Source organism: Siphateles boraxobius, unplaced genomic scaffold, assembly GCF_051911475.1.
Source record: "Siphateles boraxobius isolate OS27281-9 unplaced genomic scaffold, OSU_SipBor_1 89, whole genome shotgun sequence".
Classification (NCBI taxonomy): Eukaryota; Metazoa; Chordata; class Actinopteri; order Cypriniformes; family Leuciscidae; genus Siphateles; species Siphateles boraxobius.
This window is the reverse complement of record NW_027509218.1, coordinates 3503445-3647623: the sequence shown is the minus strand read 5'-3', so window position 1 is coordinate 3647623 and position 144179 is coordinate 3503445. Positions and strand designations below refer to the sequence as shown.

Genomic DNA, 144179 nt, shown 5'->3' with positions numbered 1-144179 from the left:
CTGCGCAGCGCCGGTTCAAGTCGAACAAGCCTTATGACACTCATGCAGCAGGAGGAGGAGCCGCAGTGAAGTGGGTCACATGATCTGGAGACAGCAGACGCGGCAGCAGCACATAGACACACTCAGTTTCGCTCGATCATTCTACATGCGCCCTCTTTCTGCGTTAAACCTTGATTTAATCACAACTCTGAACTACATCTAACGCTACCCGAGTCGACATAGCGAGCTATTATAGTCTTTCTTTATTAGACGTAAATCGTGTGGATTTGGTCTCTTGGCTGTCCGGTCTAGAAGAGTCCTATTATTATAACTAATACATAACGGCATGTGGCCTATTTAGTTATAGTTTTCTAGGATGTATCTGATTTGTTCGTCCCCAAAGCAACACGGAGCTGATATATCCAGATTATCGTGTTTATTTAGTTCGAAATGTTTCTCAGGTAACGTTACTGTAAACTATAGGTAACGTTTGAGAGAAACTCGTTTTGTAGAATCTCCCAGCGACTAGATAGTTGCTGTAAACCGTGTAAAAACGGCATTACCACACAGGTGACTCGGGCTCAAAGCTGTCGGAGGAAATGGAATCCACAAAGGCTGGTAAGATCAGTTTGTTTTTACTTTTTAATATGACTTTAATAATCCGTGATACCTTCAATGCACTCTTATCTTAATAAATGACACCGAAGCATGTTGTTTCACGTGATGCTGTGAATGTGCATTGTGCATGTGCATTAAGATGTTGTTTGGGCTTTTATTACTTTATTTGCAGCATGCAAACTCTAAGTAGGTTAAAAGCGTCAGCCTTGTGTTGTTATGACATAGATTGTGAGTTACTGAACTGCTGTCTCCCAACTCACATGGACCGCTCTGCCTAGCCATGTGCATCTGTGTTTATGCGTCCTGTGCGTCTGCTCTGATTGGTCGAGAGAAGTCATGACGTACAGTGTTGCATAATTTGCATGGCAGAATGGATGCGTCTGCAGCTGTAGATACACGTGAGGCGGCTGCGGTCTGACCCACATTTTGGCTTTTACACTCCCTACAAGTCATGCCCGAGTACACGTGGGGGCGGTGCTGAGAACATGTCGACCAACAGCTCAGACTGCGATACTGATGACGTCCATTCATGTTGTTCTTTGTATATATATATATATATATATATATATATATATATATATATTAGTATACAAAAACAAAGTATTTATCTATCCATATGTAGTATACTATATATATATATAGTGTACAAAAACAAAGTATTTATCTATCCATATGTAGTATACTATATATATATATATATATATATATATATATATATATATATATATATATTAGTTTCAGCAGACATTAGTTTGAGTTTCAGGTTAGAGTATACTGAGATGCGATTATTAGCATGTAATTATTTATATTGAACATAAATAAGTTCAGGTAGACATTTTTATCGACATAATGTAAACAAGGGAAACAACACCCTTTTGCTTGCTCTATTTGACTCGCCAGCATGCAATTAGTATGTACATGTAAGTATTGACATATAAATACCATATTAGAATTTGAAAACAGATGATGTTTGTTAGTTCTAAGTATTTAATTTGAAATGAGTTGTTTGTCGGTAAAGCCTACACCCTAAAAGGTATTATGTAAGGGTGTTACCTAACCATTGAGATTGGGACAGCAGAAATCAGGTCAACCCATACAGAAAGAGCACACAAAGCATGGTCCGCTTTCTGACAAAAGGAAGGCTTGCAGCTCAAAATAAAACACAAGGACAAAGAAAATATTTGTATCCTCATTAGTAAATAGCCACCTATATGGATTGCATATACTCTCTCTATGTTTAAAGTTTTTAGAGACAGTTGTCAACAGATAGATGTAAAGGCTAGAATCAACCTCTTGGCCATGTCTCATACTCTTATGCTTCGTAATATATATGCATATATTAGCAGGGCTCTCAAGTTTTATCAAAAGTTTAGAGTGAGATTTAGGGGAGGAGCCACCCAAATATTTGCAGCAGCGGTCCCTCGACCCAACCAAATTCGCTTCAATTTTTGCTAGCAGTTCAATTTTGCCTATTGTTCATAATTGACCAGCACGAATGGAAATTATAACAATTGTTAAATCTGATAAACAGACAAATTCATCCAAATAAAATAAATAGTTATGTTTAAAAAATACAAATTTATTGAAAAATAAAAATAAATTTGACCCCAAACAAGCCAACTGAACATCAGTGGTCAATGTACATAACATTGTGTCATAACAACTTGCCCTGAGCATGTATGTCAAGACCCAAACCGGTCACCTTTACAGGGGTCATCGGATGCCCATTTTCCACAAGTTGGTATGATTATTTTGGGTCTTCATGTAAAGTTTGTAAAATACTTTGGTTAAAATTTCTCAATGGTTGTGTAAAACAACACCCTTTTTACCTCTTCAAAAACAGCTCTGTTCACAGTGACCCGTTTCGGTGCATGTCTGTTTAAATGATAATGAGCAACAACTTTTTGGCTTTTTGAGGATTAAAAAAAAGTGAATGGATTTTTTTCATTGCATAGTGATTGTGTCCACACACTGCAAAGACACATTTATTTGCAAATACCATATAAAAGTGTATTTTGCATCCGATGACCCCTTTAAAAGCAGTTGGAGAGTTTTTGAATGCATCAAAAATAATTTAGCACAAATTTGGCTATACTCCTCAACATCAGCTCTCACTGTCTTTGATCACAGGCAAGAAATATCGTCCAGGAATCGTAAAATCAAAATGCTAAAAAAAAAAAAAAAAAAATGAAATGTCTGCAAACCGCATTCATCAGATCGTGCTCTATCAACTTCCACTCAGTGTGTGTGCGTGTTGTCTAGTAACGAACGTGCTTGCAGCGGGAACACATAATTTACCCGGAAACAACTAATTCTAATTTCTGATTGGCTGGTAGCTAGCATTTAACTCTGTATTACTCGAGACAGATGCTATGAACTCGGCAGAGAACTTCCCTCCGTTTGCCTGCGCCTCGTCCATTAATTGTATAGCGGGACAAGTTCCCTTACTCCTCAGCGTGAGAAATACAAGGTGGGGCGTGTGAACGGGTTGAAATGCGTGTGTCTCACGCCCAATGCGTGAGACTTGATATATCAGCTCCACTTTGATCCTATAAAAATAGAGTTTTCCTAACTGAAGTTGTCATCTGTGTGTTATCCACCAGGTGGGGTAATAGCTTACATTAGCTCCTCGAGCTCTGCCTCCAGTCCAGAGTCATGCCTCAGTGACTCTTCCAACAGCAGCTATCAGTCCAGCTCTCCGCCTCACGCAGGGCCGGGTCAACAGGGAGAGGCCCTTCCTGTGGCCTCTCAGTCCCGCCCACCGAGGCACGGTGGAGGGAAGGCACGATCACCCTCCACCACCAAAAGTGGCATTACAAGTGAGAGACTGATCTAAATAAAAAATAAAGTTAAAGAGAATCAGAAATGTTTTCATGCTGTAATCACATGTTCTTACAGACTAATTTAAATCTGATCGATCACACTTTAGATTAGGGTCAAATTCTCACTATTAACTATGACTTTCACCTCAATAAACGCCTAATTACTGCTTATTAATAGTTAGTAAGGTAATTGTGAAGTTTAGGTATTGGAATAAGGAATGTAGAATGTGGTCATGCAGTATAAGGCATTAATATGTGCTTTATAAGTACTAATAAACAGCCAATATTCTAGTAATATACATGCCAATAAGCAATTAGTTAATAGTGAGAATTGGACCCTAAACTAAAGTGTTACCATATGATCTTCTACAAATTGAATCCAACATATGTAGTCTTAAAGTTAAGGAACTATTAATGAATTCATTCATTCATTAAATAACATGCTTTGCTTTCTCAGAATTGTTATCTGTTATCAAAATGAAATTGAAAAAGAAGTATTGTTATTGTTAGTATGGAATAAGGTAAAACTTTATTTTGATGGTCCCTTTTGAACATTCTGTTGACTATAAGTTACTTTGCAACTACATGTCAACAAATTCTCATTAAGAGTATCAGTAGATTGACTGCTTAATATCTAAAAAAAACTCTTTATTGTGATGCTCCACAACAGACACTCTACTGACCACAAGTACTTTGCAACTACATGTCAACTTATTTAAACCTAACCCTATGAGTCTACTAATACTCTACTAACACCCTAATGAGAGTTAGTAGACATGAAGGGGCAATGTTACTTATAGTCAACACAATGTGTTAAAGGGACCATCAAAATAAGCTGAAACCTAGAATAATTATATATTTGTCAGTAATGATCTGATATTTGTCACTTAACATTGCACGATTCATTATATTTGCCCTTGTTTGCTTAATCATGAAGTAATGGTCTTCTAGCTGTTTGAGGAAACTGAAAGCTGCTGTTCTAAGGAGAAAGCCAAACTGAGCACAGAGCCTTTTTCATCTGACTCTCTGTATTTCTGCTCCTGCAGAGATTAATGGTCTGGTGCTGCTATGTAAAGTGTGTGGAGATGTGGCGTCAGGATTTCACTACGGCGTTCACGCTTGTGAGGGATGTAAGGTGAGAAAATGTTAGTCTGAGTCTACAGCCACATTTCAGTGTAAACTTATAAGCATTAGAGGTTTCATTAGTTATTTCTTAAGTACAGAGTATTTTTAAGTTAAAAGCTCAGAAGGGGTGTGAAAATCTGTATTTTTCACTCTCATGTGTGTTTGGTTTTTAATACTTCTCAGTGAAGGCGGTTTTATAGTGTATGTTTTCATGTTAAATTGTCCCTGGTGTCGCTGTGGTTGATTTAGATATGGTTGATGTGACATGGCTGTCATGCCTTATCTGGGTCACATCTATCTGTTCATCACCCTGAAGGAGATATCACTTTGCTTTATTTATAACCAGAAAGCCTGCTACTCAGCAACCTGTTTAATCATCAGAGCAAAGCTCTGTGACAGAACAGTGTCATCAGACCTGAGAGGGACACCTGCTTTCCATACCAACTCCAAGGCTCGACACCTGTTACTCTCTGTGTGGGCACTGTGACCCTTACATTTCTCTTTCATTTTACCACCTGTAGGGTTTCTTCAGGAGGAGCATTCAGCAAAACATTCAGTATAAGAAGTGCCTTAAGAATGAAAGCTGTCCCATTATGCGTATCAACAGGAACCGGTGCCAGCAGTGCCGTTTTAAGAAATGTTTGCTCGTGGGCATGTCCAGAGATGGTGAGCTCTAGCTGACATTGTGTCCTAGATCCAATCAACAAAATATGTTACAGGCCGACATATGTGATCACAGGTTTTAAACCTTAAAGGACAAATGAATAAATAAATTAAATATATAAAGTAAATGTTATTTGCACGTAGATAGATGATACACTGCCCCGCCAAAAAAATGCTGTTTGGATTTAAATAGGCAAATGCTTAGGAGTATATGATTGGATCATTATTGCAGTGATTATTATGTTTCTAGCATGTTATATGTTTGGCAACAGGTCTTCTGATCCCTAACTGATGGAGTGTGTAGCTTTTAATTTTTTAAACAACCATGTAGGAATATGTTTCATGGCCATATTCCAGGATGACAAAGCCAAGATTCACCAGGCTCAAATTGTGAAAGAATAGTTAGGAAGAGAGCACGAAGAATCATTTTCACTCATCAATTGGCACCTCTTAGTCCAGACCTTAAATTCATTGAACGTCTTTGGGATGTGCTGGAGGAGACTTTACAAAGTGCTGGACTCTTGCAATGTCAATACAAGATCTTAACCAAAATGTTGTGATGTTCCATCTGATTCATTTTTGGTCAAGATCTTGTATTGACAATGTTAAGTCTACTCCAGCGCATCCCAAAGACTTTCAATGATTATAAGGTCTGGACTCAGAGGTGCCAATTCATGTGAGAAAATGATTCTCCATGTTAATCTTGGCTTTATCATCCTGGAAAATGGCCATGATATGTCTTCCTACATGTTGTTTAAGAAATTAAAAGCTACACACTCCATCAGATAGGGGTCAGAAGAACCGTTGCCAAACATAACATGCTAGAAACTTAATAATCACTGTGATAATAATCCAGTCATAGACTCTTAAGCATTTGCCTATTTAAATCCCAACAGTTAGTATCTATCTCTCTGTCTATCTCTAAGCATAAGTGTCAGTCTGTTAAAGTCTGTGAACTGACACTGTCTTCTCTTTAGCTGTGCGTTTTGGCCGGATTCCCAAACGAGAGAAGCAGCGCATGCTGCTCGAGATGCAGAACGCAATGAACAACATGATGAGCAACAGCCCCTGCAATCAGCCCCTGCCTCTTAGCAACCAGATTTCAGCCACCGATGAAGCTACCGAGGACAGCACTGGCCATTCCTCTCGTTCCTCCTCCACCTCCCCCAGGAGCAACCGATCCAAAACCAACCCTGACCCCGAGCTGCTGATCGCCATGGATACGAGCCAAAGCTCAGACTCCTTTAGTGCTACTGATAGTGGGGAGGAGGAAGGCATCGGCACTGTTACTAGGGCACAGCAGGAGACCTTAATGTACAATCAGGAGCAGGGGAGTGTGCCTTCTGACGCCCATAACAATTACAGCTATTTCACAGAGAAGACCCAGGATGTCTGGAACCGCCAGAACAATACATCCTCATTGAGCGAACAGAAGCCACAGTCGAGCTCTGCTCCACAGGGGGCTGAAGACTCCAGCCGACATTACAATACTCTGAGCAGCTGTCCTGTCGGAGTGCCTAACAGCATCCCCGATGGAACATCTCTGCACATCCACTCTCTGAGAGCTCATAATGATAATGAAACTCATGCCAATGGCAGCTATGGTGTCCAAACATCCGGAAGGGTTAACAGGATGCACCTGGTGAGTTACACAGGGTACCAATACCAAAATAACAATACCAAAATTTCTGTAGTCCATACGAATACTATTTTATGTATACTCTTTCATGAAATATATTTCATGATCCTATTTCACAGGTTTGCCCCATGAATACATCACCCTATGTGGATCCTCAGAAGTCGGGTCACAGTATTTGGGAGGAGTTCTCCATGAGCTTCACCCCGGCTGTCAGAGAGGTGGTGGAATTTGCTAAGCGTATCCCAGGGTTCAAAGATCTATCCCAACATGACCAGGTCAGCCTGCTCAAGGCTGGCACCTTTGAAGTATGAACAAAACACAACACAATCTCTGTGCTGAATGAATCTGATTAAAAAAAAATCATTGTGACATAACAGAGTCCTATAGCAAGTTATTCAATGTCATTTGAACTGTAAAAAGACCTGACGTTTCCTGTTTGGTCTGTAGGTGCTGGTGGTACGCTTTACATCCCTGTTCGATGTGAAGGAGCGGACGGTTACATTTCTGAGTGGCAGGAAGTATAGCGTGGATGCTCTGCGGTCTTTGGGGGCTGGAGATCTCCTCAACTCAATGTTTGACTTCACAGAGAAGCTGCAAGCTCTTAACCTCAGCGAGGAGGAAATTAGCCTCTTCACGGCCGTAGTGCTGGTGTCTGCAGGTATTTATCACTTTTTGTTGTCATACCGTTTTCAGACCATATACTTGCAATATTTGCAATTTAGGATCATGATTTCAAGATAAAGTTACGATTAGATCAAACTTGACTGAGCTCAAAACTTAGACCACTTAGTAACAAGAAGTGACGTCAGGAAGGTCATGGTGATTATTAGGGCTAGGTATTGACACAAATTTCACAATTCGATTCGATTTCGATTCACAAGCTTGCAATTCGATGTGATTCCGATTCGATTCAATATTGATTATTTTGGATATCAGGTACAATACATGGCAAATTTTCTCAAGGAAAACAAATCTCTTAACTAATGCTGTAAACTATGGGAGTCAGTTGTAGCCTATAAGCTTTCATTAGCCTACTATAATATTGTAAGGTAAAGGTAAAAAATAACTGATTTGTATACAAACGCTTAAATTACACTTTTATTTACTTTTCTAATAATAAATGTATATGAAATATTGTAAGGGGTATACAGTTAAAGACCCAGAACCAGATATGAAGAATGAAGACCCAGAGTCAGAATTATAAAAAATTAGAGAAAATATTTACTGAAGATAGTTTGCAGTTTCATCAGCAGAAGTCAGCTTCAATACTCGCACAGGAGTTCGTAGGCCGCCCCGCTTACAGTTACAAAGATCACAGCAGTTATACGATTTCCAAGGTCTAAGCTACGTCATTGCTTACAGGATGAATGATTCTCATTGGCTATGAAATAGATACAGTAATTTTCCACACATATACAGATAGACTGAAGCATATCTCCATCGATTATGCAGCTGAAGTTAGGCATGTCATGACCTTCCAGGTCGCAGATTTGGGTTGCTGGGCGCCAGCATGTCCAGAACAACAACTCAGTCAATCTCCAATAATGCCAGTGGTTCCTTAATCTGTAACCAAGAAGACTAACACACACACCGACACACAGCTTTTCCAAGGTTGGATTTGGCCAGGCTCTCACTATAAACAGGAGAGTCCTCTCAAAACATCAAGATAATGCGTTCTTTCTCTCAAGGATAGCTAAACTTTAGTCTAACTGGAAAGAAAGGCTTTAACAAAGAAATGGCCCCTTAAACGATTGGCTTCAATGACACCTATATGTTTTAACACATTGAAGACCTTTCTCAAACACAAAACAAGTCCCTATTTCATTTCTGGAAGCTGTGTTAAATAAGCAAGCACTGCATTCAGATATCAAATACAGACATTAAAGAATACATGAAAAGAACATTTCAGTAATCACACTGGTAACTTATATAAATAAAGTAAAATCTCCAGAGAAGTCATTCAATTCATTTGATATTTAGAAGGAAAAATATTGATTAATACCTTAATTATAATCAATCATTACATATACATTGAAGCAGCAGTGGATTCCAATCCACCCCCTTCAATTAGGGATGGGCATGATTAATCGACGATCGATTATTGATCATTAAGAATTTCGTCGATCACGTTAATTTGTTATCGATTATCATTAAACTAATGCTGCCGCGTTGCGTAGTGTGAGTGGAAAGTGAACGTGTTCCCCGGGCTGGTTGGTCAAGTTAGCGCGGAGGTACCTGTGCATCCCGGCAACGTCAGTCCCCTCAGAGCGGGTGTTTTCAGCGGCTGGACTGAAGCCTTGTTTACACTCGACGCGTCCGCACGAGCGCGAAGGTGAGCGCGGCAAAAATGACGTCATTGCGGTATTCGGTGTTTCACCATAGACAGTAAAAGAAAGTGTTTCACAGGCGAGCGCGTCGAGTATAAACGCCTCGTCTGTTTGGGGAGGTGCGCGCGCAGTCTGTGGAGACTCGCGCTGCAGAGCCAGGCGAAAGTGTAAACGAGGCTTGACGGTCAGGTTGCGGTCGCGTCTGACCTCAGATCATGTCATCAACATGCTTATCTTTCTCAACAAAAATCAGTAGACTGGTGTAGAAGTTGTATGTGAGTTACTAGTTATTTTTTATGAGGCTTTGTTAAGTAGCCTAGCCGAATTGATTGTTACAGTAGGTAGGCTAATCTCTCTCACTCTCTTTCTCGACTCCGTTCTTGGATAGTTCTGAGTTACATTTTGACAAAACCTGTCAGATCTAAGTATTATTATGTTTTTGGTTAAGTTATTGTTTAACATGATTTTTTTTATTATTTATTATTTTGGAACAAACGAGGGTCTCTGTTTAAGAACGCCAACTCGCAGCTGCAGGTTCCGTTGCTTCCGAGCACCGCAGCGCATATATCTTCAAGTTTAGCCTAACCGAACGTCCAGTTTTACTGCCACAAGTTGATCATCTTGTAATAAAGATCTAATCGAGGAAAAACGCGCTGTATTTTTGTATTTTCATTCCATTTTTAATTTATAAAAAGTATATAATATAAAAATAAATAATGAATTTGAATATAAAAATATTAATGATTAATCGATAGTCGATCGTTAATTCTCCCGACGATCGACTAAGAAAATTTAATCGAATGCCCATCCCTACCTTCAATATAAACATTTAAATGGTGGATGTCATAAAAACTTGCCAGATTTATTCAAACATACATTAAATGTTGAAGAACATAAAAAAATATAATGAATGTGTAATATGGTGCATATATTAGCAAAATGCTTCTCTCTAGAGTTAATTTTTCTAGCTGACTAACGGGTTTATGGTCACTGGCTATGGATATGGACATTTATCTGAGGTAAATGTGACGTTACATGACATTGTTTACATAATTGTTTTCAATGACGTCTTTCCATGGTTGAAACACTGATTGAGCGATTCCATGTAACATCATACGGAATTCGAAAAGTTGTACTCTATCTTTTAAAACACTTTCAGATGCTCATGAATGTTAATTTCACGCTGTAGTTGGTATTATTAAGGCGGAAGATAAGATGTGCCCGCGCTGCTGCTTCTCTTGAGCTGAGCTGCGCTGCGCCAGAGCGATCTCACGCCACAGCGCCAAAGCGGTGTTTGTTTTTGAATTTCGTAAGAAAATGGACGTAATTTGTTTCATATCAATAGTAACAAAGCACAAAGATTTGAGGGGTGTGAGGAATTAGATAGATGGAATTAGATATAGATATATATATAATTAGATATTAGATATATGAATTTGTTTATTGGATGGGATGCGTGCTACAATGTTCCATTCATTCATCAACTATGACTATAGCCTAATCGATTCTTGGGATTTAAGAATCAATATCGGTTTGTAAAAATGAGAATCGATTAAAATCGAGAAATCGATATTTTTTTACCCAGCCCTAGTGATTATACAGTACAAGAATAAACGGTCCAACGAAAGCTTGTGAAATGAATTCCCCTGCTGTGTTCCCCATAGATCGTTCTGGCCTCGAGAACGTCAACTCAGTTGAGGAACTTCAGGAAACTCTGATTCGAGCTCTGCGCAGCTTGATCACCAAGAACCACCCCAACGAGATTGCCATCTTTACTAAACTGCTTCTCAAACTTCCGGATCTGCGCTCCCTCAACAGCATGCACTCTGAGCAGCTCTTGGCCTTCAAGGTCCAACCCTGACCACCCACCAATCCCCATAACTGTGGACCACGACCCCTCCCATCCACTTTTAGAGACTCCAGGCCCATTTCTGTGGCCCACTAAGCCATTTGGGGGGCTTGTTCTCACTCAAAGCCACTTAGCTGACATTTCTCCCCATGAGGACTGCTTGTTAAATATGGAGGGAGTGGGGAGCAGATACTTAAGAAGTCATTATACTGTAAAACGTCTCTGTTTGTGCTAATGCACACGACCCACAGACACAAACTGGATGGGTTTCGTTGTAGATGCTTACGAGAGTTTGTACGATTACAGGGTTTGTGTGTACGCAGGGGCACCTTGAATTTGTTTTTAAATTTACACTGCCTGTGCAATAAGTGACACGTTCACTGTTTTTGGAATGTTCCTTGTTGGTCTATTAATACTTTCAGAAAAGAGGAAGTAAGGTATTTTGTGGCCGTATAACAACTGTGTGTTAATAAGGGGAGGGGTTATGAAGGGATAGTCTAACTCATACATTTAAAACAAACGAGAAACTAGTACACAGTACGGTTTGATGCCCTTTGAGTAATTTAAAGTCAAGAAAAGACAAAAAGCACCAACTATGAAATGGAAGAATGTAGAACAAGATGCTTATAAGAGCTTTCTGGCTGAAAGACACGAGAATGTTTAATGGATAGATCTTTTTTTGTAGTTTGTTTCTGTCTTAAAAATTGTAGTTAAGTGCAAAGGAATCCACTCTATCATTAGACCTGAATTACTCAATTATGTGAAAGCAAATGCTTCTTGCTATGCAAGCTCAATTTTATGGATGGTGAAAGACCGTAAGGTCCAACCATGTGTGGCTTGCCAACACTGTAGCAGACAATAACAAACTATCTTTTACAGTCAGTTTTAGCTTTCAAGTCAGCCATGGCGGAGCAACAGTTCGGAGAGAATCTTGCTGAGCAAGTTAAAGTTAGTTCAGCTGTTGACAAGTTTATAGATAGCTACCTGAATAATGACACATCTGGTTTATTGGCACAGATATTTGAAGGTGATTGCTTGTGTTATCTCCAATATTCAACCAGACCACAGGCTTGGCCAACCATTTGCGTTCTTGCATAAAGTATGTTTCTGATTTTAGATCTGCATAATGTGTAAATGTTTTGATTCGTAGGGCTTTTAGTAATGACACAATGTGTAATGATGCTGAATGACAAAAGGAATAGAACATTTGTGTATTATCTCTATAAGAATGCATGCTCCTCTCGGTACTGATGGGACACAAAGCCATCCACAGTGATGTCATAATGTCTAATTATATCTAAGGCCACATCTCAACTGACACCTGCCGATTTGATGCATCTGTATGGGTGATAAGTTCAGGCTGAATGTTTATGATGATTTTTTTTTAATGATGATTTGGGAAGAGACGCTCCACTTCATATATTTGTAATTCTGTATATTTCTATTTTATGAATGTTTGTTTTTTTCTCTTCTTTTGGGCGAGTCTTTTCAGTGAAAGGTCTTGTAGAATTATTGTGTCTGTGTGATAAGCTGCAGTAAGCAGATACTCAACATAATATTAAGCACATACTCGAGCACTGTTAGACCAGACAGGAAAATGAAACCGGAAATGGCCCAAAACTCCACAAAGGAACACCTGCAATGCCTCATACCCTGTCAGCTCTAGGCATCAACTCTTCTCGAGTCGGATCTGATATCAAAGCTGCTGTAGATGAATAGTTAATTAAAGAAGTATCTTCAGTTATGTTTGGTGTTGGTGTTCCCATCTCATTGTTCACCCTGTGGCTCAATCAATGTCAGCATTGTGTTGCCATAATCCAGTCTGTTTGTTTTCCTCTGTGAAAGCAATGTAAGCTATATATATATATATATATAAATTAAGAAAATAAACAGATAAATGCTAATCTCTTCCCCCCCGTGTATTTAGTTATTTTTGCACCCATCAATCAATAATTTTTTTTCTTAAGCACGTTTAAAATAAACACGAGTTGACCAAAATGCTTTATAGACCCAACCTTACAAAACATATACACAAACACACCATTAAAACACAACAAAGCACTAAATAAACCACATGTAACTAAGAACAGATAAAAGCAGCAGAGATAAGATGGGTCTTCAACCTAGATTTAAAACACTCAATGGAATCACAAGATTTAATGTGTAAAGGAAGACTATTCCAAAGACGCGGTGCTGCTACCGCAAAGGCATGATCTCCCTTAGTTTTTAATCAAGATTTTGGTACATTTAAAAGAAAACTTTGAGAGGATCTTAGGGGTCTAGCAGCAAAATGATGCTGTAGCGCACTAGAGATATATAGGGGAAAGCCCATGTAAACCATGTATTACACCCTATACTCAACAGGGAGCCCAAAACATTTACCCCTGGTTTTACAGACAAGATTTAAGACTAGTCCCAGACTAAAATGCATTATTGAGCTGTTTTAACAAAAAACAACTTGCACTGACATATCTTAAAATAAGTCAGTTGCCATTGTTTTGTCTCAAGATGCATACCCGTATTGTTTTTTTTTTCTAAGGCGCATTTATAAAAGCTACTTAAATCTCCTAATTGAACTAAGGCCTAATCCTGGTTTAATCTAAGCCCAGTAAGGGAAACCGGGCCATAGCCTACTAAATACTTCATTCATGTTATTCATGTAAACGTCCTGGTTGCGTATGCAACCCACCGTTCCCTGAAGGAGGGAACGGAGGACGTAGTCGACGCGACTGAAATGGGATCACGCTAGGGAGCCTATCATCTTCGAGTACTATTGAACGAGCCAATGTAATTGGCGTGCGTGATTCGCATCACACACTCCGCCCCCGCGGCGCGGGTATAAATACGGAAGTGGATGCACGCACTAGTTGCTTTTCGCTGAGGAGCCGAGAGTAACCCGGGGTCAGCGGTGGTCCAGCGGTAGTGGCAAGGGGACTACGTCCTCCGTTCCCTCCTTCAGGGAACGGTGGGTTGCATACGCAACCAGGACGTTCCCTTTCAGTCGATAACGTCGGACGTAGTCGACGCGACTGAAATGGGATCAACCATTGAACACGCCACTAACGCTGCCACCTTCCAGTGCCTAAACCAAAGCCTCCTGATGCCCCCGCAAACTTAAGGCGGGGAAGGACAGGGCTTAGGCCAGGGAAGTCACTGCTGTTCCTACAGGACCACTGGGAAAGCGTTCCCCGTACGTTGGAAGGAAGGGACGCTGCGGAAGCCACATCCAACCCGAGGGAGGAAATGAGGAGAATACACATATGAACTGGGCGGAAACCGGGCAGTCTAACATATGGAATGTCACTGGGGTGGCTCCAGCCTAAGACGGGGGGAGACACACCGGACAGTGACGGCAGAGAGACTCTGCCGAGGGAAGACACGGGCTCACCGCAGGGAGCCGTATCGTGGAAGAATACACATATGGGGTCACCGAAGGGACCGCAACATATGGACCCAGCCTAACACAGGTTCCACACTGCTTACGAGTGGTAGGCCTAACACCAGACGTTCCGCACGTCCGACGTCGGAGGGGTGTGGAGGAACTCACAGGGTTCAATTTTAAGGGAACTCAACTGGAGTAGAAAGGCGCACGTATCCAGTCCATAGGAGGGGAATGGCGCAGCAAGCCGACACTTGAACCGGGCTCACGGTGAAACTGGCTTCATGAGAAGGGAGCCCACGGGAAGCAGCGGTTCAACTAGGTGTCGTCCAGCCCCCAACTCTAGAATCTGTTTAGCAAAGTATATCGTCAACGCCCAGGCGGAGCACTTTACACTCATCATAGAGGAGCTCAACACCTAAGTGGACATGTTGCATCTCGGATCTTTGCCGAAATGAAGGCAAGCACTAAGTGCAACTTTGCATGGAAACAGCCTTCCCTCTCTGCTGAATTCCAACAGATATTTGAAGAGCTGGTCTGAGGTCTATGACTTGCATTCTGTACACGTCCAAGCGAATCGGACAGAGAAGCCAGGGCTGGATCTGCCTCCTCCAGGGCAGCGCTTGCAGGCTCACCACCTGCTCCTATTACGGGAGAGGTAGGAACCTTGGGCACAATCCGAGCCGGGGTCTCAGCTTGTGAGAGTTAGCCGGCCCAGACTCCAGGCACAATACGTTGACCGAAAGCAAGCAAGTCCCTACCCTCTAGTAGAGACCACGCGAGCAGGAGAACTGATATAACAGAATTTTTAACTCACTACCCGCAGTGGCTCAGGGGCGGTCTCTGCAGTGCAGTCGCACCAGGGACAAGGCCCAAGAGGATAAAGAGGGACACAAGGATTTACAAGACCTTGCTCCTCAGGAACCTGACGATCAGAACGTGCTTCTGCATACTTCTGCAACACGATGAGCGTCGTTTAAACACCGAGGCAACATCATTTTGAGGGTGATTTAGGAAAACAGCCTACTGCAACCCATTTTGCAGGAAAGAGAGCACTGAAGTGATCGAAAGCTTTCAGGATCTCCTCAGGGGAGAAGACGCACTCAACGACTAGGTTCCACTTCTAAAGGCGTAAGCACGCTACCCAATTCTAGGGGGTGCTCGCAGAAGTGATGGTAACTAACACATGTTCTTGTGATAGCCACCTGAACCTCCGCGTTCGGATGTAAGACCGCCCGGAATCTCCGGGGGAAGAACGCGTGTGCCATCGTGCCCCGTCCCCGAATCCAGGGGAAGTCAGGAAGGCTGTTGAAGGGAACCAGGTCTAGTTGGGCCAATGAGGGGCAACTATGAAGACCTGTTCCTCTCCTGACATGGCACGTAGGTGCAAGTGACGGGCGCAAAAGACAGGAGCATTGCTCAACACAACATGTGAAGATCACTGGGCTTCAGGAGCATTTTCTGCTCAGCACTTGGGTGTGACAAGTTCACTGAGCTTCAGGAGCATTCCTGCTCAACACCTGAGTGTGATAAACTCACCGAGCTTCAGGAGCATTTCTGCTCAACACTTGAGTACGAAGAACCTCACTGAGCGACAGGAGCATTTCTGCTCAGCACTTGAGTGTGACAAGTTCACTGAGCTTCAGGAGCATTACTGCTCAACACCTGAGTGTGATAAACTCACTGAGCTTCAGGAGCATTTCTGCTCAACACTTGAGTGCGAGGAACTTCACTGAGCACCAGGAGCATTTCTGCTCAGCACTGCGTGTGATGAATTCACTGAGCTACCTGTGATGGACTCACTGAGCTACAGGAGCATTGCTGCTCAACACCAGAGTGCGATGAACTTCACTGAGTTTCAGGAGCAAATCTGCTCAACATGAAGAGTGATGATTTCACTGACTTGCAGGCGCAAGGCGACCATGAGTCGCAGTCACTTTTAGAAGGCTCACTGGGGTTAAACGCATTTCTGCGGGCCCCTGGGGCCGCTGAGTCCCAGTGTTTGTCCAAGGGTAGTCCGCTCGGTTTACCCAAACACTGGCGGAAAAATAAAACCGGGGGGGCAACTGAGCGGCCCCGGAATGGTCATGACCCAGCCGGACCCAGGGGATGGAGTCTCCACTTGCCCTGGCTATAACTGTCGTGAGGCTCGATGGCGGCACGATTGAGTAAGCGGGAGGAGTGGAATAAGGCGCCCTCAGAAGCGTCTGACTCCAAGGAGGAGGTGACGGGTGAGTTTGTGACATGCAGGGGAAGCTTGCGCAACGGTCGCAATGTCTAACAACTCGAGGCACGAATGCCCGTGTAGTCGGGGGTCGCCCAGGCCCCCGTTAAAACACGCCCTTTGTACATGGCCGCTCTGTTGAAGAGGGTTTGGCAGCAGACCGGGATGAACTATAGTCACACAGGGTGAGCTGCTCTGCCACGGTCACCTCGGGACTCGATCGTGAAGCTAGCGCTGAAGCGGTCACATATGGAGGGAGCCAAAGGCTGCGACTACCATATACCCCAGGAGCCTCTGAAAGTTCTTTCAGTGGGACCCTTTCTCACTTCAACACCAGCTGAACACATTCTCATTGGAGAGACATGTTGGACCGAGTACCTCTCCAAAACTAGAAAAGAGATACTCAGCCCGTGGGCGAGATTACTCTCTTCCAGTTGACCTGAAGACCCAACGGGCTCTGGAGCACTCGAGGGGAAGGACACTGTACTGATACTCCACCCTTAGACGCAACACACAGGATGGCCTGCGGTGCGGGAGGTAGAGATCTGAAGCACATGTCTTTCAGGTCAAAGCTGCAGACCAATCTTGGGCCAAGATGGTCACGACCCACCACCTAGTAGCACGAAGAACGAGTTTACAACTGGCCTTCGTACCGGCTGGAGGAGCGGCTATATCAAATCCTTCGCCAGCAGGATAAGATAAGCACGCACAAGTCAGGAGCACTGCTCAACACTCGGTGTGATGAATATCACTGAATTTTCAGGAGCACGTCTGCTCAACACCTAATGTGATGACTATCACTGACTTGAGCGGGGTAGCCGAGCCTGAGGTGGGGCAGCAAAGTAGAGAGAGTGGTGTTAGTGTGCTGTGCAACACTTACCTGTCTCCACAAGCGGCAGGGGGCGCGTGAGAAGGCGGATGACCGGGTCCTCGAACGCACCAAGCTGCCTGCTGGCGACCAAGGGGGAGCTGAGGGGTGTAAGGCTATACAGGGTCACACCCGCCAGACTGGCCCTCTTGGGACCCAGGAACAGATGAAATTGCTCTCTCTTTGAAGTGTGGGTACCGCTTGCTCCGCTTTTTTTTTTTTTTTTAGGGAGCCAGCGGCGGAACAGACACACACACAAACAAAGGCTCCACCCGGCCCTCACCCGGGGGGAGGGAGTGATCGTGCCACTCCAAGAGCATCTCATCCATTCCTGGGCGGCCCGCTCCGGAATGCTTTCGCTGTCGCTTGCCACCTGGCTTGGCAGCGCCTGGAGCGGGCTGGGCGTCTCTACTGCGGCCGGCTCCCTGCTGAGGCCTGGGTGGAGGCTGCTGCGGAGGGCCAGCAGGAGCGGCGGCCGGAGAACGCCCACGGCGACGAGCAGGCGGAGGAGCTGCCACCGGCGGCGGGTGGAGGCAGCAGCTGGCCACCGGGGCAGGATGTGCCGGATGACCTCCGTCTGCGCTTGAGCGGCAGAGAACTGTTTGATGCAGTTCTCCACCGCGTCGCCGACCAGCCCAACCTGGGAAATTGGGGAGACCAGGAACCGAACCTTGTCCGCATCCGCCATACCAACCAGGCTGAGCCAACGAAGGCGCTACTGGACCACCAAGGTGGACATCGCCAGACCGATCACGCACGCTACGACACCCGTACCCCGGAGGGTGAGGTCGGATGCAGTGCGGTGCTCACCTATGAGCGCACGGTCTGGATTACCCTCGTGCATGCCATGGGTGCCAAAGATGCTGTTCACCACCTGATAAGCTCTCCATGCATTTCGGGAAAGAAAGGCACTGGGGCGGCGAGCTGAGAACCAGCGCGGCCCGCCCCAAGATACCAAACTCCAGATTCCAACCGAGACTGAACGGGACACGGTGGAGGTTCCACTCGAGCCCGGCAGCCTCGGCGGCCCGTTTCAGCATAGCTGATAATTCTGGATCCGGCTCGGGCAACATTGAACTCCCGGAGGGAGACAATGCAGCCGAGTCATCATCTCCAGAAGTCAGCTCACCCTCTGATGCTGCAATCGGCGTCCTGTCCTCCAGGGGAGCCCCGAGTGAAACCGCTGGCCCACCCATTACAGATGGACCAGCAGACAACACAGGAGGCTCCAGTGGTTGCAGTGGAAGGGAGGAGTGAGGAGCCCACAGGGAATGGTTACCGGGCGGGACATCCAACACTATCCTCCGGTCACCCATCCCACACAGCACCCGAGGGTGGGGCATGGTAATGGGGACTCGCTCTCCGCGAACGAAGGCGAGTCTCGCCCTCAACACTGCGACAGTCATGTTCCCACAGTGAAAACATGAGCTGTCCACAAAAGCTGTCTCAGCGTGCTGTAAGCCAAACACGTGACACAACAGTTGTGACCATCAGAGAGAGACAGGGAACGACCGCACCCAGAAACGCACGGGCGGAATGACATCTTGAAAAAGACGCAAACGCACCCGTGTTGCTCTTTCAGAAAATAGGACCGTCACCAGTGCCGGAGCACACAGGGAAATGACCGCGGCAACACTGAACAGAGAACTGAAACAGTGAAGCACTCACTTTTCCGCCCTCTAACCAGCCATCAACACACACAAACATTTAGAAATTTGTTGCTGTTAAAACAGCAGTTGAGAGCTCAAAGCTCGCGATCACCGCTGCACTCGCGCTGTAGAACACCAGCACTGGGAGAGTCTTCCTGAAGAACACCGACACACTCGCTCGTTGTAGACAACAGCACTCTCAGAGACATCAAACGATCGGCTCCGAAGCGAAAGGCAACTAGTGCGTGCATCCACTTCCGTATTTATACCCGCGCCGCGGGGGCGGAGTGTGTGATGCGAATCACGCACGCCAATTACATTGGCTCGTTCAATAGTACTCGAAGATGATAGGCTCCCTAGCGTGATCCCATTTCAGTCGCGTCGACTACGTCCGACGTTATCGACTGAAAGGGAACTTTCAATTCAGCGTTTTCAAAAATAGAATAATTTTCACTAGTCTTAAATTTTGACCATTAAGATGCCCTCTTACTAAGTCATATCATATTTGGAAGGTCTGTCATAGCCCTGTTTACATTGTATTGTTTAATGTGCTATATAAGTAAAGGTGGCTTGACTTGAACTATTCCATATACTCTGAGAGGTGGGCCAGCATTCGTCTACTTATAAGTTTTGTTTACACATGGTATTAATATGCATTTTGGGGGCCAGGTGTAAACAGGATCTAAAAAGTTTTGAGCTGGTCCACTTTCGACCACTTCCAGAGGTAGTCGAAAACACATTTGTCTGGAGTGCTTTCGTTATGTAGTCAGAGACACTCACATGGTCGAATGTGTTCGAACAGCCACAAAAGACCACCTATACTCTGCCTATACTGACCTAATGCATAAGCATTGCTTTTTTTTCTTTCATTGCAATTTTAACAAATGATAAAATAACATACAAAAAGTCTTTCAAATAATTAATAAGTTATGACATAACAGTTAACAAGAGAAACTATATAAAGAAAGAAAGTCAAGACAAGTCAAGTCACCTTTATTTATATAGCGCTTTTTACAATACAGATTGTTTCAAAGCAGCTTTACAGAGATAACAGGAAAATAATGTTGTAATAGTGTTAAATATAAAATTAAATTTCCGCAACTAAGCAAGCCAAAAGACAATGGCGACAAATGCAAAGAAAGGCGAAAAAGGTGACAGAAAGAAAGAAAGAATGAAAGAAGGCACGGAATGAGGAAAGCATATTAAGAAAGAAAATTAAACATGACAAATTGTAGATGTTTTTATAGCTTTATTATTAATAGACATTGAGATTGTATTTAAAAACAAATTCAAATCTTGTTTGAAGATGTTAAAGCGGGTTTACTTTTTGTAAAAACTCTTGTATTACTCTTGTATTACTCTTGTTCGGTCATTAATATAAAACCCAAATATTGGTCATTTATATAGCACTTACAGTGATAAAAAAAACTAGAAAAAGTTCGTCGAGACAAACTTTAAGTTGGCTTGTGAAAGTTTGGACCAGAAAGTTTAAAGAAGTTTAAAGTAGTTTGAAGTTTACATTAGTTTAATATGTAAATTAGTTTGAAATTAAAGTATTTTGAAGTTTAAATTAGTTTATAGTTTAAATTAGTTTAAAGTTTAAATAAGTTTAAATTAGTTTAAAGTTAAAAGTAGTTAGAAGTTTAAATTAGTTTAAAGTTTAAAGTAGTTTGAAGTTTAAATTAGTTTATAGTTTAAATTGGTTTAAAGTTTAAATTAGTTTGAATTTTAAAGTAGTTTGAAGTTTATATTAGTTGCTAGGGTGTTCTGGGTGGTTGCTATGGTGTTGCTAGGGTGTTGTAAGGTATTTTGGGTGGTTGCCAGGGTGTTCTGGGTGGTTGCTAGGCAGTTGCTAGGGTGTTCTGGGTTGTTGCTAGGGTGTTCTAACACCTTTTGGGTGATTGCTAGGGTGTTCTGGATTGTTGCTAGGCAGTTACTGGGTGTTCTGGGTGGTTGCTATGGTGTTCTAGGCTTTTTTGGGTGGTTGCTATGGTGTTGCTAGGATGTTTTAAGGTATTTTGGGTGGTTGCTAGGGTGTTCTGGGTGGTTGCTATGGTGTTGCTAGGGTGATTTAAGGTATTTTGGGTGGTTGCTAGACAGTTGCTAGGGTGTTCTGGTGGTTGCTAGGGTGTTGTTAGGGTGTTCTAGGGTATTTTGGGTGGTTGCTATGGTGTTGCTAGGGTGTTCTAGGGTATTTTGGGTGGTTGCTATGGTGTTGCTAGGGTGATTTAAGGTATTTGGGTGGTTGCCAGGGTGCTCTGGGTGGTTGCTAGGTAGTTGCTAGGGTGTTCTGGGAGGTTTCTATGGTGTTGCTAGGGTGTTTTAAGGTATTTTGTGTGGTTGCTAGGGTGTTATGGGTGGTTGCTAGGCAGTTGCTAGGGTGTTCTGGGTGGTTGCTATCGTGTTGCTAGGGTGTTCTAGGCTATTTTGGGTGGTTGCTATGGTGTTGCTAGGGTGTTTTAAGGTATTTTGGGTGGTTGCTAGGGTGTTATGGTTGGTTGCTAGGCAGTTGCTAGGGTATTCTGGGTGGTTGCTATCGTGTTGCTAGGGTGTTTTAAGGTATTTTGGGTGGTTGCTAGGGTGTTCTGGGTGGTTGCTATGGTGTTGCTAGGGTGTTCTAACGCTTTTTGGGTGGTTGCTAGGGTGTTCTGGGTTGTTGCTAGGCAGTTGCTAGGGTGTTCTGGGTGGTTGCTATGGTGTTCTAGGCTTTTTTGGGTTGTTGCTATGGTGTTGCTAGGATGTTTTAAGGTATTTTGGGTGGTTGCTATGGTGTTATGGGTGGTTGCTATGGTGTTCAAAAGAAAGAAAGAAAGAAAGAAGAAAGATTAGTAAGAAAGAAAGAAAGAAAGAAAGAAGAAAGATTAGTTAGAAAGAAAGAAAGAAAAAGTAAAAAAGAAAGAAAGAAAGAAAGAAAGAAAGAAGAAAGATTAGTTAGAAAGAAAGAAGAAAGATTAGTTAGAAAGAAAGAAAGAAAGAAAGAAAGATTAGTTAGAAAGAAAGAAAGAAGAAATATCAGTTAGAAAGAAAGAAAGAAAGAAAGAAATATTAGTTAGAAAGAAAGAAAGAAAGAAAGAAAGAAGAAAGATTAGTTAGAAAGAAAGAAGAAAGATTAGCTAGAAAGAAAGAAAGAAGAAAGATTAGTTAGAAAGAAAGAAAGAAAGAATTAGTTAGAAAGAAAGATTATTTAGAAAGAAAGAAAGAAAGAAAGAAAGAAGAAAGATTAGTTAGAAAGAAAGAAAGAAAGAAAGAAGAAAGATTAGTTAGAAAGAAAGAAAGAAGAAAGATTAGTTAGAAAGAAAGAAAGAAAAAGAAAGAAAGAAAGAAAGAAAGAAAGAAGAAAGATTAGTTAGAAAGAAAGAAAGAAAGAAAGAAGAAAGATTAGTTAGAAAGAAAGAAAGAAAGAAAGAAAGAAAGAAAGAAATAAGAAAGATTAGTTAGAAAGAAAGAAAGAAAGAAGAAAGATTAGTTAGAAAGAAAGAAGAAAGATTAGCTAGAAAGAAAGAAAGAAAGAAGAAAGATTAGTTAGAAAGAAAGAAAGAAAGAAAGATTAGTTAGAAAGAAAGAAAGAAAGAAAGAAAGAAAGAAAGAAAGAAAGAAAGAAAGAAGAAAGATTAGTTAGAAAGAAAGAAAGAAAGAATTAGTTAGAAAGAAAGATTAGTTAGAAAGAAAGAAAGAAGAAAGAAAGAAGAAAGATTAGTTAGAAAGAAAGAAGAAAGATTAGCTAGAAAGAAAGAAAGAAATAAGAAAGATTAGTTAGAAAGAAAGAAAGATTAGTTAGAAAGAAAGAAAGAAAGAAAGAAGAAAGAAGAAAGATTAGTTAGAAAGAAAGAAAGAATTAGTTAGAAAGAAAGATTAGTTAGAAAGAAAGAAAGAAAGAAGAAAGATTAGTTAGAAAGAAAGAAAGAAAGAAAGATTAGTTAGAAAGAAAGAAAAAGAAAGAAAGAAAGAAAGATGAGTTAGAAAGAAAGAAAGAAAGAAAGAAGAAAGATTAGTTAGAAAGAAAGAAAGAAAGAAAGAAAGAAGAAAGATTAGTAAGAAAGAAAGAAAGAATTAGTTAGAAAGAAAGAAGAAAGATTAGTTAGAAAGAAAGAAAGAAAGAAAGAAAGAAGAAAGATTAGTTAGAAAGAAAGAAAGAAAGAATTAGTTAGAAAGAAAGATTAGTTAGAAAGAAAGAAAGAAAGAAAGATTAGTTAGAAAGAAAGAAAGAAAGAAAGAAAGAAGAAAGATTAGTTAGAAAGAAAGAAATAAAGAAAGAAGAAATATTAGTTAGAAAGAAAGAAAGAAAGAAGAAATATTAGTTAGAAAGAAAGAAAGAAAGAAAGAAAGAAGAAAGATTAGTTAGAAAGAAAGAAAGAAAGAAAGAAAGAAAGAAAGAAGAAATATTAGTTAGAAAGAAAGAAAGAAAGAAGAAAGATTAGTTAGAAAGAAAGAAAGAAAGAATTAGTTAGAAAGAAAGATTAGTTAGAAAGAAAGAAAGAAAGAAAGAAGAAATATTAGTTAGAAAGAAAGAAAGAAAGAAGAAAGATTAGTTAGAAAGAAAGAAAGAAAGAAAGAAAGAAAGATTAGTTAGAAAGAAAGAAAGAAAGAAAGAAAGAAGAAATTAGTTAGAGAAAGAAAGAAAGAAAGAAAGAATAGTTAGAAAGAAAGAAAGGAAAGAAAGAAAGAAAGAAAGAAGAAAGATTAGTTAGAAAGAAAGAAAGAAAGAAAAAGAAAGAAAGAAAGAAAGAAAGAAAGAAAGAAAGAAAGAAAGAAAGAAGAAAGATTAGTTAGAAAGAAAGAAGAAAGATTAGTTAGAAAGAAAGAAAGAAAGAAAGATTAGTTAGAAAGAAAGAAAGAAGAAATATCAGTTAGAAAGAAAGAAAGAAAGAAAGAAAGAAAGAAATATTAGTTAGAAAGAAAGAAAGAAAGAAAGAAAGAAAGAAAGAAGAAATATTAGTTAGAAAGAAAGAAAGAAAGAAAGAAAGAAGAAAGATTAGTTAGAAAGAAAGAAAGAATTAGTTAGAAAGAAAGATTAGTTAGAAAGAAAGAAAGAAAGAAAGAAAGAAAGAAAGAAAGAAAGAAAGAAAGAAAGAAGAAAGATTAGTTAGAAAGAAAGAAAGAAAGAAATAATTAGTTAGAAAGATTAGTTAGAAAGAAAGAAAGAAAGAAAGAAAGAAGAAAGATTAGTTAGAAAGAAAGAAAGAAAGAAAGAAGAAAGATTAGTTAGAAAGAAAGAAAGAAAGAAAGAAAGAAAGAAGAAAGATTAGTTAGAAAGAAAGAAAGAAAGAAAGAAAGATTAGTTAGAAAGAAAGAAGAAATATTAGTTAGAAAGAAAGAAAGAAGAAATATCAGTTAGAAAGAAAGAAAGAAAGAAAGAAAGAAAGAAAGAAAGAAAGAAGAAATATTAGTTAGAAAGAAAGAAAGAAAGAAAGAAAGAAAGAAAGAAGAAATATTAGTTAGAAAGAAAGAAAGAAAGAAAGAAAGAAAGAAAGAAAGAAAGAAAGAAAAAGAAAGAAAGAAGAAAGATTAGTTAGAAAGAAAGAAAGAAAGAATTAGTTAGAAAGAAAGATTAGTTAGAAAGAAAGAAAGAAAGAAAGAAAGAAGAAAGAATAGTTAGAAAGAAAGAAAGAAGAAAGATTAGTTAGAAAGAAAGAAAGAAAGAAAGAAGAAAGATTAGTTAGAAAGAAAGAAAGAAAAAGAAAGAAAGAAAGAAAGAAGAAAGATTAGTTAGAAAGAAAGAAAGAAAGAAAGAAAGAAGAAAGATTAGTTAGAAAGAAAGAAGAAAGATTAGTTAGAAAGAAAGAAGAAAGATTAGTTAGAAAGAAAGAAAGAAAGAAGAAAGATTAGTTAGAAAGAAAGAAAGAAGAAAGATTAGTTAGAAAGAAAGAAAGAAAGATTAGTTAGAAAGAAAGAAAGAAGAAAGGTTAGTTAGAAAGAAAGAAAGAAAGAAAGAAAGAAGAAAGATTAGTTAGAAAGAAAGAAAGAAAAAGAAAGAAAGAAAAAGAAAGAAAGAAAGGAAGAAAGAAAGAAAGAAAGAAAGAAAGAAAGAAAGAAAGAAAGAAAGAAAGAAAGAAGAAAGATTAGTTAGAAAGAAAGAAAGAAAGAAAGAAAGAAGAAAGATTAGTTAGAAAGAAAGAAAGAATTAGTTAGAAAGAAAGATTAGTTAGAAAGAAAGAAAGAAAGAAAGAAAGAAAGAAGAAAGAATAGTTAGAAAGAAAGAAAGAAGAAAGATTAGTTAGAAAGAAAGAAAGAAAGAAGAAAGATTAGTTAGAAAGAAAGAAAGAAAAAGAAAGAAAGAAAGAAAGAAAGAAAGAAGAAAGATTAGTTAGAAAGAAAGAAAGAAAGAAAGAAAGAAAGAAAGAAAGAAAGAAAGAAAGAAAGAAAGAAAGAAAGAAGAAAGATTAGTTAGAAAGAAAGAAGAAAGATTAGTTAGAAAGAAAGAAGAAAGATTAGTTAGAAAGAAAGAAAGAAAGAAAGAAAGAAAGAAGAAAGATTAGTTAGAAAGAAAGAAAGAAGAAAGATTAGTTAGAAAGAAAGAAAGAAAGATTAGTTAGAAAGAAAGAAAGAAAGAAGAAAGATTAGTTAGAAAGAAAGAAAGAAAGAAAGAAGAAAGATTAGTTAGAAAGAAAGAAAGAAAGATTAGTTAGAAAGAAAGAAGAAAGATTAGTTAGAAAGAAAGAAAGAAAGAAAGAAGAAAGAATAGTTAGAAAGAAAGAAAGAAAGAAAGAAAGAAAGAAAGAAGAAAGATTAGTTAGAAAGAAAGAAAGAAAGAAAGAAGAAAGATTAGTTAGAAAGAAAGAAAGAAAGAAAGAAAGAAAGAAAGAAGAAAGATTAGTTAGAAAGAAAGAAAGAAAGAAAGAAAGAAAGAAAAAAGAAAGATTAGTTAGAAAGAAAGAAAGAAAGAAGAAAGATTAGTTAGAAAGAAAGAAAGAAAGAAAGAAAGAAAGAAAGAAGAAAGATTAGTAAGAAAGAAAGAAAGAAAGAAAGAAAGAAAGAAGAAAGATTAGTTAGAAAGAAAGAAAGAAAGAAAGAAAGAAAGAAGAAAGATTAGTTAGAAATAAAGAAGAAAGATTAGTTAGAAAGAAAGAAGAAAGATTAGTTAGAAAGAAAGAAAGAAAGAAAGAAAGATTAGTTAGAAAGAAAGAAAGAAAGAAAGATTAGTTAGAAAGAAAGAAAGAAAGAAAGAAAGAAGAAAGATTAGTTAGAAAGAAAGAAAGAAAAAGAAAGAAAGAAAGAAAGAAAGAAAGAAAGAAAGAAGAAAGATTAGTTAGAAAGAAAGAAAGAAAGAAAGAAAGAAGAAAGATTAGTTAGAAAGAAAGAAAGAAAGAAAGAAGAAAGATTAGTTAGAAAGAAAGAAAGATTAGTTAGAAAGAAAGAAAGATTAGTTAGAAAGAAAGAAGAAAGATTAGTTAGAAAGAAGAAATATTAGTTAGAAAGAAAGAAAGAAGAAATATTAGTTATAAAGAAAGAAAGAAAGAAAGAAAGAAAGAAAGAAAGAAAGAAAAAAGAAAGATTAGTTAGAAAGAAAGAAAGAAAGAAGAAAGATTAGTTAGAAAGAAAGAAAGAAAGAAGAAAGATTAGTAAGAAAGAAAGAAAGAAAGAAAGAAAGAAAGAAGAAAGATTAGTTAGAAAGAAAGAAAGAAAGAAAGAAAGAAAGAAAGAAAGAAGAAAGATTAGTTAGAAAGAAGAAAGATTAGTTAGAAAGAAAGAAGAAAGATTAGTTAGAAAGAAAGAAAGAAAGAAAGAAAGAAAGATTAGTTAGAAAGAAAGAAAGAAAGATTAGTTAGAAAGAAAGAAAGAAAGAAAGAAAGAAGAAAGATTAGTTAGAAAGAAAGAAAGAAAGAAGAAAGATTAGTTAGAAAGAAAGAAAGAAAAAGAAAGAAAGAAAGAAAGAAAGAAAGAAAGAAAGAAAGAAAGAAAGAAAGAAAGAAGAAAGATTAGTTAGAAAGAAAGAAAGAAAGAAGAAAGATTAGTTAGAAAGAAAGAAAGAAAGAAAGAAGAAAGATTAGTTAGAAAGAAAGAAAGATTAGTTAGAAAGAAAGAAGAAAGATTAGTTAGAAAGAAGAAATATTAGTTAGAAAGAAAGAAAGAAGAAATATTAGTTAGAAAGAAAGAAAGAAAGAAAGAAAGAAAGAAAGAAAGAAAGAAGAAAGATTAGTTAGAAAGAAAGAAAGAAAGAAAGATTAGTTAGAAAGAAAGAAAGATAGATTAGTTAGTAAGAAAAAAAGAAAAAAGAAATATTAGTTAGAAAGAAAGAAAGACAGAAAGAAAGAAGAAAGATTAGTTAGAAAGAAAGAAGAAAGATTAGTTAGAAAGAAAGAAAGAAAGAAGAAAGATTAGTTAGAAAGAAAGAAAGAAAGAAAGAAAGAAGAAAGATTAGTTAGAAAGAAAGAAAGAAAGATAGATTAGTTAGTAAGAAAGAAAGATAGATTAGATAGATAGATAGATAGATAGATAGATAGATAGATAGATAAATAGATAGATAGATGGATAGATGGATAGATGGATAGATGGATAGATGGATGGATAGATGGATAGATAGATAGATAGATAGATAGATAGATAGATAGATAGATAGAAAGAGATAGATAGATAGATAGATAGATAGATAGATAGATAGATAGATAGATAGATAGATAGATAGATAGATAGATAAGTTCATTAGTACATATAGAATGGTAGTTTAATTGAGTCTTGGGCTTCAGGGAGTTTAGATTTGAGTTTTTGTGTTGTACACTGCTGGGCCACCGTAGCCTTGGCTCAATTTGAACTGTTGCAATGAAAGTCAATGGGATTTTTATGATTTTTAATATTAATTTTTAAGAAATCTGAAAGTCAAATCAGTCTGAAAAGATATAGCACACTAAGTCAGAACAGTCTGAAGGTCTGACCCGAGTTTGGAGTTTGTAGAGTTAAAGCTCTAGGAGGAGTAGCAGTCAGAAAAGTTTGGTTAAGAAAAAGAAGAAGAAAAAGAATAATAATAAGTTTAAATAGGATTTCAGTAAGTTGGCTTTCACAAGCCAACTTAATAAAATGATTTAATAATGCAAACCATATACTGCAGCATTTTGGAGATATGTCACATTATTTGACTTCAGATGTCTATAAAGACCTAATTGCTAATAAATAGAAAAAATAAAATAGCCAGTTCTTAGGGGATGTCCCATACTATATGCACATCTCATATTAAATAATTTTACTGCAACATTTTGTAAATTTAGAGGCCTATAAAGACCCCGTTTCTAAAAAGTAGAAAAAAAAAATCAATGGCCAGTTCTTATAGGAGACGCCCCATACAATATGCACACCTCATATGAAATCATTTCACTGCAGTGTTTTGGAGATATGTCACATTATTCCAATTCAGATGCCCTGTCCCTTGTGGGGATTGCTGTCTGGTCTCCACAGTGTAGATGATCTTAGGTAGGTCCCCACAAGGACAGACAAACAACAACTACAACACACACATATACATGTTTTTTTAATGGCCACTACAAGAGCTGAGCAATTATTTTTTCTACTTATTAGAAATAATATTTTTATAAACCTTCAAAGTGGGAAATTGCATTTTTCTCCAAAATGCCACAGTATGATTGCTTCATACAAGGTGTACATATAGTGTGGGATGCCCCCTACAGGAAATGACCATCCATGTGTTCTACGGATTAGAAATTATGTTTCTATTGGCCTTAACAGTGGAAAATTGATTGTAGAATGCCCCCTACAGAAAATTACCATGTATTTCTCCAATACATTACAAATTGTTGCACACATCAGATTAAAAAAGATTAGAGAGAGAAGTACTGCACCATGGTACAACAGTATTACCCACGCTATCAAGAGAGAAGCTTGGAATCTAGAGGGCAAATGGAGACAAATTTATTTAGAGGTCTTTAGAATCGTGTGGAAAGACAGCTCTTTCCGTTATAAAAAGCCTCTAAAAGCAGCCAGGCCGAACATCTCCGCAAACTCATAGAAAATAACCGAAACAATCCAAGGTTTTTATTTAGTACAGTGGCTAGATTAACAAATAAACAGACATCACCTAAATTAAATATTTCAGCACAGTTTAGTAGTAATGACTTTATGAATTTCTTCACTGAGAAAATCAAAAGCATCAGAAATACAATGTAAATGTACAACCTATGACAGCGTTTTATGATTCAGCCTCAATTATCACCCCTCAAGTACAATTACAGTGCTTTACAACTATAGGACAAAGAGTTAAATAAACGTATCATTGCACCTAAACCAACAAAATGTTTGTTAGATCCAATACTCGTTAAACTACTGAAAGAGTTGTTACCTGTAACAGAAGAGCCTCTTCTCAATATTACTAACTCATCTATATCTCTAGGTCATGTCCCAAGACTGTTCAAGGTGGCAGTTATTGAGCCTCTCATTAAGAAATCACAATTAGATCCAAGTGATTTAGCAAATTACAGACCCATTTCCAATCTTCCATTTATATCTAAAATACTAGAAAAAATGGTATCTGTTCAATTGTGCTCCTTCTTGCAAAAAATAATATCTATAAAAAAATCAGTCTAGATTCAGGCCCCCATCATAGCACAGAAACTGCGCTCATTAAAATTACAAATGACTGACTTCTAGCTTCTGACAAAGGCTTTATCTCAATACTAGTTTTACTTGATCTTATGCAGCGTTCGACACTAGAATAGATCATAAAATACTCTTGGATCGACTACAAAACTACACTGGTATTCAGGGACAGGCATTTGGGTGGTTTAGATCATACCTATCAGACCGTTACCATTTCGTCTATTTAAATGGGGGAAAAAAGATAATCTCAGTAAATTATGGAGTGCTGCAAGGATCTGTGTTAGACCCTCTGCTATTTTCAATATATGCTGCCATTTGGTAATATTATAAGAAAACATCAAATTAGTTTCCACTGCTATGCCAGTGATACTCAGCTATAATTTCATCACGACCAGATGAAATCTGTAAATTATCCAAGTTGACAGAATGTGTTAAATATATAAAATACTGGATGACCTGTAATTTTCTTCTATTAAATTCAGATAAGACTGACGCATTACTTATTGGACCAAAAACCTGTACACAGAATCTCTTGGAATACAATTCACAATTAGACGGATGTATTAATACTTCATCCTTTACAGTAAAAGACCTGGATGTTATATTAGACATCAACTTGTCTTTCTAAAATCATATTTCATATGTTACAAAAATGGCCTTCTTCTACCTCAGAAACATCGCTAAGCTACAGAACATGTTATCTATTTTATCTATGTTAAAAGTTAGTTCATACATTCATGACCTCTAGACTAGATTACTGTAATGCTTTACTTGCTGGTTGTCCTGGATAAATCGTCCATCAATAAACAAGCTACAATTAGTCCAAAATGCAGCTGCTAGAGTTCTTACTAGGTCAAGACAATATGATCATATAACACAAATTTTAACATCTCTACACTGGCTACCTATTAAGTTCTGTATCAATTACAAAGGATTGCTAGTGACCTATAAGGCCTGTGATAAATACTCCGGTGTATTTAACCAATCTCCTATTGCCCTACAATCCATCATGCTCTTTAAGGTCACAACACTCTGGGCTTTTGGTAGTACCTAGGATATCTAAGTCCACTAAAGGAGGGAGAGCGTTTTCACATTTGGCTCCTAAACTCTGGAATAGCCTTCCTTATAATCTTCGGAGCTCAGACACACTCTCCCAGTTTAAATTTAGGTTAAAGACAAATCTCTTTAGCCAAGCATTCACATAATGCATCTCCATAACCTTGTACAGTTATATCCGATCAAATGCACATGATTATCTTTGCTTAATGTTATAAACCGGAGCTACGCTAATTATTTTCCATTTGCTTTTCTGTTTTATCTCGGGATGCCCATCCCGAGTTAACTAGAGAATATGTCAGCTCTAGTTTGTATCCAGCCTCTTATGAAGACTTCAGATTCCCTAACAGCTGTGAAGAGATAGCGCCAACTCCTGAAAGAACTTCAGATGATGCAAACTCTGAATCAACATGCAATGCCAAATGTTAATATATCCTAATCATTTGTTAACAACATGTATTCATTACTTCAATGAGCTCACTGTTTCTGCCTTAAATTAATAAAAATTTTACTTAACTGTGTAATTTGTATATGTACATTTCTGAAATACATAACATAATGCATTTTCTGTAAAGTTGCTTTGAAACGATATGTATTGTGAACAGAGTATGTGAGTGGAGTGGAGTGGTGTGGCTGCAATTTCCGCGCTTGAAGCATCTAATAATCTCTCCGCTCCAGCTCCGCTCCGGGTTCACCATTTTCTGCTCCCCACTTCACTCCTCATTCACTGATATCAGAAACACTGCTCCGTCTTCGCTCCCTGAAAAAGAAATTGCGGCAAAAATATTTAAGTATGCTTTGAAATCTCGAAAAAGTTCTGTTCATAATATATAGGCCTATTAAATGAAAAAATAAATAAACAATAATAGGAGAATTGTTTCAACGTGGATTATTGGAACACTAGTGTGCAAACATTTTTCCTACGACATGCCAACCCAGCCAGCACGTTCAGTCTTACCAATGTTGGCAATTGGAGGGCACCAGCGGCAAAGTATCGGAAGGGGTTTTTCCCCTGCACACCAAAAAAACTTAGGTGGGTAAACAATCGGCGGGATGAATCCGGAGATCGGCGGAGGAACCGCGAGGAACCATTTTGCCGATCCCGCTTCTTTTTTTCTTTTTAAACGTTAAGCGTTTTAGAATGTCCCCGCCCCAGTACCTTTCTTTCCCGAAATGCATTGAGAGCTTATCAGGTGGTGAACAGTATTTTTCTCTGCCAGAAACTGCCTGAATAGCTTTTCCCCCTCACTACCCTTGATGGAGGAACGGTGAAGGTTTGCGAGGTGTCCCTCCATTGGAGCGGTCTGACGACACAGGTGCACCTGTGTCCGGCGGCCGCTGCCTTTTGGGGGGATCCTCGTCTCCCCCCTAAGGCCTGTGAGTTTTCGTCCGTTCCGATGGGCAAAGCTTACAAAGCCTGTGGGCAAGCCGCTTCCTCTTGCATGCCATGGCGTTGCTTCAGGTCTGTCAGGCCAGGGCACCCATGGCATGCAAGAGGATAATCCAGACCGTGCGCTCATAGGTGAGCACATCACTGCATCTGACCTCGCCCTCCGGGGCACGAGTGTCGTAGCATGCGTGATCGGTCTGGCGATGTCCACCTTAGTGGTCCAGGAGCGCCATCGTTGGCTCAGCCTGGTTGATATGGCGGATGCGGACAAGGTTTGGTTCCTGGTCTCCCCAATTTCCCAGGTTGGGCTGGTCGGCGACGCGGTGGAGTTCTGCATCCAACAGTTCTCTGCCGCTCAAGCACAGACGGAGGTCATTCGGTACATCCTGCCCCGGCGGCCAGCTGCTGCCTCCCCCCGCTGCCGGTGGCAGCTCCTCCGCCTGCTCGTCGCCAAGGGCATTCTCTGGCCGCCACTCCTGCTGGGCCTCCGCAGCAGCCTCCACCCAGGCCTCAGCATGGAGCCGGCCGCAGTAGAGACGGGTGAGGGCCGGGTGGAGTCTTTGTTTGTGTGTGTGTCTGTTCCGCCGCTGGCTCCCCAAAAAAAGAAAAAGAAAAAAAGCGGAGCAAGCGGTACCCACACTTCAAAGAGAGAGCAATTTCATCTGTTCCTGGGTCCCAAGAGGGGTCTGACCCTGTATAGCCTTACACCCCTCAGCTCCCCCTTGGTCGCCAGCAGGCAGCTTGGTGCGTTCGAGGACCCGGTCATCCGCCTTCTCACGTGCCCCCTGCCGCTAGTGGAGACAGGTAAGTGTTGCACAGCACACTAACACCACTCTCTCTACTTTGCTGCCCCACCTCAGGCTCGGCTATCCCGCTCAAGTCAGTGATAATCATCACATTAGGTGTTGAGCAGACGTGCTCCTGAAAATTCAGTGATATTCATCACACCGAGAGTTGAGCAGTGCTCCTGACTTGTGCGTGCTTATCTTATTCTGCTGGCTAAGGATTTGATATATCCGCTCCTCCAGGCGGTACGAAGGCCAGTTGTAAACTCGTTCTTCGTGCTACTAGGTGGTGGGTCGTGACCATCTTGGCCCAAGATTGGTCTGTAGCTCTGACCTGAAAGACATGTGCTTCAGATCTCTACCTTCCGCACCGCAGGCCATCCTGTGTGTTGCGTGTGAGGGTTGGAGTATCAGTACAGAGTCCTTCCCTTCGAGTGCTCCAAAGCCCGTTGGGTCTTCAGGTCAACTGTGAGAGAGTAATCTCGCCCACGGGCTGAGTATTTCTTTTTCAGTTTTAGAGATGGACTCGGTCTAACACGTCTTTCCAATGAAAATGTGTTCAGCTGGTGTTTGAAGTGAGAAAGGGTCCCACTGAAAGAACTTTCAGAGGCTCCTGGGGTATATGGTAGATGCAGCCATTGGCTTCCTCCATATATGACCGCTTCAGCGCTAGCTTCATGATCGAGTCCCGAGGTGACCGTGGCAGAGTAGCTCACCCTGTGTGACCATAGTCATCCCGGTCTGCTGCCAAACCCTCTTCAACTGAGGGGTCATGTATAAAGGGCGTGTTTTAACGGGGGCCTGGGCGACCCTCGACTACACGGGCATATGTGCCTTGAGTTGTTGGACATTGCGACCGTTGCTTAAGCTTCCCTTGCCTGTCACGACTCACCCGTCACCTCCTCCTTGGAGTCTGAAGCTTCTGAGGATGCTTTTTTCCACTATTTCCGCTCTACTCAGTCGTGCCGCCGACTAGCCTCACGACAGTTAGAGCCAGGGTGAGTGGAGACTCCATCCCCTGGGGTCCAGCTGGGTCATGACCACTCCGGAGCCGCCCAGTTGCCTCTCCGATTTCGTCTCTTTGCCAGTGTTGTCCGAGCGGACTACCCTTGGACAGACACTAGCTCTCAGCTGCCCCTGGGGCCTGCAGAAATGTGTTTCCCCAGTGAGCCTCCTAAAAGCGACTGCGACTCAGGGTCGTCTGGCGCCTGCTCAAGTCAGTGAATTCTTCACACGTCATGTTGAGCAGAAATGCTCCCGAAACTCAGTGAAGTTCATCGCACTCAGGTGTTGAGCAGCAATGCTCCTGTAGCTCAGTGAATTCATCACACTCAGGTGTTGAGCAGAAAATGCTCCTGAAGCTCAGTGAATCCTCTCACACTCAGTGTTGAGCAGATAATGCTCCTGTTGCTCAGTGAAGTTCTTCGCACTCAAGTGTTGAGCAGAGATGCTCCTGTAGCTCAGTGAGTTTATCACACTCAGGTGTTGAGCAGAAATGCTCCTGAAGCTCAGTGAATCCTTACACACTCAGTGTTAAGCAGAAATGCTCCTGTTACTCAGTGAAGTTCTTCGCACTCAAGTGTTGAGCAGAAATGCTCCTGTAGCTCAGTGAGTTTATCACACTCAGGTGTTGAGCAGAAATGCTCCTGAAGCTCAGTGAACTTATCACACTCAAGTGCTGAGCAGAACATGCTCCTGAAGCTCAGTGATCTTCACATGTTGTGTTGTGCAATGCTCCTGTCTTTTTGCGCCCGTCGCTTGCACCTATGGTGCCAAGTCAGGAGGGAGCAGGTCTTCATATTTGCCCCTTATTGGCCCAACTAGATCTGGTTCCCATCGACAGCCTTCCTGATTTCCCCTGAACACTTTTTTAGGGACGGGGCACGATGGCACCCGCATTCTACCCCTGGAGATTCCGGGCGGTCTTACATCTGAACGCGGAGGTTCAGGTGGCTATCACAGGGACATGTGATAGTTATCATCACTTCTGTGAGCATCCCCTAGAAATGGGTAGCGTGCTTACGCTTTAGAAGTGAAGCCTGGTCGTTGAGTGTGTCTTCTCTCCAGAGGAGATCCTGAAAGCTTTCGATCACTTCAGTGCTCTCTTTCCTGCAAGATGGGTTGGAATAGGCTGTTTTCCTTCACCCTCAAAATGATGTTGCCTCGGTGTTTAAACGACGCTCCTCGTGATGCAGAAGTATGGAGAAGCACGTCCTGATCGTCAGGTTCCTGAGGAGCAAGGTAATGTAAATCCTTGCGTCCCTCTTTATCCTCTTGGGCTTTATCTCTGGTGTAACTGCACTGCAGAGACCACCCCTGAGCCACTGCAGGCAGTGAGTTAAAAATTCTGTTATATCAGTTCTCCTGCTCGCACGGTCTCTACTAGAGGGTAGGGACTTGCTTGCTTTCGGTCAACGTATTGTGCCTGGAGTTCGGGCCGGCTAACTCTCACAAGCTGAGACCCCGGCTCGGATTGCGCCCAAGGTTCCTACCTCTCCCATAATAGGAGCAGGTGGTGAGCCTGCAAGCGCTGCCCTGGAGGAGGCAGATCCAGCCCTGGCTTTCTCTGTCCGTTCGCTTATAGCGGTTAGATGTGTATAGAACTCAAGCCATAGACCTCAGACCAGCTCTACAAAATATCTGTTAGGAATTCAGCAGAGAGGGAAAGCTGTTTCCAAGCAAAGTTGGCCACTTAGTGCTTGCTTTCATTTTGGTAAAAATTCCAAGATGCAACATGTCCACTTACGTGTTGAGCTCCTCTATGATGAGTGTAAAGTGCTCCGCTTGGGCGTTGACGATATGCTTTGCTAAACAGATTCTAGAGTTGGAGGCTGGACGACACCTAGTTGAACCGCTGCTTCCCGTGGGCTCCCTTCTCATGAAGCCAGTTTCACCGTGAGCCCGGTTCAAGTGTCAGCTTGCTGCGCCATTCCCCTCATATGGACTGGATACGTGCGCCTTTCTACTCCAGTTGAGTTCCCTTAAAATTGAACCCTGTTGAGTTCCTCCACACCCCTCCGACGTCGGACGTGCGGAACATCTGGTGTTAGGCCTACCAATTGTAAGCAGTGTGGAACCTGTGTTAGGCTGGGTCCATATGTTGCGGTCCCTACAGCGACCCCATATGTGTATTCTTCCACGATATGGCTCCCAATGGCGAGCCCGTGTCTTCCTTCGGCAGAGTCTTCCCCCGTCTTAGGCTGGAGCCACCCCAGTGTTATTCCATATGTTATACTGCCTGATCATCCGCCCAGTTCATATGTGTATTTTCCACATTTACCTCCCTTCGGGTAGGATGTGCTTCCGCAGCGTCCCTTCCTTCCAATGTATGGGAACGCTTTCTCAGTGGTCCTGTAGGTACAGCAGTGACTTCCCTGGCCTAAGCCCTGTCCTTCCCCGCCTTAATTGCGGGGGCATCAGGAGGCTTTTGTCTAGGCACTGGAAGGTGGCAGCTTTAGTGGCGCTTTCAAAGGTTACCCCCATTCAGTCGCCGTCAACTACGTCCGACGTTATCGACTGAAAGGGAACGTCCTGGTTGCGTATGCAACCCACCATTCCCTGAAGGAGGGAACGGAGGACGTTGTCCCCTTGCCACTACCGCTGGACCACCGCTGACTCCGGGTTACGCTCGGCTCCTCAGCGAAAAAGCAACTAGTGCGTGCATCCACTTCCGTATTTCACTCGCTCCGCGGGGGCGGAGTGTGTGATGCGAATCACGCACGCCAATTACATTGACTCGTTCAATAGTACTCGAAGATGATAGGCTCTCTGACGCGATCCCCATTGAGTCGACGTCGACTACGTCCTCCGTTCCCTCCTTCAGGGAACGGTGGGTTGCATACGCAACCAGGACGTTTTCTATGAGAGGAAAATGCTTAACGTGTAATTAAACGCGTTGCGTTCATATTCTGGGTTCATTTATTTTTTGCACATAGTATAGTTTATTAATATGATGTTTACTGAGTTTGGTCTTTTAATAATACTGTCCTAGTACAGTGAGCCACGTTAAGCCTTTTCTAATAGCGGTTTTCTATGGAAGGAAAATGCTTAACGTGTAATTTAACGCATTGCGTTCATATTCTGGGCTCATTTATTTTTTTCCACATAGTATAGCTTATTAATATGATGTTTACTGAGTTTGGTCTTTTAATATCACTGTCTTAGTACAGTAAGCCACGTTAAGCTAGTGCTGGGCGGTTTGACCAAAAATTTATATCACGTTTTTTTTTCAAAATTATGCCGGTTTTCCGTTTATGACGTTTTTTTTTTTATGCATAATCAGGTGTTCAAAGCATTTTCTACTGGTTGAGAGAGGAATTACTGCAGTAAATTGACTTAGGAATGTCTATTTTACTGTCATTAGTGAATATTGTAGAATAGAATAGTGCCTAGTATAACCTAAAATTGTTATTTCTTAACGTTCTAATGTTCTTATAACCAGGAAATAACGTTAATACAACGTTTATATAACGGGAGAATTGAACGTTCTTATAACGTTTTGAATAAAGTTCTTATAACTTAACCCTCTGGGGACGGATTGGGCGGTACCGCCCAAAATGGCATACTTTTACAAATGTGTCATTATCTTAAAAACTATTAATGATAGAGATGTGCGGTCTTTTTTGCCGTCTTCCTCAGATTCCGCTGAAAACAGTGATAACAAACTTACCCGGCTTGTATACACACTTCCTTGTTGCGCAATACCACTACGTCAAAGGCTAATGAAATCGATGTTGTTTGGCAGATTCACGAGCAACAACCAATGGAAAAATTGCCGATGGAGGAATATTTTTCTTACCCAATCAGAGGAAGGTTACTATGACGTATTCTAGCAAATCGGAGGACTCTGTAGCCGTGCAAGGGGTGGTACTATATACTATTACGCAAACAGCGTTGAGTGGCAGAGACTACAGAAAGCGAACGGACGCGTCGAGTATAAACAAGGCTTTACGGAGCGAGAGCACACAGAGATATGAGAGAGAGACAGAACAATTATAATATACACATACAATTATAGAATTATTTATTGTTTTAACACTTTTATGAGGTCAAGGAGTAAACGATTTAGGTAGAACAAGCTCTGGAACAATTACTGGAGAGTGACAGGGAGAAAGCAATCGGGAGAGATTCGCGATTGCACTGAACACGTTTTAAGTGCAGGATACTCTGAGCGAGCCCAGAGAATAGACCTATTCTAACAAGAGCAGCGTGTATCTGAGAGCGTGGCACATTATATTCCGCGCACGAGACAGAGAGAATCGCGCTCGCGCATTATATTAATGTACTTTCGCGCTACAATAATGCGCTCTCGACATTTGACAGGAAAATAAAGCCATAGTTCTGCAGCATCCATCTTACCTGTAACGTAACACCAGAGCACTGCTGTTTACCCTCGCCTCGCAGTCGAGGGTCGGACTCCACTAGAGTCACACTCCGCTCACAAACTCGGAGAGTGAAAAGCGTTATACAAATAAATGTTAATTAAACGGAACTGTCTTATAGAAATTATTATTCTATAGGCCTTTAGATTTTAAAATTTAGAATTTCTCCAAAATGATGCAGTCAAATGTTTGGTAACGCTTTAGATTACAGCCCGGAAAGTATGCCTAATTAAGACGAATTTACAGGGTAACTTTCTGTAATTATAGTGTACCTATAAAGTACTTGGGTGTAAGTATAAGGGAACAATATGTAAAGTTTGCGGAATAAAGGGGTTACAACCAGGAGAATAGAAAAATTAGGTTACACTTTATTTTAAGGTGTCATTGTTACAGTGTAATTAAATATTTAGGTACAGTGTAATATTCTTTAACTACATGTACTTACTATAGGGTTAGGGTAGGATTCGGCTTTGGTTGAGGGTTAATTGCATGTAATTAGGCATAATTTACCATTATTACTATGGTAATTACATGTAACAAATGTAACAAGGACACTGTAAAATAAAGTGTTACCAAAAATTATTTATACTGCAAGTATTATACAGTAGAACTAAGGGGTACTTATGCCACTACTATGATACAAAAATGTTACATTTGGGAGATATTTAGTGAGAACATACACGGCGTACCTTTTTGTAATAATTGTGTACCAATACATACTGTTTAGGCTTTTTAAAAATTACAGGGTACATATCTATGCATTTTTTCAGTTTTTTTTTAATCGCAAAAGTGCGGATGTTTAAGTTTGTGCTTACATGTTTCAAGGCAAGTAAAGCTAAAAATATTGCAATTTTTTAAACACTGGGAAATATACTGTTGTTCCATGTAGTAACAGGGTAAGTGGTGCTTGTTACCCTATTGTTGCAAGTAGTTACAGGGTAAGTTTGACATTGCGGGCCGTAAATTAAAGTGGTGCTTGTTACCCTCTTGTTCCATGAAGTTACAGGTTAAGTACTATAAAAATACATACACACAATCTAATTGTCAGGGTTCTGTCACTTCTGTCTGTCTAGTTTTGTGACAGAGCCCTGACACTCCTGTTTTGTCTTGTACTGTGTAGCACACAGCCTTTTTACACTTGCTATGTGCTTTCATGTTGTCATGTTTTTTGTGAACACGTGGCTTATGAGTGTTCTCATTGGCTGCGTGTTCATGTCTCATTTTGTGTGAGCACATTGCTTGTGATTTGTTTTACTGGCCATGAGTGTAAAGCTGAGAGGGAAAATTATGTTTGGTTATTCTGGTTAATTATCCTGCCAATTTTGTTTAATTTGCCTTGATTGCCACTAGGGGGCGAAACAGTTTTAAAAGTTGATATAGGCCGTGGGCCCTATCCTGTTTCAACTGGTAATAATACCCGCTAGCAGCTACCAAAACTTTTCAGAGTGTAGAAAATAAGATGGATCGTTGGCTGATTCGTAAAAATATAATCGTTGATTCTACTCCTAAAATAACTGGAGCAAACACAGATAAACCAAAATCTAACAATGACACGCCGAGGCTAGAGGGGGCAGAACCTGTGGAGGCAGAACATCCAAGGCAGATCGAAAGACCGGTGGGAACTGTGGATAGCCTGGCGGGGGATACAGTGGTGCCAGTGAAATGCGAGGGAAACGCAAGCATTCGCAGGCCCACTTAAATTCAGCAAAGCGAAGGAGATATCAAGACGATTACATTCGGTATGGATTTACGTGTCTCCTGGTTGATGGGGATACACGTCCACAATGTGAATTGTACACGGAGGTACTAGCAAATGACAGTTTGAAGCTGGGGAAAATGAAGAGCCATTTACACACCAAACACCCGACACACATTGATAAAACAATCGATTTTTTCCGTCGTAAAGAGCAAGATTTGCATGGTCAAAAGCAAGTATTGCTACACAGACTACAACAACTGCCAAACTCCAGGCTGCATCTTATGAAGTTTCATACCTCATTGCAAAATCTAAGAAGCCACACACAATAGGTTGGGCTCACGTGACGTCGTGCTGCTGCATCGCGAGAGCGCGAACATTCAGATGGAGGGCAGGAAGTGAAATAGCTGAGGATCTGCCATCAATGTTTTGTGTAGTTTACGGCTGCTCCAATCGTTCTAATCGAGAAAAGGGAAAGCGTTTTTATAGAGTACCAAAGATTGTCATTCATAAAGGTGAGAAATGTAAAAAGCTCACTGAACAACGCCGTAAAAAGTGGATTTTTAACGTAATGTTACGTCTGCGGTTTGGGAGGAGTACAGTCTGTTTGTTAATGCCGTGTCTGCAGCGACAGTATGTTAGCTAGCCAACGTGTTTTTTTGTGTCTGTGTTTATATAGCATTAGGTTATCGTTCAGGGGATCAGTGGGAATGGGACATTAAATGATCAAGGTAAATTAGACTCCATACGGACTCTCCGCAACGGTTTCCTCCATAGACTTATTCTCCATGTTTACTTCCTGCCCTCCATCTGAAATCGCCCCGCCTTCCTGCGTCATCATAATCCTCATCATAATCACGTGACTGAAACCCAGCTATTGGCGAGACCCTCATTCTCCCTGCAGCAATAGCCATGTGTCAAGCAATGGATAATGAAAAATAGCGAGTCAGCTTAAACAGATCCCACTGTCAGATAACACCGTTGCCCGACGAATAGATGACATGGCAAACGACATAAAGATTCAGCTTATTGATCGTATAAAAAAATCCGGAAAATTTTCCTTACAACTTGATGAATCGACAGATATATCGAATGCAGCACAGCTGCTCATATTTGTCAGATACATCATCTTAAGAAGGAAAGTCGTATATATCTTGGATGGCATGAGGTTAAACGATGAGTAAATGGTGAGGACGAATTTCTGGGTGTACTGCATTTTATTTTAATACAGAATAGCAAGATACATGATTTCTTAAGATTCAGTGGAAAGAAAGAACAACAAGCAGAAGAGGAACAAAAGGAAGAAGCCAAGCAAGAGAAAAAAGGGGGACAAAACGTGCTACTTTCTGTCAAGACTTAAGCATTTGAAATGAATTGTTGTTTAAAAAAAGAAGTTTTAAACGAAAAAGTGTAAATCTATTTTGAATTAAGTTGTTTTTCAAATAAAGGTTTCCGAGTCAGTGATATAAGTCAAGTCAAATCACCTTAATTTATATAGCGGTTTTAACAATATAGATTGTTTCAAAGCAGCTTTACAATGAAAATAGGAAATGAAAGTAACAGAGATTTTTTGGCTTTACAGCAGCTCTAGAAAAAAGTTATTGTCTAGCTAAAGTTAGTTTTGATTGAATCACTTCCGTCGCAACGATCATTAGTTATTAACTTAGGGGCCACTAACACGACACCGTTGTAACAGAAAACGCATAATGCGATCCGGCCGCTCACCCACACAAAACAGTGCCTGGTGGCTCGAGAACGCAAACCATGAAATAGGTTCCAAGGTACAAGCCTTGAAAAATGTATAATAGCGAATTTTTTATCGCTTCCGCGTAGCCACATGAACCAGAATTATCCTGACAACATTTTATCTGTACAGAGGTAAAGGGAAGGGAAGGAGGCCTTCACAGTGGATAGAATAGTTGACACTTCAGGGCTGCGTTGTTCTCGTGTCCAGGCGCAGGTCCTTCTTCAGATCCGGATACGGCCTGGATCCGGCGGACTGCGGTAAACCTCGGGATAAACAGAGAGACTATTATTAGCATAGATGCCATCCTTCTTATGATGTAACAAGTACATCAGAATTTATGGGGAGTGTTCCCGGTTCCGCCTGACCTAATCTATGCAGCCTAGCATTGAATTATAGAAGTCTATGATGTGTTATGTGTATGCTAGGTTAAAGAGATGTGTTTTAGTCTAGATTTGAACTGACAGAGTGTGTCTGCTTCCCACCCCAGACAATGTTTGGAAGACTGTTATGGCGGCAAAACAATGGCAATAATAACCGAGCGCACAACTGATGCTGGCGCACGCGGTAAATGACTTTCGCGAGAGAATAACAGATCTACACGTGAGGAAACGGGAACTCGCGAGCCCATTCATACTCTGCGCGCGCTCATGGCATCTCCTCTGCACGCAATAAAAGCCCTCGCGCGCGCACATAATCATTTCACACGCTCTCGCGCTAGCATTATCATTCCACACGCTCTCGCGCTTGATCTGCTCTCGCCTGCTGCTTTTGCTCGCTCGAACAACTTTATTTTTGACAGTCAAGGGGCGGGACTTCCTGTTTTAGTAACCTCAAATGTCATTGGTTACTTCCCATTGTCCGGAAGTCAGTTGTGATTGGACGCCTGTCGAATGACTCGTAATTCACTTGACTTGAGACATCACTTAATTTGTTTTTTTTATTGTGGTTTATTAATGTGTAATGTGATTTAATGCATTGTTAATGTAGAATATATTCTTACCAGATACTTTATTAACAGAAAGTCTTACTAGTGATTGCATTGTGTTGTTAAGAGATATTTACAGACTGTAACGACGCATTTCCATGGTTATTAGCATTGTAAATCTACCAAAACTCGCATTTTTACTTTTTATATTTATAACACTGTTATTTGTGTTATTGCCATTAAAATATCTAAAAGAAATTGGAGAAAAATGTGAATGCAAAGTCATATTTGTTGTAGTTCACCACTACATTACCACTATACCCCCATTTACCACTATTTACGTTTATCCAACCAAAATTAAATTGGATCTGAGAACCTCAGAAATAAAAAAAAGTGAAAAAGTGTCCATTAAATAGTTGTAAATATAACAAGGGCTTTAAATGAAATATAAATTACTTGTTTATATCAATAAGCAAGAGTTGTTGTGTAAGCTTTTTGTTTTCATCCTGTGTATTACTATTATGTCATTTTTGAGTGGTTTATTATATTTTCTATTAAATGTAAAAGGGGTTCTGGCAGCATGAATGCTTTTTATTTTTTTAAGATAGGCTATGTTATGTTCAGATGGGGTGTAATCATTTATGTCGTGTGCATGCCTCATACTTTCTCTTATTAAGTTGTTCTCACAACACATGCAAACAAAACGGGACTGTTTTTGAAATTTTGAAGATGTCTATCACGTTTCTGTCTTTATCACATGCTTGAACCTTACTAACTGAACAAATGTTACTGCAGGAAGTGGAGAAAAAAAAAGAATACTGTTTTTTACACAAAACTCTTAGTGACTTCAAGCACATGCAGACACCCAAAACTCTTAGTGACTTGCATGCAGACACCCAACTTTACACATTCATTTATAGATTTAACACTCAGTCCTGACCCTGGAGGATCATGTTCTGCAGAGTAAAGCTTGTTTTCATACACAGATATGGCCTATTTATGAATGAAATTCATGCATTTATTTGTCATTTAAACTGATGCAAACAGGGAAAGAGAGTAGAAAAGACTTATTATCCTGTCGCCCCCTCTAGTGGACAGCGTTAAGTATTACGGCCTTCATTGCTCAGATTACGCAAATCAATGGGATTTTTTGGGAAAAGTAAGTCTGACCAGTTAGAAAAGATATAAGCGAGTCTGACCAGTCTGAAGGTCTGAGCCGAGTTTGGTGAAGCATTAAAGTTCTAGGCGGAGTCAATTTCTCACAATAATAATAATAAATACTAATAATGTTTAAATATATGCTGGCTTTCTCAAGCCAACATAATAAAGAAGACTCCCGAGAAACATAGAGCAATTCAGTATGTAATAAAATTGTATTAGTTTTATAATAAAACTAATACAATTTTAAAGGTATTTCAAGCTCTTAAACCGACATGATTTTAATTAATCCCAAACCTGGGATTAATTTCGTCAGTATATTAATGTACGTTCACTGATTCTAGCTTCTCTCTTTTCTGTCTATTTCTTTTCATGGTAATTAGGCAAATACCATGTAGCTTACAAAAAGTTAGATGATTAAGATCACTATATAATGTTGTAATAGCTACTTTGCTGGGTTTAAGCTGGGTTTAATAATTTGCTGGGTTTAATATTGTTCCTCTGTATTTGGTAGCAAATTCTGAAAAGGCATTTGTAAGCTATAATTAATGCTGTAGGCCTACATTGTATCTTAACTTACGAAGCCAGAACCCCTTTTACATTTAATAGAAAATATAATGAATCATTTATATTACGTAAAAATGCATACGAATTTTGGTAGATTTACAATGCTAATAACCATGGAAATGCGTCGTTACAGTCTGTAAATATCTCTTAACAACACAATGCAATCACTAGTAAGACTTTCTGTTAGAATAGAATAGAATAGAATAGAATAGAAAAACTTTATTAATCCCCAAGGGGAAATTGCAGTGTTGCAGCAGGATTTTAACACATAATACAAACCAAACATATTACATAGACTGACATATACTGAAAATAAAATAATAAAATATTGGTTGTTAAATATAATTATAAAAATAATATAATGTCCTTTATCATTCACGTGTCATTCAGTCTCCTCTCCATGACCAGAGAGTTGTTGTGGATTGTAATGGCAGTGGGTAGAAATGACTTCCTGTAACGGTCCTTGCTACAGCGGAGTTGTAGAAATCTCCATCTGAATACACTCTGCTGCCCGACCAGCAGGTTGTGCAGCGGATGTGAAGTGTTGTCCATGATATTGTATAATTTGTGTAACATTCTTCTCTCCACAACCAACTCCAGGGGCTCCAGAGCAAACCCCAGCACAGAGCCAGCCTTCTTTATTAACTTGTTCAGTCTCTTGCTGTCACTGACTCTGATACTTCTGCCCCAGCAGATGGCAGCAAAGAGAATTGCGCTTTCGACAACAGACTGATAGAACATATACATCATCCTGCTGCATACATTAAAAGAACTAAGCTTCCTCAAGAAGTAGAGTCTACTCTGACCCTTCTTGAAAATGGCCTCAGTGTTGCACTTCCAATCCAATCTGTTGTCAAGGTACACACCCAGATATTTAAAATTCTCAACCACCTCCAACTCCTCTCCCTGAAGGTGAATGGTGTTTAGTGTTGTTATCCTGGTCCTCCTAAAGTCCACCACCATCTCCTTCGTCTTTGTCACATTAAGGAAGGAGGAAGAGGTGGTTTTCCCCACACCACAACACAAAGCGGTCAACCAGATTCCTGTACTCTGACTCGTCTCCACCCCTAATACACCCAACAACTGCAGAGTCATCCGAGTATTGTTAATAAAGTATCTGGTAAGAATATATTCTACATTAACAATGCATTAAATCACATTACACATTAATAAACCACAATAAAAAACAAATTAAGTGATGTCTCAAGTCAAGCGAATTACGAGTCATTGGACAGGCGTCCAATCACAACTGACTTCCGGAAAATGGGAAGTAACCAATGACATTTGAGGTTATTAAAACAGGAAGTCCCGTCCCTCGACTGTCAAAAATAAAGTTATTCGAGCGAGCAAAAGCAGCAGGCGAGAGCAGATCAAGCGCGAGAGCGTGTGGAATGATCATGCGCACGCGAGAGCATGTGAAATGATTATGCACGAGGGCTTGTATTGCGTGCAGAGGAGATGTCATGAGCGCACGCAGAGTATTAATGAGCTCGCGAGTTCCCGTTTCCTCGCGTGTAGATCTGTTATTCTCTCACGAAAGTAATTTACCGCGCGCCAGCATCAGTTGTGCGCTCGGTTATTATTGGCATTGTTTTGCCGCCATAGACTGTACCAAAGTTCCCTACCGCTAGCAGTCGATTTTGATATTCTAGGTATTATCAACTGGCCGGAATTTTGAGATCGCAATAGACGTGATGGACTATAATGCGCTAAGAGCTCGCTCAAGTACTGGGGAGCTGAACCATTTAGTGCTTTGTAAGTAATCAGCAATACTTTAAAATGTATACGATGTTTAATAGGGAGCCAATGCAATGTTGACAGAACCGGGCTAATATGGTCATACTTCCTGGTTCTGGTAAGAACTCTAGCTGCTGCATTTTGGACCAGCTGTAGTTTGTTTATTAAGCGTTTAGGGCAACCACCCATGATAGCATTACAATAATCTAGCCTTGATGTCATGAACGCATTAACTAACTGTTCTGCTTTTGTCATTGAGTGCATATGACGTAATTTAGATATATTTTTAAGATGGAAAAATTCGGTTTTACAGATACTAGACACGTGTCTTTCAAATGAAAGATTGGTATCAAAGAGCACACCAAGGTTCCTAACCGACGACGAAGACTTGACAGAGCAGCCATCAAGTATTAGACATTATTCTAGGTTATTATGTGAGGAAGTTTCAGAATTAAGTAGTAGAAAATCAAAAGTCATCCAGTTTTTTATATCAGCTATGCATTCCGTTCATTTTGTGAATTGGTAGGTTTTGTCAGGGCGTGAAGAAATATAGAGCTGAGTATCATCAGCATAACAGTGAAAACTAATGCCATGCTTCCTAATGATATCTCCTAAGGGTAGCATGTACAGAGTGAACAGCAACGGTCCTAGTACTGAGCCTTGTGGTAAGCCATACTGCACTTTTGATCAATAAGACATCTCTTCATTTACTGCTACAAACTGATAACAGTCAGATAAGTATGATTTAAACCATGCTAATGCAATTCCACTAATGCCAACATAGTTTTCAAGTCTATTCAAGCGGTTTAATTACAGACAGCTTAAAAGTTTTTGGTACGTATCCTAATGACAAAGATGGATTAATGATATTAAGAAAAGGATCTATGACCTCTGGAAGCATTTCTTTCAATAGCTTAGTCAGTATAGGATCTAACATACATGTTGTCGATTTAGATGATTTAACGAGTTTAGAAAATTCTTCCTCTCCTATAGCAATGAATGAATGAATAAAAATTTTTCCTCAGGGAAACTACAATGCACTGCCTGATGCGATACTGTAGTAGACGGTTGAATTGTGATAATTTTCTCCCTGATATTATCCTTCTTGTAAGTTCATTAAGTCATTACTGCTGTGCTGCTTGGAAACGTCTGCGGGTTGAAGCTTTATTTTTTGTTAATTTAGCCCCTGTTTCAAATAAATACCTAGGGTTTTGTTTATTTTCTTCTAATAGGGTTGAAAAATAAGTAGATCTAGCAGCTTTTAAGGCCTGTCTGTATGCAACCGTGCTCTCTTTCCATGAAATGCGAAAAAACTCTAGTTTTGTTTTCTTCCAATTGCGCTCCATTTTTCTGGCTGCTCTCTTTAGGTCTCTTCAGGCCGAGTGTGCTCGAGATCTGAGTATGATTACGACAATCAGTAGGTCCTGACACGTGTTGCCTAACTCCAATAGAGTTCAGAATGTCTTTAATTGACAATCCCAATGCATCTTTTTCGTTATTACGCTGTAACTACATGGAACAAGAGAGTAACAAGCACCACTACATGAAACAAGAGTATCTTTCAGGAATCCGTTCAGGAAAAAAGGACCCAAATGCAATCTGTGAGACAACAGTTCTTTTAATGAAAATAATGCAAGCTGCGTAGAGTAGTCAAACAGAAGGTCTCTAGTAGCAGGTAATTAGATGAACAGTAGCAGGTAATCAGATTAACAGAAAGTCTCTAGTAGCAGGTAATCAGAAGAATGGAAATGACACTCAGCATCCAGCAGCAGAAAAACAAATCAGGGCTCGTGGTCCGTCTGTCGCCCTCAAATACAGAGAAGCTGGGTAGAGAAAGACTTCAGTGATCTCCAGCACTGGCAGTGCACAATTTGCAAACTTATGTCAACAGGACAGGACAGGACAAGACAAGATGCGAACGGGTAAGCTCTGTAACACACGTTAACATAGTCAATAATCTGGCAGAGGATAGGGGAAAAATGAGACCTAGAAGTAGGAACGCTAATTAGGAAGAAAGTAATTGTCACGTTAGACGTATTAACTGGTTCCTTCTAGTCTTGTGTTTATGTTGTTGTATGAGTGCACGTGTGCTAGAGGCGTGTGCAAGAGAAGTTTCTGTATGTCATTACCTGATCCGCTTCAGCTGCCCATCATTACTTCACCAGCTGCAGTCGATCTCACCATGCTACTTATACTCACCGCTGTTCTCTCATCTTTGTCATATCGTTGTTTGATGTTTCCCTGTCTGGTCTTTTGGTTCGTGTTCCCGCCTGGTGTTCCTGTTCGTCGTCTTCCGTGTGGATTTTGTCGTCTCACCGTCTGTTTGCACTTCACCGGATTTGACCATCGAAGTCTCTGCGTCACCATTTCACCATCCGACTTACTGTTTCTGGACATGGCTACTTCTAAATAAATATTGTTAACTCGCGTTTGCTTCCTGTCGTCAGTTACTATGACAGTAATAGCAGGTGAAACTGGAGATAGAGTAATTGGAAGACTGATGGCAATCAGCTGGCGGAGAATGAATGAGCGTGATAGTAAGAGGGGGTGTCTAAGCGGGGGGTGTGTGAATGAGGGGAGCGCGTGTGTGAATGGTGGGTGTGTCAGTGTGATGGTGAATGAATCAAGGAAACTGAAAAACACAAGAGGGAGACAGAGACAGGAGAGAATACCGGGATCATGACAGTACCCCCTACTCAACGAGCGCCTCCTGGCGCTCCCGAGGGTAGAGACTGGTGAGTGCGGTAGAAGTCCTCAATAAGCGAGTGGTCCAAGATGTTCCGTGAAGGAATCCAACTTCTCTCCTCCGGCCCGTATCCCTCCCAGTCGACAAGGTACTGGTGACCACAACCCCGCGGACGGACATCAAGTAATTTACGTACGCGATATACAGGACCTTCCTCCACCTGAATGGGAAGGGAAACTTGGCGAGGCGGGGCGCGGACTACGGGCTTGACGCACGAAACATGAAATACTGGATGGACACGCCGGAGGTTAGGGGGCAATTTAAGTCTAACCGCGACAGGGCTGATGATCTTGGAGATGGAATATGGCCCAATAAATTTAGGAGCCAACTTGCGGGAAGCGAATCGTAGAGGAAGATTACGAGTGGAGAGCCAAACCCTTGGACCGCAGACGTATCTCGGACTCTTAATACGATGACGATTAGCGGCACGGCGAGTGAGAGAACGAGAATGGCATAGAGCAGACCTCACCCCTCTCCAGGTTCTTTTACAATGCCGGATAAACGCCTCGACGGACGGGACATTAGTTTCCGTCTCCTGGGAAGGAAATAGAGGTGGCTGGTATCCGAGACAGCTGTGAAACGGAGATAAGCCGGTGGCGGATGACGGAGAACAATTGTAGGCATACTCAGCTCATGGGAGTTGATCAGCCCATGAGGAGGGATTACGAAACGCGAGACTGTGGAGAATACGACCAACAATTTGATTAGTGCGTTCGGCCTGACTGTTGGTCTACGGGTGAAAACCAGAAGACAGACTGGGTGACGCACCGATCTGACGGCAAAACTCCTTCCAGAATAATGACGCAAATTGGGGTCTGCGATCAGACACGACATCCGAGGGAAGTCCGTGAATCTTGAATACGTGACTGACAACAGCTTGAGCGGTCTGTTTAGCGGAAGGAAGCTTGGGAAGTGGAATGAAGTGAGCGGCTTTAGAAAAGCGATCAACTACAGTGAGAATTACAGTGTTGCCCTCTGGACTCCGGTAGTCCGGTAGTGAAGTCGAGCGCGATATGCGACCACGGGCGAGAGGGAATAGAAAGGGGTCTAAGCAGAACAGCCGGTGGCAAATTACTAGACTTGGTCTGGGTACAAATAGAACAGGCGGCCACAAATCGACGGATATCGCGCTCGCGGGTAGGCCACCAGAATTTCTGACGGATGACAGCAATGGTTCCCCTGACTCCAGGATGGGCGAACAGCTTGGAGGAGTGACCCCATTGCATGACAGCCACACGAGTGGGGACAGGAACAAAAAGTAGGTCTCGCGGACATTGGCAAGGAGTTGCAACCCGAGATAGGGCCCGTTTAACCAAACGTTCGAATCCCCAGATGGAAGAGCCACTGATACAACCCTGAGGAAGAATCCGACAGTTGACTCGCCAAGGATTCGACTGCTCGACAGGTAGTGGTCAGCTCGTCCTGTTGGCGGCCCAGCATGGCTCCCTGGAACTCCACCGCGGACTGGAAGGAATGATCGGTTGCTGGGTCCATCCCTTTGGCCAGATTATTCTGTCAGGAATCCGTTCAGGAAAAAAGGACCCAAATGCAATCTGCGAGACAACAGTTCTTTTAATGAAAATAATGCAAGCTGCGTAGAGTAGTCAAACAGAAGGTCTCTAGTAGCAGGTAATCAGATGAACAGAAAGTCTCTTGTAGCAGGTAATCAGATGAACAGAAAGTCTCTTGTCGCAGGTAATCAGAAGAACGGAAATGACACTCAGCATCCAGCAGCAGAAAAACAAATCAGGGCTCGTGGTCCGTCTGTCGCCCTCAGATACAGAGAAGCTGGGTAGAGAAATACTTCAGTAATCTCCAGCACTGGCAGTGCACAATTTGCAAACTTACGTCAACAGGACAGGACAGGACAAGACAAGATGCGAACGGGTAAGCTCTGTAACACACGTTAACATAGTCAATAATCTGGCAGAGGAAAGGGGAAAAATGAGACCTAGAAGTAGGAACGCTAATTAGGAAGAGAGTAATAGCAGGTAAAACTGGAGATAGAGTAATGGGAAGACTGATGGCAATCAGCTGGCGGAGAATGAATGAGCGTGATAGTAAGAGGGTGTGTCTAAGCGGGGTGTGTGTGAATGAAGGGAGTGCGTGTGAGAATGGTGGCTGTGTCAGCGTGATGGTGAATGAATCAAGGAAACCGAAAAACACAAGAGGGAGACAGAGACAGGAGAGAATACCGGGATCATGACACTTTCCCCAATATTTAAGCAAAAGTTGCAATAGTTTTAGTTTTTAGTGCACTTTTTCTAAAGATTACTGTATAAATGCATAGAAATGTACACTGTAAATTTTATGTATTGGTACACCATTATTACAAAAAGGTTTCGCAGTGTATGTTCTTGCTAAATTGCTCCCAAATGTAAGATTGTTGTATCATAATAGTAGAATAAGTACCCCTTCTATAATACTTAAATCTGTTTTGTGGAACAGGTTAATTCAGCTTCGGAGTGCTGAGACCACACAGGAGATTTCCCTGCAGAACGTATGGGGAAATCTTCTGGTCTATTATCGCCAAAAGGCTAACAACATACCTGCTCGCCAATGAGTTCATAGATCCCAGTGTCCAAAAAGGAGGAGTACCGGGATATTCCGGCTGCCTGGAGCACACAGCAGTGATTAGCCAGCTCATCAATGAAGCCAAGATTAAAGGGGTGGTTTACTGCTTTTTTTCTTTGCATGATTGTGTTTATGGGGTGCAATATAACATGTCTCCGTGTTTGTTTGTTTTTAAAACTTTATTTTTCATAAGTTTCACCTTTATTGTAAGCCGCTTACTCTTCTGTCATTTGAACGACCAGTTGACTTCCTGATTCTATGAAATCACTCCCTCAGAAACAGGCAATGGGCTCAGATTGGTTAGTTGGGCCAGTGTGTTGCAAATGGCTAAACTGTGTAGCACACGTTGTCCGGAAACTTTCACATACACACAAAAAAAATTCACGTGCGTGAAAAAAAAATATATTCACAAAAAGCAATTCACATGCGCAAAATAAAATTATATATTCATAAAATACATTTCACAAATGCAAAACACAATTTGTAGATATACAACTGTGCACAAAAATCTTTGAATGTTTAAAATGTGTGTGTCCTTGAATTTGAATGTGCAAATCGTCATTCATGTACGAATCGCCTTGCATGTGTGTGTGTGTGTGTGTGTGTGTTTTTAGACTTTCCTGGCAGCGCTTTACTCGTAACACAGAGCAGTCGTACTCTTTAGCCAATCAGATTTAAGCTTATCAATCGACCAATCAGTATCACATAAGGGCGGGCCATACCTGCATTACGTCATCAGCTTTCGACCAGTTCATGGCTGAGCAGAGGTAAGTGCAGTTAATCGTTCATTTCTGTGTTAACTGAAGTTAGAGATCAGTTGAAGCAATAGTTTATTAACTGCTGTTTTTAGAATTATTAAGTCTAAATTACAGGTTGTGGCCCAACAACTGCTGGCTCTGGTTTTAAAGTTGGAACTGCTTCATGCTTTAGTAACAGTTTGTTGTTGAATCCGGCATTGAATTTGTGGAGATTTTGGAAGCTGTCTTCTGTAAAATGCACAGCACAGAGAGCTAAATTAGATTGTAATTTTCTGGAACATAATCAAACATAAATTGTAGCCATTGTTGACGAACTACAGCTTCCGTAGGAAGCTCGAACACAGAAGACCTGACAGCTGGGTGAAAATAACACACTTTCGACGGCATGGCTACTGCTCTCAACTATAACTCTTCCTCTTCGACAAAGCCACAGAAATATGGTCATGCCCCCTTTTTTGCATATTCCGGAGGGAGGGTTGATTATGGGTTAGATACGTATAAAACCCGGGAAGTATCTCGTCCCGGGCATTAAACTTACTGATTTTTAAAAGACGATATCTCTGCTTACGCTGAACTTTCAGCGCACCAACTTTGCAGATACTGTTCATGCACCAACAGCAACATTACACACTTTTTAAATGAAAAAAGTGAAATCGCAATCAACCAACCCTTTAACAACAACACACTCTCTGTCGTGTGGCTGGACATCGCCAAAGCCTACCCAAGCGTCCTACACCAGCTAATCCAAAGGCATTGGATCACTACCGAGTTCCATCAGAGGTAGTTGAGCTTGTAATGGCACACATGGATGCGCTGCACATGAGGTTCACCATAGGAAGTGTCACCACCAAATGGCAAACTCTCGAAAAGGGCATCATGGCAGGATGCACAATCTCCGTGGCCCTGTTTACAGGGGCTATGAATCTGTTGCTAGAGGCAGGAGGAACGCAGTGCAGAGGCCCGAAAACAAACGACGGCACGAGACATCCTGCTTGACAAGCTTTGTTGGATGACGTGACGGTGACGACTCCATCCATCCGGGGGACACAGTGGATTTTGAGCGCACTGGAAAATATGGCAACATGGTCACGCCTTCAGTTTAAACTGGAAAAGTCAAGGAGTCTCAGTGTCTTGAAGGGGAAGCTAATAGGAAACATCTTCAACATCCAAGACTCTGAGTTTCCAAGAATTCAAGATCAAAGGATCCGATGCCTCAGAAAGCAGTATGACAGCTCCCTAAAGGATAGCGACAATCGCACTAATACCAAAGCCCAGCTGAACACCTGGCTCAAGGCAATCGAGCACAGCCAAGGACGCCTGGGCCTTGGACACTACAGAGAGAAGAGGTGGAGCGGGGCTGATACCAGAGCCAGGAGAGGTCTTGTGAGGCAGCAGTGGAGGAGTGTCAGGTGAAATCAATTGGACTTGCCTCTCAGGGTCAATGGACGCAGTGGGACCAGGCACAGGAGCGACCGTTGTTGTCGAAGGAACTGTGGCAGCTGACCAAGGGAAGTTGAGCTTTCTCCTGCGATCGGTGACTGACCTGCTGCCAACACCAAGGACCATAAAGATCTGGGGTGGAGAGGAAGACATTGCACCACATCCTGACCGGTTGTCCAAAGGCATTGGCAGAAGGGCAGAACAGATTGAGGCACGATAAGGTCCTCACGGAAATCGCCAAATGGGTGGAACAGCAGCGACTCAAAGCCAATAACAAACAGGCCCATCTGCCAGAAGCCATAACCTTTGTGAGGGAAGGAGACAAGGCTCATAAGACTGGCACGGTGGCCAAGAACTGACCCTCTATCCTGCAACAAGCCTCCGACTGGGAGCTAAGAGTGGGCCTGAAGAGCAAGCATGTCTTTCCACAGGACGTGGCAGTGACCTCCTGCCGACCAGATATGGTCCTGCTATCCAGGAGCACGAAAATCATCATAGTTGCTGAGCTCACGTTGCCCTGGGAATTGACGCTAGCCACGTTCCACCAACTGAAAAAAGCCAAGTACCAAGATCTGGTCGACGAAGCTGTTTAAAAGGGGTGGCATGCAATCAGCTAGCCCACTGAAGTCGGGTGCCGTGGGTTCCCAGCAAAATCGGTGCGCTAGTTTCTCCAGAGAGTGGGCCTGGAGCCTAAACAGTTGAATAAAGCCACCAGGGACATAGCTGTAGCAGCCGAGTCCAGCTCAAGATGTCTGTGGCTGAAGAGAGCCCACAGTTGGGACCCTTCTGCAGGTGAAGGCTAGTCAGTCTTCGCTGCCCCACTCAGCCGAGGTGTTCAGGTTAAGGGTCGAAACACCTGTGACCCTGAGATCCTGCTGACGATGTGGAAGAGTTCCAACGACGTGAATGCTCCAAGGAACACCATCTCAGAAGAAGTTCTGCATCACCATAGTTAGTGTAGTTCCTGCATTTGTACCTTGTGGCGAAGCATTTCTGATGTTTATTTCACCCTACAGTATAAATATTTTTTTTATTCTCCTGGTTGTTACCCCTTTATTCCCCAAACTTTTCATATTGTTCCCTTATACTTACATGTAAATACTTTATAGGTACACTATAATTACCGAAAGTTACACTGTAAAATCGCTTTAATTACGCAGTACTTTCCGGGCTGTAATCTAAAACGTTTGTGAGGTGTGCATTTAGTATGGGATATCCCCTATAAGAACTGGCCATTCTTTTTTTTACTTATTATAAATTTTTAGGGTTTTAGGCCTCTGAAGTCAAACAATGTGACATATCTCCAAAAAGCTGCATCTCTTCATTTACTGCTACAAACTGATAATGGTCAGATAAGTATGATTTAAATCATGCCAATGCAATTCCACTAATGCCAACATAATTTTCGAGTCTGTTCAAAAGAATGTTGTGGTCGATAGTATCAAATGCAGCACTAAGATCCAGTAACACTAATAGAGTGATACAACCATGATCTGATGATAAGAGCAAATCATTTGTGACTCTAATAAGAGTAGTCTCAGTACTATGATACGGTTTAAATCCTGACGGGAAATCCATGCAGATACCTTTTTTTTATTTTTATTTTTTTAAAGAAACATTGTTGTGAGAATACTTCCGTTTCTAGTTTTTTTTTTTTGACTGAAAAGCTAGATTCGAGATCGGCCTGTAATTGACTAATTCACTAATAATAATAATAATAATAATAATAATAATAAATATAGCTGCAAGCAGCAACACGGGGCCAAGCCCTTCAAGGCACCGCAAGCAGAACAAGTACAGCAAGTACAGCAAGTAATGCAAACACAGCAAGTACAGCAAGTACAGCAAGTACAGCAAATACTGCAAGTACAGCAAGTACAGCAAGTACTGCAAGTACAGCAAGTACAGCAAATACAGCAAGTACTGCAAGTACAGCAAGCACAGCAAGTATAGCAAGTACTGCAAGTACTGCAAACACAGCAAGTACTGCAAGTACTGCAAACACAGCAAGTACAGCAAGTACTGCAAACACAGCAAGTACAGCAAGTACTGCAAACACAGCAAGTACCGCAAGTACTGCAAACACAGCAAGTACAGCAAGTACTGCAAACACAGCAAGTACAGCAAGTACAGCAAGTACTGCAAACACAGCAAGTACAGCAAGTACTGCAAACACAGCAAGTACCGCAAGTACTGCAAACACAGCAAGTACAGCAAGTACTGCAAACACAGCAAGTACAGCAAGTACAGCAAGTACTGCAAACACAGCAAGTACAGCAAGTACTGCAAACACAGCAAGTACAGCAAGTACTGCAAACACAGCAAGTACCGCAAGTACAGCAAGCACAGCAAATACAGCAAGTACTGCAAGCACAGCAAGTACAGCAAGTACTGCAAGTACTGCAAACACAGCAAGTACCGCAAGTACAGCAAACACAGCAAGTACAGCAAGTAATGCAAACACAGCAAGTACCGCAAGTACAGCAAGCACAGCAAGTACAGCAAGTACTGCAAGTACTGCAAACACAGCAAGTACCGCAAATACAGCAAGCACAGCAAGTACAGCAAGTACTGCAAGCACAGCAAGTACAGCAAGTACTGCAAATACAGCAAGTACTGCAAGCACAGCAAGTCAGGCAAGTACTGCAAGCACAGCAAGTACTGCAAGTACAGCAAGTACTGCAAGCACAGCAAGTACTTCAAGTATAACAAGTACTGCAAGCACAGCATCACATCAATTACAGCAGAACAGCAAGAACTGTAAGCCCAGAAGGTCAGCAAGCATTAAGCACCAACAGCAGTGCAGAGCCAGAACAGCAAAAAGAGCAGAAATAGAATGTACATGAAGAACAGATAGGTTCAGAAGTACTTATGGATGAAATGAAAACAAGCCGATTTAGCGCAATGCAAAGCAAAAGATTAGAACAATACAGGAATCAACACAATTTTTATACTCATCCAACACAGGGTTCAAACCCACAATCTGAATGGCTCGGGTTTACTTACACATGCTTTAGCAGACTGTGCCACTCAGAGGAAGTACAGTAACAAACTGCAGAGGAGAGCGTTCAGTATAAGAATGAGGACACAAAAGCAGGTTAACCAGATTAGCATGCTAAGCTAGCTTAATGCTAATGTAGCTTATGGCGTGGTACATCCAATCCTGGCAAAATAGATATCCTCGGATTCGACATGACGCAAGGAATCGATAGACACCAATTTTATGATTTTGTGACAAACTGTTAACAGGTTACAGCCTCTGAACCAATTATGGGTCGACCTTGTTAAATTTGCGACATCATAACTTTTGTTTTTCCAGTATAGCAAAAAGATCGGGAACAATACTTCTATGCGGCTCGGTCTGAAGATCGTTTGAGCAAATTTTGGACAATTTTGGACAAATTTTGAAGGAGGAGTAGCGAAAAAACTGTTTTACATTTGCTCCAATATGGCGGCCAGTCACATTGTTGAAAAATAACATATGTGATATCGTTGAAATCGGCATAAGCCAAGGAATATATTGACATAGAGAAATCAAATTTCAAGCAATGTTAGCAAAAGTTATAAGCATTTTTTCAAAAAACAATAATATCTCTGGAACACTAGGTGGCGCTGTGAGCAAACTTCTCAGGTACCTTCGGGCCATGCTAATGATGATCCATACCAAATTTGGTGAAGAAATTTCAAACAGTTTAAAAGATATAGCAAATTATGACAAATTTCAAAATGGCAGACACGTGGTACATGCCATCATGGCAAAATCCATATCCACGGATTCGGCATATCTCATGACCTATTGGTGTTCATTCCAATTCATTCATTTCAATGTTGAATATTTGAACTGGTGGTGGCGCTATAGAGTTGGTCCTGGAGACTCAAAATTTGGTCCAATTACTATTCATGACCATCACTACAAGTGTGCCAAATTTCATCATTTTCCTACTAACGGTTCATAGGGCTGCCATAGACTTCCACCGGGAAGAATAATAATAAATATAGCTACAAGCAGCAATACGGGGCCAAGCCGCTGAAGGGGCTGTAGCGCAATACGGAGCCAGAAGAGCAAATACAGCAGAAATAGAATGTACATGAAGAACAGATAGGTTCAGAAGTACAGATAGGATGAAATCAAAATGAACAGAAGGTCTGATGAGAATGAACACAGAATGAAGTAAAAATACAAGATTATTTCTAATCCAAGAGTAAGAAAGATTAGTACAGCTCTTACCCGGATAATAAAGGAATATAAATGACAAGTTTATACACAATTTTAAAGTTGTCCCTCATAGGACTCGAACCCACTATATATGGGTCAGGTGTCTGTCACTCATCTTGTTGTGCCACTTGGCAGACACGCATCTACAAAATTCAATAGTTTCAAGAGAGAATCAAGTCAAAATTAAGAATTTTGAAGAAAATGAAGAGCATAGAACAATGAATTGTACATAAAAGCACTGCATGTGACAGCTTCAGATGAGACCATTCTTAGGCACAATGCCTGGAACAGATGCAACTTCTGCATCTTTTCGTGCCACAGTACCTCATGCGGTCTGGGCACGTGTCACACAGGATTCGAACCCACGACCGCAATGGCTCGGGATTCGTGACACGTGGTTTAGCAACTTGCGCCACTCAGAGGACGTAAATTACACAGCTGCAGAGGAGAGGCTTCAGTGTAAGAATAAGCACACAAAATCATGTTAACGAGATTAGCGAGATTAACGAGATTAACGAAATTAGATTACCTTCACATGTTTGGAGAAATTGGACAAAATTTGAAGGAGGAGTAGCGAAAAAACTGAATACTCTACTTTTCAAAATGGCCACTACTGTAATGGGCGGGGTCTTAATGTACTGTATTGGTTGCGATCAGCATGATGAGTGGAATCAGGTGTACCAAGTTTCATGTCTCTAGATCAAAGGGTTCAAAAGTTATAACCATTTCAATGTTCAAATTTTGAACTGGTGGTGGCGCTATAGAGTTGGTCCTAGAGAGTCAAAAATTGGTCCAATTACTATTCATTAGCATCACTACAAGTGTGCCAAATTTCATCATTTTCCTACTTACGGTTCATAGGGCTGCCATAGACTTCCATTTGCGGAAGAATAATAATAATAAGAATAATAAGAAAATTAACAGATACAATAGGGGCTTAAGCCCGTTGGGCTTGGCCCCTAATAATAAGATAACTAACAGATACAATTGGTGCCTTGCCCTTCGGGCTTGGCCCCTAATAAGAAAACTAACAGATACAATAGGGGCTTAAGCCCGTTGGGCTTGGCCCCAAATAAGAAAACTAACAGATACAATAGGTGCCTTGCCCTTCGGGCTTGGCCCCTAATAAGAAAACTAACAGATACAATAGGGGCTTAAGCCCAATTTATACTTATGCGTCGAACTTACGCCGTAGGCTGTGCGTAGCGCGCGTACCCTTCGGCGTACCCTGAAGTGCACCTCTCCAAAAATGTTACAACGCGTCAATTTTACGCGGACGCAAGCGCTGTGATTGGTCTGCTCAAACCGCTTCCTCGGGTTTCACCTGCTCCCTCTGCGTGCGTCAACGCGGACAACGACGCAGAAGTATAAATTAAAACCAAAGCGTAGGCTACGGCGTAGAGGCTCCGGCGTAGGTCCGACGCAGAAATATAAATCAGCCTTTAAGCCCGTTGGGCTTGGCCCCTAATAAAACTAACAGATACAATAGGTGGCTCAGCCCCTTCCGGGCTTGGCCCCTAATAAAACTAACAGATACAATAGGTGGCTCAGCCCCTTCGGGGCTTGGCCCCTAATAAAACTAACAGATACAATAGGTGGCTCAGCCCCTTCGGGGCTTGGCCCCTAATAAAACTAACAGATACAATAGGTGGCTCAGCCCCTTCGGGGCTTGGTCCCTAATAAAACTAACAGATACAATAGGTGGCTCAGTCCCTTCGGGGCTTGGCCCCTAATAATAATTTGTTACATTTATATAGCGCTTTTCTGGATACTCAAAGCACTTTACATGGAAGGGGGAATCTTCTCAACCACCACCAAAGTGCAGATTCCACCTGTATGATGCGACGGCAGCCATATTGCGTCACTATACTGGGGCGTTAGGACCCACACAGACCACAGGGAGTGCACCCCCTGCTGGCCTCACTAACACCTCTTTCAGCAGCAACCTGGTTTTCCCAGAAGGTCTCCCATCCAGGATAGGTTAATGCTGAACAATAAACCATAAAAAATTCATTGGAAATAGTATGAATACTTTCCACAAACACTTGCTGACACCAAGTTAAAGGAACACGCCACCGTGTTCGCAAGCACAGGCGAAGCACTGCTACTTGTGCGCAGAGATATCACGCAACACCGGAAAGCTGTAACTTCTCAAACTCAACACAATCCAAAAGCGAAGATACTCAGTGCAGGTCACGCCTGTATGTTGACGGAAGTTGGGGGATTTCAGGTGTTGAGTGATATCTCTGCGCCCTATTAGCAGTGCTTCGCCTGTGCTTCCCCCCATATAGTCCCAAGTCAATATCTGCCTAGGAAATCGCCAAATCAATATATTGTCTTCTCTAAATGAGTATGCAGGATGATTTTCACATAGTTTTGGAGCAAATATTCTAGGCTACGTGATACAATTTTCAAAAGTCTTGTGAAGAAATTATCACTATGGGTTTTATGACCTTATTTCAGTGACATTTGTTTTTTGTTTTTTCACAAACCACGCATAAACATTATTATCTTAAAAATACAAACATGTACATACATGTTGCTCACATATTATGGTAGCCCCGTTTGTGCTATATAGAGTGAATTTACACCTTTGCCATTAACATATTTATAAATAACTGAAAAAAGCACAAATGTCAGAGCATGTCAGAACACCTCCAGGACCCAGAAAACACCTTAGACCTCAGAGGGTTAATCTTCATTGGTATTTGTACTCTTTGTGAATACGCAGGCCACAAGAAGTAATTGTTTTTCTTGTTTTTTTAATCACTTTTACTCATGACATGCTCTCCGGCAACAAAGGATTCCATTCATTATGCTAAGCTAAGCTAGCAGTGGCGCTGCCAGACTAAGACAATGCATGCACTGAGACAAAAATGTGTTTGCTCACCTATCTAAATGTAGGGGAGACGATGAATAATATGGAGCTAATATTGTGCCATAGTTAAACAAACAAATCCAGCATTTTGCAAACAAACTTGGTCTGCTTTGCAAAGGAAAACGTGACTCACAAACAAACAGAAAGCAATGTCCAAGTACAAAGGTCAATTTGAGCGAAAATGCTGTGGAGTAACACATATGCATTGTTTTGCAAATATAAATAAATGATCCTAGATAATATTTCACAAATAAATACAAACCATCCTACAAATTGCATGTAACCTTTGAACAAATACCAAATCTAGTGCATACAAATGCATATCTGTGTGTTATGATTGTGAGACACTTGGCTTTTTATGAGATCTCTCGGCTCGAATTTCTCTCAAATGTGTCCAGGCAGATTTTCTCACAAATGCAGTTGAGCAACTTCCTCTTCTAAAACAGTAGATGGCGCTAAGATAGGGGATTAATTTAGTGCTAGTCTCCCGGGAGAAGCACAGTTTTGAAACGTGTGCTTGCTTTTGCATTCAGCTGTGAAAAAATGATCACACTTCATCTATAATTAACCTTTTTGAGGTTTTCTTTTGCTAAATGTCATTACATATCTAGACAGAAAATCCACATTAGCACTTAGTAGCACACCACTCTCTCTAGGATAGGGGAATCTATAAGCTGAAAGCTCTGCCATCATATGTTGCTTTTTTACATTATTTCTAAATCAGACACGTGCGAATGACTAATTTAGTGAATATGTCTACACTGAACAAGTCTATTTCTTTAGTTCTCCATAAATTGAGAACATTTAATTTAATTGAAAGGAGAGTCCCCGTTATGTATTTAGTTGGAATTCAGTCAGCTTAACTGTTAATGTAATAAAATAAGGAATGAACAAAACAATATACAATTATTTCTTATCTTGCCTGTGATGTATGCAGTGCCCAAATTATTATTTTGGACAGACAAATGAAACCCTCCTTTCAAATAAATGAAATCTTCTCATTAATTTATCCTGGAGAGCTACTGTCCTATAGGTCTTCTCTCCAACCCCAGTTGACACTAACCTGATCAAGTTGTTCAACCAACTAATTAATAGAACCAGGTGTGCAAAATTAGGGTTGGAATGAAGACCTATAGGATGGTAGCTCTCCAGGAGCAGGAGTGAGCACTCCTGGGGCCTCATTTATAAACGTTGCGCACGCACAAAAGAAGGCGTACGCCGCTCTCTACGCAATAATTGGTATTTATAAAAAGCAAACTTGACGGAAAAATGTGCGGTCCTTCACGCAAGCTCTGACCCAGGCGTACGCACAAAACGGGTGAAATGAGAAATGGCGACACCGTCGGCAGATGGAAGAAACACGTGAAAGTGTGTGAAACTGTAGACCGTTGTGTAAAATAAATGGCAATACTGCCTCTCATAAATAACACGAAGACTTCACAAAGCAAGTCAAATATGTTCTGCAATAATATTGGCATGTTATACAATTCATCCTCATAAATAAGATGGTAAACAGAACGGAATAATGTACAAAACTTATATTCTCGCCAATGTGTCCGTCTGGCGGAGCAGATATAGATGCATTTAGATAGTCAGTCAGATAGATATATAATTAGGGAGATATATAGCCTAGATAGATTTATAGACAGATAGATACATAGTTGTATTATTTGTCCTCTGGGGAAAGTTGTTTTCATACTAAAAATGTCTTCATCAGCTACGGAATCATGGTATTCATGCATATGCCTTTAGTTTGTTTTATTTTTGATAAAATAACGTATGACGTAGCCTATGTCTCAACCATTCAGAAAGCTGCAAGAAATTACATTTGCGCTGAACTAATTCCCATTTCCAAGTAGATTATAACCAACATCTGTAGCTTGTCAGATGCAATTAAATGGATGGAAATAAAATGCCCCATCACAATGCGTAATGACGCACAATGGCTGATCTTGCGCTCTTAGAAGATGTGGCAAATGGAAGGATTCGGAGTGAACGCATCTTCAGACAGCAAGAAGATTTGCTGGCAAATGAGGACGAGTGGCTCATGAGCCGGTTCCGACTTCCTCGAGCTGTCCTGTTGGACCTCTGCGGTCTTTTGGCCCCCGCGTTACAGGAGGAACCATGCCGTGCCAGTCCCACTTCAAGTCCTAACAACACTAGGATTCCTGGCGACTGGCACTTTTCGGAGGGAATTGGCTGACAGGTCAGGCATATCTCAGCCGACCCTTAGCCGGATAATGCCAGACGTTTTAAAAGGCATAATAGCTTTGTCCCATGAGTGCATAAAGTTTCCATACACGGCGGGTGAACAGGCAAACAAGAAAGCTCAATTTGCAGCTATGTACGGTTTCCCAAACGTTATCGGTGCTATTGACTGCACTCATGTTGCCATAAGGGCACCGAATGTGAATGAAAATGCTTTCATTAATCGAAAGCATTTCCATTCAATCAATGTCCAAATTATTTGTGATGCAGACATGTTGCTCACTAACGTAGTAGCTCGGTGGCCTGGGTCAACCCATGACTCATTCATTTTAAGACACAGCAGTGTTGGGCGCAGACTCGAGGCTGGTGCTGTGCGTGATGGCTGGCTTCTAGGTAGGCTACGTTTGATTACTAGACATTTTACTGTACTTCAAAGTCTTAACCCTTTCACTATCCTTGCAGGGGACAGTGGATATCCCCTCAAACAGTGGCTGCTTACACCTTTCCTCAATCCACATAATGCAGAGGAAAGGCACTACAACATGTGCCACAGCCGAGCTCGCGCTATAGTGGAGCGCACCATCGGCCTGTTTAAGGGCAGATGGCGCTGCCTCGACTGCACTGGAGGGAGGTTATTGTACACTCCTGAAAAGGTGTCCAAAATCGTGCTGGCATGTGCTGTGCTACACAATGTGGCACAGCTTAAAAACGTGCCTCTACCCCCTGACGCCGATTGCTGTGTTGGCCCCGACCCTGACCCCCATCCCCAGGCATTTGAGCCAAATGCTGCTGCTGTGCGCCAGCGTTTGGAAGTGATGCGTCGCTTGTAAAGAACAACAAAAGGTGTGGAAAAAATATATTATTTATTCAAGAATTCCCTCATTGTGCTGTTTATTTCAGTTAGGACAGTCTTGATTTCACCCAACTCCTTTGCCACCTCTCTGACTGAGTTCATGACTTCCCTCTGCATTTCAAGGACTGCATCGGTGAGGACACGCCCGCTGCTGGAGGGTTGAGAGCCGCGTGCCGTGGAGACGCTGGGCACAGACGGCTGCTCAGCTGCAGCCTCTGAACCACTGGCACTGGCCCAGCTAGAACACACAGCGACTGAAATAAAGATTGTTCTATATGAATAAATTGTAATCGTGTAGCCTACATACATGTGACTTGACTGCATTCATTTGACTTATTTCACTTACCTGTGTCATCCGGTGCATCTGGCGCGTCAGTGTCCCCCTCCGCCTCAGTCACCACTCCACTTAATAGGGATTCCCCAATAATTGCCGACAGTCTCTCATCAAGAGGGGTCAGCTCCGGTGTCCCCTTTCCCCCACCCGTGGCAGACACACTCTAGCGATGGAGCGCTAGACGCTTTTTTGCCTCGACTTTGATGTCTGACCATTTCTTTTTTATTTCGGCCACAGTCCGAGGTTGTGAGGCTACAGCATTTACAGCGTCTGCAACCTTTTGCCACTCAAGTGCCTTTTAGGCATTAGTAATGCCCACACTGTGCCCTCCAAACAACATTTTTCTCCTCTTTTCCACCTCGCCAACGATAACTTCTACTTCACATTGAGTGAAGTTACGTTTTTTTGATTTCCTCTCTATGTTTGCCATAATTTCACAATCTATGAATATTAACTTGTGGGCGTTTCACGGACTATTTATGGGCAACTATGGGCGTGACATGAAGCCGCAAAAGCTGCGCTACATTTAGAATTGATTGGGATTTATTAAGGAAAAAATGCGTAGGATGTGCGTGCGCACGGATTTATAAATCCGAATATTTCTGTGCGTACGCACGTCCTATGTTTCATCCGTACGCCACTTCTGACGCAAAACCTACGCAAAGTTTTATAAATGAGGCCCCTGGTTTACAGTACCTGGACTTTAGTACATACTTTAGCCTATTATGTTTGTAAAACTGTATAGATACTCTTCTGAGCTGAAAAGACTGCAAGAAAGGATTTAAACAACATGTTTGGTGTTGAATATGATAACTTGAAGGGGTGTTTTTAACACTCATACTATAATAATAAATGGTATTCCTAAGTTATATTTTTTTCATTTTAATTTTGAGAACTAGTTAAGGCAAATAAATAAAATATGTGCCTGGTCACCTAACATGTTGATTTTGAATAATGTGGTTACTATTGGATTATTGTCATTTTAATGGCTTTTAGTCATGTTAGAATATCTTACGTTTGTTTTTTAAACGTGTCCCTAAAGATTTTAGTTCAGGTTATGGATTGACTACTTTGAAACAAAGTAAACCATCTAATGTAAGTACAGTCTTTTCAGACATCATTATTATTCAATCCAGCTGCCGGTTGTTTTACAAATTCCATTTAATGTAACATAAGGGATGAGAAATGCCATCTGTATTTGATCAGACCCCTTGAAGGTGCATGGTGCTGCCATAATGAGTACACCTGGTGGATTTTAGAGTTAACTTCCTTGCTCAAGGACAGAATGACCTGTTATTCACTTTTGTCATGTCAGGAACTAGATTTATATAAGGTGCTGTAACTTTGTTGCTCCAGAGTTAGAGGGTTACTTGTTAGATTATAGCCACTTCTCCACACACCACTATAATACTGGGCCTAGCCCAAACCATGAAAAACATCCCAAGACCATTATTTGCTACACCATGTACAATTGCTACACTATATACTGTAGGCAAAATTATATATATAATTGATGTTGAACGCTTGACAGGGCCCATAACGAGCAGAGAAAGTGTCCCGGCCACGCGCGCACTCTCACGTCTTCAAACAATACTAGCGCTGTCTTGCTCTCTCTCCCTCGTGCATAATAAAAATTCAAAATTCTCTGGCGCAGCCCATGCCGCGAGCTCATTCTTCCAAGAGAACAGTGAGTGCATGATATAGAATTGTATAGCGTTATCTTCCGTTATCTTCTAACCGTTAGCTTTTTTTCTAGACTTCACTTTGCGGTTAACGTTAGCCCAGCCAGTCCAAGGTAATCTGCTCGATTCAATAAATTGTTTTAATATGTAATCAATCTGTTATCTAGTAAGGCATTGTTATATGGCTTCACGTTAGCAATCTGATGTAAATGTAGCCTTATAATTTAGCCAGCATAATTTACATTCAATGTAACGACAGCTGGCATCTACCGTTAGCCTGCTAGCTTCTAACAGTTAACGTTAGCTAGCATTGTAGCTTTCGTAGTCTAGATTAAACAGAATCGAAATCAGCTGTAGTAACTGTAATTAGCGTTAGTTATTTGTTTGGCAGTGTAGGAATTGAGGTCGAACCAAACACAAATGAATCCTCCGTGTGATTCATTCAAATTCTGATTCTGATTCTGAAACAGAGTGCCACACAAAACTCAACATTCCAGAACCGTAAAGATCCCGGCTCCAGCTAGTCTACAAAATGACTTTATGGCCCTGCAAGCTTCAAAGAGACGAGCCTAAATAGAGGAAGAACTGGTCAAAGATAGATAGTTTGGAAAAGGCTGACTGGTTCAGAGATGGCACGGGTCAGAACCCACCAAGATAACGGCAGAGGTTGTTTGAACCCATGACAAATGATTTAAAACAGACCTCCTCCTTCTTAAGGACCCCTGAACGACCCCAGGGTGGAAATCTCTTAAAACCACAGAGACTGAGATTTTACATATAAAAATACATAAAATCATCCCAAAACAATTATTGACGGACTTCTAATCAAACATTGTTCAACTACATAATCCTATATTGTATCTACCACCTCTGTATGCGTCTATTATGCTTAGATCACATACAAGTCATGTAATTGTTATAACTATTAGATGTTTGAATGAAAGTGTGTCTTGTTTCCTATCAGTACGATCATATGTTCTTAATTCAGAAGATGGCTTGAGTGAAATCTGTGTAAAATATGTTGTGTTCTTATAATAGGAATCATGTCTAAATTGTACCATTTTTACTCTCTGCTAGAGCTGGAGAAGTAAAGGGATCACAGATAACACATGATTTACGATGAGAGGCGATGAAAATACCGCCTCTCAAATAACACAGTGTCTTATTGGTCAGAATCATCCAAGAGGTTGGACAAACCATTGAGTTTAAAATCTTAGGACCCGAAAAAGCCACTGGGGGAGTTTTAGTCGAATTTTCGTTATGTTGTTTTGAGGTTTGGTTTGTGAATTTGTACTCTAGAGCAAATTTACAGAAGTCATGGAGAAGCCATGACGAACCGGACAGACGAGTAACCATGTAGACCAGCAGACAAAGGAACCCAAACAAGTTCAGAAGAACATGCATGGGTTAACCAGCTTCATTCAAGCAATAACTACTCTCATTTTTCTTTCTGTTCTTAGCTTTATTTTCCTTTTCCGTTGAGTCTCGATTCTAAGTTTTGCTGCAAAGTTTTGTTTAAACGATTCGACTGCAAAGCCCGCTTTCAGCTTCAAAGACTTTTCATCCATCATCAACACACCACTTGATTGGCTGCCCAGAGACATCTATTCAGGCACGAGGACCCGCCAGTCAACGAACCCAGGAAACACCCTTTTACGCCGACAAAAGAATAGGCCCTTTTCACAATTACGTCACACAACTTCCGGTCTGACTCGAAGCAGGGTATATTTACTTCCGGTGTGCTTTTGACTCGGAGACTTCTCCGGAAAATGCACTGATGCTCATCAACTTTACGAAATTGCGAAAGGTTAAGAATAATATATTCAAATAAACCCCGGGCCTCTGATAGTGGCAAATACAGCACATATCTGTTGCTTTCGGTGACGTGAACTCCATTAAATCTGCATATAGCGTGGTAATTGAAGATTTATATCCGTTTTTGCGAAAACGCATTTGTGAGCAGATTTAAGTACAATTGTTTTGATAAATCAGATAGCTTTCCGATCTGAGAAAACACATGAAGTGGCCAGGTGTAAACATCCCCTAATATGCATTCAAGTTCATCGTAACGTACAGCCAATAGATGGTAGTAGACAATAGATGTAACACAGATATAATTTAGTGCTGCTATAGTGTAACGGTCTTTTCTTTATTGAAAACGAAATTGTCTTGAGGAGCATGGAACCCTGACGGAAATTTGATTTTGATTTTTTTTAAATAAAGGCCTGCCTCTAATAAAAGCCTGCTTCAAATAAAAGCCTGTTACCTTCTGCAGTTTAGGTAAATAAAGGCCCCGGCTTTTATTTGAGGAATTACAGTAAATGTATAATCACTGACATCTTCCACTGTTGTTTATAATAGCTTTTTAGATAAAAGCTAAATGCCAAACCATTTCCATTTGCTGATGTGATTCATCATTTCGCTCTTTACTTTCTTCTTGTGTCCATCTTTCGTAGCAGCAGCCCACCCAACAAGCATGGCACAGTCATCAAGACGATGTTATTGCAGTGTTCCTTGTTGTTCCAATAACAAACAGAAAAGTCCGTATTTGAGTTTCCACGATTTTCCTGTGGATGCAGAAATACGTGCCCGTTGGGTGAGAGCGATCAGGAGAGATGAGGGGCCGAGTTTCAAAATCCTTCGTGGGAGTACCCATGTGTGTAGTCAGCACTTTGCCCCAGAGAATCTAAGTACGTCAGCCAGTGGAAGAATCCGGATTAAACAAGGAACAGTGCCGTCTAGATTCCTCTGTAATGACTGGGTTAAAGGTTTCGCATTCTGTAAAAACTTTTGTAAATAGTTTGTCCTTAGTAGAATGCATTTGTACATCATTTACATTTAACTTGCATTTTTTTGTATTTACACATTTGGCAATGAATATATTTAAGGAAATATACAAATTAAAGCTTCCATTGTGGAACAAAGCAGAAACAAGGTTTGTAGCAATTTCTTGCAAACATACATTTAATAATTCAGTTAAGCATTGTACATGGAGCATAAGAAACAATGAGCAAAAAAGCTGTACATACAGATATAAAAAGCATACTGTGTGTATATACTGTATATATACACACACATCTTAATTCAATTCTCATCAGTTTACAAATTTGGTCCATTTTGCATTGAAAGATAAAAATATATTTACAAAAGTATTTACAAAAATATATTTCATCTTCCGCATTAACCTAACTCAAGAAGACATCAATGTAGATGTTATGATAGAAATGATCAAGCTTCTGTCTCATTGAGTGGATAATCTCCTCATCCCTAAAGATTCTCTCAACTGTGAAGTCAGTCCGGGTATCAGTAATAAAATCACACCACTGAAGTCCGCTTACAGTCAGTTGGCCTTGAACCTGATAATAGTACTTGCGGCTCTTCTTAAGGCAGGTCTGGCCTTTAAGTGTGATCTGGTGTTTAACTTGTGCAACATTTTCAACATCACAACTCTTCACCTCAGCTAACCCAAATGGCTTTGTTTCCTTCGGGTTGAAGAATTTAGCATCAGGGCTGGCTCCAAGGTGAGGTGCATCGGGGTGGATGATGATCCCACACTGTATCACAGAGACATCACACAAATCTGAATATTGCCTCAGTATTTCAGGTTCCAGATCCAACCCTCTTTTCATAGCGCTTGTCTGGGGAGTTCCTCTCAGAATCCGGGCTGCCAAGGCTTTGGCGGAAGACTCCCCGCGAACATGGCATATTTCACGAAATCTGCTGGCTGTAAGTCGGGGTTTGGATACCTGGGTCAACAGCTGGCATTCTGATTGCTGTCGGGTTTCTGCTTCAATAGCAGCACAAATCTTGTGTGATACCTTAATGCTCTCCAAGTGGCAATGTTGCTTGTAGTTGGGCTCAAAATCTAGTGGAAACTTAAAGTTGTAACCGTCAACAGGCAACAGAGGAAATTCCGGGGCACCTGGATGCTTAATAATGTCTCTGCTTATTTCAGGAGGGCACTGATAAGAAAGCACAGATCCAAATGGCACAGGGCCAAATTTAGAGTCCACCAAAGTAAGGTTCTCAAGCCCATGCAGCAATTTGCATATCCCCGGTTGTGGACGTATGTCTTTTAGTTTCTCCCCGCTGGCCATGACGTGACGATCTGGAAGAGGACCAGACAAAGTGAGATATGTCAAGTTTAATTTAGATTTAATTCTGTCACATGGCCTTTCAAACTATAACACAGTCATACGAATCACCTCCCTGTACATGTTTGTAATGCAAAATGTCCAAAATAACTCCTTTAATAACTCCTTTAATAGTGTTATGTTAAGCTGCCCCAAACTTTAATACTAAAATTGTATCATAAATTGTCAAACATAATTTCACAGAAGGCCTGTATATGTTAGAAATGCATTACAATGTTTGAATAGCTGGGGGCTTATTCACTCACCAGCATATGCTCTGTACAGTGTGCATTTCACACCAGTCCTGACCCTATTTTTTGTCCTTGCCACTGGTTTACACACCGCCATATCATTTGTAGCCTCTGGTGCAATTCCCTGTAATGAATCATAAACGATTAATTTACAAACAAGTCGATACAAACTGTTAGTCCAACATCACTAAGTATAACTAATATTAATATCTGACCTGTGTCCTTGGCCGGTGCCAGGTCTGCAGAAGCTGGTGCACGACAGAGGCAATGGCACTGTCTTGAAGCCCATAGTACTGTAGTGAGCAGTTTGAAACAGAAGTGCCACCATGTGATTGCACAGGGCTTTCCCAGCTGAGCAAGAACATGACATGCGCTTCAGGTCCACAGGAACCTTTGCAGAATCAAGTGTAACCTGTTAACAGGGACATAAGTATTATTGCTGAACATTATATTATTTATTTTTATTTTATCACACATAATTTGTCAGTCATTTGTCCTCAAACAACCAAATACTGTTTTAAAAATATTTACAAAGACTTTAGCTAGCTACACAAAGTAATTTACATCAGACTGAGAAACGCATGTAACTACAGTGGGATATTACCAAGTCTGCAACCGCAGCAAAACTAACAAAAAGAAAACTTAACCCCCTAATCATAACGTTAGATAACTATTCTTCTGAGAAACCTGAAGGTAATGAGCCTCCTCGTTTTTCTTCATTGACCTGTGACATCGTCCTCTCACTGACACCTCACCCTCAACTGCAATCGAGACTGTTCCAGTACAGTATTTGGCTGAACATTTCATTAACGTTACTGACTTTTATCTTACAAACCAGACTCAATAGCTAAAAGCAGTAATATAGAAAAGTGGTTGCAAAAATAATTTACAGTCTGCACTATATTAACCTAATCAAGATTAGAGACTAAAGACGTTATATTTGCAAAACCAGTGGTGGTAAGTAACGAAGTAAAAATACTTCGTTCCCTATCGGTCAGTCACTACAACGTAGGTCATGACTGACCAATAGGAATCTCGCTAGAGAGGCCAATCTGCTTCGAGTGAAAATAAAACAAGCCAATACACATTGGCGTGCAATCATTTGCAACAGCTGTGCAGCCTCGCAGCGCGGGTATTTAACAAGCAGCTGGTGCGATTGCACACTAGCTTTTTGCTTCGGAGCCAAGCACTTTGTATGCTGAACAGAGTGAATTTGAAAGCAAGCCTCTTCTGGATCTCTCCACTTTGGTGCGGGGTTGACGGCACAGCAGCGCGAGCGGTCTTTTTCTCCTCTCTCTCTCTCTTCTTTATTTGTTGTTTTAAAACTGAGCAAACAAAAAAGCTGTTTTCACGGCTGGTAAGGTGCGTGGTTAAAGCGCTCAACGGCCGTTTTCACGGCTGGTAAGGTGCGCGATTAAAGAGTTCAACGGCCGTTTTCACGGCTGGTAAGACCAGCGAGAGAGAATCGCGCACAGACAGGTGCACATTCCTGTCTGTGTTCGCCGTGACCGTTCCCCTGCGTGCTTCAGCACCAAGGAGAGCAGTCTCTAAAAGAGCTTACACAGATTGTTTGCGTCTTTTTCAAGATGACATTCTATCTGTGTGTTTCTGGATGCGGTCGTTACCTGGGGTCACGGGATGGTCACGATCGCTGCCTTGTGTGTCTGGGCCTCGAACACGCACAGGCAGCGTTCGTGGATGAGTCATGTACCCATTGTGGGAAGATGACCATCTCGGAGCTGAGGTCGAGACTCTCGTTCCTGCAAAGGGGCGGAGTCCCCGTGCCTGCACCTCGTTCCAACCCCCCTTCGCGGGTTGCTACGGGCAGTGACACGGGTGACCTGAGGATTACAGTGAGCGCGCTTCCTACGGGGAACCAACCCCCTAGGAACCCTCACTCCTCTCATGCTCCGCAACCAGTTGAGCTGCCAACGGAACGTTCTGGACCATCCTCGAGATGTGTACCAGTTGTTTCGTTCGGCTCTCCCTGTGACGACCAGATGTCGATCGCTGCATCGGAGGGTGGGTAAGACCTCTCCGCGGACGACGGCTCAGAGCCGCTGCCTCCTTCGGGTGTGCCAGCAGTGCCCGAGTCGGACCCGGAGATGATGGCCATGCTTTCCCGGGCCGCCAACAGGATCGGACTCGTGTGGGACCCTCCACCGTGTCCCGAGCCCTCGAGGTTGGACGATTGGTATCTTGGGGTGGCGCGCGCTGGTTCTCAGCAACCCACCCCAGTGCCTTTCTTCCCGGAGGTGCATGAGGAGCTCACAGGGGCGTGGACGGCACCTTTTACTGCCAGAAACCGTCTCGGTGGCTCCTCCTCCCTCACCACCCTTGATGGCGGGGCAGCTAAGGGATACACGCGTATCCCGCCAGTGGAACGGGCCGTTGCTATGCAACTTTGCCCTAACTCCACTTGGCGTGGAGAACCGTGTCTTCCTTCCCGGGCCTGTAAGTACTCGTTGGACCTGACCAGCAAAACTTACAAGGCCTGTCGGGAAGCTGCCTCTGCCATGCACGCTATGGCGTTGTTGCAGGTTCATCAGGCCAAGGCACTGAAGGAACTGCACGTGGGTGGTTATGATCCACAACTTCTCCAAGAACTTCGTGCCGCAACTGACCTCGCGCTTCGTGCGACGAAGGTCACTGCGCGGTCAGTGGGTCGTGCGATGTCCACATTGGTGGTCCAGGAACGCTATCTCTGGCTGTGTCTGGCTGACATGCTGGAGACCGACAAGATCAGGTTCCTTAACTCCCCCGTGTCCCAGACCGGCCTCTTCGGCGACGCGGTCGAGAACTTTGCCCAGCTGTTCTCGGCTGTACAGAAGCAGACTGAGGCCATCAGTCACATCCTGCCGCGGCGGTCAGCTGCTGCCTCCACCACACCGGCCGCGGCTCCTCGGTCTGCTCGTCGCCGTGGGCATCCTACTGCGTCTGCCCCTGCTCACGCGCCGCAGCAGCAGCCTCCATCTAAACGCCGCCGTGGAGCCAGTCGCAGGCAGGGCACCCCGCCCGTCCAGGCCCCCGCCAAGAGGGGCGCCAAAGCCAAGGGTAAGCGGCCCTAGGACGGGCGACCCAGAGATGGAAGGGACTGCTCTCCAGGAGACGATGACTGCATCGCTCCCTCCCCCGGAAGAGGGCCGGGTGGTAAATCCTTTGTTTCATTTTGTTTGTGTTCCGCCGCTGGCCTTAAAACCAGCGGTACCCAAATTCTCAATAAAAGAGCAGTTTCTATCATCTCTGGGTCCGAAGAAGACCCGGAGAGCAGTGGGGGGTTGGAATCCTCACCACTCTCATCCGCCTCTTCTTTCTTCTCAGTCCTACTGCGAAGGATGAGATAGAGCCGGTCCCTCCAGCCGATATGAGGTCAGGGCACTACAGTCCCTACTTCATTGTACCCAAGAAAGGTGGTGGGTTACGACCGATCTTGGATCTGCGAGTTTTGAATCGGAGCCTCCACAACTTACCGTTCAAAATGCTCACGCAGAGATGCATTTTCGAATGCATCCGTCCCCTAGATTGGTTTGCAGCGTACTTTCATGTCTCGATTCTTCCTCGACACAGGCCATTCCTGCGCTTTGCGTTCGAGGGTCGAGCATATCAGTACAAGGTCCTACCCTTCGGGCTGTCCCTGTCCCCCCGTGTCTTCACGAAAGTCACGGAGGGGGCCCTTGTTCCCATGAGAGAACAGGGCGTTCGCATCCTCAACTATCTCGACGACTGGCTCATACTAGCACACTCTCGAGATCAGCTATGCGAACACAGGGACCTAGTGCTCAGGCACCTCAGCCAGTTGGGTCTTCAGGTCAACTGGGAAAAGAGCAAACTCTCCCCTGTGCAGAGGATCTCTTATCTCGGTATGGAGTTGGATTCGGTCGCTCAGACAGCACGCCTCACAGAGCAGCGTGCTCAGTCGATGCTGAACTGCTTGAACACGTTCAATGGCAGGACGGCGGTCCCACTGAAATTCTTTCAGAGGCTCCTGGGGCATATGGCAGCAGCAGCAGCGGTAACCCCACTCGGCCTGCTTCATATGAGCCCGCTTCAGCACTGGCTTCACGGCCGAGTCCCGAGATTGGCGTGGCATCACGGCACTCACCGGGTGGCAATCACACCGGCGTGCCGCCAGACCTTCAGCCCGTGGTCAGACCTCTTGTTCCTGCGGGCAGGAGTCCCCTTGGAACAGGTGTCCAGGTATGCTGTGGTATTCACAGATGCCTCTACCACCGGCTGGGGTGCCACGTACAACAGGCATGCAGTGTCAGGGGTGTGGACGGACCCCCAACTGCATTGGCACATCAATTGCCTCGAGTTGCTAGCAGTACATCTCGCTCTGAGCCGCTTGAAAAGGCCACTACAGGGCAGGGACGTGCTGGTCCGTACGGACAACACGGCGGCCGTCGCGTACATTAACCGACAAGGTGATCTACGCTCCCGTTGCATGTCGAAACTCGCCCGCCATCTCCTCCTCTGGAGTCAGAAGCATCTGAGGTCGCTTCGAGCCATGTATTTCCCCGGCGTGCTCAACCGTGTGGCCAACGAGCTATCACGAGCTGTGCTTCCGGGAGAATGGCGACTCCACCCCCAGGCGGTTAAGCTGATCTGGAGAGAGTTCGGGGAGGCTCAGGTAGACCTGTTTGCCTCCTCAGAGACCTCCCACTGCCAGCTGTTTTACTCCCTGACCGAGGGAACACTCGGCATGGACGCACTGGCACTCAGCTGGCCCCGGGGCCTTCACAAATATGTGTTTCCCCCAGTGAGCCTACTTGCGCAGACACTGTGCAAAGTCAGGGAGGACGAGGAGCAGGTCCTTCTGGTGGCTCCCTATTGGCCCACCCGGACTTGGTTCCCAGAACTCATGCTCCTCGTGACAGTCCCTCCCTGGCCCATTCCTCTGAGGAAGGATCTTCTGACTCAGAGACGGGGCACCCTATGGCACCCGCGCCCAGACCTCTGGAAACTCCATGTCTGGTCCCTGGACGGGACGCGGAGGTTATAGGTGACTTACCCCCAGAGGTACTTAACACCATCACTTCAGCACGGGCACCGTCCACGAGACGTGCTTACGCCCCGAAGTGGAACCTGTTCGTCGAGTGGTGTTCTCCTCGCCGAGAAGACCCCCGAAGATGTTCGATAGGGTCTGTGCTTTCCTTCTTGCAGCAGGGGTTGGAGCGTAGACTGTCTCCCTCCACCCTCAAAGTACATGCTGTCGCTATTTCAGCTTACCACGACCACATAGATGGCATAACAGTTGGAAAGCACGACCTGGTCGTCAGGTTTCTTAGGGGGGCGAGACGATTAAATCCTCCTTGACCCCCCTCCATACCCTCTTGGGATCTTTCCCTGGTGCTTCGAGCACTTCAGGATGTTCCCTTTGAGCCTCTGCAGTCAGTAGACTTAAAGCTTCTTTCCATGAAGACTTTGCTGCTGGTTGCACTGGCCTCTGTCAAGAGGGTAGGAGACCTGCACGCATTTTCGGTCGACGAATCATGCCTAGAGTTCGGGCCGGGTGACAGCCATGTGGTACTAAGACCCCGGCCTGGCTATGTGCCCAAGGTTCCTACCACTCCCTTCAAAGTCCAGGTAGTGAACCTGCAAGCGCTGCCTTTGGAGGAGGCAGACCCAGCCCTGGCTTTGCTCTGTCCCGTTCGCGCTCTGCGTATGTACGTGGACAGAACTCAAAGCGTCAGGATCTCAGACCAGCTCTTTGTCTGTTACGGAGGACAGCAGAAGGGAAAGGCTGTCTCCAAGCAGAGGATGGCCCGCTGGATAGTGGATGCCATCGCCTTGGCTTACCAAGCACAAGGCGTGCCATGCCCGCTCAGGTTGGATGCACACTCCACGAGAGGCGTTGCATCCTCCTGGGCGCTGGCACGTGGCTCCTCGCTAACAGATATCTGTAGAGCTGCGGGCTGGGCGACACCTAACATGTTCGCTAGATACTATAGCCTACGTGTAGAGCCGGTCTCCTCCCGTGTTTTCGCCCTAGACGGGTAGAACCACTGAGAGGTCTGGCTCTGTCGGCTTGCTGCACCCTACTGTGCACCCTTATTGCTCCAGAGTAAAACCTGTCGAGTCCTCCAAACCCCTCGGCCCGGACTTGGCGGAGCGTCCGGCTCCATGCCCTTATCCGCTGAATCCTTGAGAACCGGATCTGGGCTGGGTTCCATATGTGTGACCCTACGGGGATCCCAAATGTGTATATTCTCCACGGCTGCTCCTATCGGAAGCCCGTGTCTTTCCCTTGGGCTAAGTCACCCATTATTTCATATGCAGTACAGCCTTCGGGCTAGTCCATATGTATTTCCACATAACTCTTTGAAGAAGTGGCTTCTGCAGCGTTCCTTCCTAAACAGAAAGGGCACACTTTCCCAGTGTTATCCAATATCTCACTGTATGGGTTACCACGGAACAACAGTGTCAGATTCACTCTGTGTAAGCCTCCTCCTATCGTCCTTCCAGGCAAGAAGGTGTAGAGGCTTGCACGGGGCGCTGGATGGGGTGCAGCGGCTGTGACGCTTTGGTAGGGATTCCTATTGGTCAGTCATGACCTACGTTGTAGTGACTGACCGATAGGGAACGTCTCGGTTACATATGGTAACCCTCGTTCCCTGAGGGAGGGAACGGAGATGTAGGTCCCGTCGCCACATCTGCTGCCGCCCGCCGGGACGGCCAGCATTTTCAGGCTTGGCTCCTCAGCAAAAAACTAGTGTGCAATCGCACCAGCTGCTTGTTAAATACCCGCGCTGCGAGGCTGCACAGCTGTTGCAAATGATTGCACGCCAATGTGTATTGGCTTGTTTTAGTTTCACTCTAAGTAGATTGGCCTCTCTAGCGAGATTCCTATTGGTCAGTCATGACCTAAGTCTCCGTTCCCTCCCTCAGGGAACGAGGGTTACCATATGTAACCGAGACGTTACTTTACTTGTGTATTTTTTTCGGTGATCTGTACTTTACTTGAGTATGTTTTATTTGCATCTACTTTTACTCTTACTCCACTACAATATTAAATACAAAGTTTACTTTTTACTCCGTTACATTTCCCCATGCCCGCTCCAAATATTTAATACACTGGCTTTCCAAACCAATGAAAAACTTGGTTTTATTTAGAAAAAAAGAACGCACAAGCTCTTTGCCAGCATACGCTCACATAGCAGTCAGTTCGCCATTGTGGAAGATGACCGCAGAAACAGGTGAAGGTGCAGCTCTGGCCAGCAATGACCCAGAGATTGCCGCTTACACTGTATCTTGCACATCTTCTGTTTGATGCATCTAATGTTATGGAACATGTCTATTGCAGAGCTGCCAACTCTCACTCATTCAGACTCACGCAATCGACACTTTCCACACGCTCTCACGACACGCCATTTTCTCACGCAGAGAAAAATCGCGAAGCAAAGAGGACATTGACACCGACAGACAGGACAGAGTGGGTTACTTTTGATATGAAATAAATTCTCAGCTCTCAGATTCTGTCAATTTTATTACGAAATTCAAACAATAAATACAGTTTTGGAGCTTTTAAATGTGACGTGACCGATAGCTAGCGCCTACTATGGGGTGCCGTTAATCTCTTTACTACTAGTTAATTGTAAATAAACACAAATGAACAATAATAGGTAGCCTATGTTGAAAGATACGGTACAACTTACCGAAATGTATATACCTTATACATAATATCAATAAATCAGTGTTTTTCAACAGCAGAAAGAGGTCAATAAAACAGCTCGAGAACAATATGTCACATAACATTACATTTAGGCTACCTCAGAAAAAAAAAAAACATTTAATGACCATAGCACGTTAGTTTGCTAGAAAAATTAGTATTTTATAATATATTTAATATTAGTATAAATTAGTATTTTGCTAAATTTGTGCACCATATATTTATTATATTTTTACTTATATCATTAAAATATTATAAAGTTGTTATTATAATAAAAATCACATGTATTTTTAACATTTAAAAAATACCCGCTGACAGGGCTCTCTGTAGCCTATGTTTACAGAATTAGGTGAGATTTTCTTAATTTAAAAATTAACCTGTATCTACTGTACCAAATATTTATCAAAATTAATCTATATTGAATCAAGATCGGAATCAAACCACAATAATTGAATTGAAATTGTAAAATTTGTATCAAAGAATGGCCTACCAGTCATTGCACCATAATATGCTGTCACTAAACTTAATGAAATTGTTTAGAATTGATGCAAGGTGCTTCATTGTCTCTTGACTGATTGCAAATCTAACAAATTCTTAATTGCAGTATCTAATAATTTTTTCAATTAAAACATTGCATATCACTCCCAAAACAATTGATCTGTTTAATTATTAATATTTACAGTTTGAATATTTACTTTTTATTTTCGGTACTTAAGTACGTTTTAAATCGGATACTTTTGTACTTTTACTCAAGTGATGTTTGAGTGGAGGACTTTCCACTTTTACTGGAGTCATTTTTTATTTAGGTATATATATACTTTTACTTGAGTATAATTTTTGAGTACTTTTACCACCCCTGTGCAAAACAGAAACGTCACGTAATGTTAACTAGCTACTGCTATCCTAGCATATTCATAACGGCTAGAAAAGACAAAAACACATACTTCCATAATCAAACAGGTACTGTTCAATAAAGAATTTGTAGCCTTTATCGTGTTGTCAGTGAAAACTTGTCTGCAAGTTCTTGTATATCATCAAACCGTATTTGTGGAAGATGTAGAAGCGACTGTGTAAACTCCATGCTCCGGAAGTAGAGATACCCTGCTTCGAGTCAGAACGGAAGTTGTGTGACGTCATGTGAAAAGGGCCTATTCCCAGAGAAACGCACAGACAAACGCAAGTATAGCCTACCTCCAGACTCTTAACTGAACTGGTGCTTTGATATAACCTTTAATAACCCCGCATAAGAAACGATAGAAGGGTTAAATTAATGATTGATGGTTCGTTCAGGTCATGTCTTATAAGTGCATATAGAAACTTGGGATTTCATCATCTCACTCTTAAAACTCATCTCTTTATTTCTGCAACTCGTATGAATGTGTGTGTGTGCATCTGATTGTGTTAGATATTAGTTTTATGTGTTAGAATAATCAATAAAGTCTTCTTTGTATTTTAAGGATAATTGTTCTTGTGTTATGTGCTTACAGATTTAATGTCTTAAACTGCTGATCTAAGTTACCTTGCTAATCAGTAGTGTTTCACTATAGTTTGGATATTTATATCCGTTTAGAGCTGATCGTTACGGCCCGTTCAAATGAACGCTGGACAAGTCATTTGCGAGCCGTTTAAGTGAATCGTTTAAGTGATTCCCTATAAATTAATTCATAATTCGTTTTGAGCTAAATTGACCTGTCTAATCCAGACACGTTATTTAATTACTCAGTTAGTTCCTTACAGCAGCATACTTACTATGTCTGCAAACAACATTTATTCAGACAGAACATTTAAACGTCAGGCAAAGTGGTGGGCTTACAATATCCTTAGTGAGGTTTACCTCAATGTTGAATCTGACGCAGCTGATGTAAACATTTGCCTGGAAAAAAATATGCCCCTGCTGATGATGTGTGGTCAGATGCTGCATCTGATTGGCCCATGTCCTATGAATCCAAGGGCGTAACTTTGGGTCTACCATTGGGGGGGTTAAACTCGCGGCATATTTATTAATTTATTGAAGAATTTTCTTGTGTAAAAGGTAACATGCTAATTTGCCGTTCCTGTATTAGAAATACATTGTGATACTTTTACTGATTTAGGCTACTTAACGTAAATGCAGCTGTTCACTTGACTATTTATGCCATAATGACACCGTAGTTAAATTACGTGTTTAAACACTAGCCAGCAGTGGCAGCTTCCACTTAATTGATTTTTTTGTGTTCAATATCTTATGAAAAAAAAAACAAGAACTTAAAGATTAATCAATTGCATCACTGTATTGACACCTACATGCAGCAAATGTATTATGCACAATTCAACTCTCAATACATTACACAATACAGGGTGGCACACTGGAGTGCAGCTTGCACCTTTATTTTAATGTGTGGAATACCACCTATGATTAATCCTTTTTTTTGGCCATTCAAACATGTAGATTTTTATTCATATAATTACTAGGCTGTTGCCTTTTCTATCCAGTAGGTGGCAGTCCAGGATAAGAAATAGCAGTTCAAGAAAATAAACTAAATAGTAGGAACAAAGAAATTAAAGCAGCATAGCCTACAAGTGCAAACGGAAATGTAATGTGTGAAGTTACTGGAATGGAAATAAATGTAACCACCTTCTACATACTTTTGAAGACATTTTGTTTGTAACATCACATTTTAAAAACTTAACATCAAATAACAGCATTAAAACCTTTCAAATAGAGAAAATGAAAGTGCAATTATATTATCACTTTGCATGAAATAAGACTCAAAAGTAGATTATTATTATTAGTAATTAGTATTAGTAAAAAATTGTGTTTGCATTTAGCCTCTGATAACATCAAATTCAGAAACTGAGAAAATACAAGTGTGGACTAACGTTAGTTGTGCTTTGATTCATTTTGTCACTTTGCAAACTCCATGCAAAAAGAACAAAAAATAATAATAATAGTAATATCAAATTGAGCCGGAGGTGGTAAATTCCTAATAATGTACGTATTTTTTTTTAGGTATTTTCAATACCTAAAATACGTTGCACATATAGCTAAACTACCGCGATCGTTGGTGTTTGAACAACAAAACACATCCACTTGCACATATTTGACAATCGGAATATCAGATATATCCTACTATAGCTAACGAATCTGTGAAAGTTTGAATAAAAAAGGAAACAAAAGCAGATCATCATTCAGCTATTGTGGCTGCGGTGTGACCATACGGTGTGACAAGCAATAATGACGCGTCTCCATGGGAACCATAAAGTGAGTGATACTACGATCAATAACGGTCGCATTGAAAAACTTTTAAACTTAAGTGTGAAATGGTTAAGTAAAGCTTACATTTAAATGTGTCTTTGTTTTGTTTTGAGTGTATGGTCAATAAATAAAGGAATTAAAAAGATGGGCACAAAACCTGTTTGTCGCGCCCCACTTGTCATGTCTCTATTCATCACAAGTGGGCCGCGCTCGCGCCCCACACTTTGAGAAACGCTGAGCTAACTTATGAACTTAACAGCTAACTTTGCAATGGGGTACCTCCGTTTGGTCAGGATTTTTCCTCTTTTTGGCTGGTGTCGACCAACAATGAAAAATCGTTGTCTGGCAGCTTTTCGGTGTCCTTTTCATTATCACCGTGAGCATGCACCGTCAGCTTTCTCCAACCATTCATCCCAGCGACTGCGCAAAATAGTGAACAAACTTGGTAGAGAAAGCGGGTTGGGTAATACCAAGTAGTCGGTGCGGTGGACGGGGGGGTACAGATTATTTAAAATATAATACTATCTTTCTTGGTGGCAAATTAATTTAATAAAGAAAACGAACAAAAGTATTCATTCGGAATATTTCATATTTAATTTAATCTGAATTATGTGATGATATTGGGGGGGTTATATTAGCTGGATCTGATTTTTGAGGGGGTCATGACCCCCGTAACCCCCGTGCAAATTACGCGCATGTATGAATCAGACGAGTTAGAGACTGAGTTTAATGTTGACGATAAACTGATTGATGGATTTTGGTCAAATGCTCTGACAGAAACTGACTCAAGTGATGACGAATTTGATGAGTTTGCAGAGTGTCTTGGGGAGGAGCTCAGAGGTTGGGCGATAGACAGCCAAATACCACAATGCCATCCAAATGGGCTGTTGGCAAATGGGCCTGAGAAAATATCATCCATATCTCTCAAAGGATGCCCGCACTCTTTTAGGCACTCCAACCAATTATGAGGTCCAGCAGATTGCTGCACCATTTCCCAACATATCTGGTCACCACAGATTCCTTAAATCCAAGACTTGGGAATAAGGTCCCCTTAGAATTAATTAAAGTAATTTCCTGTGTATAAGCCACAGGAGATTTATGCAAGTTAAAAAACATGATTGATTAATATATTGCATATTACATTTAAATTATCGAAGCTGAAAATAGATTGATTGTATATATGAATGATCACCATAATGGGTTATGGTTCGTCATTAATATATCAATAGTCTTATTACAGATCGATTATATGAGTAAACCTTAAATGGAATTAATTTAGTTATCGAACAATCTGTAGAACCTAATAAAAGTATGTGGAGTAGCCCAACCGGCTGCCTCACAGATCTCCTGTAGAGGTACTTCCGAAAGAAAGGCCCTAGAGGAAGCTATGCCTCTAGTTGAATGGGCCCTCACGGCTAAAGGTGAAGGCAAGTCGCGCACCTTGTAAGCCTCAGTAATAGCCTGAACAATCCAATTACTAATAGTCTGTTTGGATGCCGGGAGCCCCTTCTTAGGTGACCCAAAACATACTAATAATTGGTCCGACCTTCTCCAAGAAGAGGACCTCTCAAGGTACATGCTCAAAGCTCTGACGGGGCAGAGCAAATGAAGCTTCTCTTCTTCTGCCGACACATGAGGCGGAGGATGGAATGCCTGAAGGACTGTAGACCGAGCCGCATTAGATGGAACTTTAGGCACATAGCCCGGACTCGGGTGCAAAAAAGCTTTTACTCTGCCTGGGGCAAACTCCAAGCAAGCTGGTGTCACTGCCAGGGCTTGGAGATCTCCCACCCTCTTAAGTGAGGTAATAGCCAAGAGAAATACCAATTTTAGCGTTAAGTCCTTAGGCGAAGCCAACTGCAAAGGTTCGAAGGGGGCCAGGGATAACCCTTCAAGAACTATTGCCAGGTCCCAGGCAGGAACCCTGGACCTGGTTGCCGGTCTCATCCTCCGAGTACCACGGAGAAAACGAATGACCAACTGGTGCCTCCCCAGAGGCCCATCACTCAATGGCGCATGGAAAGCCGCAATGGCAGCCACGTACACCTTAAGTGTGGAAGGGGAGAGACCCGCAGAGAAACGATTTTGAAGAAACTCCAGAACTGAAGCCACTGGGCAGTTAACTGGATCTAACTCCTGTTCTCTACACCAAGTGGAAAATACATTCCACTTGAGGCCATATAATCTCCTAGTAGACGGAGCCCTAGAGCTAAGTATGATTTCAACCACTCCAGCTGATAGACCAGCATCTAGGTACTGAACCCCCTCAGAGGCCAGACCCACAGCTTCCACAGCTCTGGGTGAGGGTGGAAGACTGTGCCCTCCGCTTGAGACAACAGATCCCTCCTAATGGGAATCTGCCATGGCGGAGCTATCAGGAGTGATATTATGTCTGAAAACCATACTCGGGTCGGCCACAATGGGGCAACCAGAAGTAGACTGATGCCCTCTTGACGGACCCTCTCAGGGACTGCCGGAAGCAGAGCGATCGGGGGAAATGCGTACAGGCGAAGCCTCGGCCAGGCCTGTACCATGGCATCCAACCCCAGTGGAGCTGGATGCGAGAGGGAGAACCAAAGTGGACAGTGGGACGTCTCTCGAGACGCAAACAGATCCACCTCCATCGGTCCAAACCTCTCCCATATTAGCTTCACCACCTCTGGGTGAAGTCTCCATTCTCCGGGCCTCAGCCCCTGCCTCGACAGGATGTCTGCTCCCTGATTCTGAACCCCCGGAATATACATTGCTCTGATAGACAGTATTTTCCCCTGGGACCAAAGAATAATCTGATGCGCCAGTCTGCACAGAGGGCGCGATCTGAGTCCCCCTTGTCGGTTCAGATAGGCTACCACAGACGTATTGTCTGATCGTACTAAGACATGGCAACCTTTGATGTCTGGGAGGAAGCTCCTCAAAGCCCTGAACACAGCCATCATCTCTAGGCAGTTTATATGCCACGAATGATGATGGTCCTGCCACAGACCCCTGGCAAAGCGGCCGTCCATGACCGCGCCCCAGCCAGTGAGGGAGGCGTCTGTCGAAACGGTTTTCCGGCGACCTGACACTCCCAACACTGGCCCTTGGGATAGGAACCAAGGTTTCTTCCATATTTGTAGAGAATGAAGGCATCTGCGCGTTACTCTGATTATACGAAATGGATTCCCCTTGGGAGAAAACCCCTTGGTTTTTAACCACCACTGAAGGGGCCTCATGTGTAGAAGGCCCAAAGGAATGATGTTGGATACTGCTGCCATGAGGCCCAGCATTCTTTGAAATTGCTTTACAGTGATGGCCTGGCCTAGCTTTAACCTGGATACCATCGTCAGAATCGACTCGATACGTAAGGGAGACATTCGTGCCTGCATCGTAATCGAGTTCCACACGACTTCCAAAAACATCGTGCACTGGGATGGTTCTAGCACACTCTTCTTTGTATTGAGTCTTAACCCCAATTTTCTGAATGTGGCCAAGGACGACATCTCGATGCCGAACTGCCACCTCCCGAGACTGGGCCAGAATGAGCCAGTCGTCGAGATAATTCAATATACGGATGCCTTGAAGTCTCAGTGGAGCAAGGGCTACATCCATACATTTGGTGAATGTGCGGGGAGAGAGTGCTAGGCCGAACGGAAGAACCCGATATTGGTAAGCTTCGCCCCCGAAAGCGAACCTCAGGTATCTCCTGTGACATGGAAGGATGGAGATGTGAAAATAAGCGTCCTTTAGATCTATCGTGACAAACCAGTCCTCGGATCTGATCTGACTCACGATTGCAGGAATGGTTAGCATTTTGAACCTGAACCTCCTCAGAGACCGGTTCAAAACCCTGAGATCTAAAATTGGCCTTAACCCCCCATCCTTCTTTGGAACTATAAAGTACCGGCTGTAAAACCCGGACTCCCTGTCTAAAGGATGAAGACGTTCTATGGCTTCCTTTAGCCGCAGAGTCTGTACTTCTTGTTCCATCACCTGAGCCTGCTCTGGAACCACTGTAGTCTGCACCACCCCCGAAAACCTGGGGGGGCAGCGCGCGAACTGCAGTCTGTACCCTGATTTTATTATATGCAGGACCCATGCAGATATGTTGGGAAGATGATACCATGCCTCTACAAAATCTACTAAGGGTACCAGCCTCTCGAGACTGGCCTCTGGTGTTTTTCGAGCATTTTTCTCGACTCCCTGAAGCGGAATACCGGCAGGGTGTAGTCGAAACGGTTTTTGTGACCACAATTGATGCTCTTTCTTTGTTATAATATTTTCGCTGGAAAGAGATGCGGCCCGAAGCGTCGTTGACGGCGGGAAACCTACATCGTTTCCTAGAGGGCTCCGCTGCGAGAACAACCTCGGTTGCTCTACAGCGGAGGGGACAGCCCTCAGAGGTCCTACCACTTCGGTTAGGACCTCTTTCCCGAAGCCCTACTAGCCTGAATGACGTCCCTCAGGTCACCTTTCTGGCTGGAGGACTTCGATTTCTGAGAGTGTTTCCTCTGTTGCCAAGCTCCAGGAGGAGGGGCTCTAGAGGAAACGCTCTCTCTTTGCTCTGCTCGGTGTGAGGAGCTGGCTGTTGGCTGGGGCTGATCTCTTGGCCCCACCCTACTAGATTTAGACTTCGCCTTACGGGGGAGGTACTGCTGGAACGCCGCAGATTGTTTCTTCGCCTCCTGAAACCTGTCGACGACCGAAGTAACGGCGTCACCGAACAGGCCAGAAGGCGAAAGCGGCGCATCCAGCAGAAAGGACGCGGGCCGTCTCTTTTGTGGCCCGGAGAGACAGATCTGTGGCTCTTCTCAACTCCACAGTATCCTCAGGAGTTGGCCCCTCCCCCTCATCTAAATCTTTCAGGAGGTCGGCCTGGTATGCCTGCCATAGAGTGCAGACATGAACCAGCCCGACCTGCCGCCATGTAAGCCCTGCCTATTAATGCAGATGTATCTCTGCAGGGCTTACTAGGCAGCGCCGGGGTTTTTAGGGAAGATGCAGACTCAGGGGAAAGATAACCCGCTAGAGCCTCCTCCACTTTAGGCATCTTCCCATAACCCAAATCCCGTGCCCCCACTACATTGCTGTAATCCACCACACTGGGATTGGAGACACGGGATGAGTGCGGTTTATCCCACGATCTCGAGATCTCTTTGTGGAGATCGGGGAAAAACGGCAAACCCCGGCGCTGAGGTTGTGATCAGTGCTGCAGGAAACGCTCATCAAGCTTGCTTCTCACTTGCGTTCCCTGCTCATCATGTGGCCAGCTAATGTTGAGTCTGGCCACAGCACGAGTCACAACCTCTACCAGCTCCTCATAACCTTGGCCGTGAACTGGCGCGCCTAGATCACGGTCATCCGCTTCAATACTGAGCACATCCACTTCCTCGGAAGCAGAGAGCTCAAGCATTGGGACCTGATCATGGGCAGGAGAAGCCGCGATGCGGGCTCCTGCACCACTCTCAGGGGCCACGAGATCCTCAGATGAAGAATGAGAAGGTGCCTCAGCAGTCTCAATTTCATCTAAAAGATCCCGCTGCGAACCCCACGATCTCAATCGCCGCGCCGCCTCAACAGACGCGGGACCAGAACCATGGGGAACGCGAGCCTGACCGTTCTTATCAAAGCACGCCAGCCGGGAGCGCAGCACTCTAATGGGAAGTGCTTCACAGTCTACACAAGCAGCCCCCTCGAGAGCTGCTCGTGCATGCTGCGCTCCCAAACAATTCACACATAAAGCATGTGTGTCCCCACCCGTGATAAAACGAGGGCACACACAAGCTTTAAATTGTTCGCTGGCCATTTAATCAAACTTTCTGTGACAAACAACACCAAATAAGACAGACAGTTTTCAACATAGAGCGCTTGCTGAAGAGCGAAAAGCTAGTGTGTGTGTGTGCCGGCGTCGCTTTTATGCATCCGGTTATGCCGTCACATGTTATGTCATGACGCAACACCAATCAGGATTGGAATAGTTTCATTCATACTTCAGAGGCGCACGCTAAGGGAGCGTCCCCAAAGAGTCGATTCTCGACGCAGTGTAGAGTTCCCTCGAAAGGGAACAGACCGCGACAGCTTCTGAAAAAGCCTGAAGCAAGTCGATCAGGGCATGCAGGAAGTATGGCAGGAGAACGCAGCGTCTCGTTCCCTCTCAGGGAACCAGGGTTACATACGTAACCTGAGACGTTCCCTTTCAAGGGAACTCGAGCTGCGTTGAGACGCGGTGGGAACCCCATACCCACTACGCCATAAGACAAATGCCCGTTCTGTGTGAAGTCCTTGCGCACACTAGAAGCAAGCAACCTACCCCCGGGAGTGGAGAGGTCTAGGTCATAAAATCGGACAAATGTATGAGGTGAGGACCAGCCTGCCGCATTACAAATATCCTGAAGGGAAACACCCGAAATTAAAGCCTAGAGGCAGCCATACTCCTTGTAGAATGGGCCTGAACAGCCACAGGTGAACGCTGTCCGGCCGCTTCATAAGCAAGTGAGATAGCCTCAACTACCCACTTGCTCATTATCTGTTTAGATGCAGGGCAACCTATCTTAGGTTACCCGAAGCAGACAAATAATTGTTCTGATAAACGCCACTGAGCAGCTCTGTGGACCTAAGCATCCAAAGCCCGGACAGGGCATAACAGATTTAAGATTTTCCTGATCTGGGGTATTAAAGGTGGAGGACAGAAGGCCTGGAGCACAAATGACCCGCACATTTAGTAGGGACCTAGAAAACCCGATCTGGGGTGAAGAAATACTACCACCAACCAGGTGCAAATCCAAGTACGTGCAGGCCTCAGCCTCATGTACCACGGAGAAGACGAAATTAAGGATCTCTCCTCAGAGATAGCCCAGCAAAGAAACATTCATTACAGAAATGGGCCCCCTCAGAGGCCGAGCCCACAGTATCCACAACTCCAGAGCTCCCAGGAGCAAACATATCGGGAAAAGCGTATAGGTGTAGCGGCAACCACACCTATTACATTACATCCAGTCCAAGCGGAGCTGGATGCGTGAGGGAGAACCACAAGGGCAATGCATTGTACAAGCGATGCGAAAGGTCGACTTGTAGTTTGACCGAAGTTCTCCCTAAGAAGCTCCACCACCTCGGGGTGAAGTCTCCATTCCCCGGGCCACAGCCCCTGCCTCAACAGGATATCTGCTCTGATATACGAGACCATCAGTGTGTTGTCCGGACCCTTCGCCGACCAACCACTCATGATTGCCCCCGACTTGTGAGGGAAACATCCGTCGATAGCATTATGCGTCGACAAGAAGCCCCCAACACTGGGCCTGGGCTAGGAACCAAGGTTCTTCCACATGACCGAGGCACGAAGGCATAGCCGCGTGACCTTGATCATGCGAAAACGGATTTCCCCTCGGAGAAAACCCCTTGGTCCCGAGCCACCACTGCAGGGGTCTCATGTACAGAAGGCCAAAAGTAACTACGTTGGACACAACTGCCATGAGCCCCAGCTAAAGACCTTTCACCGAGCGGCCACTCATGACCGCCCCCCATCCTGTGAGGGAAGCATCCGTCGATAGCGTGACGCGTCGACAAGAAGCACCCAGCACTGGGCCCTGGGCGAGGAACCAAGGTTTCTTCCACATGACCGAGGCACGAAGGCATAGCCGCGTGACCTTGATCATGCGAAAACGGATTTCCCCTCGGAGAAAACCCCTTGGTCCCGAGCCACCACTGCAGGGGTCTCATGTACAGAAGGCCAAAAGTGACTACGTTAGACGCAACTACCATGAGCCCAAACAGTCTCAGAGACTGTTTGCAGTGAGTGACTGACCTAGTTTTACATTCTTTACGGCTGTGAGAATCGCAGAAATACGTGCAGGAGACAGACGTGCTTGCATTGTTGTCGAATCCCATAATACACCTAGAAAGTGGTCCTCTGAGCTGGGAGGAGTACACTCTTTTTGGTGTTGAGCCGCAACCCCAACCTCCTTATGTGGGACAGAACGACATCTCGATGTTGAACTGCCAAAAGCTCGGACTGAGCTAAAATCAACCAATCGTCGATATAATTTAATACGCGAATGCCCTGGAATCTCAGAAGAGCCAGAGCTGCATCCACGCATATTGTAAAAGGTGTGGGGTGATAACCTAGGCCGAATGGAAGAACCCGATACTGGTATGCTTCGCCCCTGAAAGCAAACCTCAGGAACCTCCTGTGATGAGGATGGATAGATAAGTAAGCGTCCTTTAAGTCTATTGTGACAAACCAGCCCTCGGACTGAATCTGTGACACAATCATATTTAGCGTAAGCATACTTTGAACTTAAGATTCTGAAACCTGCTGTTTAATTGACGCAGGTCTAGAGTAGGACGCAACCCCTCATCCTCTTTCGGAACAATGAAGTAATGGCAGTAAAACCCTGACTGTCTGCCGGGAGGAGGAACCCCTTCTACAGCTCCTTTTGCAGAAGTGTCAGTACTTCCTGCTCCATAACCAAAGCCTGCTCGGGGTCCACCACAGTGGGGAGGACCCCTAGAAATCTGGACGGACAAGAACCGAATTCTGAACCCTTTTCTATAGTGTGCAGGACCCACCGAGAAATATGTGGCAGTAGTTTCCACGCTGCCAGAAATTCTACTAGGGCAGGGGTCGGCAACCCGCGGCTCCGGAGCCGCATGCGGCTCTTTCATCTCTCTGATGCGGCTCCCTGTGGCTTTTGAAAATAATGAATGAGTAATTAATTGATTAAAATTTATTTAATTTTAATTCGTTCGTTTTTAACATTTTCGCACGTATGATCACACCGGTGTGATCAGTCTTGGCTGGTCCCTGGAGCGTACGCTAGAACGGTCAGTGCATCACGTGATCAACTGCTAAATTCAACCGTGCTGTTGCGAGTTGGCTGGCGCTGAGCCAGAGACAGACGCGCTCAGTGCTGTCATATATCACAACTATTCAGTGTTTTCAACCACATAATGTTTATTTTAGGTTTCAGACATTTAAATACACATAAGTACTAGCAAAAAATATATATTTTGAGTTTGTAAAATACACACTGATGTCTATGGAAGCGGCAATAATGGTCCTTTCCATTATAAAAAGACAACACGTTTTATTCATATCAGATACACATTGTGTAAGTAGCTTTATATTTTACCCTATTCCTCTCCCAGTTCACCGGCCACTTTCACGTATTTCGTGAGAAGTTGAGGAATTGACGTGTTGTAAAATAGCATCGCGCAGCCCATATCGCACAAGACGCACATACAGCTCAACTAACGCGCGCGTTATAATACATTGTTTTTTCCTCATAAATGCGAACACGAAAAACAATTTTTTTAAAGATGTGGTAGCATTGCATCTGGACGGGTTAGTGATAATCCGTGTCGTGATTATCTATTGTCTGCTATATTTAGGCCTACTTCTTATTTGTTAAATAGGTAATTAAAAACCTACAGGTAATTGGTCGATGAAACATTTATTAAAATTAAGATACAATTAATACAAAACGAAATTCACTTTAAAGAAAGGCTTTGTGCTTTCTGTTTGAGGTCTTTGTGGAAGTTTTAGTGCCGCTTTCAGAGAACTGTCACATATTTGACAGTCGGAATATAGGTGTTTCTTGTTATAGCTAATACATTAGTGAATATTTTGAATAAAGGAAAAATGACAATGTGGTTGCGCACGTGACAAGCAATGACGCGTCACCATGGAAACATTAAAGTGACAGGTTCTAAATAACGGTCGCCTAGATTAGAAACACTCACAATATTTTAACTTTACGTGTGTGAAAGGTTTAAAATAGCCAGTAGCTAAAATGATGACGGCACACAGAGAGACGACGGCATTTTTGGTTTGCTGCCGGTGGATAATTTAAGTTCGGCGTTTTTTCATAAATTTAGTCATTGAGTATTTTAATTTATTTTACTTGAAAGTAACCTTCAAGCCAACGTCTTTTTTTCGGAGTTCAAAATGTTTTTGTTGCATGCAGAAATGTAATTTCGTTTTCTCTGCAGTCATTCATTGATTTAATAAATGCAACACATTATAGTTTGTTTATACATAATAAAGACAATACATAAATAAATAAACTTATATGCAGTGTTATTTCATTGGGTTTTGTGGCTCCCAGCGTTTTCGTTACTGTGGGAAACGGGTCCGAATGGCTCATTGCGTGGTAAAGGTTGCCGACCCCTGTACTAGGGGAACCAGTCTCTCAAGACTGGCCTCTGGATTTGGTTGAACAGTCACTACGGTGCCCTGAAGCGGCGAACCGGAAGGGAACAACCGAACTGACCGTTCTACGACCCTCCTCGGAGGATCGTATGGGGACGCTGACACCTCGGTGCCCTGAACGGCGAACCGGCAGGGAACAACCGAACTGGCAGCGCTGCGACCCTCCTCAGAGAGTCGCACCCCAGAGGGCGCCGAGGAGAAACGATTTCTCAAAACCGTCCCTGCCCCGGAGGAGCCCTCAGAAGCTTTATTAGAGATAACGACAGTCCTCAGATCTTGCCTCCCTTTAAATAACTTAGTTCCAACGACCCTCCTCGGAGGATCATTGGAAAAAGCAGGCACCTCGGCACCCTGAAACGGCGAACCGGCAGGGAAACCGAACTGACTGCTCTACGACCCCCCTCGGAGGATCGTTTGGGGACACTGACACCTTGGTGTCCTGAACGGCGAACCGGCAGGAAAACCGAACTGGCAGCGCTGCGACCCTCCTCAGAGAGTCGCACCCCAGAGGGCGCCGAGGAGAAACGATTTTCTCAAAACCATCCCTACCCCGGAGGGGACCACCCTTTAGAAGCCTGATAGCCTCGGCGTCAGGGCTTCCTATTGTCCAAGCTTTTTTAGAGATAAAATAGTCCTCAGATCTTGCATATCTCTAACTGCCTAGACTGCTACCGCCACCCAAGTCCCCTTCGATTGTGGAGGAGCCCAAATGGCGATGCTTGTTCTTGCACTCTGTGCTGCGAGGAGCTTAGTAGACTGAGACTGCTCCGCCCAGCAGTCTCAGGAACATTAGATTGGTGAGGAAGAAACCTCTGGAACGCCGCTGAACGGTTTATTCGTAGTTTTTTTTTTTTTGAAAGCGGAGCGTCCAGAAGAACAGACATCATTTTATCTTATTTTTCTTTATTTTTAAATCAGAAAAACGTATATATATATATATATATAAATATATCACTCCGTGGCCACCAGCAGGAAAACAACCGAACTGGCCGTGCTGCGACCCTCCTCAGAGAGTCGCCACCCAGAGGACGCAGAGGAGAAACGATTTCTCGAAACCGTCCCTGCCCAGTATAGTTTATCTGTTTTTGCACGACGCAATTCTCGAATAGCGTCAGTGCTGACAACCTCACATTCATCCATGTCTTTATAATTTACCCACCAGCGTTGCCTAATAAAATTTTTTATTTAGATGGCTGGTGGGTAACGTCGGGGTTAAAAATGATGACGCCGACTCGGGAGAGAGAAAGCTACCAAGCGTCTCTTTAACCCGAGGCACTGTCATACCATGATACTTAATACCCATAGCATTACTATAGTTAGACGTTGGGCATTAATCACATAAAATAGAAACCGACTTATTCCACGATCTCGACACCACAGTGTGGTGTGGAGATAGGGAAAAAACGGCAGTCCCCGACGAGGAGGCTGAGATACAGAGTTTTTCTGTTTTTAGATTTATTTCATCTAATAAACTCTTTTTATTTTCACTCTCATAATGTTCAGCTGGCCAGAAAATATTTAACTAGCAACAGCACTAGATAAACCTCCTTTTAAAGCTCCTCTTTATTCAACAGAGTTATGAACTGACTTATTTATTCATTTATTGAAAACTCAAACATCTGCCTTTTCTTAATATCTTTATTTGTTTTGTTCTCTTTTTCTAAACAAAACACTAACGATACCAATTCCTCGGAACTGGAAATCGCCAGCACTGGATCTGGCAGGTGAAAGCTGAGATAGGGCGGGGCCCGTCCCAACCCCCGCTGTCAGATCCGTTTGCGAACCCCAAAATGCGAGTCGCCGCCGTGCATCGGCAACAGCGGGACCCGCGCGGGGAGCGCGAACCGAACCGTCCTCCTCGAAGAACGCCCGGCGGGAGCGGAGCGTCCTCACGGACAGCTTCTCGCAATGCTCACAGTCGGCCCCCTCGAGAACTGACTGTGGCATGCTCCACTCCCAAATAGTAACAAAAAGCTGATGTGTGTGTCCCCACCCGTGATATAACGTGGGCAGGGAACAACACAAAAGCTTGCTCTCTTTTGCCATAATATATATATATATATATTGCAACTTGACAGACAACAATAAATATGACAAGGACAGAATATACAGATCGCTTGCTGAAGGCAACAGAAGCTGTCGCGGTCTGTTTTCTGGTGTGCTTTATAGCTTCCTGGTCTATGACGTCACCGCCTATGACGTCTCGCTCTTCCATTGGACTGATTATACACGTGCTTCAGGACGCAATCAGGCAGAGCGTTCCCACCGCGTCTCAACGCAGCTCGAGTTCCCTTGAAAGGGAACCTCCAAGGCTTGTCTTGTTTTTATATCTTTCAAAGCTTTCTTATACGGAGTTAACTCCTTCATAAAAACCAAAAACAAAGGTCTTACCTTCATAAATCTACACTTATGTATAAACTGCTTAGCTAAAACAATTAAACTGTTATACATTAAAATGCCCATAAGTTTCAAGCATTATTTTTCACCATCATGATCAGGAAGTAACTCTCATAATACAATGAAACGGATAACTATATACAATTATATTACACAAAATCAATGTTTTAAAATGCTTATTGTACTGTTCCTTAATGTATGATTATAACATACGTATAAAGTTTGTCGTTTCGTGTGTAATAAAAGTATGCTATTTCGTGTCTAAGCAAATTACTCTCCAAAACATTAGGTGGCGTTACTCGGTTTAGAACGTAAGCTCCGCCCCTCCCTTCCGGTCCTGGCGCTGGTGTTAGAATGTAAGCTCCGCCCCTTACTTCCGGTTCTGGGGTTCTGAAACTGGTGGTGCTGCGGGTCTGTAGCTGGATACTATAGGTTGTTAGGGTTGTTGTTGTTGTAGGCTGTTGCCAGTGCGGCTGAAATTAAAAGGAGTAAACGATCTACTCTGTGTCATCCTTCCGCTCACCACGAAGCACATTATAAAAGGGTATCAAGATAAGAATACTACATGGTGTCAGAAGCTGGTCCAGTGTGCCGATTTTTTTTTTGTTTGTTTTCTTTGCCGAAGTTAGACACAGGCTTTTGTCAACGGCTAAGCTAGCGCAAGCGAGCAGGCAGCTGCGCTTGGGAGCGGTAAAGACATGGAACAGTTCAAACTACCGTCCCTGCTGGTGTTAAAAGGCAATATAAGCGAAAACTGGAGAAGATGGGAACAACGCTTTCAAATATATATGACTGCAAGTGGTGCGGAAGGAAAGGAAGCTAAAGTACAGGTAGCTATCTTACTGCATGCACTCGGAGAAGACGCTCTCGAAGTATACAACACACTAGACGTTGTAGAAGCAGATGAGGCAGAGCTAACAGTTGATGATATTTTATATTCATTCAAAGCATATTGTCAGCCAAAGAAAAACACAGTGTTCGAAAGACATCTGTAGCCACAATGAGTCTTACATTAAATTAGCTCAAATTATCTATAAGGAATTTTAATAATTAATCATGAATGATTAATATATTGCATATTACATTATCGAAGCTGAAAATAGATCGATTGTATATATGAATGATCACCATAATGGGTTATGGTTCGTCATTAATATATCAATAGTCTTATTACAGATCGATTATATGAGATAACCTTAAATGGAATTAATTTAGTTATCGAACAATCTGTTTGTCCAGCAAACGGCCGTAAGATTAACTCATCAACTTCTCAACAAAGTTATCCCTTCTTATAAACTCCAAGAAATATCAATTTTCTGGCCGTGAACATTAATTTTCCTGTGTTTATAAAATTAGACTACTCAACGTAGTCAATAATAAAAGCTTTTGTAGCTAGGATCAACATCTCATTGACTTTGTAAAAATTAGCATTTTAGACAGAAGCAATCAAGAATATAATGGTTTTAATAATTGGACTAATAATACATCGAACTAAAATTCACACATAATATATATGTATATACAACCGGAATAGAAAGAACGGAAAACATTACAAACACGAATTTACAATAGGATGAGAGAGGGAGAGAAAACGAGAGAGAGAGAGAAATAGAGAGAGAGAGAAACAGAGAGAGAGAGAGAAATTAACTAAAGGTCAGGAAGAGAGAGAGAGAGATCACCGAGGTGATCTCTCAGCATGGCAAAAATCACAGACAATGTAACCTTAAGAGAGACAACAAGAAATCACGTCAGGTCATAACCAATACTTGCATATGGTTCTCGTTGTGTTGCTGAGGAACACAGTCGTGTGTGTGGGTCCTTTGTCGGAGCGGACGTGTTCTTTCGTGTCTTTTCCGGGCAAGCAGACTCACGGGAAGTTTAAACTTTAAAGGTTCAACGGCGTGAAGTTACCAAAGAAATGATTCAGAGTTCATCTCCCTCGTAGAGGGAGAGGCGAATATGAAAATAACACTTAGTAAAGAAAAGAAAAGAAGGATCGGGAGTGACGAGGAGGTGCGCGTCCGAGACGGTGGCCGAAGCCTGTCCGAAGCTGGGGTTTCTCGAATTTTGACCGAAGAAAAGAGAGATGAGAAACGGGCGAGTTCCTCTTTTGAGGGAATCCCATCCCCGCCCCTTTTTGCGGGCAGTTTTTTCTTTGTTTTGTCAGGAGAACTTATTTGCATAGTTTATGATGGTATAAAATTTCGTCATTTCTAACTAGACAGGCTGTACACATAGAATAATACATTTTACTGTAATTTTCCATGTATGACTAGTTCAGTCAAAGCACGACGATCATGAGGCTACCAAACATGAAATATGAAAGTAGAAGAAAACCAAAGTGACATTCATTTGCAGAATTACAAGCATTTTAAAGTTTGATTAACACACAATAAAATTGTCAGTAGTTCCCGTGTGGCATGTGAAGACATCAACGCACAAAAGGAATACATTTAAAAATATTTACAGGCACTTTTTCTCTGAAAAGTGCCATGGCTGGTCTTTGTGTGTTCAATGTGTATGTGTGTGTGAGTGTCAGCGGTGAAAAGTTCATCAGCGCTTTACGAGTGGTGGACAGGTTACACAATGTTGCCTTGTTATAAAGTCACGCGGCGCTTCGGGAGACTTCAGCCAACGTGGCACTAGGGAGTTAACCCTAAGGCGGTCAAACAGAAGCTCTTGTCTTCTCCTCTGACAAAATGGCTGTGTTTGAAAGTCATGATTCGCTAATTCAAAACATCTGGCCGGATAACCTGTCATTATCCTTACAGTCCCCCTTTTCGTCAGATGAAGTCCCTGTGTGGACATCATCGGACGACAATCATCACGATAGGCAGATGACAGGTGAATCATGATGGTTATGTAGCAGGTGGACCAGGATGGTAGGATAGCAGGATAGCAGGTGGATCATAAAGTTGAGGATTCAGCTCGATGAGGTTCGGCATAGTCTCTGACTTGTCACCCCCTTTCCGGCGATTCCGTCTGAGACCTTCAGGTACGGCTTTCGTGAGCTCGGCTGTGTCGCATCTGGTTGAGTCTTCTGTACAGAATGAATGCCACGCATAGTGTCAGAGTGTGGCTGATTACCTGTAGAGATGCACAGCACAATGTCTGCTGAGGTCCAGGCTAGGACCGCAGATGAAGTGTTCAGAACGGGCAGTCGAGACAGTGCTTGGATGGCTGTGTTGACCGGAGCAATGTCAATGAATTAGGACCCCCTTTCCTTGATCCGTTAGATCAGTTCTGGATCTAAGGTGAAGTTGTAGTTCTTGAAGGATGGGAGTTCCAGTGCTGTCTGGTACTCTTTGCTCGGAAGATGGTACAATGCCAGATCATTCAGGTGGAATATGGCACCTTTCGGGGCTTGAATCCACGGACTCTGGTTGAGCATGTTGACACGGCTGGTTGTGTCATGCTGGTCGTAAGTGAGAGTAGCTGTACGCACAGGTGTGTTAACGAGCCACCTGTCACCTACAATCTCTGCTTGCGTCTCTGTGACTTTTGCTCGAGGCTTAGCTTTGGCAGGGCAGCGTGTGTCGCTGACCAGGGGTTCCAAACCCTTAGGTCGCTTCAGTGTTGTCTCTGAGGAAGGGTTTGCTAGGGCAGAGATAGTGAATGTCTTTGGTGAGGTACACATGTGCAGATTTGGGGCCAGGTGCAGCTGTGTGTCGCTGTCGTGGTAGGCCACCACATCTGGAATGTGTGTCGACAGTTGAAAGTTTATTTGCACATATAACATTTAAAATACAACTTTACAAATCCATTAACGGAAAAAAACAGAAAGAAAAAACATACTGTGTGGGAGAGAGTGAGAAGACCATGAGGTCTTATAAAACCACATCCCCAAAATCTCATTAAATGGACATAAAATTACATGATCAAGCAAGACAATACAATCAATACATCAATCATTTTAATATAACAAATTAACCAGATAAACTTAATTATATGTTAACATTTTTTCAGCTCTCTTTTGAAAGAGTTGAGTGATTTTAGTCTTAAAAACGGGGTCTAAATGATTCCAGAGGGAAGGCCCTCTGTATTTCAGTGTAGATTGATTAGCTGTAGTTCTACAAAAAGGAAGATAAAAATCTTTACAACGCCTTGTGGAATAGGCATGAACATCCGAAGAATACATGAAAAAATTATTAAAAGCTCTGGGCATAATATTTGTCATATTCACATACTTATACATAAAAATATTTATGCAATAGATGTTAAAATTAAATATTGTCAAGATGTTATATTTTATGAATAGCGGAACAGATGATGACAATCTATTGGAATTACTCATAATTCTCAAGAATTTCTTTTGTATTAATAAAATCTTATTTAAATATGTTTTGCATGTTGCATCCCAAATAATATTACAGTAAAAAATGTGGGGATAGATTAAACTGTAATATAATGTTTTCATACATGAAATATCAATTAAAGAGCGAACTCTACTCAGTATACCAACAGATTTCATTATTTTTCCAAGTTAGTTTTTGGTCGACAATGACACCTAAAATTTTAATTTGGTTCACTTGGCTAATTTTTAAACCATCAATTGATACCTCTATGTCCTGGCAATCTCCTATATTTTTTTTACTAAAAATCCTAAAATTAGTTTTTTTGTATATTAAGAGAGAGTTGATTAACTTTAAACCATTTAGAAATATTTTGTAATTCTTCATTTGCTTCTCTTATTAATGTGTCAATGTTAGAATGAGATAATAGAAGACATGTATCATCTGCAAACATGAGTGGCATAACATATTTACATACAACTCTTAAATCATTGATATAAATTAGAAATAATAGAGGTCCCAAAATGGACCCCTGCGGTACCCCACATTAAAGTTGTCTCCTATTTGAGCTCAGATTGTTAACATAAACAAATTGCTCTCTCTCTTCCAACTAGTTTTGTACCCAAGTTAAGGCTATATGTTTAATGCCATAATTTTCTAATTTTGCTAAAAGAATATTATGATTTACAGTGTCGAATGCTTTCGACAAGTCTACAAATATACCAATAGTGTTATTTTTCTCATGCAGATTTTTTGTAATTTTATCGACAAGCTGTAAAAGAGCCATTTCTGTAGACATGTTCTCTTTGAAATCATACAGATGATCATATAAGATCAAATTTTCTGTCAAGTGTTTTAATATCCTTTTATAAACTAATTTTTCGAGTATTTTAGAAAAGAAAGGTAATAGTAAAATAGGTCGATAATTGTTAAATGCATGTGAATTCCCAGACTTAAACAAGGGAATTACTTTAGCTAATTTGAAATCTCTTGGTACAACACCTGTTTTAAGTGTAGGCTGAGGTCCAGGCTAGGACCGCATGTTTTACAGTTTTAAGTGTGTCTTGATGTGGGTGTTGCTTTTCAAAAACCTGACATTGGCAATGTCTTTAAGTCTGTAGACTTGGTTTGACTTGCTGATGGATTGGTTCAAGAGCACATCCACTTCCCTCTGCTCGTGATCGACGTAGAGTGGGATGGCGCTACCCAGAGAGTAGGCCTGGTGTATTTGTAAGAGGATCAGTTGGCCTGGTGATGGCGGAAACCAGCATAGCTAGCACAAGGCTTAAGGGTTTCAAGTACGGTGGGATTCTACCCGTGGCGGGGCTGTCTTTTGAGGAGTTAACCTCCCAAAGCATGTCTGTTATCAGGGCTGTAACCAGCTGAGCTTGGGCAAAATCATTCTGGAAGACAGTAAACAGCGGTTTCATGGAGTTCATGGTCTGATTCAGCAGGACGCTGTGAATGTTGAGAATGACCATGTTCTTCTCAATGTCTTGCCGAGGGTTTGGAAAGATGCACTCTGCGTGGTGAGTTGCTCTTTTAGCTCTGAAAGTTCAGTCTGGATTTCAACCACATGCCGTTTCGCCGTGGCTATGTTTGCTGTGTGGACACTTGGCATGTCGAACAGAGTTCTGGTGGCAGCTACGGCTCTGAGCAACGCTCCCACGAACCGTTTGGAGTGTTAGTTGGTGCTTAGGAGTCCTGATTAGTGGTCGACCGATATGGGTTTTTTGATGGCCGATACCGATGGCGATATCTTAGAGAGCAGGGTGGCCGATGGCCGATATAAAGCCGATATTTATATTTATATATCAAACATATATATATATATATATATATATATATATATATATATATATATACACACACACTTTATATTTATATAAATCAATATTAAATAAATTAGATAAATTTAATAAATATTTAAAAATATTTAAAATAAACATGCTTAGGCCCTATACTTTAGATGGTAACTTCTTGAATCTGCAATCCTATTACAGTATTTTTCACAAATAAAGTAATTGTTTTTAAAAATATATGAATATGTGAATAAAAAGGAAGTAAACAGGGGCACTCAGTAATCTGGTAATTTCATGCGCACTGATAATCATATTTTTTTTACTTTGACTTTTGACAAGGTAACGCTAATTTTGCATACAGCACACAGTGAAAACGACATGAATATGACACAGTGGGCAACTGGATATAGCACAGCATATTTTAAAATGAAGGATTTAAAGTTTTTCGATCGCGTCTCCTGTGAAGCTGATCTTCTGTTCGCATTTACTCACTTCGCAAGGACCGTCACTCGCAGGAACACGTTTATGCAGGCTACAAATGCACACTTCACAAGATATCACAGCTGGATTCGATTAAATCTGCAATGTTTGTGAAATTAAATGTTTATTAGATATTCAGAGATTTGTTTAAATGATGTAGATGCGCATTTGCTGAATGTTGACGGTAAATGAGAAAGTATTTTAGCCTGATTGTTTTCGGCTACAAATAATATAAAAGCAAACGCATTACTTTTTCGCATACCATTTACTTTCTTTGATTACCAGTTCTGTAGCCACCGGTTCTGTCTAACAAAGTATTAGATATGACTGACAGAGAGATAGAGAATATGAGTGAGCGCTGTGTGATCAGATTCAGGAGCTGCCTTCTCTTCTCAAGTGCTGGTGTTCTCAGCGCCGCCCATCAAAATAAAAGTCTGCAGCGCCGTCAAAAATAAAAGTCCCGCTTCCAACACATCGGCCAATCAGAAAAACGTATCGGCCGATGCCGATATTTAAAAAAAAGCCAAATATCGGCCAATATAATGGCCGTGGCTATATATCGGTCGACCACTCATCCTGATGGTGTAACAGTCACTTTCCCAAGTTGGTTGGACATGTGTTCGACCTTGGCCTTGGCATGAGAAAGGGAGTCCTCTGTCCATCGGGCACTTGCCCAGCCGTATTGGGCTACGGTGCTGGGGTAGTGTGCTCTGTAGTCCTTGTGGGGCTGGATGAGTCGAACATGCGCTTGATGGGTGTATGTCCTGCAGTCGGTGATCAGGAGTCTCAGTTGTTCTCTCGGTGGCAGCTGTCCTCTGGATGGCTGACAGCACGGCATGGCGAACCACAGCAGCAACCTGGTACAGACAACAGGGAGAGAGAGAAAGAAAGGGGAGGAAAAAGGCAGCGAGGGTTGTCTTTGGTTGGACAGGGCAGTCTTTTTATTTCATGGGTGGCAACTAGGTTTAGCTTGCCTTGGCCCATGTTTTGCCACATCTTGCTGCTGGCATGTCGCTTGCTTCAGTGTATTGTCAGTGGCTCTGGTGCTGTGTTTTGCAGCGCATGATGCGTCATGGACGTACATTGGCCTTATCCCCCCTTTGCGCCGTTGCATTACACGTCTTTGCGTTGTGGTGTCAGACGGTGCACACATAGAATGTAGCTCTGTGCACGCAGCATGTGCTTGGTGTCATGCCGTGTTCTGAGTAACTGGTTGTCAGTGAGTGTAGACGGCAGTCAAGGGTTGGTTGGAGGGGTCTGAGAGGTGGTGAAGCAAAGTCTTTATTGTGTCAGAAGCCCGCATGTTCGTTATGTTTGTGTTTGTAAACAGCGGAGCTAGCGTAAACTGCTGTGAGGTAGACAGTTTAGGTTGTAAAGTTCTTATGCTGTGTGTAATCACTTCAAACTTCAGGGTGGGTGGGTGGGTTTGAAGTGACCACAGCTAGTCGTTTAGTGCGCCAGGCTTGGTGAGGTTATGGGTTTGGTCATTCAAGTCTTTGTCAAGGTCCGGTTGCCTTGAGTGTCCTTTCACCTTTTTCCAGTAGACAATCATGTTGTTTGTTCTTGTGATGTCATCGCATGCCTGGAACCGGTGTTGGTGTGTGACAGGCATGTGGTTTGAAGTCTTACAGCCATTTTGTTTCCAGTCTGGAAGTTGGTATGGGAAACTGAGTCAGGCATAGTTAAAGTCTGTGCACATAAGGAGTTCTTTGATGTTATGCGTCAACGCGATGTGCAGCGTTATGAGGATGGCTGCTACCTCAGCATATTGTGATGACTGCGGGCCCAACTTGAAGTATTGTGGTGGGCACGGTATGTCATTTACCTACAGCATGCCCGCACCTGATTGACGGGTGCCCTCATGGTGGTAGGAACATCCATCGATGTAGGCGTGGGCATACCTTGACATGCATTCTTTTTAAAGTAACTGTGACAGGTCAGTTGTTGTTGTTGGGGTTCTTCTACATCCACCGTCGCAGCTGGTGTGTTATCAGAGCAGTTTTGGCAGGCTGCCAGGCCGTGGCCTAGCGCAGACTTGTGATTTTGAGCATAACGTGTTTTGAACAGCTTGAATACGGCTGGACTGCGGTTCGATGCCTTGTGATCCGATGAGTGGGGCCACATAGTTGACTTTGGTTTGACACCACTGTCCTTTGTGGAGGGCGTTCTTGGCGCCGGCAGTGGATAATTGGTTCAAAACATAGTCTATCTCTTTCAGGTGGTCAGCCACTGTTGTGCTTTTCATGAGAACATCATCAACGTAGATAAGGTTACCTCTCATTCTGGCATCTGGGCATGCTTTGTTCAGGAAGATGTTGAACTCAGCAGATGAGTTGGCATAGCCTAACGGGTACCTGGTGAAAGTGAATTGTCTGTTGCCGAACGTGAATGCTAGCTTGTGCTGGTCTTCTGGATGCACAGGTATGGTCCAGAATCCAGAGGCCACATCAAGTGTTGAGAAGATTGTGGCTCCTCTGATTCTGGGTATTTCTTGCTCCAGCTGGGTCATGGGCAATCGGGACAGTGGCACCTGTTGGTTCAGTTTCCTGCAGTCAATGGTGGGTCGGCACTTGCCGTTTGGTTTGAGGACGGGCCAGATGGGGGCAGAATGGGTGCTGTTGCATGGACGGATGACACCTTTTTCAAGCCTGGATTCGATGATCTCTCGCACTGGTTCGTGTGAAGCGATGGGGATCTTGTACTGCCTGACAAAAGTGGGAGGAGCATTAGGGTGCGTTGGGATGCGCACAGTGTGGAGTTCGGTGAGACTACAATCTAAAGAGTCTTTGGCAAAGGATGCTTTTAACTTGTAAAGGACTTGTCTGAGTCTTTGTAGATCTGCATCATTTTTAATTGCGTCAGCGTCTTTTAGAATTTGCTGAACTTGAGACTCAAATCCTGGGTACGGCTCCTCTGTTGGTGTGACGTCTGTCGTGTTGGCAGGCAGAGGTGCAGCAGTGTCGTCATTCTCGCAAGCAAGCTGTCTGGAGACTTTGTATACTGCAAGGTGTTGGTCCTCTGTCAGTGCTGTTCTGCATACCTGGTCTTTGTCCATTGGCATGACCGAAGTGACTGAGATGAGTTTGAAGGGTGCTGTGAACACTGTGTGGTTTGTGCTCCCTTCGGGTATCATTGAAGATGGGATGGGCCCAATGATCGGTAGTGTGAGTTCAAAGTCATGGAAGTCGTGGCTCACTAGCCATCCCACCCGATAGACTTTTGGAATGGTGGTGTCCATCGCCGCGCAGTTGTTGAAAAGGATGTAGACTACACGTGATGACACTTCAGTAAGGGGTGTGGCTTCCAGCGTGAGTCCAAGTTCAACACATTCGGGTGAAGGTTGAAAGAAGCCCAGCGTGTGGTTTAGGGTTTGACCACAACGCATGTTGAGCCGGACTTCGACCCCTTTGGTGTAAGCTGGTATCACAGTGTCCTGTTCGTTGATTAGGGTGCCAACCTCAGGAATGGTCTGACTTGACAGGAGGTTCTCAGTGTTGGTTGGAACAAGAGGGGGCTGTAAAGTCAATGGGGCCCACACTACCTCATTAACGATGTCCACATGAGCCTTGAGGTGAGTCAGGATGTCTACTCCAATGTAGACATCATGGGGCGGGTCCGGAAGGACCAGGAAGTATTGGGTCAGACACCGGTGGTTCCAGTTCAGGTTCAAAGCGCAGACACCTTTGGCCGTCATCATGGTTGATGGGTACTTGTTTAAAGGAAACGGGTGCGCTTGCTGGCAGAAGGAAGGTCTGGTGTGTCTTAATGAGAGCATTGAATAGTGAGACACTGATTGCTGAGTTGTCTGCCCATAGTGCAAGTACAAAGTCAGTAGTGGTTACATCATTCAACTGCAGGTCAGTTGTGACCTTGGGGCAGAAGGAATCAGAGTCTTTGGTGAGCTGAAATGTGCAGAGTGGTGGATTTGAATCTTGGTCTGGTGCTGGAACTGTGTCCCCTTGGCTGGCTGTGAGAGTTCCCGTGAACTCTGTGACCTGACAGTCTGGCTCGGTTGGCCTGTGTGACTGGAGGGGGAGGGGTTCCCGCACTTGAGCCCAAACTTTCAGTTGTTTGAAGTCCTGTAAAGGTTCAAAGCGATCTAGCAGGTCTTTGCCAATTAAAAGTGGGTAAGTGTTCATTTTTTAGGTGTGCACTGGGTGGATCAGACTCATAGAATCAATTGTCAGGTGGATGGGAGCTACCTGTTTGAGCCGGATGTCGTTCTGGCTGTGGGATTGCACATTCAGTTCACAAGTTTGAGGTGTCAGAGTTCGATCTTGTCTCTTAACTTGAAATTGGAGTCTTTTTGACAAGTTGAGAAGAGATCACCGTAAGATGTGATGCTGTGTGTTCCCTGCTCACTTCCTTTTCCAACGTGATGTTCAGGAGGAGTTACCGGCCCACCCCCTTTTTGACCAGGTTGCCCAGGAATGTTGTCATTGTGGCGGGTGTGACGATCAATGGGCCGGTTTTGTGTGGCTCTCTGGGGGTGCAGATAGCCAAAACAGCATTTTCTGGTACCTTGGGATATTGGTACCTGATATGAGGAAGTGTGCTGTCTCAATCAGGGTGTACAGTTGTCAGCTGTGGAGCTTGGGTGATGCTGTCACCTTGTGATGTGACAGTTAGCTATGTGGTCTGTGGCTGACGAGCAGTGTTCGGGGTGCTTGGCTCAGTCAGTTGGTAGTCAGGGCGTTGGTTTCATTTCCTATGCTTAGACATAAGATGTGTGATTTGTCTTTCTTGCAAGTTTTCTGTAAAGAAGCTCTTTCAGCACCTTCAGGATCTCTGCCCTCTCTGACGTGGCTGCACTGTTTTGATCTGATGTGGGCTCAGACTTGGGCTTTCCAGTGGCACGTTGAGAGGGGTTCCGATGCCGGCTTTCTGGGCTTGATGCTCCGGACAATGGGGATCGGCTATTTCTGGGTCGCCGGCTGGCTTCCCAGGTGGCTCCACCCCTTGGGTTGTTGGATGGGTGTTGCCGGTCCCAGAATCTTTCAGAGCGCCCGCTCTGGTGCTTCGGACGTGCACCATTGCGGTTTTGCTGCCCTCTGCTGGCTTGGAACTGTCTTGACTCTCTGTACAAAGGTCTGTGGTGTTGTGGGGCGCCCTCTAGTGTCAGCTCTGAATAGTGTTCGGAGACAGGGAAGATGGTGTGGTTTTTTACAGTCTTTTTGGACACAGTCTTTTGCTTGACATAAGCTTTGTGGGCCAAGTCTCGTAGCTGTTCGGCAGACATGGTCCGTGAACAGGCCAGGTGATGACTCACTGTGGGATGCAGATTTCGGAGAAACAGAGTTCTGAAGTTGAAATCCTCTTCCATACCTGGCTCGTTCCGTGCTCCGAAGTAGGCTTGTCGGAATCGGCCGTAGTAGGTCTGTGGGGTTTCAAGTCTTGTCTGCTTGAGGTCCATGGCGATGATGAGCCCTTGGTCTGATTCAGGATCAAAGAATGCTCGGATCAAAGCTTGTCGCAGCTGCTGGTAGTCAGTTTTGACAGTCTTTGTTTGACGGTCTAGGAAGCTGCACACATCACCGCTGGATGTGATTCTTAACAGATACAAATTGTACCAAGCTGTCAAGTTGGCGACAGTTTGCATGTGAAAGTCAATGTCCTGTAGATAAGAGTGAATGTCATCACCTCCTGCTGGGTCTGGATTGAACGTAGGGATGTTTCTGGCCAGCTTGTCGAGTTCTTTGGGGGCCATGCCGTGGTTAGCGGCAGGGGTTGTCTGGAAGCTGGCTGGTGACATTTTGAGCAATGGGCTTTTAACCCCCCTTTCAGCTTTGAGTTTGTGGCTGAAAGGTACGGACCGGCTGGTTAGGGGAAACTTTGTGGTGTGCGTTTCCCCTTCCCGGTCATTCTGCAGTCTATAAGAGTGTTTCAGCTCTCTGTGAACAATGTCAAGTTCGTTTTTTTAGATCGTCTCTCTGCTGAGTAAGCTCATGGATTTTAGCTCGGGCCGCTTGCAAGTGTTTTTTCGCAGGCACTGGCTTTAATGCCACTTTCTTTGAGTTCAGTGTCTGCTCTCTCTAGGAGGGCATCATTTTGTTGGAGGTTTGCCTCGAGTTCCACTCTGGCTTCTCTTTCCAACTGTTCTCGGTAGTCTGTGTCGAGGCGAAGATCTTGCAGGGCATATTGAAGTCTTTCTACTTCTTTCTGTAGCTCTGGATCTGTGTCGTCCTCTTTCTCGCGCTGGTTCTTGGTCTTGAGGAGGAGCTGATCAAGGCGACTCTGGGTTCGGGCCTGGTCCTTCCGGGCCTCCTCCGATTGAAGCAGAAGCGCTGCTGCTTGTTGCTCCAGGTCAATGTTACTCCGTTCGCTGAGCCTTGCCTGGGGGACGAGGTTGTGTGCGATGCCTCCGACGATTCTGGCCCAGGCTTTGTAGTTGTAGCTCTGGGATGGATCCAGGGCTATCAGCTTGTCCAGCTCGGTGTCCAGCTGCGTTTGGCTCAGATGCTGCAGGTCACTGGCGTCCTTGGGCAGGAAGGGGGTCGTCATGGCTCTCGACCATGACTGTAGGACAGGAACATACTGGCTCACTGTGGGCGAGAGGAACACAACACACACAAACAAAGAGACCAATGCAAGTTCGTTCTAAGCTTAACAAGCTATACTCATACGGGCTATGCCGTTCATGAGAATTTTGGGGCTAACTGATGTAAACAGTTAGCGGAGCCAATTGATTTGGGTCGACGAAGGACCCGAACTAGAGATTTGACAGGCAGTAGCCTAGCGGGTCACGTGATTACACCGGCTGCGTAATTGTCACTCTATTCTATTATTTAGCTTCCTTGGTGGCTCTCACAGGTTACTGTCTCTAAGTGAAATGAAAGAAACAAATCACACAGAGATAGAAGAGATCAGAGTGAAAGGAAACAATGAAAATGAATAGGTCTGAAATGAACTGGAATAAATACTAACACTGGAAGTGTTAGGGAGAATAAGGAGGCCTAAGCCTACTACCGCTGATAGGGTTTAAGATAGGGGCTACAGGTGAGTGGGGTTGTCGGGATAGCAACCTAAGAAGGTCTGGCTTGGAGAAGAGATGGGCCAAACACTTAAAATGTCCGGGAGATATCTAGTATTTTGTGGCTCATAGTATGTGGAATGGGTTTTATTAAATTTAGTTTACCTGCGGTGAATTGAATCCACTCCGGTGAGAACCAGTGGCATGGTCAACCTCCCTGGCGCTTCCCAAACACTCAACCGCGGTGTCCTCGGTCCTCCGTTACTCTGTGTCGCGTTGCGCCCTCCCAAACAGCCTTTGTGACTTTAAACACAACTCGGTAACGCCAAGATGTCAACCGCCAGACAACACTACAAAATTGGGCTGTTCCCCAGAACCCTCCCGGAGGAGTGGCCCTTTTTAGGCCCCGGTTTAGGTACTGGTCACAGAAATTGCCTTTTTGTGTCGGCTGGACTGGTCGACTACCTTTGGAGTGCCAAATTGCTGATGTCAGCACTGCGGGCCGCAACGACGGACAGAGATAAAAGAAACCGAGATTCACGCACAGCCAGTGTTGGTAACGCTGGTCGGACAACCCTGCTGGCCGGAACACCACCAGAGATGACTTCAAATCACCAAGGGAGTACTACAATAGATACACAAAAGGATGAACAAGGCAAGCTTAAAGTGAATTAAGGCTTGTTTGTTTAAACCAAATTGAGTAATTATTTATGTAGCTATAAGAGTCGAAGGTTTTACTAAATAATAATAAAAAGAGGGAATTATGATAATGTTGGTAATTATCAAAATAACCTAACCCAAAAGAGAGGAAAAATAATAAAAATCAAAATATGAAGAGACAGGATTGAAACACGGTAGAAAAAGCAGGCCGCAGTAGTGGGTTTTCACCACAAGGGGGCGTATTCCTTCTCTGTGCTTTGCCTGGGTAAACAGAACACTTGATTCAAATTCAAAATTCAAAACTTGTTTAAATTTAAAATTTAAAACAAGCAGGAAAGAATTAAAAGGGAAATCAGAATGATATCCTATAATAGCTAATAACACCGTAAAGTATCATTAATAACTATAAAATAATCAAAAAGGGGAAGATGAGATAGATGCACAATTCAAAACAGAGTGAAAGGAGGAAAAACGTGATACCGACTTAGTGAGGAAGGCCACAGGGTGGCGCTGTTTCCTCCACATGGATATTAGTGGCTGACAGGCAAACACAACGTAAATTTAAACTGGTTTAAAACCAAATTAAAATAAGTGTGAAAGGAGATTGAGGAATCAGGAATAACTTTTATAATAATTAACTACAACAGTAAAGTATCGTCAATAATTATAAAATAGTCAAAAGAGAAAAGTAGAAATAGGCAATTCAAACAGAATTGGACAGAGAGACAAGGAGAGTTGAGTGAGCCGACTTCTAAAGTGGTGGCCACTAGGTGGGGTACTTCTAAGTGGGCTCTCTCTGGCTGTGCTGGGATTTAGTTTAAGTTTTAATTCAAATCTTGTTTTGAACCAAACTCAAAGTAAATGTACCAGTCAAAAGCAGAAAAAATTGTCTAACACAAAGTAATATTCGCACGAGCAAAGCTCTAAATGCAAATAATTATTGAGAATTTAGACAGGGAAATTAATTCCTTGGGTGCTTCTCAATATCCCTCCTCGTCTCCTCGTTCCTCTGTCCTCCATCCTATGACCCGAAAACCGATCGAGCTCAGCCATCTTGAAGGACATCTCAATTCTCTAATTGCACCGCGAGGAGGCGAGGATCGAGGAGTGAGGAGGCTTCCAGAGGGGTCATGAGCGAGGATACACAGGTGTATCCTATGCGGAAGAGTATTATCGACTAAACGTGACGCACGTATACATTCTCCTCCCCCTTCACATCGATCACAATCTGTTTTAATGTATACTTTACCTTTGCAGTTTATATAAACCACACATTACACATATTTCAACAGGGTATCTTGCTTTATTATTATTTATTATGAATTTCTTAAATAAACAAACTTTAACAACATAAGGGCAGATCCTTTGAGCGCTGCTGATGACGCTATGAAGTGACGCTCGAGTGATCAAGTATTCCAATGTATAAAAAAAGATTGCATTCGATTCCTCCGTCCTCATTTTCTTTCCTTGCATCCTTCCCTCAAAACCTACAGGTGGTGGAGCTGAGACGCTAGGAAAGGAAGTGAGGAAAGGAAACGAGGATGCACAAATAAGAAATGAGAAGCACCCCCTTAATTCACAGGGAAATGAATTCAGCAGTAAAGAGAGCATTATCTGAAACGGCCACAAGATGGCGTAATTGCGCTCATGCAGGCTGAAGTCAGAAGGCGGGCGTAATTCGAGACTTCTAAACACTTAAAGGACACCCTCTGGTGTTTAGCAAGCGGAATTACAACCGACTTTAATGTGATTCAAACTAAGAGCTTTCAGCTCGCGTCGTGCGCTGATTTCCTGCAATAAATCACAAATAAACAAGCAGATCTCTGTGGATCTTTCGGTGCTGTACTGCACAAGAGCGTGAAACAAGATTTTTTCGCTGTGAAAACACGCAGATGTGAAACAACAGGAATTTCCGTCTGTTGTTACTCACATAAACATTTTTATGTATTAGATTTATATTTAATTGTATCAGATCTGTTATTGGGTAGCTAAACCAATTTTGACCAGGAGTTTACCGTTTTTGTTGAATATCACTGGGTTAACCACAAATTCAATAACGACATTTTGTAAGGCCTTTTACCACTGAAGAGAGGAAACTCCCTCTCGATCAGATTTACGTCTTGCTCTGATAAAGAGATTCTCGTCTTAATCAGGCGTTTAAATAATATTAACATGTACCAGCTGCAAAGAGTTTGCTTCGTCTTTATAGGGGACAGGTATAATATTATGAACTGCAGTTTAATTTAGCAATTAACAGTGTTCACATGTTAGACATATTTCACAGAGTCGATTTGCTTAACTGAGATCGGCTTCGTGCCGATCAGTTCTTCAGTGGGTTCGCGTTGCGCGACTTTCACTGGAGTGCGCATAAAAAAAAAAATTAATACACAATATACTCATAGATTGAAACGGAATTTTCTCATAAAACAAAGTTTGAAATGCCTCGCGTTCTCCACCAAAACTGTAGTGACAATGAGTCTTACATTAAATTAGCTCAAATTATACATAGAGAATTTAATAATTAATCATGAATGATTAATATATTGCATATTACAGTTAAATTATCGAAGCTGAAAATAGATTGATTGTATATATGAATGATCACCATAATGGGTTATGGTTCGTCATTAATATATCAATAGTCTTATTACAGATCGATTATATGAGATAACCTTAAATGGAATTAATTTAGTTATCGAACAATCTGTTTGTCCAGCAAACGGCCGTAAGATTAACTTATCAATTTTCAACAAAAATTATCTCTTTCTTATAATTCCAAAAAAAGCTATTTTCTGGCCATGAAAAATCACCTTCTTGTTATTATAAAATTTAGGTTACTGAAATAGTAACGAATTGTAAAGCTTTGTAGCTAGATCAAACATTTAATTGACTTTGTAAAAATGAGCATTTTAGACAATTAGCAATCAAGAATATAATGGTTTTAATAAAATGAAACTACGGATACAGAATTCTACATTTAAACCCGGGATAAATGTATGTACAGTAAACAGTAAAACTAACGAGACAAACAAATAACAAAGGGAGTGAGAGAGAGAGAGATTGAGTGAGAGAGAGAGAGAGTGAGAGGGAGAGAGAGAGAGGGAGAGAGAGAGAGTAAGAGGATGAGAAGAACAATACATTTTACTGTAATATCCTATGTATGACTTGTTTAGTCAAAACAAGACAGTCAAACAGGTACCAAGAATGGCCGGAAAGAGTAGAAGAAACATAAAGTTACATTCATATGCAGAATTACACACATTTAATGTTCACTCACATGACTATAAAGACATAATACCGGCTACCATGACCTAGGAAAGATCAAATTCATGTTTATACATTTCTTAAGTGGTTATACTTATAGAAAATATAAGATTGCAGAGTCTATTCCTCTTTCTTTATCAGAATTCAAGTGGGAGCTGTGATTCCCTTGGAATTCCTTTTGGGGGTCATAAAGTTTTATGACCTAGCAAGAGGGAGAGTTACAGAAGATGATCCTGTTAGGTAATCTTTCTTTAGAAATACCTGCTGGCAGACATTGGGGCACCATTTCACATGATTCAAGGTTTTGTGAATTAAACATATATATGTTCATATTTGTTTAGTAGTGAAAGGAAAACAGGATTCGGTCAGTCGCTACAGCCGGTAACAAATTGTGTCTAAATTACAATTTAGAGTGATCTGTTATCAGGGGTAACTGTGTGTAATGCATTTCAATTAATTTTCATTCAGTTTCATTGTTAAACAATGCATTAAATTAAGGCAGAAAAATTAGCTCATTGAAGTAAAGAATACACGTTGTTAAATGATTAGGAAACATAGAAAACTTTAGCATTGGTGCTTTTTTACAGACTCAAAATATGAGGGTAAAAAAGTCAACAAACTGAAAAAATAAAAGTTTTTTTTTTAGGTAATGTTATATTGATAAAATTGGTATCGAAAAAAGTATCGTTCAGGAACCGGTATCGAAGTCAAGGTATCGGTATCGGTATCGAAAATTTTGTTGCGATACCCAGCCATAGTAAGGTGCATGGTAGCGGATTCGGACCTACAGTTGGTGTTGAGTCTGTGTCTTCATGGCTGGCTGTGGGAGTTTCCGTGAACTCTGTGACTTGAAAGTCTGGTTTTGCTGGAGTTCCCGTGACCTTTGTGACCTGACCGTCTGGCTGTGACTGGAGTGGGTCAAGTTCTCGTACTCGAGCCCAGACTTTCAGCTGTTTCAAGTCCAGTAACGGTTCAAAGCGATCTAGAAGGTCTCTGCCGCTGAGGAACAGATAAGTGTCCATTTTTGAGATGAACACTGGATGGACTACACTCAAAGGACCAATTGTCAGGTGAATGTGAGCTAACTGTTCAAGTCTGATGTCATTTTGGCTGTATGACTGCACGTTCAGTTCTCAAGTTTGAGGTGTAAGAGTTCGATCTTGTCTCTTAGCTTGAAATTGGAGTCTTTTTGAAAAGTTGAGATGAGATCACTGTAAGATGTGATGCTGTGTGTTCCCTGCTCACTTCCTTTTCCAACGTGATGTTCAGGAGGAATTACCGGCCCACCCCCTTTTCGACCAGGTTGCCCAGGAATGTTGTCATTGGGGCAGGTGTGACGATCAATGGGTGGTTAGGACCGATTTTGTGTGGCTCTCTGCGGGTGCAGATAGCCAAAACAGCATTTTCTGGTACCTTGGGATAGTGGTACCTGGTATGAGGAAGTGTGCTGTCTCATTCAGGGTGTGCAGCTGTCAGCTGTGGAGCTTGGGTGATGCTGTCACCTTGTGATGTGACAGTTAGCTCTGTGGTCTGTGGCTGACGAGCAGTGTTCGGGGTGCTTGGCTCAGTCAGTTGGTAGTCAGACAGGGCGTTGGTTTCAGTTCTTATGCTTAGACATAAGATGTGTGGTTTGTCTTTCTTGCGAGTTTTCTGTAAAGAAGCTCTTTCAGCACCTTCAGGATCTCTGCCCTCTCTGACGTGGCTGCACTGTTTTTATCTGATGTGGGCTCAGACTTGGGCTTACCAGTTGCACGTTGAGAGGGGTTCTGATGCCGGGTTTCTGGGCTTGATGCTCCGGACAATGGGGATCGGCTATTTCTGGGTCGCCGGCTGGCTTCCCAGGTGGCTCCACCCCTTGGGTTGTTGGATGGGTGTTGCCGGTCCCAGAATCTTTCAGAGCGTCCGCTCTGGTGCTTCGGACGAGCACCATTGCGGTTGTGCTGCCCTCTGCTGGCTTGGAACTGTCTTGACTCTCTGTACAAAGGTCTGTGGTGTTGTGGGGCGCCCTCTAGAGTCAGCTCTGAATAGTGTTCGAAGACAGGGAAGATGGTGTGGTTTTTTACAGTCTTTTTGGACACAGTCTTTTGCTCGACATAAGCTTTGTGGGCCAAGTCTCGTAGCTGTTGGGCAGACATGGTCCGTGAACAGGCCAGGTGATGACTCACTGTGGGATGCAGATTTCGGAGAAATAGAGTTCTGAAGTTGAAATCCTCTTCCATACCTGGCTCGTTCCGTGCTCCGAAGTAGGCTTGTCGGAATCGGCCGTAGTAGGTCTGTGGGGTTTCAAGTCTTGTCTGCTTGAGGTCCATGGCGATGATGAGCCCTTGGTCTGATTCTGGATCAGAGAATTCTCGGATCAAAGCTTGTCGCAGCTGCTGGTAGTCAGTTTTGACAGTCTTGTTTGACGGTCTAGGAAGCTGCGCACGTCACGGCTGGACGTGATTCTTAACAGATACAAATTGTCCCAAGCTGTCAAGTTGGCGACAGTTTGCAAGTGAAAGTCAATGTCCTGTAGATAAGAGTGAATGTCATCACCTCCTGCAGGGTCTGGATTGAACGTAGGGATGTTTCGGGCTAGCTTGTCCAGCTCTCGGGGAGACGTGCAGGGTTTGGTGGCATGGGTTCTCTGGAAGGGTCTCCCTTCGCTGCTGACAGGTGTTCTTGGGAGCTGGCAGGTGATGTCTTGAGCCGTGGGCTTACACCCCTCCTTTGCAGCTCTGGGTTCTTGGCTGAAAGGGTTGGAGTGGCGGACCGGGAGAAACTCTGTGGTGTGTGTTTCTCTGTCCCAGCCACTCTGTAATTTGTAAAAATGTTTTAGTTCTTTGTGAACAGAGTCAAGATCATCTTGGAGCTCGTCTCTCTGCTGAGTAAGCTCATGGATTTTAGCTCGGGCCGCTTGCAAGTGGGTATAAAAGGAGGAAGCCGGCAACATGCAGATATGTTTTCGCTTCGGAGCCAAGTGTATTCTTCTCTCCACAAGCCATCTCTAAATTGTCAGCTTCACAAACGAGTACCTCGAGTGTTGGTGTGACGGCGATCTACGGCGAGAGCGTGCTTCCTGCTGATCTGTTGCAGTGGTCTGCCAGTCGGTGCGTTTCTCCCCGGGTGCTTCACCACTTGAGTTTTCTCTCACTAAAAGAGCTTACACGTGGCACGTCTTTTCGTTTGGGCATTGATCATGCTAGAGCAGCGCTTGTGGATGACTCATGTTCTCTTTTTGGGAACATGACCATCGCGTCATTACGGTTGAGCTTCCTAGAACTCGCAAGAGTGAGAGTCCCCTCATCCACCCCCCGTCCTGCGGCTGGTGGCCAGGGTGACCTGGGGGTTACGGTCTGGAACAAGGCGCCGACTATGTGTCCGCGACCCCAGCCCCCCTCTTCAATGACGGTGCCCGCTAGTGAACTGCTGATTCCCGCGGGTCTCCTCAGGTGGCCCGCGTGTTTCAGTTGAAGCTACAGAGGAAGATGCCATGTCCGTTGTAGAATCACTAGGTGGGTTTGAGTCTTCTGGAAGTGAGGGCTCGTCACAGCTGCCACCTTCTGGTGTGCATACGGCTGTGCCTGAGTCTGATCCGGAGATGACGGCCATGCTTTCCCGGGACGATTGGTTTTTGGGTAAGGCCGCCGACCCTCGTCCACGGCAAACCCCAATACCTTTCTTCCCGGACGTGCGTGATGAGATCTCAAAGTCCTAGAAGACCCCCTTTCCTTCTCGGGACCGCTCGCTGATCTCATCCGCCTTTCCTCCCCTCGATGGGGCCGCTGCCCATGGGTACACTGGGGTCCCCCCGGCTGAACGCTCTGTTGCGATGCTATGTGTCCTCAGAGTGCTTCTTCTCGCTGCAATCCTAAGCACCCGCCCGTGGCCTGTAGTTTTTCGTCTACGCTTGTGGCGAGATCGTATAGCGCCACGGGACCGGCAGCCACCTCACTGCATGCCATGGTCATTCTGCTGGTCCACCTGACCCAGATGCTCATGGACCTGCACGAGGGCGGGACTGACCCAGGGCTCTTCACTGAGCTGCGCGCCGCCACTGACCTTGCTCTCCGAGCGATGAAAGTGGCCGTACGCTCCCTGGGTCAGGCGATGCTCACCATTCTGTGGCTGAACCTGTCTGATGTGCTGGATGTCGCGCGGACCCGTCTGTCCGACATTCCCATATCCCAGGTCGGCCTCTTCGGCGGTGCGGTTGAGGGCTTGCCCAACAGCTCTCAGCCGCCCATGAGCAGACTGACGTTGATTCTGTCCCGACGGCCCCGCCGTTCGCTCAGATCCCTCGGTCTGCCCACCGCCGAAGGCGCCCTCCCGCGGCTCCCACCCTGCCCGTTCACCCGGGCCGGCTCTGGAAGCCACGGGCGGACGCTACAGCCCTCTCCAGCCCCGCCCCCCGCTACACGCCGGGTTAAGCGGCGCTCTTGAGACGGGCTCCTAGGGGATGGAGCAGACTGAGGTCGACTCTGTCCCGACGGCCCCGCCGTCCTCTCAGATTCCTCGGTCTGCCCACCGCCGAGGGCGCCCCCCCTTGAGATGGGTTCCTCAGAGATGGGACTCAGTTCTTTCCAGGAGTTGGTAGCAGGACCACTCCTTCCCCGGGGGAGGGCCGGGGAAGAATCCTTATTCTCCAAATAACTGACTCTCCCGTCTCTGAGCACAGAGAGTTCTCGGACGTCACAGAGCGCCGCCCACAAGCCGTGCTCTCCTCGTCCCCGTCTGTCCCAGAGGTGGTTGACAAGGCGTGCCGTCCACGGACCGCTTCGCCCCTTTCCCCGTCTGTCGCCAGACCCCTGGCAGAGCAGGCCCCCGCGGGACGACCAGCCTGGTCCTCCCCTGACCCCCTCTGCCAGGGCGCGGTTGCTAACACATCGGGCCGCTATGCCGTCCACCCCCCCCCCCCCCCTCCGGGTTGGCATTAATTGCATACTTCCCCTAAGCTTGGGATATGCTTCCCAGTGTACCTTGGTATTCCTGTGATAAATGGACTCCTTCGTCCAGTCTTGACAGGGATCTCGATTTACGCAGGGCACTGGAAGACAGCTGAGGAGGTGGCGTGATTAGACTGGTAACCCCAGTCACCCCTAGAGTGACAACGAAAGGGAACGACTATGGTTACGTATATAACCCTCGTTCCCTGAGTAGGGAGGTTAGATACGTAACCATAGACGATCTGTGTTGTCCTCTTTCTCGCGTTGGTTCTGGGTCTCGAGGAGGAGCTGATCAAGACGACTCTGGGTTCGGGCCTGGTCCTTCCGGGCCTCCTCCGCTTGAAGCTTAAGCGCTGCTGCTTGCTGCTCGGGGTCAATGTTACTCCGTTCGCTGAGCCTGGGCGACCAGGTTGTGAAATATGCCTCCGACGATTCTGGCCCAGTCTTTGTAGTTGTAGCTCTGGGTTGGATCCAGGGCTATCAGCTTGTCCAGCTCGGTGTCCAGCTGCGTTTGGCTCAGATGCTGCAGGTCACTGGCGTCCTTGGGCAGGAAGGGGGTCGTCATTGCTTTCAACCATGTTGAAAGGTTGCCCCAGTGGATGGCAGGGCTGGATGAACGGGACATACTGGCTCAGTGCAGATGAGAGAAACACAGCAGACACACAAAGAGACCAATGCAAGTTCGTTCTAAGGGTAACGAGCAATACTCATAAGGGCTATGCCGTTTATGAGAATTTTTTATTTTTTTTTGGCTAACTGATACAAACAGTTACAGTGTTTCCCCTACCATTGTTTTGGGGGGGCGCCCCGCCCCCCCAAAACGACCCCCCGCCCCCCCTAAAATGCTGACGAAATCCAGTCATAAAAAAGGAATTTAGTGTATAACGCGGAATTTCACGGAATTTGTAAATTTGAGGAAAAAATAGAAAGCAGTTCAGTACACTTGAAATCAAATCGCGATGTAGACTAGTGTGTGTGAATATTAAAACACAAAGACTATTTAAATACGAATCCTGCATGTTCTGTGTGAATGAATGGTGCCGCCGACGCGCAGTTTCATTTACCACACACACACACACACACACACACACTGAAGCACGTGTGACCCTTGTGCTATTTTTTGGCCTATATGAAGACACAAACGCATGAACTTCCTCTCCAGGCTCTAGATCCACTCTGAAAGTCACTTCGTAATAGGGTTGGGAACCGAGAACCGGTTCTTATGCAGAACCGGTAGTGTTTTTGGTTCTGATGCGATGTGTGGACGAAGTGCTGGGAGCTTATCCTTTAATAGCGACGTCTCACCACATAAATATTAAAATTGTAATGAATGCACTGTCCCTCGCGCTATTCGTATAACAAGTTAAAAAAAATTGCGTCAGATATCAACGCAGAGAGAGAGAATAAGACAGTAGAGCTGCACCATTAATCTTTAAACGATCTCGATTCAAACACCCACGCGATCTTATTCCTAAATGACAAAAACTTCACACCGGGACATTCAAATCTGTTTGCGCTGTCGCTGACATGAAACATCTAACGTTAGCTTTACTTTCTGTCTTTTCAACAACACAGTATCGATATTTCTGTGTTAAAAATATTCAAATGATCACAGAAGTACTGAGATAAAAGTTTATAGTTCGAGAATAAACACTGATGTTAAAACAGTTAATCACCTTTTGAAAGTCGCTTCAAATAACGAAAATTCGCTTCAGAATTTACAAAATGTATATAATGAGCGATTACATCATGAATGCCTTTTTTCAAAACGTGTTTTTGTCTTATCCTGAATCACTACGGTAAGGCTGTAATAAGCGTTTAGACTCAGACTACTTTACACTGGTCGGTTCGGCACTGCTGCGGAGTAGCCCAGTGCCTGCGTGACTCACTCGCGTCATTGACATAAACATAGAGAAGTAGCTCCGGCTACAATGTTCTTCCGCAAGACGCATGCATTTCTGTTTATTAACTGCTAGAGCACTTTAATCCAGTAAGGAAACAAGTGAAGTTTCACAGAAATCAATCATTCAAACCGATTTAAAAAATATTATGTTTCACCTGTCTGGATCTTACATGTGTGTTCAAGCATATTCTACCCCTTCTGAGAGGGTATTCCACTGCTGGATATACAATAAGATATAGGAGAGGTCCCAAATTATCCTTGAGAATGCAACATTTTTTATTTTCCTTCAGAAAAAAATATTGCTAAATAATATGTTGCATTTGTTGACATTGCCAGTCTGTTAAACTCATTTGACAAGTAGGGCCTATCAGAAATAAAACACAAAAAGGATTGTGTATTTTCCCCGTACTACTATTTGTATTAGTTTTAATAATTTTTATTGAATGGGAACCGGAACCGGAATCGTTTGGCGGAACCGGAATCGGAACCGGAAAATTTCTTACGATTCCCAACCATAGACAGTATGTTCCCAACCCTACTTCGTGATCATTTAACCGCTTCATTTGAGAACAACTATCATCATGACATAAACACACAGAAACTCAAAAGGTCTTCACGGCAACCCGTCAAAATAAAAGTTCGGTTTAACTTGACAGAAATATATTACTGTTGTACATTAGAATTTAGATATGTCCCAATGTAATAATACACTAACACTAATCCAAATAAATTATCATCAAAACTGAAATTTTTAAGGAATAATCCATGTTTTAATTTTAACAGTAAAGCTCATTGTGCAGCAAGTTATTTGACAAAAAGTTTATTTAATTTCACATGATTAAAATTGATGATAAATGATACAATTTTTGTTTTATGTCTTCATTTTATTACCAGAAAAAACACAACACAGAATTAGTGTTAGTGTGAATTAGCGCAGAATTAATTAGTGTGACATTTTTTTTCATATATTTTAAAAAAAAGTATTGTTTAATGATTCATAATACATGATTTCAATTAATTAGACATGCTTTTTGATTGCAAAAAAATTACACCACGTATCCGTAACACGCCCGCTCCGCAACACTAGCAGTACACCCACCCCCCCCCCCCCCCCCCTAAAAAAGAATCCTAGGGGAAACACTGAGTTAGCGTAGTCAATTAACTTGGGTCGACTAAGGACCCGAACTAGAGTTTCGACAGGCAATAGCCTAGCGGGTCACGTGATGACACCAGCTGCGTAATTGTCACTCTATTCTATTATTTAGCTTCCTTGGTGGCTCTCACAGGTTATTGTCTCTAACTGAAATGAAAGAAACAAATCACAACAGAACACAAAGATAGAAGAGATCAGAGTGAAAGGAAACAATGAAAATGAATAGGTCTGAAATGAACTGGAATTAATACTAACACTGGAAGTGTTAGGGAGAATAAGGAGGCCTAAGCCTACTACCGCTGATGGGGTTTAAGATAGGGCCTACGGGTGAGTGGGGTTGTCGGGATAGCAACCTAAGAAGGTGTGGCTTGGAGAAGAGATGGGCCAAATACTTAATATATCCGGGAGATATCTAGTATTTTGTGGCTCATAGTAGGTGGAATGGGTTTTATTATATTTAGTTTGCCTGCAGTGAATTGAGTCCACTCCGGTGAGAACCAGTGGCATGGTCAACCTCCCTGGCGCTTCCCAAACACTCAACCGCGGTGTCCTCAGCCCTCCGTTACTCTGTGTCGCGTTGCGCCCTCCCAAACAGCCTTTGTGACTTTAAACACAACTCGGCAACGCCAAGATGTCAACCGCCAGACAACACTACAAAGTTGGGCTGTTCCCCAGAACCCTCTAGAAGGAGTGGCCTCTTTTTAGGCCCCGGTTTAGGTACTGGTCCCAGAAATTGCCTTTTTGTGTCGGCTGGACTGGTTGACTACCTTTGGAGTGCCAAATTGCTGATGTCAGCACTGCGGGCCGCAACCACGGACAGAGATAAAAGAAACCGAGATTTACGCACTGCCAGAGTTGGTAACGCTGGTCGGACAACCCTGCTGGCCGGAACACCACCAGAGATGACTTCAAATCACCCAGGGACTACTGCAATAGATACACAAAAGGATGAACAAGGGAAGCTTAAAGTGAATTAAGGCTTGTTTGTTTAAACCAAATTGAGTAATTATTTGTGTAGCACTACGAGTCAAAGGTTTTACTAAATAATAATAAACAGGAGGGAATTATGATAATGTTGGTAATTATCAAAATAACCTAACCCCAAAAGAGAGGAAAAATACTAAAAATTAAAAATAGGAAGAGACAGGATTGAAACACGGTAGAAGAAGCAGGCCGAAGTTGTGGGTTTTCACCACAAGGGGGCGTACTCCTCCGTGCTTTGCCTGGGTAAACAGAACACTTGATTCAAAATTCAAAACTTGTTTAAATTTAAAATTTAAAACAAGCAGGAAAGAATTAAAAGGGAAATCAGAATGATATCCCATAATAGCTAATAACACCGTAAAGTATCATTAATAACTATAAAATAATCAAAAGGGGAAGATGACATAAATGCACAATTCAAAACACAGCGAAAGGAGGAGAAGAGTGATACCGACTTAGGGGGAAAGGCCACAGGGTGGCGCTGTTTCCTCCACATGGATATCAGTGGCTGACAGGCAAACACGACGTAAATTTAAACTGGTTTAAAACAAAATTAAAATAAGCGTGAAAGGAGATTGAGAAATCAGGATCAAATTTTATAATAATTAACTACAACAGTAAAGTATCGTCAATAACTATAAAATACTCAAAAGCGAAAAGTAGAAATAGGCAATTCAAACAGAATTGGACAGAGAGACAAGGAGAGTTGAGTGAGCCGACTTAGAAAGTGACGGCCACTAGGTGGGGGACTTCTAAGTGGGCTCTCTCTGGCTGTGCTGGGATTTAGTTAAAGTTTTAATTCAAATCTTGTTTTGAACCAAACTCAAAGTAAATGTACCAGTCAAAAGCAGAATTTTTTTTCTAACACAAAATAATATTTGCACGAGCAAAGCTGTAAAGGCAAATAATTATTGAGAATTTAGACAGGCTAATTCACAGGGAAATAAATTCAGCAGTAAAGAGAGCATTATCTGAAACGGCCACGAGATGGCGTAATTGCACTCATGCAGGCTGAAGTCAGAAGGCGGGGCGTAATTTGAGACTTCTAAACACTTAAAGGACGCCCTCTGGTGTTTAGCAAGCGGAATTACAACCGACTTTAATGTGATTCAAACTAAGAGCTTTCAGCTCGCGTCATGCGCTGATTTCCTGCAATAAATCACAAATAAACAAACAGATCTCTGTGGATCTTTTCGGTGCTATAGTGCACAAGAGCGTGAAACAGGATTTCTTCGCTGTGAACACACGCGGATGTGAAACAACAGGAATTTTCGTCTGTTGTTACTCCCATAAACATTTTTATGTATTAGATTTACATTTGAATGTATCAGATCTTTAATTGGGTAGCTAAACCAATTTTGACCAGGAGTTTATCGTTTCTGTTGAATATCACTGAGTTAACCACGAATCCAAAAACGACATTATGTAAGGCCTTTTACCACTGAAGAGAGGAAACTCCCTCTCGATCAGATTTACGTCTTGCTCTGATAAAGAGATTCTCGTCTTAATCAGGCGTTTGAATAATATTAACATGTACCAGCTGCAAAGAGTTTGCTTCGCCTTTACAGGGACAGGTATAATATTTGTAAATGCTTGTGTTATCGAAACCTTCTTTGTGGAGTGGAGGCACGTGTTGCTGGGCGTTTTGTCAGTCTCTCTCTTTTTTCGCGTGTTTCTTTGGTACAAGCGGCTCCTGTTGCTGAGTTGACTCAGTGTTTGAGTTCCCTTTCACACAGAGATTCCGGAAAATAGACGGATAAAGTTGTCCGGGATTTAACCCGGGTTTGTTTGACTTGGGTTCATTCACACTGCCAGTGATTTTCCGGAATCAAGAGAGTGCGTTCACACAGACACACACAACTCGCAAAGACACGTGACATGTCCCAGCGGCGTCTATAGTTTGCTTATGAGCTGCGATTTCTCTCGAGAAACCACTTGTGCATTTTTTTTTCTCCGATTCGATCATAAACTAGCGCATTACGAACCGTTTCACGCTGGCGAACGATCCTGGCTTAGCGCCATCATTACGACACGGCATTGATTATGGCATTTGTTCACACAGCGCGCGTTCCGGGACTGAACACGGCAATGTTACTATGTCCCCAACCTGGCATCAATCCCGGGTCGTGTTTGCGTTCACACAGAAGGTGTTTGTTCTGGCAATTTCCCAGGATCAACGCGCTGTGTGAAAGGGGCTCATGTTGCTTCAATGTCGCAGACTGGATGGGGCGGAGTTACGTGAATACACACGCGGTAATATGTTTTAAGGGGAAAGTACATTAACACACAGTGGGCGGAAATATTAATAGGATTAAAAAAACGAAATAACCGACATGGTAAAATTACGTCGGTTATAGGGTATGAATTTCGGTTTCGATTATTTTTAGATTAATCATCCAGCCCTATCTTGGAGCATTTTGAACGGGAGAAGTTCTTTGTTTTGTCAGGAGAACTTATTTGCATAGTTTATGATGGTATAAAATTTCATCATTTCTAACTAGACAGGCTGTACACATAGAAGAATACATTTTACTGTAATGTTCCATGTATGACTAGTTCAGTCAAAGCACGACGATCATGAGGCTACCAAACATGAAATATGAAAGTAGAAGAAAACCAAAGTGACATTCATATGCAGAATTACAAGCATTTTAAAGTTTGATTAACACACATTAAAATTGTCAGTAGTTTCCGTGTGGCATGTGAAGACATCGACGCACAAAAGGAATACATTTAAAAATATTTACAGGCACTTTTTCTCTTTCGGTTTCGATTATTTTTAGATTAATCATCCAGCCCTATCTTGGAGAATTTTGAACGGGAGAAGTTCTTTGTTTTGTCAGAAGAACTTATTTGCATAGTTTATGATGGTATAAAATTTCATCATTTCTAACTAGACAGGCTGTACACATAGAAGAATACATTTTACTGTAATTTTCCATGTATGACTAGTTCAGTCAAAGCACGACGATCATGAGGCTACCAAACATGAAATATGAAAGTAGAAGAAAACCAAAGTGACATTCATATGCAGAATTACAAGCATTTTAAAGTTTGATTAACACACATTAAAATTGTCAGTAGTTTCCGTGTGGCATGTGAAGACATCGACGCACAAAAGGAATACATTTAAAAATATTTACAGGCACTTTTTCTCTGAAAAGTGCCATGGCTGGTCTTTGTGTGTTCAATGTGTATGTGTATGTGTGTGTGAGTGTCAGCGGTGAAAAGTTCATCAGCGCTTTACGAGTGGTGGACGGGTTACACAATGTTGCCTTGTTACAAAGTCACGCGGCACTTCGGAAGACTTCATTCAAGAAATGAGTACTACAACACAAGAAAGAGCAATACATGCAGTTAACAAGACCAAAGGTAAAGACAACCAACATTGAAGACTTGGAAGAAAACCACAAGTCCAGAGTGACAACAAGAAAATAAAGGAAATGTGGAAAGTCACATCAACCAAGGCTTTGCCCAGCATATGGAGTCTCGTGCCGAAAATGTGGTAAGCTCAATCATTACGCAAAGATGTGTGATTCCACAAAAGCAACACATAAGATGAAAATGCATAATTTGAGCTCAGAAATAGACTCACTTTTCATTGGGACAGTGAACATGGACCACATATGCACTAAAAGAGACAATTCCTGGTATGCAAACATAGATGCTGGAAACATGTCTGTTAAGTTTAAGTTAGAAACAGGTACAGCAAAAAAATGTACTACCGCAGGCTGTGTACAACGCACTGAAGAGAAAAGCCAGACGTAAAAAACGAATAAACTTGCAACTGAAACCGTCAAAAACTGTGTTGGTGGCGTATGGTGGAGTTAACCCCCTGGGGTCGGCGGTATCGCCGGCGATACCAGCTCACTTTTTTTCTTATCAGTGCAAAAGAGACTCAAATAACTCTGTTGATTTTTGTGATACAGGCAAGTGTTATACATCATTCAAAACTGTTAAATGTTTACTTTTATTTGTGTACACTAATAATAAAAACAAAATGTTGTGTTTTTCATAAAGTAAAGAAAATAAACATGATGCGCGTTCTGTCGTCTCCCTCAATGTGAAGTTCATTCTGAAACGCGACATAAAATGATTTGTAACTCAGCAAATACTTGCCACCCACACGTGAGAGTTATGTCTTTACAAAGCTGTAAGTCTCCATTTTTAAATGATGTAAATCATACCAAAAACAAATATTCTCTGTTTAAGTAATTCGTATGAAAGCAACAACATGTACAGTTTCTTCAGCCCGAGCTCATTGACTCTAATGTGACCCCGCCCACACGCGCGCGAGCTGTTCAAATTCAAATGATCCACGAGGAGGAACGCAGAGCTGTTACCGCCCCCATCACCTCTAAACAAAGAATCGCGACTTATTCACAAAGCTTATTCAGCCCTGCTCTGCTTTTCGTCGAGTTTGGAAGTGTTTGGTCTGTGCACCTTGGATTTGCCACAGAAGAATTAGAAGAACACGATTTGATTATGAGAACGATTTTTAAGGTAAGACACATAATAAACGTCTTATGGTTGTATATACTTATATTGTAGCTACTAGTTAAAGTGGTGCTAGACTAAAATGTTATGAAATGAGATTGGAGTGCATGAAACCAAATGCTAAATGAATATACATGTACACACAAGAATGTTTTTATCTTCGATAATTAAACACAGCATGATATAAAGTAGGCTTATTCTTCAATGGTGAATATTATAATGTTTAGACCTGTGTTTACTGTTAAATACTGTGTTTGTGTATATCTGCTCACACGTAGATATGTATAATATGGTAAGAATAATGTTTCATAATATGGTAAGAATAATGTTTCATAGTTTGGAGCGGCTCGATCGCTTCAGTAAACGTTCTCTGCACGCGCTGTGGTTTTGAAAAGCAAAACACGCCAAACATTAGGCTTCATGTTTTTATCCAATCTCATTTCATAACGAATGGAAATGTTTGAAGTAACATGGTAATCCATATATTTTTTGTCTAGTGTTACTGAAGTGTACTTTTTAACGATTATATATGCTGCCTGCTATCTATCTGTTATTATTTTATGCAGCCCTACACATAGGCTATAACAATGCACAGCAAACTTGTTGTTTTTATATATATTTAATAATAATTTGAACCAGAAAAATCTAAAATGTATTCCCAAAATCGTGCAGCCCTATAGTTTCTCTTGATATCAGCATGTTCACAGGTGTTTTTTTTATTTTATTTTTTACAGGGACCAGATGCCCCACTGATGAGTCCTGCTGACTTCAACATTCACAGGAGACTCTGTACATGAACATGGTTAAGTGAAAAATCTTTGTTGTGTATCTTTGGATTACGTTGTGTTGTAAATAAATCCAAACAATCTAAAAGCCATTCTTTTTTAAATCTCATTCTTTGTAGAAGGCTCCTAATGATAGGGCCTGATAGCACCTAATAGGGCCATTAGGGGAGGGTCTTTGTCTTTCTCAGGTGTCAAATCCATCAATATTAATGGTTGGTCAACGCCTCCCCGCATAAAGCTTTCTTACACAAAACACGTCATGCAAAGTCATACAAGACTTTATTGACTTATCTGAATGCGTAATCAGGATGATTTTCACATAGTTTTGAAGCAAATATTCTAGGCTATGTGATACAATTTTCAAAAGTCTTGTGAACAAATACTTAGTATGGGTTTCATGAGCTTATTTCAGTGACAATTTTTTTTTCACAAACCATGCATAAACTATCTCAAAACTAAAAACTTTTACATACATGCTGCTGACATATTATTGTAGCAGAGTTTGTTACTGAATACAGTATAATCAGACTTTAGCCATGAAAATGTCACAAGTATCAGAAAAAAGCATAAATGTCAGAGCATGTCAGAACACCTCCAGGGCCCAGGGCCCAGAAAACACCTTAGACCCCAGAGGGTTGAGGGTCTCAAACCAGAAGGAACAATCTCACTGGAGTGCTACAATGCCCAAACCAAATCCAACCTGCTGTTTTATGTGTCAAACCACTCTGACACAGCTATCCTAGGCAAGGATGCATGTGAAGCATTAGGTCTGATAAAAAGGATGGACATTGACACGCTCGCAGTCAAGTTTCCAACTACAAAAGAGGAGCTGCTAAAGCAACATGCAAGTGTCTTTGAAGGACTTGGTGAGTTCTCAGATGAGCATCACATCCACATTGACCCTACAGACACTCCGGTCATACATGGCTGCAGGAAAACACCACTGGCAGTTATTGATAGACTGAGAGACACGCTTGACGACCTGTTAAAAGCAGATGTTATTGAACAAGTGATAAAGTATCTCTCACAGTACATACCTCGAGAAGTGACAGCCACAGCGCCACTGAGACAACTGCTGAGAAAGGACAGTGAATGGCAATGGCAGCACGAACATGAGGAAGCTATAAAAAGCCTAAAAATGCGCTCGTAACAGCCCCTGTTCTTAAATTCTTCGACCCAAAGAAAGCTGTCGGTATACAAGCAGATGCATCCAAGGATGGTTTAGGCGCATGTCTAATGCAAGATGGACATCCTATTGCCTATGCATCCAGAGCTCTAACAGACAGAGAAAAACTATGCACAGATAGAGAAAGTGCTTATGGCTATCGTGTTTTCAGTGAAGCGCTTTCATCAGTACGCCTATGGAGTCAAGGTTAATGTGCAGTCGGATCACAAGCCTTTGGAAACGATCTTGAGAAAGCCACTTGGAACAGCTCCGTCCAGACTACAGCGGATGCTACTTCAGCTGCAACGCTATGACCTGAATGTAATCTACACGCCAGGTAAAGAGTTACTGATCGCAGACACACTCTCACGAGCAACGACACATGAGCAACAGAGCCAGTGTGACATTTTTGACGAAAAGGGTATCTATGTTCTTGAGCCAACAGAGGCCCTGAGCCCAGAGACTCTGATACAGTTACAGGAAGAGACACAAAAGTACGTCATATTACAACCATTGCTGGTCATTCACAGGCACGGATGGCCACATCACAGGAAACAAGTTGACAAAAAGGTGATACAGTACTGGCCTATTAGGCACTCAGAGTCAATTAGAGAAGGAATAATGTTTGCAGGAGACAGAATTATTCTACCAAGTAAAATGAGGTCAGACATGTTACAGAGGCTGCATGTGGCACACCAAGGTATGGAGCGCACCAAAGCTCTGGCCAGAGTACACTGGTATTGGCCAGGTATGACAAAAGACATTGAAAAAAAGTCATGTGCAACTTGCCAGCAGTTCCAGCCACGCCACCAGAGGGAGCCGATGATCTCTCATGAAATCCCAGAGCTTTCTTGGCTGAAAGTAGGAGCTGACATATTTGAAATCAGTGGTCAGTCATTTCTTCTGGTTGTGGATTATTTCTCCAAATTCCCGGAAGTACAAAACATCAGAGACAAAACGGCAAACACAGTTGTTAGCAAGATGAAATCGGTATTTGCCAGAATGGGCCTTTTGCAAGCCAAGAAATGAGAAAGTTTGCCACATTCCAGCCAAGGCTACGCGCAGTCAAATGGCCTGGCCGAGAGAACTGTGAAGACTGTTAAGTACCTGTTAAAGAAGGCCAAACAAACCTATACTGACCCATTTCTGGCACTTCTAACCCTCAGGAACACACCTGTCACAGGTATGGGCTATTCTCCAGACCAACTGCTTATGGGCAGAGCCCTGAGAAGCACTTTACCCAGTTCAAGCACAGTGCTGCAACCCGCAGTACCAACTAATGCACATTCAACTCTTCAGGGCCTCCAGCGAAGAAAACGCGCTTATTACAACAGAGGCACAAATAAACTTCCGGTACTGCCGCCTGGTGGGACTGTTCACATGCAAACTGAACGAAAACTTTGTTCAGTTTGCATGTGAACAGTCCCACCAGGCGGCAGTACCGGAAGTTTCTTTGTGCCTCTGTTGTAATAAGCGCGCTGTCATGGCGACACGTGCTGAACCACGATCCTACGACATAGTGACATCATCTGGACAGCAGTACAGGCGCAACAGGAGACACCTGAGGAATACACCCAGGGCAGGTGTACAATATGCAGGTGTACACTGAACCAGACAATCTCGAGGATGAGCTAGACAGCGCCCCGGACATTCCTACCGGTGCTGATGAGACTGTATGTGTGCAGTCTTCTTCTCCTCCACAGATGGGTCAAACCAGAAGTGGCCGAGTTATTAGGCCACCAGTGAGGTTCAAAGACTATGTGTTAAGCCAATGAGTGCATATAATATTGGGCTTATGTTGTGTTATAAAAAAAAAAAAAGAGGGAACGGTAAATATGCAATGGTAAGTTCAGTTTAAGGTTAATGTATCTCTGATACGCTTCATTGTACATCTTCCCTGCAAAAGATAAACTTTTTTTTTTTTTATTAGAAGAAAGGAGGATGTAGTATATAGTGCTGTGCACACATATACTAATGTTAAATAGTGCCCGCTTGGAGGCGGAGGGATTGGGAAGGGCAGGGTGTTGTGAGGTTTGTTGTTGTTGTAGGCTGTTGCCAGTGCTGCTGAAATTAAAAGGAGTAAACGATCTACTCTGTGTCATCCTTCCACTCACCACGAAGCACGTTATAAAAGGGTATCAAGATAAGAATACTACAAAGCCAATGAAAGAATGCCAATTAATTCACTAATCATACAGAACTCTACAAAATACACCTCAGATATGATCTGTCTGCTAACCCCTTTCTGTTTAATTTTCTTTAATTTCATGCTGACAGATGCAGCCAAAAAACAAGGAGCAAAAGTGGTGGAAGCCGAGGAAAAAATAAAAACCTGGCTGAAGTACAGTGGAGACCGGAATGGAGGAAGAAGAAAAAAGAGCAACAGAAAAAGGTACACAAGCCCTTTGAAAATTTACATTTTGATAATTACTATATTTTTTGTTGAACACAGAAAAGCAGATGCCTCCCCCTCAAGCAGATTCCAGCAGCTGTGAAAGTGAATGTAAGTGTCTTCCAATGATTGTTTTTTCTTCCTCTGTCTAACCCCACCACTAAACAGAGGTGTATTTCATCTTTACTAGGCGTACACTGCATTAAGATGTATAATAAATTTGCTACCCCAACATGATAAATCTCTTGCTGGCGGGAAATAAATACTACTTTTCCCCTATAAAACTACACACTCAACTAATAACATCATATTCTTTCAGTTACACAATATTTAGCTTAGGTCTCAAACTAAAAAAAAACAACATACACTAAATCACTGTAAATTAATGGTTAAAATCCATAATGCACCAGAAAAGAAAGTGATGGTATTTTAATGGGCATTTTGTGGTAAGTACCTGTAGAAATTATAGCAAAGTCTAAGAGTCAAATGTGTAATTTTCAACATTTGATAAGCTGCCTATGTCCTTTTCGCAAATGATCACATTCTGTTTTTCTGCTTGCTGTTTTTATATTTTACACAACACCCCAACTTTTTTCTGTTGTGGGTTGTGTAATTAAAATAGAACGACACATCTTAAATGTTCTAAAAAGTTGTTTGTATGTTGTTTTTTTTTTTTTACAGGAGTATATGCTAATACTTCTCCTCCTCCATCTTCATCATCAGAGCCACACACAATCTCTAATTCGCTTCTGCACATTTTCTCTGTTTTCAGCGGGGGGTTTTTTGGCCTTCTTCCGCATTTTCTTTGCCGCCTTTTTTGTCACTTTTTGGTTCCTTGTTGATTTCTTTGACTTTATGTTTTACTTTTCTTCGCATTTTGTGTAGTTTTTTTCTATTTTTTTGTCGATCGACTCATCGTTGCAAATCCAGAATGGAAATCTGCAGAATGTATCTGTATATAATGTCTATATAATGGACTGTGGAGATGTTTTAACATCCTGAGTTTTCTGAGTGTTATTTATCTATTATCTGCTGTAGTTTTTCCAACAACAGCACCCCAACACGTTGTTAAACTGCAATAAGTTAATTTTGTTACCAATAAATAGGCTCCTTTTTATAACCAATTCAGTTTGTCAGTTATATGCAATACTTATTATTTAAAAAAATACTTAATGCAATTCAACAATGAATGGGCCATGTCACAATCTTAAAATTTGAATGTAAGGTATGTAAAGCCTATTTATTTATAAGTTTGCAGATTTACTATTTATGAAGTTGGCAGATGGTTAAAATAGGCTATACATTTTAATTGTCAGAATGTTTGCTGGCTGTCCAATGACATGGTTGGCCCAACGTTGGCCCAATGTTGTTTTAGTGGTTTTTAAGTTGGCAGAAGGTCTGCTGGCCGTCCAATGACATGGTTGGCCCAACGGACAAAATTACGTTGGGCCAACGTCAGCCCAACACAACAACAAACGTTGGGCCAACGTCTGTTTGCTACCTGGGAAGGTAGTCTTCAGAATTTTTTATAATTTAATAATTAAATTTTAGGGGACCCCCCAAGAGTCCTAAGTCATTTTGAACCCTGTGTCAAAGGGTTCATAAATAGAAGTGTGGCTGGTAAAGACGTATTTAGTTAGCTAGCAGTCTAGCTAATTTATTATGAATGGAGATTAACACCGTTCAATAAACTACTGGACATGCACCAAGCAATACAGAGCTAAATACCTCTTGAATACACATTATTAGCATGGTGTAGCAGGAGGGAGTATATGCAATGCCTTTTCTTTATTTAATGACTGCTTAGTGCTTACAGTTAGGCTAAGTTACATACCTACAGATGCTTCCTCAGGTTCAACATTGAACACATATTTTGCACTGAACTGGTATACTTTGCTCCCTTTTCTGATTTCTGGATTAAATGATTTTTAAATTTGCAGCACTGGTACGCATTTTTATCACTTGCGATGGTGGCAACTCTCAGACAGGTTATCCTAAAGCTTACAGCGAATTATGTGGATTGATGTAACTGGCAGACTGCAAATTCAAACAAGAGAGTCAATCAAAAACATCAGAATAGCAACGCTTTACTAAACAGCCTTTAAATGGCAGGACTCAGGAGGCATTGTGCGTATCAAAAAAAAAAAAAAGGGGAAGCAACAAATGAATAATATTCAACATATCCTAGCTTTTTACAGAAAATATTCAGATGTAACCCCCTTTGTAATTGTTATCATTTTCACAAGTAACTGTAATTTAATTACAGATTTTCTCAGTAGCTGTACCGGATTAAAAGTTACATTTATTGTGTAATTAAATTACGTTAATCCATTTCATGTAACCAGTTACTCCCCAATACTGACTACTGGGCAGTTGACAGGTGTGGGATGTGACAGGTGTGGGATGTCAGTTGTAGCTTAGCAGTAAGAAGTGCTCATGTTTCTATAACAGCCCAGGATAGATTGTTAGGTAAGTGATGGTAATGCTACTAGTCCAACATATTCATATTAAAAGGTACAATAAAACACTCTAAAAGGTAAAAAGACAATGGCTTAATTTTAAATGAGGATTTGTGTGTTAATGATATGTCCAATAGATGGCAGCATTTAACTACACCCATTTACATGTAGCCCTCCTGCTGAGTAGAATCTGGTGGCTCACAAGGTAGGAATTAAATTTACCCACTACCCTGGTTAAGGGCGCATTTCTCTTCAGTTACAGTATTGACACAAATCTAACCCAGATCTCAGATCTTCACCTGATAGTGTCAAATTTATGTTTTCTATTTGGAAATAATAATAAAAAAACACCATTGTGTTTACCTTTAGATTTGAAAATACAAATCTCTCAAAGAAAAACAAATAAACGATAAACAATTATTTCCACAGGAAATCACACGAAATTATGCAGAACAATAAACATGTATTTATTATTCTCAGTACTTTTTTGTCTTTTTACTCTTTGAATGAACAAATAATTTTAATTCACAAAGTCACACCACAACAGCAATGAAACCTAATACTAATCACCATAACCCGAAAGAAAAACAATGTCAATGAAAGACTCTAATTTTACCCAGCTGGGATTTTCAGTAGGCTACACAGATGGCGCGCTAGTTGGAGCTCTTTGATGCAAAACCAGTCTCACAAATCAGGAAAAACAAGAATTCCATTTGCAGATTAATCTCTAATCCACACTCCCCAACAAGATGATAAACAGCATCCGTGACACAACCCACAACGATGTTAAGTGGATCTCGATTAACTCCTCCCTCTTCGAATTGGTTAGATGCATCCGCGAAAATCCACACAGATCTCCCGATTTCGACGATCTCTTAACACGAACTTGACATGAACTCCCAACTACATACACCACTGAGATACTTTTACCCAACATTAACCAAATAAACAGTAGCCAATACTCTTCCGTATTTCAAACGAATTACACAACTTCTTATAACGTAAACTGCAACACTGAACTTGATAAAATAAACACGGGAATATTCTTCTGGATGATTTCACAATCTAAAACTAATGTATATTTTTTAAATCAATTAATGTGATGAAAAAAATTAACACAAATTCTCTCACATGGGTTCCTCGAGCTCAATCTCTTCCATCTCTCTGACCGCAGTCTCTCACCGAACTCTCTCGCAATATGTTTCTTTTTCCCGTACTGCAAGCTGCAAACTGATGCGTGACACTTCCCAGTTCACACAAAACTCAAAAAATGTCCGTGAGCGTTGACTGCTGTCAGTTTTTTTCAGCGGCCCATCAAATTCACCCCTCCCGGAACAACTGACTTGCCTTTTTTCTCTTTCCATTTTTCACCCCCCTTGCACCTTGAACTTGAGGGGTCAAAGTACACAGTTCCAATCGCCAGACTGACGCTCTCAGAACACAATAAAATGCATGTGTGTATCATCCCAGACCCAAATACAAATAATAAAATTCTATTTTCTATTCTCAGAAAAAAAAAAAAACAGATAGTTATACATTTAGAAACCCAAACATTTGTCAAGGTCTCTACATACAGCAACGCACTGTGGGTTTAAAACGGGACTAATATGCGTCTTTTTTCTTTAAAAAAAAAGTACAGTAAAAATTTGACACAATTAATAGTACTTGCATATTAAAAAGTAAAGTTAATTTAGCTTTACAAATAGAGATTAAATGAAAAGAGAAGATATTTCATTTAATTAATTTTTATGTACAAGTTTAACTTGTTTAATAGTAATTGTCATAATACCCTTTTGTTAATATAATAATTAATAATAATCAATATAACATAATATAATATAATTATATATATTATTATTATTAGAATCCATACTTTGAAAGGCTCTTGGACAAATTAGATTCTGATATTTGTTTCTTGAAATTTTGCAGCAGCTACAATTTTATATAGCCTAGTTGTTTGAAATGTATAGTTCCCTTTCGAGAACGTTCAATTGGTATTGCGTAGCTAATACGGAGTGGGGAAACTCCTTTCCTTGAGAAATATTGAAGCCTATATTTTAAAACACAGTGCAGCTGCACAGCGAACATAGCAGAGCGTCTAGCTCGCCCATTGGCTGTGCTGTGGCAACTGCACATCCTATGGCGAAGCGCCTCTGATGCGCAAACCAATCAGGTGACTTGGCGCCAGAGCACGTAAGATCCCGCCAGAATGGGCGTGGCTTATGGCTATAAGAAGCCCCTATTTTTCACCATATACAGATTTTATCCCCTTCAGCGACCTTTACGTCTCTGCCTCCTCTGAAGCCTTCGCCGTGGAAACAAGCCATACAGCTAGAGCGAATAGCGCCTTCTCACTCACCTAAGAAGCCGCCTCTCTTCTGTCGCCGTTCTTCTGAGGCCATCCGGCGAACACGCTATATCCTTTTCATTGCTACTGTGTGATCGCCGCTGCGACACTCAGTTCTAAAAGAGCAATTTTACCGAGCGTTGTTCCAAATACCTCATTCTTCATGCATCTCGTGCTGATCCCTTCTGCAGGAGGCGGACAGGCACACGGAGTGCGCCACGTGCCTGGGAGCCGCCCACGCTGAAGCTGCACTCTCTGCCGCGGGCTGCTCTCACTGCGAGAACCTGCCCATCTTGACGCTGTGGACGCAGTTAGCTCTCTTTCAAGATGGCGATATTGCTCCTCCTGCTCTTCCAACGGCAGCCCAAGCACATGGAATTAAGCAAGCCCACGCCGGCCATGTCCCCACGTGCCTCGTTTTCTCCATCACAGTCTCCTTCACCGGTCCTGTTCACTCAGACAGACCAGCGCCCCTCCCTTCGAGCGGCGGGTCTCGTCTCTTTCAACGGATCGGACGAAAAGCACAACGACAGCCTCTCCATTGCTTCGTCTGAAGAAGACTGGTCAGGCTCGACTGGCCCCGCCTTCTCACAGTCAGGTCCTACTGCTACCAGAAAAGGTCTTGAATACCATCACTGAGGCTAGAGCACCATCTACCAGGTGCCTCTATGCTCTGAAGTGGTCAGTATTCACCATCTGGTGCACATCTAGGGACCTCGAGCCCCAGTCATGCGAGGTGTCAGTGGTACTCTCCTTCCTACGAGAGCTTCTGGATGCGGGTCACTCCCCATCCACGCTCAAAGTGTATGTGGCAGCCATAGCAGCTTACCATGGTTCTGTGGCTGGCCAGTCACTGGGGAGAAACAACCTTGTCGTTCGTTTCCTTAAAGTCGGCTGCAGTCGGCTGATCTTAAAATACTTTTGCTGAAAACTGCTCTGCTGCTGGCCCCAGCATCAGTCAAGCGAGTGGTAGATTTACAGGTGCTCTCTGTGAGGCCTTCCTGCTTGGAATTGGGGGTTGGTGACTCCAGGGTCACACTCAAGCCAAGGCATGGTTACGTACCCAAGGTGCTCTCAACTCCGTTCAGAGCGCAGGTCATTACATTGTCAGCACTTCCACCCTCGGAGAATGATGGGGAGGCTAATTTGCTCTGTCCTGTCAGAGCTCTAAAAATCTACCTGGAACGTTCTGCACCGTTTAGGCAGTCAGAACAGCTCTTTATATGCTTCGGCGGTTACACCAAGGGATTACCAATCACAAAGCAGAGACTGTCCAGATGGATAGTGGACGCCATCTCTCTGGCATACACCTCAGTGGGCCAGGTTTGTCCCATAGGCGCTAGAGCCCACTCTACAAGAGGCATGGCCTCTTCGTGGCCTGGTCCAGTGGTGTGCCAATTCAAGACATATGTGTGACGGCCTGCTGATCCTCGCCGTCCACATTTGTTAGGTTCTATAACATGGAGGTACCTTGCCTGCAGGCTTGAGTCCTCTCAATATGATAATTAGACCTGACGGTGTCTAAGACGGTTAAGTCTTATCAGTCTAACATGATTACTGTACATAAGCACAAGTTGTCAGTCCCTCTTCTCATGAGACCCGACTTGGGTCCAGTCCCTGTTCTTGTGAGGGTTTATTATGGCTTGTTTCTGTGAGTGTCACGGACCAAACAGCCCGGCAATGAGGAGAACAGAAGTTTTTTGTTGAAAAATAGGGTTTCTTTTATTTACCCCAAAAACACTGAACAATAGAAACCAAAAAGTTAACAACTAGGCCTATAAGAGAGGTCAACAAAATATAACTATACTCAAAACAGCATACAACAAAACAAGATATGAACTGAACAAACTGACCTTGCTAAATGAGACACAAGGGAACATATATAGTGGCTTGGCCAAACCAATTCACACATAAGGGGAAAACAAAATGGACGGCAAATACAACACCTACAAAGTAAAACAAACTAAACCCAAAAACCCCTCCAACATGGCAGCACATGGTATGGCTTGATTGGCAGGCCACAGGATATCACAGTGCTCCACCCTTGGCCATGCCTTTCTTCCCCCAGGACAGACCTCTCTCCAACATGGTAACAAAGAAACAATGATTAATAGAACAGAAAATGTTTACATAACCCTACAATGTGAAAATGTGTGTACTCCATTAAAACAGTTTATGGCTAAGTAAATAAATGTATATTATACCTGAAATAAACTATATGATCCGTGTTTTGAAATCATACATTGTTTGGGGTGTGGCTAACTGACTATAAAAATAACTGTGTACTTAAAACATGGCGTGTGTGCTGGTAGGTTTGTATGCAGTTACCATTGCTGCCTGTTACCCTGCTTTGCCGGTTGTTCATCCTGTGTGGCTTCGGCCATGATGATGAAGCGGAAAGGTTGTAATGCCAGGTACCAACGAGTAATCCGGCCATTAGTGTCCTTCATTCGTTCCAACCACTGAAGCGCTTTTTGGTCTGTCTCAAGGGTGAATTCCCTGCCCAAGAGGTAATAACGGAAGGAGTCGAGAGCCCACTTTATAGCCAGGGCCTCCTTTTCCACCGTTGAATACCTCACCTCTCGGGGAACATTTTCCGGCTGATGTAGGCATCTGGATGGCGGTCATCTGGTGGTCCCTGGAGAAGCACCGCCCCCAGACCCCTAGCGGAAGCATCTGTTTGCAGAATAAAGTCGTCATCAAAGTTTGGACTATACAGAACTGGTTCCTTACTTAGTGATTGCTGGATGTCATGGAAAGTTGCCACTGCCGCCTCTGTCCACTGGATCTGGTTGGGACACAGAGATCCTGTCATGTCTGTGAGAAGAGCTGCTCTGGTGGAGAACTGTGAGATGAAGCGGTGATAGAAGCCTGCCATGCCCAAGAAAAACCGAAGTTGCTTCCTTGTGTGTGGCAACGGACATGCCTCTATGGCCTGGATCTTGTTGATCTGTGGCCTTATCACCCCATTTCCAATTTTGTGACCAAAGTACTCTGTCTCTGCAGCAGCGAATACACACTTTGATGCATTTATGGTCAGCCCGGCAGAATGGAGATGATCCAAGACAGCATGCAGATGTTCCAAGTGGTCCTCCCACGTGGTACTCTAAATGACAATGTCATCCAGATATGCAGCTGTAAAATCAGTGAAACCACACAGTACCTGGTCCATGAGCCTCTGGAAGGTGGCTGGAGCTCCATGCAAACCAAATGGCATGACGGTAAACTGGAAGAGACCCCATGGAGTCCTGAAGGCTGTCAACTCCCTGGACCGCTTAGTGAGTGGAACCTCCCAGTAACCCTTACACAAATCTATTGTGGTCAAGTACTTAGCCTTCCCCAATCGTTCCAACAGTTCATCAATTCTCGGTGTGGGATATGAATCAAACTGAGAAAGTGAATTCAGGTACCTAAAGTCGATGCAGAACCTCATGCCTCCGTCCTTCTTTGGCACCAGGACCACTGGGTTACACCACTCACTTCTTGAAGACTCAGTGATCCCCAGGGACAGCATTAATCTGGACTTACATCAGTTCGCCTACAGAGCAAATAGATCAACGGAAGACGCCATCGCTACAGCTCTTCATATAGCACTTAGCCATCTGGAGCAGCCAGGGAACTATGTCAGGATGCTGTTCATAGATTACAGTTCGGCATTTAACACAATTATTCCTGATATCCTGGTGGACAAGTTGACCAACCCCCCCCCCCCCCCCCCTCCATCTGTGCCTGGATCAAAAACTTCCTGCCTGACCGCCCTCAAATGGTTAAGGTAGGCTCCACCTGTTCCTCCACCCTGACCCTCAGCACAGGCTCTCCTCAAGGCTGTGTGCTGAGCCCTCTCCTGTATTCCCTGTACACGCATGACTGTACATCCATCCACCCCTCTAATACCATCATTAAATTTGCGGATGACACTACTGTCATCGGCCTCATCAGCGGAGGGGATGAGACTGCATACAGGGATGAGGTTGATAGGTTGGCAGGTTGGTGCTCAGAACACAACCTGCTGCTAAACACCAGCAAAACTAAGGAGATGGTCATAGACTTCAGGAAACACAAGGGGAAACCAGCCCCATTGAGCATCAACTATGTTCAGCGGGTGTCCTCCTATAAATTCCTCGGTACATACATAACTGACGACCTCTCCTGGACTGCTAACTCATCTGCGGTGGTAAAAAAGGCTTGACAGCGACTCTACTTCATAAGGATACTCAGAAGGAACCACCTTGAGGAAAAACTGTTGGTGGCCTTTTACCGCAGCACCATTGATAGTGTCCTGTCATATAGCATCACGTCTTGGTATGCTAACTGCAAAGTGGCGGACAGAAAGAGCCTACAGAGGGTCATAAAGTCAGCTCAATACATCATCGGCAGCCCTTACTGATCACTGCTGATCTTCGACACCCAGGACAGCACCTGTTCAACCTCCTGCCTTCTGGCAGAAGGTACAGGTGCCTAAAGAGCAGGACAAACAGACTCAAAAATAGTTTTTTTCCCTGGGCCATTAGGTCACTGAACTCATAAAGAATGTGTGCGCTATGTTGATGTTTTCTTTTCTTTTAATGTTTTCTTTTAATGTTTATATATTTATTTATCTATTATATTCATTGTGCACTGGCCGCAGATGCACCGTAATTTCATTGTATATCCAATGTGCAATGACAATAAAGAATCTTATCTTATCTATCTTATCTTATCATTAGGTCTATCTCCTTCTTCAGTGAGGCCAGCAGTCGCCTCACTGAAGCACCCTCCTTAACAACAATGTCATGTTCAACAATATCGGTCCTCCCAGGATTCTCTAGACTTCTGCTGTTGCTGGGCCTCCACCATATGTGATTGGGCGAGTTCGCTCATCCTTTCCAGCCGCTCTCTCATCTGAGCAACATGAAGAAGAAGAAGAAGAAGAAGAAGTTTTATTTATATAGCGCCTTTCCAAAGCTCAAGGTCGCTTTACATGGTACCTTTATAATACATTTAACACTGACGCACAACTTTACAATCACAAAGGACACATATAATCACATTTAGGCGAAGTACATATTAAACAGATATGTTTTTAACTGTGTCTTGAAAGCAGTCACTGATGAGATATTTCGAAGTGAAAGGGGCAGTGAATTCCATAATGTTGGCGCATTAACACTGAATGACACTGAACATGGGATATTATATTAATTGATTCCCCTTTCCCTTTGCCTCCCTCCCAAATCTCTCTCAGCAGCGAGAGAGGACCTCGTACTTCATGCCCGTACAAAAGTTCAAAAGGAGAAAAACCAGTGGAGGCTTGGGGTACTTCCCTGTAGGCAAAGAGGAGATAAGGCAGCCACTGATCCCAATCTGTACCACTGTCGTTGACAAATTTCCGGAGCATCTGCTTCAGGGTCTGGTTAAAGCGCTCTGTCAGTCCATCTGTTTGGTGGTGATACGGGGTGGTTCTCAGACTCCTTATACTGAGTAACTTGTACACCTGTTTTAGCCGTGTAGACATAAAGTTAGTTCCTTGATTGGCTGGTTGGCTTTCCCTCATGGGAAACTTACCCACCCCGGTGCCTGGATGGTGTGTTGGTTTGCGATTGTTCTTCGCAGTTCTCCATGAGTTATAGCCCCATGGTTGTCCCTTCTTTCGGGCAGCCACAGAAAACCTCAGCCAGTCTAACAGCCTCCATGGCTGAATCTGGGTCGTGCTCTCGGACCCAGACCTGCAGCTCAGGAAACAACATTCTCAGATACTGCTCTAGTATTATCACTTCCACTTTCCATAAAGCTCCTTGAGCCTTGCATACAACTCCTTGGGGCTCTCATCAGGGTCCATCTCTAGGGAGTGGAACCTTTGCCTGTAGGTCTCAGGGTTAATGTCATATTTAGCAAGAATGGCTGATTTTACCTGATCATAGTCAAGGGAGTCATCAATATCCATATGCACATATGCACTTCTAGCTTTACCAGTTAGTAATGGAATTAACTGAAAAATCCAATCAGCTTTCTGCCACCTGCATGCTACAGCAATGCGTTCAAATGTAATGAGGAAATGTTCAATGCCATTATTATCAGTTAATTTTTCCAACCTGGGCTTATGTTGTGAGCAAGACTGACCTACAGAGGCCCCTGTTTGAGTGGATCAGAGTCCTCTGTAAGAGTATTTGGCTCCACGGATGTTCGGGCCTGTACTTCTAACTTCAAAAGTTGAAAATGGTGTTGAAGAGCTTTAAAATGTTGTTCTTGTCTTGCAGTGTGGCTAGGGCCATCACAGTGAGCCTCATGATGCTTTCCTAGGCTCCAGTTGGATTAGAAAAAGTTGCTAATAGTGCAGCGTGTTACATTGCGTCCCCACTGCGTGTTAGCTACGCAATACAGAGTGACCATTCTCAAAAGGGAACGTACTCGGTTACTAACGTTACCTCGGTTCCCTGAGAGTAGGGAACAAGTATTGCGTAGCCTGCCGCACTTTTGCAATCTGTCAGTGTTTGTCGCTTCAGTCGATTTAACCTGTATATGGCGAAAAATAGGGGCTTCTTGTAGCCATAAGCCACGCCCATTCTGGCGGCCTCTGACGTGCTCTGGCTCCAAGTCACCTGATTGGTTTGCGTGTCAGAGGTGCTTCGCCATAGGATGTGCAGTTGCCACAGCACAACCAATCGGCGAGCTAGACGCTCTGCCGTGTTCACTGTGCAGCTGCACTGCGTTTTAAAATATAGTTGTAGCGTCTGGACCAATCACACACACACAAATTATTCATTATATTTAATATATAGTCCGGCAAACCCACTCTCCCAATAAAGATCTGTGTAACTTCCCCGAAGCTAAAACCACTGGCAGAACTCGGAAACTCACAGTGTCCTGTTACATAGATAAGAACCTTTTTTTACAACCCCAAAAGGAAATTCCTGAGAGCTGTGACTCTTACTTAAATCTTACTGAGAAGGAGATTTAAGCCCTGTTAATCCTATATATTCTATATATATATATAAACACTTGAGAAATGTGTAAACATGTATCTAATTTTCACATCTCATGATTTTCCTTCTGATGTTGTTTTGGCCTATGTTTTCTTGTAAACTCTAATGGGTTAATGTTTCAGAATTTGCATACTATGGTTAGCCAACATCATATGTGTGGCATATTTGGTCTCTATAACTTGGTACTTTGAAGATCGAAATGACTGTGTACATGATATGTCGATAACAACAACATATTATTATTACAAGAATCTTTCATAGTTTCTTCATCGGCTACCATCCCTCCAGCGTGCACATGCAAATGAGCACCCTTGAAACAAAGAGCCATAAACCAAATTCTCCCACCTGGAACTTCAACCTTTCTTATTGGCCAAAGCCAACCCTGAGAGGTGGGACCTTTCTCAGGGTTTATATTGCATCTTTTGACTCTCTTGTCTCTCTTGACCTTTTTTTGCTCTTCGCGCTCTGAACTTCTCTTAGCTCTCTCTTTCTCTTGGTCCTTCCTGAGAAGTCCTGATGTGAAGATGATGCTAAACTAGAAGTGTTCTAAGGTCCCCAAGCTTGTGCCAGGCTGCGGCCTTGTCTTTCCATTCACCAAAGATCCTCTGACTTCAACTGGTTCTCTCTCATCAAAACAACATCAGCAAAGATCAACTGGAGCCTCAACAAATTGCATCAGGACAGTTTCATTCAAATGGGTGAGACATGCAAGTATCCAACTTAGTCTCATTAGTTGATACATTAAGTATCCTAACACCTTTTTTAAGGACGTGTTAGAACTAAACTGATGGTTTGCTCAAGAGTGTTGATCTGCTGAATTTCAAACCGGAGTCGGTGGTGTGGGGGGGCATTAGGGGGCAATGTCTCCCCAAATGTTTTTGAATTATTCACATTTCAGTGAGAAATAATAAAAAAATATATGTCTACAAACTGCTCATTAGCTAAAAATATAACAAAGCCAACATAAAACCACAGTGTGGTGCTGTGAGGAAACCCCCCTCCCCCCCCCCCCCCCCCCATTATTTCAAAATCAAAAGAAATTAAGAAATTAAATTTCTTAAGAGTTGCACGTCTTGCAACAATGTGTAATGGTTTATGTGTTTATTGTATGGGTTGCGTCACTTCATAGTAATAGCTAAGAGAAAAGGCAGTAGCAATAATAAATATAGGATATCTGATATCCGAAAAAAAGTCCCCATACCTAGTGCCCACCCATTGAAAATAAATGCCCCCCTGCTGAGCGCAGTCTGAAGCCGGCTCTGTTTCAAACAATGCTATAACTTCTTGCTTTCCTGTATTCTTCTTCAGCTCTCTTTCCCTTTGTAAACTGTATGCATGTATGTGTGTGTATGTCAGAGTAGTTTAAATGTTTAGTCTAGTTAATAAAGTCTTGTTCATATCACACGTAAAGTTGTCCGTGTCTCAAGCTCATATCCAGAGTCACTAATCATATTGATCTTAACTACTTGCTCTTAGTAGTACTTAGTAAGAAAGACGTGTCTCATGCCCCGGAAATGTACATTTATTAATTAATAAATAACCAATATTGAGGGTTCACAGGATGAACTGAGTAATTGGTTGTAATTGTCACGGGTGACAAAAACGCTTAGCGAGCGGAACCCCCTTGATGAGTCACGAGTTTCCCGAGGGAACGATTTGTGTGCGACACATCCCACTCCGGTTCCGGGTGTGGCAGAATCATTGCCCGGCCTGATTAGCGCTAATGCACTACAGGTGCGAGAGAGAGAAAGGAGCGGCGTTTACACAAGCTGTTTGCTTCATAAGCCATAGATAAAAGGGCTATTGGGAGAGCGTCGTGAGGAGGTTGGTCTGTTGTTGGTCCCATGCTGGTCTCGTGCTGTTCTGTGTTCTGTGGTTCTGGGTTTCTTGGAGCAGTGGTGGACACAAGCTTATTCTGGGAAGTTGCCTGGGTGTGGAAGCTGCCCATTGAAGTCTGCTGGATTGGAGTTCGTCTGTGGGAATCTGCTGGACTGAGTTCTCAATTGAATCTGAGCTGCGAAGGGAGAGAGAGAAAGATAAGTGAATTGGTTTCATCTTACGAATATTCGAAAAGCTCAAGGAGGATGCAGTGAATGTAAATCCGACTGTTGGAGAAGCTATGTGTTTCAGAGTGTGCTGAGGAGGAACTGAAGAGTATATATCTCCCCCGAGAGTGTAACGAATGGATTGAAGCCTCTGATCAGCCCTAACGTGTGACTGAATTGCAGTGCTTTTGCCTTATTTATATACATTGATTCATTGCTGTGGGTTTGAAGTGAACACGAGTGTGATGTGTTTTTGCTGAGAAGTGGCCCAACCCCTGCTTACACGAGTGTGGCCAGTCATTATATCTGCTCTCTATCAGAAGTCTAGCGTGATACAGCTGAGCGGACGAAAGTATTCTGTACTGAGAAGAATCCTTACCTTTCTACTTCCCGTCCGAGCCTGGAAGTATGCAGCATCGCTGGTGAAGTAAGCTTTTAAACCATTGTTTCACTATTGTGCACTGACGAAAGTATTCTGTACTGAGAAGAATCCTTACCTTTCTACTCACCGTCTGAGTCTGGAAGTATGCAGCATCGCTGGTGAAGTAAGCTTTTAAACCACTGTTTCACTATTGTGCACCGACGAAAGTATTCTGTACTTAGAAGAATCCTTACCTTTCTACTTACCGTCTGAGCCTGGAAGTATGCAGCATCGCTGGTGAAGTAAGCTTTTAAACCATTGTTTCACTATTGTGCACTGACGAAAGTATTCTCTACTGAGAAGAATCCTTACCTTTCTACTTACCATCTCAGTCTGGAAGTATGCGGCATCGCTGGTGAATCTGAGTCTGGAAGTGTGCAGTGCAGCATCGCTGGTGAAGTAAGCTTTTAAACCACTGTTCACTATTGTGCACCGACGAAAGTATTCTGTACTGAGAAGAATCCTTACCTTTCTACTTACCGTCTGAGTCTGGAAGTATGCAGCATCGCTGGTGAAGTAAGCTTTTAAACCACTGTTTCACTATTGTGCACCGACGAAAGTATCCTGTACTGAGAAGAATCCTTACCGTCCTACTTACCGTCTGAGTCCCGAAGGGAGCCGTATTATGGGTGAAGTTGCCGGCAGGGCGAAACTGTGACAAATAATCAGTATCTACCCGTAGCTGAAGAAGACCTGGAAGACACGGAGGTCTATTACGTCAATGCTCACTGATATATTGTGTTCAATAAAGATTGTTATTCCTTTGAAATTACCTCTGGTCTCGTCATCTATCTGTTGCGTGCCCGTGGTGTCGGCTCCTCACGGTGGTGTGCAAGTCAGGGGCGGCTGGTCGTCCGGGCCCGCACCGGTGACATAATGTTGATGTAGCTACATCAAGTTAACCCGATTAACTGACCAAAATATTCATAATCAATTATAACAAGTTATGATTGGTTATTAATATTTCATAGAGCTAATTCGCTACATAGGCTT

At 42.9% G+C, this 144179-nt stretch overlaps 2 protein-coding genes across 2 annotated transcripts; one reads left to right on the top strand and one right to left on the bottom strand.

Moving 5' to 3' along the window:
• Positions 1-62: 62 nt before the first annotated feature.
• Positions 63-12766, top strand: nr1d2b (nuclear receptor subfamily 1, group D, member 2b). The gene is made up of 8 exons (XM_077222553.1): positions 63-597; positions 3201-3416; positions 4466-4554; positions 5066-5210; positions 6185-6849; positions 6966-7151; positions 7294-7504; positions 10838-12766. The coding sequence occupies exons 1-8, from the start codon at positions 579-581 to the stop codon at positions 11032-11034; spliced, it is 1728 nt and encodes a 575-aa protein (XP_077078668.1). The 5' UTR covers positions 63-578; the 3' UTR covers positions 11035-12766.
• Positions 12767-67943: 55177 nt separating this feature from the next.
• Positions 67944-132867, bottom strand: LOC143731948 (uncharacterized). The gene is made up of 4 exons (XM_077222563.1): positions 132546-132867; positions 70415-70611; positions 70215-70323; positions 67944-69923 (listed from the first exon to the last, which is right to left on the bottom strand). The coding sequence occupies exons 2-4, from the start codon at positions 70562-70564 to the stop codon at positions 69001-69003; spliced, it is 1182 nt and encodes a 393-aa protein (XP_077078678.1). The 5' UTR covers positions 70565-70611; positions 132546-132867; the 3' UTR covers positions 67944-69000.
• Positions 132868-144179: the final 11312 nt, after the last annotated feature.

What these genes read in the sequence shown, in the direction of transcription:
- nr1d2b (XM_077222553.1), top strand. An exon ending in CACCAAAAGTGGCATTACAA is followed by an intron (nt 3,417 to 4,465) that starts GTGAGAGACTGA and finishes CTGCTCCTGCAG; the next exon opens with AGATTAATGGTCTGGTGCTG. An exon ending in CGTGGGCATGTCCAGAGATG is followed by an intron (nt 5,211 to 6,184) that starts GTGAGCTCTAGC and finishes TCTTCTCTTTAG; the next exon opens with CTGTGCGTTTTGGCCGGATT.
- LOC143731948 (XM_077222563.1), bottom strand. Translation starts at nt 70,564, where the DNA reads ATGTTCTTGCTCAGCTGGGAAAGCCCTGTGCAATCACATGGTGGCACT. An exon ending in GGCACCGGCCAAGGACACAG is followed by an intron (nt 70,324 to 70,414) that starts GTCAGATATTAA and finishes GATTCATTACAG; the next exon opens with GGAATTGCACCAGAGGCTAC. An exon ending in ACTGTACAGAGCATATGCTG is followed by an intron (nt 69,924 to 70,214) that starts GTGAGTGAATAA and finishes GTCCTCTTCCAG; the next exon opens with ATCGTCACGTCATGGCCAGC.